Source organism: Indicator indicator, chromosome 18 (assembly GCF_027791375.1).
Source record: "Indicator indicator isolate 239-I01 chromosome 18, UM_Iind_1.1, whole genome shotgun sequence".
Classification (NCBI taxonomy): domain Eukaryota; kingdom Metazoa; phylum Chordata; class Aves; order Piciformes; family Indicatoridae; genus Indicator; species Indicator indicator.
The window spans coordinates 19467593-19606867 of record NC_072027.1 but is presented as its reverse complement, the minus strand read 5'-3'; the positions used below and the strand labels follow the sequence as shown (position 1 = coordinate 19606867).

The 139275-nt window shown below is 57.2% G+C and overlaps 1 protein-coding gene across 1 annotated transcript; it reads left to right on the top strand.

Moving 5' to 3' along the window:
* The first annotated feature begins 36515 nt into the window (after window positions 1-36515).
* PCDH1 (protocadherin 1) lies at window positions 36516-124035 on the top strand. The gene is made up of 5 exons (XM_054389212.1): window positions 36516-36570; window positions 44278-45092; window positions 48810-51002; window positions 81424-81643; window positions 123650-124035. Exons 1-5 carry the CDS (start codon window positions 36516-36518, stop codon window positions 124033-124035), a joined length of 3669 nt encoding a protein of 1222 aa, XP_054245187.1.
* Window positions 124036-139275: the final 15240 nt, after the last annotated feature.

Genomic DNA, 139275 nt, shown 5'->3' with positions numbered 1-139275 from the left:
AGCTGCACCCTGGCATAGGCCAAGGGGCAATGGATGGAAACTGCAGCACAGGAGGTTCCACCTCAACAGGAGGAGGAACTTCTGCACTGTGAGGGTCCCAGAGCCCAGGAGCAGGCTGCCCAGAGAGGTTGTGGAGTCTCCTTCTCTGGAGCCTTTCCAGCCCTGTCTGGATGTGTTCCTGTGTGACCTGTGCTGGATTCTCTGCTCCTGCTCTGGCAGGGGGGTTGGACTGGAAGCTCTCCAGAGGTCCCTGCAACCTCTGACACTCTGTGAGCTGTGATCAACACCTCAGGCCCTGGGTGCTGGGGCAGTGGTCCTGCAGGCTCTCCCTGCTCCCGTGTTCAAAGGCTCAGTTGACTTCTCCTGTGTCAGGAGGAAGCTGCTGGATGGCTCAGTTAGAAATGCAAGAGACCCAAGGCAGCTGGTCCCAAGCTGTAGGTAGAAGCCCAGATGGACTTCTAGGGTCACAGATCATAGTACCAGAGCCTCATGTTGGTTGGAAGACATTCTGCACATCATCAAGCCCAAGCCTTACCCCAACACTGCCAGGGCAGCACCACCCCATGGCCCTCAGCACCACAGCTCCAGGGCTGTGAAACCCCTCCAGGGATGGAGACTCCATCACTGCCCTGAGCAGCCTGGGCCAGGCATGGACAACCCTCCAGGGGAAGAAATTGTTCCTCATGGCCAACCTCACCTGGTGCACTTTGAGGTTGGTTTCTTCTTGTCCTATCTTTTGATACCAGGGAGCAGAGCCCAGCCCCCACCTGGCTCCAGCCTCCTCTCAGGAGCTGTAGAGAGCAATGAGGTCTCCCTCAGCCTCCTCTGCTCCACACCAAACACCCCCAGCTCCCTCAACTGCTCCTCCCCAGCCCTCTCCTCCAGACCCTTCCCCAGCTTGGTTGCCCTTCTTTGGACCCTCTCCAGCCCCTCAATGTCCTCCTTGGAGTGAAATGCCCCAAACTGAACCACATCTCCCCAGCTTTGAAACCCCTCCAAGGATGGAGACTCCACCACTGCCCTGGGCAGCCTGGGCCTGGCCTTGACAAGTCTTGAAAGAGTTTTCTTGATGTCCAACCTCAACCTGCTTTAACCCAGCTGTGTTTACACCCAAGCACCACCATGTTCTGTGTGAAAGCCTTTGGCTCTCCTCCTTCCCCACACCCCTGGGAGATGTCACCTCTAAGCATTCAGGAGCTGCCTCCTCTTTCCAGCCTCCATGCCCAGGCTGGACCTACTTTTCCTCCTGCCATCCCCTTTGGCTCAGCTCCTGGCATTCCCAAGCCTGCATCCTAGCTCCTTGCCTGCCTGTCCTGCTCCTCCCTGCCTGCCTGTGCCCTTCCTGCCCATGGTCTCCACACCTTGGAGCTGGGAAAGGATGTCCTGAAGGAAAATGCTCCCCAGCCTGTCATGGTAAGGCTCTACAGGAGCCTATCCCAAACCTCCTGGGGCTGCTGGAGCCTCCCTGGCACACAGAGTCCTGGCTGCAAGGATCTGGCATGGAGGCATCTCCAGGGCATGGGGCCAGCTGTGGCATCGTGTTTGCTGGGAAGCCAAGCAGAGAGAGCTTGCAGGCTGCTGGCTGGCCTGGCCCTGAGCTGGTGTGGGGCCAAGCTGCTGGGCTGCAGCGAGCCCTGAGCTCTGCAGCATGGTGGGGACAAGACCCCAGCTTCTCTGGTGGCCTTGGCTCCTTCCTGCACATGGGCCACACCTCTGGCTCTGCCCAGCAGATGGACAGCTCCAGCAGATGGACAGCTCCAGCAGATGCTCCTCCTCCTGCCCCACACTTTGTTCTGGGGGCTGATTTGGAGGGGTGGTGAGCCAGAGCCAGGCTTTCAGAAGCTGCCAGCAGCCCAGGGTTGGTGCTGGAGCTCCTTGTGCTGGGCTTAGAAACCCAGAGCAGAGGCAGGAGAAGCACCAACCAACACTGGGGGTTTTGGAGGTCCCTTCTTAACTTTGGAGGTCCATTCTGAACTTTAGAAGTCCCTTCTGACTTTGGGAGGTCCCTTCTGATCTCTGGAGGTTCCTTCTGAACTTTGGAGGTCCCTTCTGAACTTCAAAAGCCCTTTCTGACTTTTGGAGGTCCCTTCAGATCTTTGAAGATCCCTTCTGGTATTTGGAGGTCCCTTCTGAACTTTGGAGGTCTCTTCTGACTTTTGGAAGTCCTTTCTGACCTTTGGAAGTCCTTTCTGACCTCTGGAAGTCCTTTCTGACCTTTGGAGGTCCCTTCGGATCTCTGGAGGTCCCTCCCAAGCCAGACCATTCCATGGTTCCATGATCTGCAGGAGCATCAGCTTCAGGAAATCTGTGTCTGGGACCTGGGTGCAGGGGAGAGAAGAGAGGCTGGGAAAGCAGAGCTCCAGATGCCCCTTGGAGACATCTCCTGGAGATGAGCAGCAGGATGCTGTGGCTGGTTGGCTGCCCTGCCTGGGCCCTCTGAGCAGCTGTCTGCTTGCACATCCCCTGTGTGGGCATCCCCTGGCTGTCTGCCCTGCAGTGACACAGCTCTGGGGAGGGTCCAGGCATGTGGCAACCACCTGAGCAAGGCCCTGTGGCAGCAACCCCTCTGTGGCAGAGAGAAGACAGGAGGTGGCTGACTCACTGCAGGTCCAGACCCTGTGGGAGGGCAGGTTTCAGGTCCTGGCTCCAGCAGGCTCCCAGTATGACCAGTGACAGCTCCCAGTTTGTGCCTACAGCCCTGGCTGCAGCAGGAATCCAGGCTCCAAGGTGGTGTCTCACTGCTCCTGTGTGGTTCCACCTCAGCCTGGGAGGAACTGAGGGCAAACCTTCTGCCAGGCAGTGGTGTCTGTGTCCTCTGCATGGCCAAGCATGGGTGGGAGCTGGCTCCTTCACACAGACCTTGCTGTGTGCCTGCTCAGGAGCTCAGCCACTGCTGCTGGCTCCACACCACCAGTGGTGCACACACTGGAGAAGCAGGAGCAGAGGAATGGGCAGGGCAGGTGTATGGGGGTCCCCCCAAAGCCAGGCTGCACCTCAGGGTGGAATCACAGAGCTGTTTGGGTTGGGAAAGTCCAACCAGCAACCCAACCCCCCTATGGCCACCAAACCATAGCCCCAAGTGCCATGGCCACAGGGTGCTTGAACACCCCCAGGGATGGGGACTACACTACCTGCCTGGGCAGCCTGGGCCAATGCCCATCCTCCACCATGCTCCACCCAATGCCCATCCTCTACCCAATGCCCATCCTCCACCATGCTCCACCCAATGCCCATCCTCCACCCAATGCCCATCCTCTACCCAATGCCCATCCTCCACCATGCTCCACCCAATGCCCATCCTCTACCCAATGCCCATCCTCCACCCAATGCCCATCCTCTACCCAATGCCCATCCTCCACCATGCTCCACCCAATGCCCATCCTCCACCCAATGCCCATCCTCTACCCAATGCCCATCCTCCACCCAATGCCCATCCTCCACCCAATGCCCATCCTCTACCCAATGCCCATCCTCCACCATCCTCCACCCAATGCCCATCCCCTACCCAATGCCCATCCTCCACCATCCTCCACCCAATGCCCATCCTCCACCCAATGCCCATCCTCTACCCAATGCCCATCCTCCACCATCCTGCACCCAATGCCCATCCTCCATCACCCTGCACCCAATGCCCATCCTCCACCCAATGCCCATCCTCTACCCAATGCCCATCCTCCATCACCCTGCACCCAATGCCCATCCTCCACCATCCTGCACCCAATGCCCATCCTCCACCATCCTCCACCCAATGCCCATCCTCCACCCAATGCCCATCCCCTACCCAATGTCCATCCTCCACCATCCTCCACCCAATGCCCATCCTCCACCCAATGCCCATCCTCTACCCAATGCCCATCCTCCACCATCCTGCACCCAATGCCCATCCTCCATCACCCTGCACCCAATGCCCATCCTCCACCCAATGCCCATCCTCTACCCAATGCCCATCCTCCATCACCCTGCACCCAATGCCCATCCTCCACCATCCTGCACCCAATGCCCATCCTCCACCATCCTCCACCCAATGCCCATCCTCTACCCAATGCCCATCCTCCACCATCCCCCACCCAATGCCCATCCTCTACCCAATGCCCATCCTCCACTGTCCTGCATCCAATGCCCATCCTCCATCACCCTGCACCCAATGCCCATCCTCCACCCAATGCCCATCCTCTACCCAATGCCCATCCTCCACCATCCCCCACCCAATGCCCATCCTCTACCCAATGCCCATCCTCCACCGTCCTGCACCCAATGCCCATCCTCCATCACCCTGCACCCAATGCCCATCCTCCACCATCCTGCACCCAATGCCCATCCTCCACCATCCTCTACCCAATGCCCATCCTCCACCATCCTGCACCCAATGCCCATCCTCCACCCAATGCCCATCCTCTACCCAATGCCCATCCTCCACCATCCCCCCACCCAATGCCCATCCTCTACCCAATGCCCATCCTCCACTGTCCTGCATCCAATGCCCATCCTCCATCACCCTGCACCCAATGCCCATCCTCCACCCAATGCCCATCCTCTACCCAATGCCCATCCTCCACCATCCCCCACCCAATGCCCATCCTCTACCCAATGCCCATCCTCCACCGTCCTGCACCCAATGCCCATCCTCCATCACCCTGCACCCAATGCCCATCCTCCACCATCCTCTACCCAATGCCCATCCTCCACCATCCTCTACCCAATGCCCATCCTCCACCGTCCTGCACCCAATGCCCATCCTCCATCACCCTGCACCCAATGCCCATCCTCCACCATCCTCTACCCAATGCCCATCCTCCACCGTCCTGCACCCAATGCCCATCCTCCACCATCCTGCACCCAATGCCCATCCTCCACCATCCTCTACCCAATGCCCATCCTCCACCATCCTGCACCCAATGCCCATCCTCCATCACCCTGCACCCAATGCCCATCCTCCACCCAATGCCCATCCTCTACCCAATGCCCATCCTCCACCATCCTGCACCCAATGCCCATCCTCCACCATCCTCTACCCAATGCCCATCCTCCACCATCCTGCACCCAATGCCCATCCTCCATCACCCTGCACCCAATGCCCATCCTCCACCATCCTGCACCCAATGCCCATCCTCCATCACCCCGCACCCAATGCCCATCCTCCACCATCCTGCACCCAATGCCCATCCTCCACCATCCTCCACCCAATGCCCATCCTCTACCCAATGCCCATCCTCCACCGTCCTGCACCCAATGCCCATCCTCCATCACCCTGCACCCAATGCCCATCCTCCACCATCCTGCACCCAATGCCCATCCTCCATCACCCTGCACCCAATGCCCATCCTCCACCATCCTGCACCCAATGCCCATCCTCCATCACCCTGCACCCAATGCCCATCCTCCACCATCCTGCACCCAATGCCCATCCTCCATCACCCTGCACCCAATGCCCATCCTCCACCATCCTGCACCCAATGCCCATCCTCCATCACCCCGCACCCAATGCCCATCCTCCACCATCCTCCACCCAATGCCCATCCTCCACCTCCTTTCTCCTCTGCTGTCCCCATCCACTCACCTTGTATCCATTGCCTTCTTCTCCCTCTGTCCTTGGCATCTCCTGCCAAGCCCATGTTGACCTGGAGCTTTCCACTGCATGACCTGTCTGCCCCCACTGTGACTGGTAGCCAGCAGGGTGAGGGAGGTGATTCTCCCCCTCTGCTCCCCAGGGATGGGGACTCCACCACCTCCCTGGGCAGCCTGTGCCAATCCCTGACCAACCATCAACCCAACACTACCATGGCCATCAAAACATTGCTTCCTTCTCTCCAGTCTGAATCTCTCTCTCTGACAGAATCCTGGAATTGTCTGGATTGGAAAAAGGACTCTGAGCTCATCCAGTTCAACCAGCAACCCAACCCCGCCATGGCCACCAAACCCTGGCCCCAAGTGCCATGGCCACAGGGTCCTTGAACACCTCCAGGGATGGGCACTCCACCACCTCCCTGGGCATCCTGTGCCAATCCCTGACCAGCTGGCAGCTTGGTCATGTGCAGAATGGAGACATTCCAAGAGAGGTCCCTTGGGAAACAGCTGCTCAGCCTTGTCCTTCTGCACCCCATTTTTGCTCTCCTCCAGGCCTAGCTCCATGAGCAGAAGGGGTTGTGTCTGAAGCTGCTGCTGGTGGTCCAAGCTCTGCTTTATCAGAGAGATTTTGGCCTCCCAAACCTTGGTGGCAACATCTGGCTGGCTCCAGGCAATCCTTCAGAAAAGGTTTTTCTCCTCCTTGATCAGCCAGAGAGGTGCAGCTGGTGGCAGCCCTCTTGAAAACGTTTGGTGGGGGAGAGGGCAAGAGGGGAACCACAGAATCATAGAATCAACCAGGAAGAGACCTCCAAGCTCATCCAGTCCAACCTAGCACCCAGCCCTATCCAATCAACCAGACCCTGGCACTGAGTGCCTCATCCAGGCTTCTCTTGGACATCTCCAGGGATGGTGACTCCACCACCTCCCTGGGCAGCACATCCCAATGGAAAATCTCTCTCTCTGTGAAGAACTTCCTCCTAACCCCCAGCCTAGACCTCCCCTGGCACAGCTTGAGACTGTGTCCCCTCCTTCTGCTGCTGGTTGCCTGGGAGAAGAGCCCAAACCCCACCTGGCTACAACCTCTCTTCAGGTAGTTGTAGACAGCAATGAGGTCTGCCCTGAGCCTCCTCTTCTCCAGGCTGAACACCCCCAGCTCCCTCAGCCTCTCCTCACAGGGCTGTGCTCCAGACCCCTCCCCAGCCTCATTGCCCTTCTCTGGACACCTTCCAGTCCCTCAACATCTCTCTTGAGTTGAGGAGCCCAGAACAGGACACAGGACTCAAGGTGTGGCCTGAGCAGTGCTGAGTACAGGGCAGAATAACCTCCCTTGTCCTGCTGGCCACACCATTCCTGATGCAGGCCAGGATGCCATTGGCTCTCTTGGCCACCTGGGCACACTGCTGGCTCCTGTTCAGCTGCTGCCCACCAGCACCCCCAGGTCCCTCTCTGCCTGGCTGCTCTCAGCCACTCTGTCCCCAGCCTGTAGCACTGCTTGGGGTTGTTGTGGCCCAAGTGCAGAACCCTGCCCTTAGCCTTGTTCAGTCTCATCCCATTGGCCTCTGCCCACCCAGCCAGCCTGTCCAGGTCCCTCTGCAGGGCCCTCCTACCCTCCAACAGATCAACTCTGCTCCTACCTTGGTGTCATCTGCAAACTTACTGATGATGGACTCAATTCCCTCATCCAGATCATCAATAAAGATATTGAACAGGCTGGGGCCCAGCACTGATCCCTGGGGGACACCACTAGTGCCAGGCTGCCAGCTGGATGTGGCACCATTCACCACCACTCTCTGGGCCTGGCCCTCCAGCCAGTTCTTGACCCATTTCAGCGTGAGTCCTCCACGTATGAGCCCAGGCTTGGGAGTGCCCCTTCCACTGCCCATCCCTCCAGGAAGCCTGGGACACAGCCAGGGTGCAAAGCATGAGACAAAAGGCCAAGGAAAAACAACCTCTGCAGCTGCAGCTAAGGCAGCAGAGGTGGTGGCTGCCTGATGGCACAGCTGTGGCATCCCTGGCCAGGAGAACTTTGCAGTGGTGGTTTCCATCTCACCTGTCCTCCCCTCACCCCAGGGTCTCCTCCCACAGGCTGCTCCAGCAGCAGCCCAGAGCTGTGGAGAATAAATCTGCTGAATAGCAACTGAAGGAGCTGGGGATGGTTAGTTTGAAACAGAGGAGAGACCTCCTGGCTCTGCACAACTCCCTGCAAGGAGGTTGTGGAGAGGTTGGCGCTGGTCTCCTCTCACAGGTGATTAGTGACAGAACAAGAAGGAATGGCCTCAAGCTACAACTGGGTAGGTTGGACTGGACAGTGGGAAGAAGGTTTTCCCAGCAAGAGTGGTCAGGGATTGGAATGTGCTGCCCAGGGAGGTGGTGGAGTCCCCAAGCCTGGAGGTGTTTGGAGGTGGTTTGGATGTGGAGCTTGGGGCTGTGGTTTAGGGGTGACCCTTGTAGGGTAGGGCTCTGGGTTGGCCTTGGAGATGCTGAGGCTCTGTTCCAGCCTGAATGATTCTGTGGTTCAATGGTTCTGTGGTTCTGTGATTCTGTTATTCTGTGGTTCTGTGGTTCTCTAATTCTGTGGTTCTCTAATTCTGTGGTTCTGTGATTCTGTGGTTCTGTGTCTTGGAGGTACCTGAGGATGTCACAAATTGTCTTCCAGAGGTGTCCACCTCCCCCACAGCCCTATAAAGGACTAGCTGAGAGCAGACTTGCTGGGGAGGCAGCTGGGGCTGGGAGGAACACATCCCACCCCATCTGCTGAGGCCAGCAGCCATCCAGGTGAGGACCTGAGCACAGTTCCTCTGCAACCTTTGGGTTGGCTTTTTCTCAGTGTCCTCTTTTGATGTGTAAATCGGCAGCTGCCTCAAAGGGCTGGGGAATGGCTGAATTCAGCAGCAGGTGCCTTTGTCAGGCTCTTCCTCTCTCCCCAGTTACCTTTCTGGTATCCACGGTTACTGCCTCCTGCAGCTGAAAGGTTTCTCTGCCTGCTCCTCCCTCACCTGGCGTCTGTCAGGCATTGCTCCAGCCCCAGTGCTGCAGACACTCAGCTCCACCAACCTGAGCATCCCCAGGGAGAGGATCTTGCCTGGTTGCTCATGACTAGAGACCCTCAGTCCAAGAAGGACATTGAGGAGCTGGAGCAGGTCCAGAGAAGGGTAACAGAGTTGGGGAAGGGTCTGGAGAAGAGGGCTGGGGAGGAGCAGCTGAGGGAGCTGGGGCGTGTTTGGAGTGGAGAAGAGGAGGCTGAGGGAGACCTCATTGCTCTCTACAGCTCCTGAGAGGAGGCTGGAGCCAGGTAGGGGTTGGGATCTTCTCCCTAGTCTCAGGTGATAGAATGAGAGGAAATGGCCTGAAACTGTGAGAGGACAAACCTTGCACCGTCCTCTTCCAAAAACCAGCCCTGAGAACAACTGCTCTGGAACAAAAGATGGGGCCAGGATGAAGCCCCTCTGAGTGCTCTCAAGGGATGCAGCTTTCCATGCTTGCCCATCAGTTCCCAGCCAGCCTGTAAGTGTCATTTCCAGCCAGAAAGCCTCAAAGCAGCTCTGACCAGCACAACAAAACCATCTACAGCTGATTACAGCAGCTTGGTCTCCTCCAGGGACACAGGGGTGAGGAACAAAGGTCATAGAATCATAGAATGGTTTCCTTTGGAAGGAACCTTCAGGATCATCCAGCTCCAACCCCCTGCCATGGGCAGGGACACCTCCCACCAGCCCAGCTTGCTCAAGGCCTCATCCAGTCTGGCCTTCAACACGTCCAGGCAGGAGATATCCACAGCCTCCCTGAGCAACCTGTGCCAGTGTTTCCCTGTCCTCACTGGAAAGAATTCCTTCCTCATCTCCAGTCTCAATCTCTCCTCTCCCAGCTCAAAACCATTGTCCCTCCTCCTGTCACTTCCAGCCCTTGTCCAAAGTCCCTCCCCAGCTCTCCTGGAGCCCCTTCAGGTACTGGAAGGCTGCTCTGAGATCTCCCTGGAGCCTTCTCTTCTCCAGGCTGAACAGCCCCAACTCCCAACCTGTCCCCACAGGGGAGGTTCTGCAGCCCTCTGATCATCTTCATGGCCTCCTCTGGCCCCTCTCCAGCAGCTCCAAGTCCTTCTTATGCTGGGGTCCAACATCCAGCTTCAAGCTCCTGGCTGTCTCACAGTGCAGGGAAGTGAGCAGCATCTCCTGCTGCTGCCCCTTGATGGGATGAGGGACAGTGGTTTGTAACTGGAGCAGGGAAGATTTGTTTGAACATTAGGAAGAAATTCTTGGCAGTGAGACACTGGCACAGGTTGCCCAGGGAGGCTGTGGCTGCCTCCTGCCTGGAGGTATTCAAGGCCAGGCTGGATGAGCAACCTGGGCTGGTGAGAGGTGTCCCTGCCCATGGCAGGGGATTGGAACTGGATGGTCTTGAAGGCCCCTTCCAACCTAAGCCATTCTGTGACTCTACCATCTCCTGAGCCCTGGCAGAGCTGTCCAGAGCCAGGAGCCCTGCTGAGAAGCTGGCAGCAGGCTGCAGATGCAGGTGTGGGTGCAGCATCACTGATGGAGGAGGAGAAGAAACCTGGAGCAGGCCATGGGCAGGGCAGCAGGCTGGCAGCGAGGGAGCAGAGCATGGCCAAGAGTGCAGGCTGGGGTGTGGGTGCAGGGCAGGAGTCTGGGTGCAGGTTTAGGTGCAGGTTTGGGTGCAGGACAGGAGTTTAGGTGCAGGTTTGGGTGCAGGACAGGAGTTTAGGTGCAGGTTTGGGTGCGGGTGCTGGTCTGGTTGCAGGTGCAGGCTGTGGGTGCAGGCCTGGGTGTGGGTAAAGACTGTAGGTGCAGGTCTGGGTGTGGGTGCAGGCTGTGGGTGCAGGTCTGGGTGTGGGTAAAGACTGTAGGTGCAGGTCTGGGTGTGGGTGAAGGCTGTGGGTGCAGGTCTGGGTGTGGGTGCAGGCTGTGGGTGCAGGTCTGGGTGTGGGTAAAGACTGTAGGTGCAGGTCTGGGTATGGGTGAAGGCTGTGGGTGCAGGTCTGGGTGTGGGTGAAGGCTGTGGGTGCAGGTCTGGGTGTGGGTGCAGGCTGTGGGTGCAGGTCTGGGTGTGGGTGAAGACTGTAGGTGCAGGTCTGGCTGTGGATGCAGGCTGTGAGTGCAGGCTGTAGGTGCAGGTCTGGCTGTGGATGCAGGCTGTGGGTGCAGGCTGTGGGTGCAGGTCTGGGTGTGAGTGCAGGCTGTGGGTGCAGGCTGTGGGTGCAGGTCTGGGTGTGAGTACAGGCTGTGGGTGCAGGCTGTGAGTGCAGGCTGTGGGTGCAGGTCTGGCTGTGAGTGCAGGCTGTGAGTGCAGGCTGTGGGTGCAGGCTGTGGGTGCAGGTCTGGCTGTGGATGCAGGCTGTGGGTGCAGGCTGTGGGTGCAGGTCTGGGTGTGAGTGCAGGCTGTGGGTGCAGGCTGTGGGTGCAGGCCTGGGTGTGGGTGCAGGCTGTGAGTGCAGGCCTGGGTGTGGGTGCAGGTCTGGGTGTGGGTGCAGGCTGTGGGTGAAGGTCTGGGTGTGGGTGCAGGCTGTGGGTGCAGGCTGTGGGTGCAGGCTGTGGGTGCAGGCCTGGCTGTGAGTGCAGGCTGTGGGTGCAGGCCTGGCTGTGGGTGCAGGCTGTGGGTGCAGGCCTGGCTGTGAGTGCAGGCTGTGGGTGCAGGTCTGGGTGCGGGTGCAGGTCTGGGTGTGGGTGCAGGCTGTGGGTGCAGGCTGTGGGTGCAGGCTGTGGGTGCAGGCCTGGCTGTGAGTGCAGGCTGTGGGTGCAGGTCTGGGTGTGGGTGCAGGTCTGGGTGTGGGTGCAGGCTGTGGGTGCAGGTCTGGCTGTGAGTGCAGGCTGTGGGTGCAGGCTGTGGGTGCAGGTCTGGGTGTGGGTGCAGGCTGTGAGTGCAGGCCTGGGTGCAGGTGCAGGTCTGGGTGTGGGTGCAGGCTGTGGGTGCAGGTCTGGGTGTGGGTGCAGGCTGTGGGTGCAGGCTGTGGGTGCAGGTCTGGGTGTGGGTGCAGGCTGTGAGTGCAGGCTGTGGGTGCAGGTCTGGGTGTGAGTGCAGGCTGTGGATGCAGGCTGTGGGTGCAGGTCTGGCTGTGAGTGCAGGCTGTGGGTGCAGGTCTGGGTGTGGGTGCAGGCTGTGAGTGCAGGCTGTGGGTGCAGGTCTGGGTGTGAGTGCAGGCTGTGGATGCAGGCTGTGGGTGCAGGTCTGGCTGTGGATGCAGGCTGTGGGTGCAGGCTGTGGGTGCAGGTCTGGCTGTGAGTGCAGGCTGTGGGTGCAGGCTGTGGGTGCAGGTCTGGCTGTGAGTGCAGGCTGTGGATGCAGGCTGTGGGTGCAGGTCTGGGTGTGAGTACAGGCTGTGGATGCAGGCTGTGGGTGCAGGTCTGGCTGTGAGTGCAGGCTGTGGGTGCAGGTCTGGGTGCAGGTGCAGGCCACATTAGCAGCCTGCCTGCAGTCTGTGTATTAGCCCTGAATTAATGTCCTGCAGAGCTGGGGAACCAGGATCATGCAGGGATTAGGCAGGCATTACCCCTTTGTTGGAGCTGATGTTTTGGGGATAATCTGGAAGCTTTAGCTAATACATTATTACAGAAACCCCTTCAATCACAGCAGCAGACAGTAAGCAGATTGGGATATTGCAGCAGAACTGTGCACAGGCTGTGCTGCTCTGCTCCTCTGCCCAGCCAGCTGCATGGCACAGCACTGTGAGTCCTTCCCTGGCACCTACACAGAGGCCCCGTGCTGGTCTGGACTCTTAGATGAGAATCACAGAGTTCTAGAATCACAGAATCCTAAAATCACAGACTCCTAGGATCCTGGAATCACAGAATAACACAATCCTAGAGTCTTAGAATCACAAAACCCTAGAATCAGAGGCTCCTAGGATCCTGGAATCACAGAATCACAGAATCCTAGAGTCCTAGAATCACAGAATCCTAGAATCAGAGGCTCCTAGGATCCTGGAATCACAGAATCCCAGAGTCCTAGAATCACAGAATCCTAGAATCAGAGAATCCTAGGATCCTGGAATCACAGAATCACAGAATCTCAGAGTCTTAGAATCACAAAATCCTAGAATCAGAGGCTCCTAGGATCCTGGAGTCACAGAATCACAGAATCCTAGAGTCTTAGAATCACAGAATCTTAGAACCAGAGACTCCTAGGATCCTAGAATTACAGAATCCTAGAATCAGAGAATCCTAGGATCCTGGAATCACAGAATCACAGAATCCCAAAATCAGAGAATCCTAGAGTCTTAGAATCACAGAATCCTAGAATCAGAGAACCCCAGGATATTAAAATCCTAGAGTCCTAGAATCACAGAATCCTAAAATCACAGACTCCTAGGATCCTGGAATCACAAAGTCACAGAATCCTAGAATAATAGAATGCCAGAATCCCAGGATACTAAAACCCTAGTGTCCTAGAATCCCAAAATCTTAGAATGATTTGGGTTGGAAGGGACCTTAAAGGTCATTTGGGGTGATGGAGCTGGTGATGGAAGTCTTTTAAGGAGCTGCTGAGGGTCCTGGGGATGTTTAGTGCTGAGGAGGCTGAGGGGAGACCTCACTGCTCTCCACAACTCCCTGAGAGGAGGCTGCAGTGAGGTGGGGGTTGGGCTCTGCTCCCTAGTCTCAGGTGATAGAAGGAGAGGAAATGGCCTCAAGTTGTGCCAGAGGAGGGTTAGGTTGGAGATGAGGAAACATTTCTTCACCAAGAAGGTCATCAGGCACTGGTCCAGGCTGCCCAGTCCCCATCCCTGGAGGTGTTTAAGGATGAGGAGCTCAGGGACATGGCCTGCCAGTTGTGTAGAGGGAGATGTTCAGTTCTGGTAGGAATTGAGGATCTTAAGAGCTTTTCCAACCAAAATGATTCCATGACTCTCTGAGTCTGCCAGGAGGCAGAGCTGGGGTTGATCTCAGCCCTGCTGTGATCCTGCCTCTCAGGGGTGCTGTGACTCCCACAAACAACCCCAGAGGCATGGATGCAGGTGGCTCAAGCTACCAAGGCTGGGCTGGAAGCAAGGGTAGCTCTCACTGTGGAGTGGTGGATGGAGATGAAGGAGCTCCAAGCTCCTGCAGAGCTGTGGGAGAGGAAGAGACCTGACCATGGCAGCACACAATGTGATGGGACTCTGAGGACACCTTCTTGTGGCCTTCCAGTATCTGCAGGGGGCTACAAGAATGATGGGGAGGGACATTTGAGGGTGTCAGGGAGCAATAGGACTGGGGGGAATGGAGCAAAAGTAGAAGTGGGGAGATTGAGATTGGATGTTCGGAGCTCTCCACCTGCATGGTCTCTCTGCCCCCACTGTGACTGGTAGCCAGCAGGGCCAGGGAGGGGATTCTCCCCCTCTGCTCCACTCTGCTCAGACCACACCTGGAGCTCTGGGTCCAGTTCTGGAGCCTCTGTTCCAGGAAGGATCTGGAGGTGCTGGAAGGTGTCCAGAGAAGGGCCATGAGGATGAGCAGAGGGCTGGAGCTGCTCTGCTATGAGGACAGCCTGAGAGAGTTGGGGTTGTGCAGTCTGGAGAGGAGAAGGCTCCCAGGAGACCTTCTTGTGGCCTTCCAGGATCTGTAGGGGCTTCCAAGAAAGCTGGGGAGGGACTTTGGAGGGTGTCAGGGAGTGATAGGACTGGGGGGATGGCATAAAGCTGGAAGTGGGGAGATTCAGATTGGATGTGAGGAAGAAATTCTTCCCCAGGAGGGTGGTGAGAGACTGGCAGAGGTTGCCCAGGGAGGTGGTGGAAGCCTCATCCCTGGAGGTTTTTGCAGCCAGGCTGGATGTGGCTGTGAGCAACCTGCTGTAGTGTGAGGTGTCCCTGCCCATGGCAGGGGGTTGGGACTGGCTGAGCCTTGAGGTCCCTTCCAACCCTGACAGTTCTGTGACTCAGTCTGGAGCCTGTTTAGCAGCACTTCGGGCACAACTGGGAAGAGGAAGAGGGAAGGTTCATTTTGCTCTTGTGGCAGATGCAGGAGGAGATGGTTTGAGGCAGAAGCTGCTGAGAAAACAGCTATCAGCCTCTGGAGAGCAGAGGAAGAGAGGGCAGTGGGTAAAATGTGGGGTGGAAGCTGGGAGGCAGAGGTGGCTGAGAGCACACAGAGCCAGCACAACCTGCAGGGCACTCTGCTGGGGATGAGGGCATGGAGCAGGCATGGTGGAGCTGTGGGACCACATGGGCAGCCTGGGGGGAGCATCCCAAAATGGGATCCCTGTGCAACTCTTCCTCCTTCTCAGGCAGGGAAGCAAAAGGCAGGCAGGGAGGGAGGATTGAAGACAGGGAGGGGGGATTGAAGGTAGGGAGGGAAGATCCAGTGCAGGGGGGGAGGATTCAGTGCAGGGGGGGAGGATTCGACTTAGGGAAAGAGGATTCAAGACAGGGAGGGAGGATTCAACTTAGGGAGAGAGGATTGAAGGCAGGGAGGGAGGATTCGACTTAGAGAAAGAGGATTGAAGGCAGGGAGGGAGGATTGAAGGCAGGGAGGGAGGATTGAAGGCAGGGAGGGAGGAGTGAAGGCAGGGAGGGAGGATTGGAGGCAGGGAGGGAGGAGTGAAGGCAGGGAGGGAGGAGTGAAGGCAGGGAGGGAGGACTGAAGGCAGGGAGGGAGGAGTGAAGGCAGGGAGGGAGGATTGAAGGCAGGGAGGGAGGACTGAAGGCAGGGAGGGAGGATTGAAGGCAGGGAGGGAGGACTGAAGGCAGGGAGGGAGGATTGAAGGCAGGGAGGGAGGATTGAAGGCAGGGAGGGAGGATTGAAGGCAGGGAGGGAGGAGTGAAGGCAGGGAGGGAGGACTGAAGGCAGGGAGGGAGGAGTGAAGGCAGGGAGAGGGACTGGAGGCAGAGGGAGGGACTGGAGGCAGAGGGAGGGACTGGAGGCAGAGGGAGGGACTGGAGGCAGGGAGGGAGGATGGAGGCAGGGAGGGATGGAGGCAGGGAGGGATGGAGGCAGGGAGGGATGGAGGCAGGGAGGGACTGGAGGCAGAGGGAAAGAGTGGAGGCAGGGAGAGGGACTGGAGGCAGAGGGAGGGACTGGAGGCAGGGAGGAGGATGGAGGCAGAGGGAGGGACTGAAGGCAGGGAGGGAGGATTGGAGGCAGGGAGGGAGGATTGAAGGCAGGGAGGGAGGACTGAAGTCAGGGAGGGAGGATTGGAGGCAGGGAGGGAGGACTGAAGGCAGGGAGGGAGGATTGGAGGCAGGGAGGGAGGATTGAAGGCAGGGAGGGAGGATTGAAGGCAGGGAGGGAGGACTGAAGGCAGGGAGGGAGGATTGGAGGCAGGGAGGGAGGGTTGGACTCTGTGATGTCAGAATGCATGACAGGTAGCAAATCCCCAAGCCCAGATGACACATCTGGAGTCCTCCCTGAGCTCCAAACCAAGTGACTAAGCTCTTAGCAATAAGACACCAATTCACAGCCCTCCAACTGTTGGCCAGGGGGCACTTCATGCTGGGGCTAGGTTTTGAAGAAGGCCCCGGGGGGTGCTAGGGATTACAAAGCAATCAGCTCTGCTGCAGCACCAGGAAATGGCTGAAACAGTTCTCTGGAAGCATAATTAGGAATCTGGTGGAGCAGGAGATCCTGATCTGCACTACCCAGCCCTTCAAACCAGCACACAGTGCCCCAGCACCTCCCCTGTGCTGGCCCAGGCTGGTCACCTTGGTTCAGGTGCCCTCATGGATACAAATTTCCTCTCCACAGCTCCCTGGGAAAGGTTGGAGTGAGGTGGGGCTGGGCTCTGCTCCCTAGTCTCAGGTGATAGAAAGAGAGGAAAAGGCCTCAAGTTGTGTGAGGGGAGGGTTAGGTTGGAGCTGAGGAACAATTTCTTGGCTATCAGAGTGGTCAGGGATTGGCACAGGCTGCCCAGGGAGGTGGTGGAGTCCCCATCCCTGTTCTGATCCAGAGATGGATCTCTGAAGATGCCTTCCAATCCCTAACATGTTGTGAGTCTGATCCTTTCTTTTCTCACATTCATGACATTTAGGTTACCCAGGGAGGTGGTGGAGTCCCCATGCCTGGAGGTGTTCAAGGACCCTGTGGCCATGGCACTTGGGGACAGGGTTTGGTGGCCATGGGGGGGTTGGGCTGCTGGTTGGACTGGATGATCCCAGAGGCCTTTTCCAGCCCAAACAACTCTGATGCTGTGACACACAAGAGGTGCCTGTGCAGCACAACACAGAGTTTGGGGTCAGGATGGAGGGGCTGGCAGCAAGCAGAGCTGCCACCAAGGTGTGAGCAAGCCCCAGGGTCAGCAGGAGCCTCATCATAGAATCAGAGACCTCCAAAGCTCATCCAGTCCAACCCCCTGCACTCAGCAGGGACATCCTCCACAGGAGCAGGTTGCCCACAGCCCTGTCCAGCTTCACCTTGAATATCTCCAGGGATGGAGCCTCAACCACCTCCCTGGGCAACCTGTTGCAGAGTTCCACCACCCTCCTGGTGCAGAACTTGTTCCTCACATCCAATCTCAATCTGCTCTGCTCTAGTTTGAATCCATTGTCCCTGCTCCTGTCCCTGCAGGCCTTTGCAAACAGTCTCTCTGCAGCCTTCCTGTAGCCTCCTTCAGGTACTGGAAGCTGCTCTAAGGTCTCCCTGGAGCCTTCTCTTCTCCAGGCTGAACACCCCCAGCTCCCTCAGCCTGGCCTCATAGCAGAGCTGCTCCAACCCCCTGAGCATTTCATGGCCCAGATAGCTGGGTTTAGACTCTGCCAAGGTGGTAGCACCCAGCAGCAGACCCAGGTCAGACCCAGGAGAGCCCTCAGCTCCACAGTCACTCCCCTCTTCATTTCCCCAAGGAGCTGCACCCAGCATGGATGTTCTGCACCAGCAGGGAGGTGCTTGTGGGGAGGAAGGAGCTGCTTCAAGCATGGAAGGGAAGCTGCTGCTCATGCACAGCCAAGGAAGATTCCATGGGAGCAGCTCCATCTCTGGTGTTGCCATACAGATCTGTCCATCAGATTCTGGCCCTTGGCTGGGAACTGGCCTCTGTCACCAGCACTGTGGCTCGGGGGGGGTTGAAGTGCTGGGAAAATGCTCTTTAATCACCCCACACCCTGAGCCTGGCACTGCTGCCTGCACACCCTGCCCACCATGGACCTTGCCACAGCAAAGGGTGGCTGGGGACCACCCAAAGGTGCTCAGCAGTGCTCCTGAGGGCTGCCACAGAGAGACATCACAGCAGTGGGCACAGCCTGTTAGAGAACCCCAGCATGGTGGGGTGAGAAGGGAGCTCTGGAGCTCAGCCAGTCCAAGCCCCCTGCTCCAGCAGGGCACCCACAGCAGCTTGCCCAGCAGCACAATGCCCAGGGGAGGTTGGAAGCTCTCCACACAAGGACACTCCACAACCTCTCTGGCCAGCCTGCTCCAGCCCTCCAGCACCCTCACACCAAACAACTTTCTCCTCCTCTTCAGATGCAACCTCCTGGCTGCCACTTTGTGCCCCTTGCCCCTTGTGCTGTCCCTGGGCACCACTGAGCAGAGTCTGGCCCCAGCCTCTTGCCCCCCACAGCTCCTTTAGCTCTTGCTGAGCATTGCTCAGATCCCTCTGGGACTGCTCTTCTCCAGGCTGAACACCCCCAGGGCTCTCAGCCTTTGCTCCTCACAGAGCTGCTGCCATTCCATCACCATCTTCATTGCCCTGATTGCTGAGCTTTCACTTGTGCCCTGTTTCAGCCTGGCAGCCTATGGCCCCACAGAGCAGCTTCTACCCAGAGCAGGGGTGCAGCAAGGGGGGCAGAGAGCCCTCTTCCCCCTCACATTTCAGCAGCCCCTGTGCTGGTTCTTCCTTGCATCCTCCCTGTCACAGACTGACACAGAATGGTTGAGGGACCTCTGGAGGTCATCAAGTCCAACCTGGCACAATCAGGGTGAAGCACAGCAGCTTGCTCAGGGCCAGGGGGTCTGAATATCTCCAAGGATGGAGACTCCACAGCCTCCCTGGGCAGCCTGTGCCAGGCTTTGAGAAGCCTTTCAGGGAAGAAGTTTCTCCTAGTGACCAACCTAAACCTCTCCTGGTGCAGCTTGAGGCCATTTCCTCTTTCCTCTTGTTCCAAGATCTCCTCAGGCTGGAACAGAAGGAACAGAACCCAAACGCCCAAGTGACCAAAGAGCCACCAGTCCCTGCAGGCAGCCAGGCAGGGTGAAACCAGGAGCAGGGTGATCTGGCCAGCTGGGACTGGGCATGCTGCCTTCCAGTGATGGAAGGTTTGTATTTTGGGTTGCATTTTTTTTTTGGGTTCTATTTCCTTGCTGCTAACAACAGGGATTGCAAACCAAAACCCTGTGATGGGATCTGTTGGAGCAACTTCCTCCCCTCCCACTTGCCTAAATAGGTGGAGGAGTCACAGAAAGGTCTCCCAGGGCTTGAAATACCTGAGCCAGACTGACAGAAGCACCCAAAAAAAGCAGCTGAAAAAGACTTTTCTGCCAAAAGCTTTGTGACAAATCCTCCCTGCAAGGAACCTCAGCCCCTTGCCACCCTGCAGCAGAGCTCCTGCTGCTCAGAGGGCCCTTAGGAGCTGACTGTGCCCCCCCAGGGCAGCCCCACACAGCCCCTCTGCCCATATTGTTATGAGGTGGGGGTACAGGCAGGCAGCTGGCACGGAAGGAATGTTCCTGCCTTGGGTTTTCCTTGGCAGAAAGCAGAGCAAGCAGCTCCCTCAAGGGCCTCCTCTGCCTTGCCTTGTGCCCTGGGGCATTCATGCACCTTCCTCCAGAGCTTTGGGCACCAGAGACACCTCAGGGCTGGTCTGGAGGGATGCTGCTCTGGAAACCCCCACTGCAGCTTCCCCCAGCATATGCCAAGGGGTCTGAGGACAAGAAATCAGGAGGGACAACTCCCCCCCACCCCCCATCCCCCCCTCCTCCTCCCCACTCTTTAACTGTTGGAAAAGTAGGACAGGTCTCCCAGGCTCTCCTGTGCTCCTTCCAGCATCACTCCTGCCCAACCCTGCCCTGCCTTGCTCCACCAACTGCTCAAAGTCCACAGTGGCCCCAATTTCACTGCACCCCCTTGGAGCTGGGCCTGGCTGCTGCCTCCCAGGGTGCTGATGCTGCAGGCATGGACACACAGAGAGCAAAAGAAGGGCAGAGGAGAGGAGCAAGGTGCCCAGCCTGGGAACTGCTCCTGCAGCCCAGCTGGAGATAGCACTGCAGGCAGCTCAAGAGCACCCTGGGGACACCAGCACCTTAGGGACACCAGCACCCTGGGGACACCAGCATCCTGCTGACACCAGCACCCTTCTGACAAGAGAACCTTTCTGACACCAGCACCCCAGGAACACCAGCACCCTGGGGACACCAGCACCCTGGGGACACCAGCACCCTGGGGACACCAGCACCCTTCTGACAAGAGAACCTTTCTGACACCAGCACCCCAGGAACACCAGCACCCTGGGGACACCAGCACCATAGGGACACCAGCACCCTGGGGACACCAGAACCCTGGGGACACCAGAACCCTAGGGACACCAGCACCCCAGGAACACCAGCACCCTGGGGACACCAGCACCCTGGGGACACCAGCACCATAGGGACACCAGAACCCTAGGGACACCAGCACCCCAGGAACACCAGCACCCTCGGGACACCAGCACCCTGGGGACACCAGCACCATAGGGACACCAGAACCCTAGGGACACCAGCACCCCAGGAACACCAGCACCCTGGGGACACCAGCACCCTGGGGACACCAGCACCCTGGGGACACCAGCACCCTTCTGACAAGAGAACCTTTCTGACACCAGCACCCCAGGAACACCAGCACCCTGGGGACACCAGCACCCTAGGGACACCAGCACCCTAGGGACACCAGCACCATAGGGACACCAGCACCCTGGGGACACCAGCACCCTGGGGACACCAGCACCCTAGGGACACCAGCACCCTGGGGACACCAGCACCCTGGGGACACCAGCACCATAGGGACACCAGCACCCTGGGGACACCAGAACCCTGGGGACACCAGAACCCTAGGGACACCAGCACCCCAGGAACACCAGCACCCTGGGGACACCAGCACCCTGGGGACACCAGCACCATAGGGACACCAGCACCCTGGGGACACCAGAACCCTGGGGACACCAGAACCCTAGGGACACCAGCACCCCAGGAACACCAGCACCCTGGGGACACCAGCACCCTGGGGACACCAGCACTCTAGGGACACCAGAACCCTGGGGACACCAGCACCATAGGGACACCAGCACCCCAGGAACACCAGTACCCTGGGGACACCAGAACCCTAGGGACACCAGCACCCTGGGGACACCAGAACCCTAGGGACACCAGAACCCTGGGGACACCAGCACCCTGGGGACACCAGAACCATAGGGACACCAGCACCTTAGGGACACCAGCACCCTAGGGACAACAGCACCCTGGGGACACCAGCACTACCCTGGTGACACCAGCACCCTAGGGACACCAGAACCCTAGGACACCACCACCCTGCTGACACCAGCACCTTAGGGACACCAGCATCCTAGGGACACCAGCATCCCAGGGACACCAACACCATAGGGACACCAGCACCCTGGGGACACCAGAACCCTGGGGACACCGACACCCTGCTGACACCAGCACCCCAGGGATACCAACATGCTGAACTCCACCACCTCCCTGGGCAGCCTGTGCCCATCCCTGACCACTCCTGCAGCTCTGCTCTGCTGAGACAGACCAATTTTGGGGCACCCCACTTCAGAACTGACCCTGGGGCAGAGGGCAGGGTCCTGGGGCAGAGGGCAGGGTCCTGTCCCATCAGTGCAGCTCCAGCCCCTGTCCTGTGCCAGGTGATGCCCACTGCAGGTGCTTGCCATGGCCTTGTTTTCCTGCCTTGCTCCCTCAGCCCCTGGCTTGCCAGGCTCAGGGGCACGTGGGCTGTGGTGCCTCTCAGGGTGCCAAGGGAGCTCTCCTCCTCTTCACAGGGATGAAAACCTTTCCCAACTCAAAGTGCTAGGGTGGCTTTGAAGAGTTTCCCCTGGAGATGAAGTGAGGCTCTTTGTGAGCACCAATGAGCCCTGCTGCAGCCAGAGCTGCTGCTGCTGGAGCAGTGTCTGGGCTGCTGGGCAGCACTAGACCAAGGGCAGTGATCCTGGAGCTACCCCAAGGTGGGGGCTTGGGTGACCTGAGCAGGTTGGAGGCCAAAGGAGCCAGACCCCCTCAGCCCAAGGCCACCAGCACAGGGCTCCCCTAAGGCACTTCTGCCAGGCTGGCAATGGTGTGGTGTGAAAAGGAACCACCAAAGGAAGGGTTCAGAGGATTGTGTGGAGGTGCTTCAGATGTGTTCAGAGGGTGCCCTGCACTAGAGGGTGCCACACAAATTCCACAGCTCCCCAGGGTCCATCTGGAGGAGAAAAGCAAAGTCGAAGGCCAGCACAGCAAAGGAGTCTGAATAAAGCCTCAGCCCCTGGAGGAAACCACCCAGCAAGAGCTGTTCTGCTTTGAGCTGCTGGATGAAGGGGGATTTGCAAGGGCTACAGACAATCTGGCAGCAGGTTTGGGGACAGGCAGGCAGCAGGGCTGCTGTGAGCTGGGACTCAGCAGCACAGCCTCCTACCTGCCAGCATGCCCTGGGGAGCAGAAAAGACCCCAGGAAGCTGCTGGCCATGGAGAGGATTTTGTCCTTTGATATTTTTTTTTCCTCCCCCTTTCATACCTTTGTGCTCAGACAAACAAGAGAGAAGTTCAGGGCCCTGCAGGTTGTGTGTGTGAGCAGGAGGCATGGGTGACTGAGTCACTCATTGCTTTGGAGCAATCAATGCCATTTGTTTACCAGGATGGACAAAGTCCTGCTCTCCCTGCGCTCATCTCACTCCCAGCTCCTCATCAACCTACCCTGAAGCTGTTGTGCTACGCTGCCCATGCAGCCCAACCTCCTCCCCTCTGCCCCCCTGCTCCTCCTGCTTCTGGGGAGAGCACACTCAGCAGGCTGGCACCAGGAAACAGGCAGCCAGAGGGGCTCCTGGCCTCTGGGAGACAGAAGGACCTTGGTGAGGGACAGGAGGAATGAAGGCCCACACTGCATTCCAGCCTGGGGTGGGGATGTTGAGGGAAAAGGGGGAGCAGGATGTGCTGTGACCTCTGTCAGCAGCTTGTCCATCATCCTGATCCAGGGGAGTGTGCAGAGCACAGTGATGGGCACCACATGCACCCCAACCTGCAGAGCTGGGGCTGGGGAGCCTGGAGGGGAGCAGCCCCAGAGGGGAGCTGAGCAATGCTGAGCAAGAGCTAAAGGAGCTGTGGGGGGCAAGAGGCTGGGGCCAGACTCTGCTCAGTGGTGCCCAGGGACAGCACAAGGGGCAAGGGGCACAAAGTGGCAGCCAGGAGGTTGTGCCTGAAGAGGAGGAGAAAGTTGTTTGGTGTGAGGGTGCTGGAGGGCTGGAGCAGGCTGGCCAGAGAGGTTGTGGAGTGTCCTTGTGTGGAGAGCTTCCAACCCCCCCTGGGCATTGTGCTGCTGGGCAAGCTGCTGTGGGTGCCCTGCTGGAGCAGGGGGCTTGGGCTGGCTGAGCTCCAGAGCTCCTTTCTAAGCTCAGCCTGCCAGGACTCTGTGTGGTTCTGTGTGCCACCCACTGCACCTGAGGTTCAGCTGCTCCACCCTGGCACATCCATCATAGAATCACAGAACTGTCAGAATTGGAAGGGAGCTCAAGGCTCAGCCAGTCCCAACCCCCCTGCCATGGGCAGGGACACCTCACACTACAGCAGGTTGCTCACAGCCACATCCAGCCTGGCTGCAAAACCCTCCAGGGATGAGGCTTCCACCACCTCCCTGGGCAACCTCTGCCAGTCTCTCACCACCCTCATGGGGAAGAATTTCTTCCTAACATCCAATCTGAATCTCCCCACTTCTACTTTTGCTCCATTCCATCCAAGGATCCCACATCCCAGGCCTCCAGACCTCCTGGTTCAGGCTCATCCTCCCCTTAGGGCTATGACTGCTCCTGCATGGGGCTGCTGTGGTTGCCCTGCTCCTTGTCAGAAGGTCTTGGTTTGTCTTTCCAGCACAGCCCAGGTTTGTTTGTCCCCTCTTTAGTGCTGCATTCCCCTCAAAGCCTCACTCAGTGCCTCTGGATTTTGCCCTGGGGCTCTGCTGGCTCTGGGACACTGCAGAGGAAACAAGGATCAGCATCAGCCCCACCTGGAGCAAACAGAACCCTCCAGCCCCCACCCCAGCCCTTGTGAAGTCCACTCAGGTCCAACCACTGCTGTCACCTCCCACTCCAGCCCTCTGCTGGCCTCAAGCCTTTGCCTCTGCTCCTGCCTGGTGGCACAGGGAGGCCACGTGCCAGCTCCAGCACACTGACATCCCACCAGGTACTGCCCACATGGCCTCAGTGCTTCAACATTCCCAGCTGGTGCTGCCCTGCTCACCCTCACTCACCAGCTCCCAGTGCCACAGCTGCTTGCTCCTGCCCTCTGTGCCTGTTCCTGCCCTCTGTGTCTTCAGTGATGCTGTGCCTACCCTGCTGATGCTCGTGGCACCTTGGGGACACAGAGTCAGAGAGATGTTTGGGTTAGGAAAGGCCTCTGACCTCATCCAGTCCAACCAGCAACCCAACCCCACCATGGCCACCAAACCCTGGACCCAGGTGCCATGGCCACAGGGTCCTTGAACACCTCCAGGGATGGGGACTCCACCACCTCCCTGGGCAGTCTCTGCCAATGCCCATCCTCTACCTCCTTTCTCCTCTGCTGTCCCCATCCACTCACCTTGTATCCATTGCCCTCTTCTCCCTCTGTCCTTGGCATCTCCTGCCAAGCCCATGCTGACCTGGAGCTCTCCACCTGCATGTTCTGTCTGCCCCCACTGTGACTGGTAGCCAGCAGGGTGAGGGAGGGGATTCTCCCCCTCTGCTCCACTCTGCTCAGACCACACCTGGAGCTCTATGAACAGTTCTGGAGCCTCTGTTCCAGGAAGGATCTGGAGGGGCTGGAAGGTGTCCAGAGAAGGGCCACGAGGATGAGCAGAGGGCTGGAGCTGCTCTGCTCTGGAGACAGACTGAGAGAGTTGGGGCTGTTCAGTCTGGAGAGGAGAAGGCTCCCAGGAGACCTTCTGGTGGCCTTCCAGGATCTGCAGGGTCCTCCAAGAAAGCTGGGGAGGGACTTTTGAGGGTGTCAGGGAGTGATAGGACTGGGGGGAATGGAGCAAAAGTAGAAGTGGGGAGATTGAGATTGGATGTTAGGAAGAAGTTTTACCCCATGAGGGTGGTGAGAGACTGGCAGAGGTTGCCCAGGGAGGTGGTGGAAGCCTCACCCCTGGAGGGTTTTGCAGCCAGGCTGGATGTGGCTGTGAGCAACCTGCTGTGGTGTGAGGTGTCCCTGCCCATGGCAGGGGGGTTGGGACTGGCTGAGCCTTGAGCTCCCTTCCAGCCCTGACAGTTCCATGATACTATGACTGGCAGCCAGCACCATCCCTGCTCTGGTGCCTGCTCCTGGTGCAAGGCTGAGCCCTACAGAAGCACTGCTGACAGCCTGGCTGGTCAGGGCTGCCCCTGGTGTGCCTGTCCTGCCAGGAGCAGGGGTGAGCAGAACCCAGCCTCTCCCTTTCTCCTGCAGCTCTCCTGCCCAGCCCAGGCTCTGTGGGCAAGTCAGAGCCTGAGCTGAGCTTTCTGCTGCTGTGCCTCCTGTCAGTCATGCCAAGAAGGGCAGGTCTGGTCTGGTCTCCTCTGCCCAAGCCTCCTCCTGCCTCCCTTAGACTGTGGCCAAACGGCAGAATCTTGTGGGGAGAGCTCCCAGCTGCCCCAACAGCCAACAGCTCCTGTTCTGAGCCTGTGGAAACCTCCTTCCATTGATGCCTGCTCACAGAGAATGTCTCCAGGGCTGGACCACCTCCCAGGAAGCAGCAGGAGGCTGGCTGGAGGTGGGGTCACAAGCAGGAGACTGTGGGACTCTAAGAGCAGCAGGACATGGGAGTCAGAGCAGGTTGGGTCCCAGAGGTCCCAGAGGAGGTGAGGTCACCTCAGGCACCTGGTGGATGGAGCAGAGCTGTGCTTCCAGAGAGCTTCCCTCCTCCTGCTCCTCTCCACCGTCTCCTCCCTTTGGGACAGCTTTGCCTGACCCTCAGCAGCTCCTGCCCTAGAAGGACAGGAATCCAGCAGTGTCCTGTCCAGGAGTGGCTGAAGGTTCTTGCTCCTAGACCTGCATCCTCTCAGCTTCAGGGGGGCAGGGGTGAGGAGGCAGCAGAGGGGACCAAAAGGACCTCCCACACCTCATGCACAGCAGAGCACACTGCTTCCTGCCCAGCAACCATGGTGCTGAGCTCCAGGAGCTGGAATTTGAGTCTGGAGGAGAATAAACAGAGTGCCAGAGGCAGGGAATGGAGGAGAAGAGCAGAGAGTATGAGGGAGGCCACCACAATCCAAGTCCCTGCTATGAACAAGGTGCTGGGAACAGTAGGAGATGCTCCTTGGAGGTGGTTCCTAGCCTGGGCAAGCTGAGCATTCCCACAAGCTGAGCATCCCCAAGGACATGGTGCTGGGAACAGCAGGAGATACTCCTTGGAGGTGGTTCCTAGCCTGGGCAAGCTGAGCATCCCCACAGTGCCTGAGAAGCTCTTCCCAAGTCTGAATCCCAGCATCATCCCAGAGCTCATTTGCCAGCAGGGTTGCAGTTTGGGTTTCTCCTGGAAGGAATCTCTGGTGCTGCAGAGGCTGGGGGAAGATTGGAGAACCCTCTCTCTGCAGAGGTCTGCCTGAACCCTGGGGCAGGAAATGGATTCATCATGGCCTGAATAATTGCAGGGCACTGCAGAGAATCTGTGCCCAGGGAAGAGGGGAGGTGGACCTTGGAACTGGGGAGGTGGACCTTGGGTCAGGGGAGGTGGATCTTGGGCCAGGGGAGGTGGATCTTGGGTCAGGAGAGGTGGATCTTGGGCCAGGGGAGGTGGACCTTGGAACTGGGGAGGTGGATCTTGGGCCAGGGGAGGTGGACCTTGGAACTGGGGAGGTGGACCTTGGGCCAGGGGAGGTGGACCTTGGGCCAGGGGAGGTGGACCTTGGGCCAGGGGAGGTGGATCTTGGGCCAGGGGAGGTGGACCTTGGGCCAGGGGAGGTGGACCTTGGGTCAGGGGAGGTGGATCTTGGGCCAGGGGAGGTGGCTCCCCCCAGCCCATTCACACCTCACAGCCTGAGGGCTGCTCCCTCCCAGCAGCTGCTCTGTTGGGTGGTCTCCTGTTGAAACACAGATCTCAGCTCTTTAGAACAGCCTGGGCAGTGCTGTGAGCCCCTCAGCCCCCTGGGAACAGCTCTGCCAACCTTCACAAGCACTCACCACCAGGACACTGCCTCTCTTCAGCTCCAGCCTTGCTCCTTACACCTTCCTGTGGGATCTCATGGTCCCTCACTGCCTTTTCCAGCTGGGAGGACACAGGCCAGGTCCTCAAATCACCTGGCAATGTGCTGCTTAAGGAGCATCACCTCATCAGGCCTGGCTTTCCACCCTGTGGTCAGTTTAGGTTCTCCTGGTGTTTCCCTGCCCTCCTCTGAGTGTGGGTTCCAGACAGAGCTCTCCAGCAGGCAGATATTTAGCAGCCTTCATCTTTCAGACACCCACAGCAGTCTGCACTAAGTTCCTGTTGGGCTACCTGTTAACTCTGAGCCCCAAATCTTCTTCCACAGACAGATCACAGAATTCCAGCAAGGTGTGGGTGGGAAGGGAGCTCTGGAGCTCACCAGCCCAAGCCCCCTGCTCCAGCAGGGCACCCACAGCAGCTTGCCCAGCAGCACAATGCCCAGGGGGGGTTGGAAGCTCTCCACACAAGGACACTCCACAACCTCTCTGGGCAGCCTGCTCCAGCCCTCCAGCACCCTCACAACAAACAACTTTCTCCTCCTCTTCAGATGCAACCTCCTGGCTGCCACTTTGTGCCCCTTGCCCCTTGTGCTGTCCCTGGGCACCACTGAGCAGAGTCTGGCCCCAGCCTCTTGCCCCCCACAGCTCCTTTAGCTCTTGCTGAGCATTGCTCAGCTCCCCTCTGGGGCTGCTCTTCTGCAGGCTCTCAGCCCCAGGGCTCTCAGCCTTTGCTCCTCACAGAGCTGCTCCAGGCCCCTCAGCAGCTTTGTAGCCTCCTCTGGACTCTCTCCAGCAGTTCCCTGTCTCTCTTGGACTGGGGAGCCCAGAACTGGACCCAGTCCTCCAGCTGTGTCCTCAGCAAGGCAGATCAGAGCAGGGGGAGAAGTCTCTCAACCTGGTGGCCACACTCTTACCACCCTGCTGGAGAGCACCCTGCTGGCTCTGGAGGCAGATCTTTCTGGAGGGCTTGAGATGAGCTCCTTGGCTGCTGGTGAAGGGGCAGTGTGCAGGTCTCCAGCTGTGTGGCTATGCCTGCAGCCAAGATCTGGTCTGCAGGCTTCACTCCCAGCCATACCCTGGTGCTGCTCTGCACTCCTGACCATCTCCCCAGGTGATTCAGCAGGAACACCTCCTCCTCCCCTTTCTGCCTCATCACTCCCCAGGGTGGTTTTCCAGCTGTAGCAGCACAGATTTCGTTATCTTCATCCAGATCAGTGAGGAAAAGGCTTAACAGCCACGGACCAAGAGCAGGGCCCCAGGGGAAGGGAGGTAGGAGCAGCTCTGCTCACTGCCTACCTCCCCATTAGCAGCTACCTCTGAGATCTGCCAGGGAGGCAGGTTTAATCCATCTAATATGTGCCCTGTTAATTCCTCATAATGCAAGTTTTAATCAAAATGTCAGGTGGAAGGAAGTCAAATGCCTCCGAGAGATCCCAGCCCACTCTATCAACACAATTGCCTTGCTCTACCTGCCTGCTAATCCTGTCACAGAGAGGCAACAGGGCTGTGTGACAAGCTCCACCACCAAGGCCACCACCATGCTGGCTGCAGCTCTTCTTCCTGGGCACCTCCTCACACCCTTTGTTTCTCGAACAAGGGATCCAAGTGAGCACCAAAACCCCACCAGAGAACAGCAATACCCCACTGCAGGTCAGTAAAACCCACTGCTGAGCACCAAAACCCCACTGGTGAGCACCAAAACCCCACCAGAGAACAGCAATACCCCACTGCAGGTCAGTAAAACCCACTGCTGAGCACCAAAACCCCACTGCTGAGCACCAAAACCCCACCAGGGAACAGCAATACCCCACTGCAGGTCAGTACAACCCACTGCTGAGCACCAAAACCCCACTGCTGAGCACCAAAACCCCACCAGAGAACAGCAACACCCCACTGCAGGTCAATAAAACCCACTGCTGAGCACCAAAACCCCACTGCTGAGCACCAAAACCCCACCAGGGAACAGCAATACCCCACTGCAGGTCAGTAAAACCCACTGCTGAGCACCAAAACCCCACCAGGGAACAGCAATACCCCACTGCAGGTCAGTAAAACCCACTGCTGAGCACCAAAACCCAACTGCTGAGCACCAAAACCCCACCAGAGAACAGCAATACCCCACTGCAGGTCAGTAAAACCCACTGCTGAGCACCAAAACCCCACTGCTGAGCACCAAAACCCCACCAGGGAACAGCAATACCCCACTGCAGGTCAGTAAAACCCACTGCTGAGCACCAAAACCCCACTGCTGAGCACCAAAACCCCACCAGGGAACAGCAATACCCCACTGCAGGTCAGTAAAACCCACTGCTGAGCACCAAAACCCCACTGGGGAGCACCAAAACCCCACCAGGGAACAGCAATACCCCACTGCAGGTCAGTACAACCCACTGCTGAGCACCAAAACCCCACTGGGGAGCACCAAAACCCCACCAGGGAACAGCAATACCCCACTGCAGGTCAGTAAAACCCACTGCTGAGCACCAAAACCCCACTGCTGAGCACCAAAACCCCACCAGGGAACAGCAATACCCCACTGCAGGTCAGTACAACCCACTGCTGAGCACCAAAACCCTACTGCTGAGCACCAAAACCCCACTGGGGAGCACCAAAACCCCACCAGAGACCAGCAACACCCCACTGAAGACCAATCAAACCCCATTGGTGAGCACCAAAACCCCACCAGAGACCAGCAATACCCCAGTGAAGATCAGTCAAACCCCACTGGAGATCAGTCAAACCCCACTGGTGGGCATCAACCCCCCCTGAGCAAGGCCTTCCCCCCCTTCTCCTGGCTCCCATCCCTGATTCCTCCTCGGTGAGGTGGGGGTTGGTCTCCTCTCCCTAGTAACAAGTGACAGGATTGAGAGGAAAAGGTCTCAGGCTGCACCAGGTTGAGGTTGGACATCAGAAGAAACTTCCTGACTGGAAGGCTTCTCAAGGCCTGGCCCAGGCTGCCCAGGGAGGTGGTGGAATCCCCATCCCTGGAGGTGTTTCCAAGAGGCAAAGCTGTGGTGCTGAGGGCCAGGGTTTAGCCCCAGCCTTGGGAGGGTGAGAGGTGTCCCGGGGAGGGGGGAGGGTGCAGAGATGTTCCTTAAAGTCCTTCCAGCCCAAACCATTCCATGATTCCATGATGGAATACTGGAACAGGTTGCCCAGAGATGTGGTGGAGGTCCCATCCCAGGAGATATTCAAGGTCAGACTTGATGTGGGTCTGAGCAACCTGATCCAGTTGGAGATGTCCCTGCTGACTGCAGGGGGGTTGGACAAGAGGAGCTTGGAGGCTCCCTTCCAACCTGAGTGAGAGGATGGTAGGGCTGGATGAGCTCAAAGGCCTTTTCCAACCAAGATGATTCTGTGATTCCATGGTTTTAGGGGGATGTTGGCTCTTGAGGAAGGAGATGAGCTTCCATGGTTGGACAATGCTCAAACCCAAGTGTCCATCCCAGGAGGAGCTTCCAACACGAAGACCTGAGGTGGGAGGTGAGCTGAGTGCCATGGGAGGACCTGAGCTCCATGGGAGGACCTGAGCTCCATAGGAGGACCTGAGCTCCATAGGAGGACCTGAGCTCCATAGGAGGACCTGAGCTCCATGGGAGGACCTGAGCTCCATAGGAGGACCTGAGCTCCATGGGAGGACCTGAGCTCCATGGGAGGACCTGAGCTCCATAGGAGGACCTGAGCTCCATGGGAGGACCTGAGCTCAGAGACCTGAGCTCCATGGGAGGACCTGAGCTCCATGGAGCCTGGCCATGGGACCTGAGCTCCATGGGAGGACCTGAGCTCCATAGGAGGACCTGAGCTCCATAGGAGGACCTGAACTCCGTGGGGGGACCTGAGCTCTGTGGGAGGACCTGAGCTCCATGGGAGGACCTGAGTTCTGTGGGAGGACCTGAGCTCCACAGGAGGACCTGAGCTCCGTGGGAGGACCTGAGCTCCATGGGAGGACCTGAGCTCTGTGGGAGGACCTGAGCTCCATAGGAGGACCTGAGCTCTCTGGGAGGACCTGAGTTCCACAGGAGGACCTGAGCTCCGTGGGAGGACCTGAGCTCCATGGGAGGACCTGAGCTCCATGGGAGGACCTGAGCTCTCTGGGAGGACCTGAGCTCCATGGGAGGACCTGAGCTCCATGGGAGGACCTGAGCTCTGTGGGAGGACCTGAGCTCCATAGGAGGACCTGAGCTCTCTGGGAGGACCTGAGCTCCATGGGAGGACCTGAGCTCTGTGGGAGGACCTGAGCTCTGGGGCTTCGCTGGCTTGCAGGATCTTTCCTCCTCCGTCACCACGAAGCCCAGGGCCAGAGCTGTGTTTGCAGCAGCCCCCAGGAGCTGCCTCTGTTGTCCTTATTTTTGTTATTTTTGAGAGGATATTTTAGCAGCCAGCACATTCCCTCCTGTTGCCATGGCAGCCGTGACAGGGGTTATATACCGTGAGAAAAATAGCAAAATTAATGAGTGAGGGAAAGTGCAGCCCAGAAAAAAACAAGGGTAAAAAAAAAAAAAAGAGTTAAAAATGGGGATAAAAAAAATATAAAAAGAAAGCTCCCCAAGAATTCTTCAGCCAGCAGCCCATGGGCAAGAGGAGGCAGCACCCAGCCACCACCCACCCCAGTGAGGAGGTCTTGTGGCTTAACACAGCTCCCAGATCATCATTCCAAAGGATGTGGCTGTCCCAAGGAATCACAGAATGGGAAGGGTTGGAAGGGACCTCTGGTGATTTGGCCTCTTGGCTCTGCCCTGCTGAGACCACACCTCCAATGCTGCCTCCAGTTCTGGTGTCCCCAGCAGAAGAATTGACACAGAGCTGTTGGAGTGAGTTCAGAGGAGGCCACAAAGATGATCCAAGGGCTGGAGCAGCTCTGCTATGAGGACAGGCTGAAGGAGCTGGGGGTGTGCAGCCTGGAGAGGAGAAGACTCTGGAGAGACCTTAGAGCTGCCTGCCAGTACCTGAAGGGGGCTACAAGAAGGGTGCAGAAGGACTTTTCATGAGCATGTCTAGAGACAGGACAAGGGGGAAGGGTTTGAAGCAGAGGGAGAGCAGGGTTAGACTGGAGCTGAGGAAGAAACTCTTCAGCATGAGGGTGGTGAGACCCTGGAACAGGTTGTCCAGGGAGGCTGTGGCTGCCTCCTCCCTGGAGGTGGTCAAGACCAGGTTGGATGAGGCCTCAGACAACTAAGCATGCTTGAGAGTCCCTGTCCATGGCAGGGAGGTTGGAGTGGATGATCTCTAAGGCGCCTTCCAACCTGAGCCATTCTATGATTCTATGCTTCTATGCTCACCCAGTCCAACCCTCCTGCCAAGGCAGGTTCAGCTGGAGAAGGTCACACAGCAACAGGTCACACAGCAGGCAGGTTTTGAAGCTCACTGGTGATGGAGACTTCACCACCTCTCTGAGCAGCCTGTTCCAGTGCTCCACCACCCTTAGACGAAAGAAGTTAGAGTCATAGAATCACAGAATCATAGAATTACAGAATCAGAGAATCAGAGAATCACAGAATCATATAATAACAGAATCACAGAATCAGAGAATCACAGCATCATAGAGTCACAGAAACATAGAATCATAGAATCACAGAATTATGAAATCACAGAATCATAGAATCACAGAATTATGGAATCACAGAATCACAGAATCATAGAATCAATAGAATTATGGAATCACAGAATCACAGAATCATAGAATCATAGAATTATGGATTCACAGAATCATGGAATCATGGAGTCACAGAAGGGACCTCTGAAGCTCATCCAGTCCAACCCTTTCTGCAGTCAGCAGGAGCATCCTCAACTAAACCTTCTCCTCATGTTTAGATGGAACTTCTTATGGTCAACTTGAACACTGTACCAGGCCAAGACTTCCCAACCCCTTTCCCCAACCACCCTGCAGCCCTTCCTTAGGCATTGGGCACCTGCTCTTGCCTGTGCTCATTTCCTGCCATTTGAGTTTGGCTGATCTTTATTTTTTTTTTGGTGTGTGTGTGTGTTTTAGGGTTTTTTGGGGTAGTTTTTTGTTTTGGTGTTTGTTTTTTTTTTTCTTTTGCCTTTAATTGTAGAAACAAGCAAATTGTGAGAACATCTGTGTTATTAGCATTTTTGCTGCCCAAATCCGTGCTGCTGCTTTCTCCTGCCGAGCCCAGAGCTGATGAGAAGAGAGAACAGAAGAAGGCTTTGAACTGCTGGCAGCAGACGGCAGCCAGGTTGCTGCGTGTGTGCGTGGTGGGGAAGGGGGGAAGAGGGGGGCTGGGGGTGTTATTTATTCTCTTGTAAGGTTCATTTGCTCTCCATGTTTCCCTTTCTTCTCCCTTTCCCAGAGATTTAGCTGGATGCTCTCCCCTCACTGGCTTTGTTCTTCTGTCAAGGCCCCACCAGCACCACGAAGCAGCTGTCTCCGTGTGACGCCGAAGCATCCCGGCACGGGGTGCCCCCTGCACGGGGTACCAGCAGCATCTCCACCTCTGCCAGCTCTGGGGCAGGTGGGTGGGAAGGATCTCGGTGGGCTTCGTGAAACTGATGGCTTCTGGTTGCTTTAACTGCTCCTGCTGCCTGGGAAATGGTGAAGGCAAGGTAGGAAGTGGTGACTCACACTGCGACGCCCCAGCAGAGGGGGGACGGCGAATGGTAACGCCAGGATCGACCTTTCCCTGCTGTCAGAGGGCAAGGAGCACGCTGGGAGGAGCCTGCTCACCTTCAAAGGCAGCGGGCAAGAGGAGGAAGGTAAGGGCAGACCAATCCCTGGCATGCCTGTCTGGGCACAAGGTCCCAGCAGCTCGCCTGTCCCTTCAAGTGCTGCTGGCTCCTCCGTCGGCTTAGCCAGGGAGCTCTGCAGAGAGCTGGCTTCTGATGCTGGGGCACTTTATCCACACCCACCCCCCCATGCCCTTAGAGCCTGGACTTGCCTCCCAGAAACGTGTCTGAGCAGAGAGCAGACAGCAGGTCACAGAATCAGAGAATTCCTTTGGTTGGAAAAGCCTTTTAAGATCATGGAGTCCAACCATTCTCTGACTCCACCAAGGCTGGGGCTAAACCATGTCCCTCAGCACCACAGCTCTGCCTCTTTGAAACACCTCCAGGGATGGGGATTCCACCCCCTCCCTGGGCAGCCTGTGCCAGGCTTTGAGAACCCTTTCAGTGAAGGAGTTTGTTCTAATGCCCAACCTAGCCTTCCCCCGGGGCAACTTGAGGCCATTTCCTCTTGTCCTATCATTTGTTACCTGGGAGAAGGGATCAACCCCCACCTGGCTCCAGCCTCCTTTCAGGGAGCTGCAGACAGCAATGAGGTCTCTTCTCAGCCTGTTCTCCAGACTAAACAATCCCAATCTGCCCCTCCTCAGCCCCTTATCCAGACCCTCCAGATCAGCTTTGTTGCCCTTCTCAGGACCTGCTCCAGCCTCTCAATGCCCTTCTTGGATTGAGGGCCTCAGAACTGGACCCAGCACTCAAGGTGTGGCCTCAGCAGTGCTGAGCACAGGGCTCCCCACAAGCTGGTGGCATCTAGGAAATCAGGTGCCTGCTCCCTGCCTCCTATCGATTCCCTGTGCCTCTTGTGAAACAGAAACCTTTGGCCACCCATGATCCCTTCACTGCTCCACAGCCAGCCTTGGGTCCAACAGGGTCATTTCCTGGCTTCTTGCCTTTGCCACAGCTCTCCAACCCACTTAGGGGGGCTGCCAGTGGCTGATGAATCGAATCTCACCTTGTCTCCAGGAGGTTTTGCTCCCTCACTCACTCCAGATTCCTTCCTCACTCCCTATCAGCAGGGTGAACCCTGGCAAACCCCAGAGCTCCACTCCCTGCCCTTCCACAGTGGGCTTTGACCTTCCCTGGCTTCTCCCTCTGCATCCCCTGCTAAACTGTCTTCTGAGAATGGACATCCAGGGGAAAAAAAACCAAAATACACAAACATGGAGAAGCTGCAGGAGCAGAGGTGGCCCTGACAGAGGGAAGTCTTGGAGGAAAGCAGAATTTTCCACCCAAAAGGGGATGGCTCTGCAGCCCCTCGCTCCTGTCCAGCAAGGAGAAGCCCTACCAGAGGCTCAGCACCCATCTCGGCGCGGGTAAAGCAGGTTGATTCGGGCCGAGGAGGAGCCGGGGTTGCTCCGAGCAGGCCGAGGTAGCCTCTAGATGGTGCAGTCACCGCAGCCGAGCTGAGCATGTGTGCGGCGAGAGCCGAGCTGCTGCGCAACAGGTTGGCGTAGCTCAGCTGGAAGTGATGCTCCCATCCTCACGCCACGGCCAAGCAGAAAGGGCTTCCCAGCATCCTGCCGGGAAATCGGCGCCGCAACCAGCCGAGAAGATGAGCTGCTGCTTGGCCAGGGGCCCCTGCAAGCCTCAGGAGGTGCCTGCTCCCACTAGGGTGCCCAAAGCCACCCCGGCAGCTCTATCTGAGAGGGCTTGGGGCCTTTGGCAGTGCCGGGCTGCAGACCCAGCCCGCTGGCAGGGAGCTGTGTCTCTGCTGGCGGGGACGGGGAGGCCAGCGGAGGCATCAAGGGATGGAGCACGGTGTCCTCGGGCCACCCGCGATTTGCTTTCGCCCATCCGAGGTCTCCCGGGGGCCAGCGGGCGAGTGGGGACACGGCTGAGAAGGTGTCACAAGGGCAGCCAGGAGCTCCTGGGTGCTTTCAGGAGCTGGTGGGTGCTGTCTGCTTCCTGCCACCCAGCCGTGAAACCGTGAGTCACCAAGGTGTGACGGGAGGGGACAGCGGCTGTGCCAGGGCCCCCCACCTCACCCAGCCTTGCAGCTTGCTGGGAACCTTGCTCGGTAGGGGCAGGGGGAGCCGAGGGGGATGGGCACAGCCCCCTCGGTGGGGTCGTTCCCATGGAGGGTGGGCTCCTCTTGGCACACAGGGAGCATCCTCTGGCCGAGCCCCTTTTCCTGGGTCTGGGGGAATGCTGAGTGAAAAAATAAATGGATGAATAAATAAATAAGAGGGGGGACGGGGTGGGGTGGGGTGAAAAGGGACTCCCATCCCACATGTGAGCGAAGTCGTACCGTAGTGAGGGGGTCCCGGTGGGGGAGCTGCGGGAACACACACACCCCGCACCCTCCCCGCTCTGCAGCACCACGGGGCTTGGCGCGGTGCCGGCAAGCCCGGAGCAGGGGCAGGCGGGGGGAGGGGGCGGGGGGGGGGCACCGGGTAGGGCTGGTGGCTCTATGCCGGTAGCTGATGTCCCCTGGCTGGTCCCGGTTTGGGTTCGGGATGCGAACAGGAGGCGGGAGCTCCACCTTCCCGTGGCGGCGGCGAGAGGCGGAGGAAGGCGGGGAGGGAGGTGGTGGTGGTGGTGGCTGGGGAGGGAGGGGGGGTGGAAAAGGGGCCGTGCCTGCGCTGCGCTTCCCCTGCACATCCTCACACACACCGAGGGACGGAGGCGGGCACGGACCGAGCTGCCCACCGGGGCTGCCGCCAGCCCTGCCGCCGCCGCCGCCGCTCCGCCGGAGCCGCCGCAGCCCCGGCCCCGGGGGGAGGGGGGCGGTTCCCACCGGACTTCTTCGGGGGGTTTGGGGTTGTTGTTTTTTTTTTTTTTTTTCCGCCCCCTCCTCCCTTTTTTTTTTTTAATTTAATTTTTTTCCTTTTTTTTTGATTTTTAATTTATTTTATTTTGCATCCGTGGATAAGAACCGAGAGGAGACAGGAGGGTGGTGGTTGTGGTTTGGGCTGGGGGGGTGCTGAGAAGCCCGGTCCCGGCGGGGAGGAGGCGATGCAGACACCGCTGGAGCAGCGCGCAAAGGGAGCGCAACGCCGGCCGCATCCAAGTAAGAGCTGCGGCAGGGCCGGCAGCCCCCGCCCGCGGCCGCGGAGCGGTGCGGAGAGCTGTGGGATACCCCGGGAAGGCAGCGCGGAGCCGGGTGGTGGAGGGAACGCTGCTGGCGAACATTCCGCTGCCTTCCGCGGCTCGCCGCGTAGGGTTACGCGGATGGCGGCGGAGGGGTGCGGAGCTCCGCGGGCAGCGAGGGTGGGTGAGTGGTTGGGTGGGTGGCTCCCGGTTGCCGATTCCCAGCTCCCGGTTAACGCTGGTGCCACCCGGCGCTGCCACTTGTTGTGCGGCGCGGAGCGGGGCCAGCCGCGGGCCGCGCAGGGTGGGTGATGCGGAGTGGCCGTGGGGGTGCAGTCGTGGCCGTGGGGTGGCTTTAAGTGTCTGCGTGTCCCCCCTCCTCCTTCCCCAGCTCCCAGCCCTGGGTGGGTGCGCCCAGGGTGTGAGCGCGGCTCGGGGTGCGCTGGTGCGTGGGAGCGAGAGAAGTTGCGGATGGGTGGGGGGTGCTGGGAGGAGCGGGGTGAAGGGGTCTGGCTGCTGTAGGAGGTGGAGGGGTCTCTGCGCGAAGTGGGGGGGGGCTGGAGCCGTGGGGTACAGCAGTGGTGTGCTTGTCGCGGAGCGGCTTGCGGCGGTGTGCGGGAGCTGGGAGCGTGGGGGTAGTGTTGGGGGTGTTAGAGGAGCGGGGAGAGTGTGGCAGCGCGGGGTGGGGGGTTCGTGCGTGGAACAAATCCCTGGTTTGCTGCCTGTGCTGGGAGAGGGAAGCCGGCTGCGGGGAGGTTTGCTGCGGGTGTTTGTGTGTGTAAGGCTCTATGTGTGTGGGGTGGTGTGCGTGCGGGGATGTGTATGTGCGGGGTTGTGTGTGAGGCGTTGTGTGTGCAGGGCTGTGTATGCGGGCTTCCGTGTGAGGGGTTGTGTGTGTGCGGGGTTCTGTGTGCAGGGCTGTGTGTGTGGGGTTGTGTGTGTGCGGGATTGTGTGTGTGCGGGGTTTGTGTGTGCGGAGTTCTGTGTGCAGGGCTGTGTGTGTGGGGTTGTGTGTGTGCGGGGTTTGTGTGTGCGGGGCTGTATGTTTGCGGGGCTGTGTCTGTGTGGGGCTGTGTGCGTGCGGGGTTCTGTGTGCGGGGCTGTGTGTGTGCGGGGCTGTGTCTGTGTGGGGCTGTGTGCGTGCGGGGTTCTGTGTGCGGGGCTGTGTGTGCGCAGTGTGTGTGTGGGGTTGTGTGTGTGTGAGGTTGTGTGTGAGGTGTGTGTGGGGTTGGTGTGTGCGGGGCTGTGTATGTGCAGGGCTGTGTGTGTCCGGGGTTTGTGTGTGTGAGATCGTGTGTGCAGAGCTGTGTGTGTGCGGGGTTGTGTGTGTGCGGGGTTGTGTGTGTGCGGGCTTTGTGTGGGGGGAGTTGTGGGTGTGCGGAGCTGTGTGTGTGCGGGGTTGTGTGTGCGGGGTTATGTGTGCGGGGTTGTGTGTATGAAGGGTTGTGTGTGCGGGATTTTTATATGTGGGGCTGTGTGGGCAGAGCTATGTGTGTGGGGTTTGAGTGTGCGGGGTCGTGTGCATGTGCGGGGCTCTGTGTGCGGGGTCGTGTTTGTGTGTGCGGGGTCCTGTTTGTGTGTGCGGGGCTGTGTGTTTGTGCGGGGCTGTGCGTGTGTGCGGAGCTATGTGTGCGGGGTTGTGTGGGGGGCTGTGTTTGTGTGTGCGGGGTTCTGCGTGTGTCCAGATGCGTGTGCGGGGCTGCGTGTGTGCGGAAGGCACCGGCTCATTCCGTGGGGCTCCCCGCGGAGCGGTGGAGCTGGGTTATCCCTGCCCGCTGACGGCTGCGGGGACCCCAGTCCGGGCAGCCTCTGCTGCGGGGAGCGGGGCTCGGCCTCCATCCGTTCCTCCCAGCCAGTAGGGCTGGGGACAGCCGGGAGCTGCAGCTGTGGCAGGAAGGGGTCCCTTATCTCCTCCTCCCCAGGGCCTCCCCAGCCCCCCTCAGTCTGCAATCCCGGGGGAAAGCCGCTCCCGCTGCCGCCGGCTCCCTGCGGCCCTGCCGGGATCTTTCAGGCTAGCGACATTTCTGCCTTCCCTCAGGTCCTTCCTCCAGCCTGTGGTGGTGGCAGAAGGGGGGCTGGAGCCCTGAGGATGCCGGAGGGGCTGGGGGACACCCCCAGGGGTGGGAGGATGGGGGCTGCCGCCCTGGGGAAGCTCTGACAGGTTCCCAGGCTGCTGGAGTTGGGAAGGATGTGGCGAAGGAGGCAGGAGGAAAGAAGGGATTGAGGCTTCACCCGATTTTCATCAGCGTGCAGCTCTTAAGAGGTGATTTTGGGGGAAAGCTGCTCACGAGCCAGTCGGGGGGTCCCAAATTTTGGGGCGCTTGGGCCCAGCCTGCATTAAATGCTGAGCGGCCGCAGAGCTGAAGGAAACCCTGGGAACTGCCGCCTCAAAAAATGCTCAGGGTTCATCCCATCCGTGCCTTCTGTGGAGGAGTGGACAGCAGTGGCTGTTTTTGTGGCCAGCGTGGTCCTTGATGCCAGCCCCACGCACGGACTGGAGCTGGTGGAGCCCTGCTTGAACGTTTTGCTGCTCGCTCGGATCTCGCTCCAGAGCTGAGCTTGGCATGGGGGGGATGTGTGCGGAGGAGGGGTGTGGGGGGTTGTGTGTGGGGGCGATTAGGGACTTGTGTGCTCAGTGCAAGGGTTGGGATGGACTTGCAAAGCATGGCTCCGAGCCACGCAATCAGCCGCCGGCAGCGAGAAGAAGAGGGGTGGACTTCGGTGCCCGTTCCCGGAGCGGTTGCTGCCTTCCTGTGGAACGGGGCCAAAAAAGGCTGTGTGGGAATCACAAGGAGAGCGCAGGGCTTGTTGGAGCAGTTGCTTCACTTCTCAGCACTTTATAACCTCTGTCTCATTAAGGTTTTGGGGGTTTTGGGGGGTGGGTGGGTTCTTTTTTTTTTTTTTTTTTCGGAGGGGAGAGCGGCTGAATCGGGGTAGGATTTTTGCCTGCCACCGTCCTCCCCGAGCTTCCCAGTCATGCATTAAGCAGCGTGACTAACGCCTCTCTCATGTGGTTCCGTCTCCCTCACACTCTCCCCGAAGGGAGAATTCTCCGTGTGAGGAGGAATAGTTCTTTTGGGAGGGGTTTCTTTATTTTCTTTTCTTTTTCTTTTTTTTTTTTTTTGAAGCAATCTTGTGCGTTCTGCCAGCAGGTCGTAAAGGGAAAAAAAAAAAAAAAAAAAAAAAGAAGAAGAAGAAAGTGTGGGATGGTCCTTAGATCCCATGGGAAAATAGCCCGATGCCTTTTACTGGCCCCTGGGAAGCCTCCCGTCGGCTCCTGCACCGACGTGCTTTTCCCGGCTGGTGGAGGCTTCCTCCTCCTCCTCCTCCTCCTCCTCCTCCTCTTCCTCACGCCCAGCTCTGGGCTCTCACGTCTGCACTGTGTCATTGGCACCCCGAGGCGCCCGGCAGGATTCCTTAACCCGGTGAACCCTGAACACCCTCTTGCCACCCTTGGCAGGGATGTGGGTCCTGCTCACAACCCTAGCCCCTCTCTTCCTCCAGCCTCCCTGCTTTGGAGGTTCCCTCTGCCTGCCTGCAGGGCTGGGGTTTGGTTTCAGGCTCCAGCCTCCTTTTTTTTTTTTTTGGAGCAGAAAGCATGGGTGCTGGGCACCCTTGGGAGAGTCCAGGTTGGCACAGTGCTTCCAGCTCCTGGGGCCCTCCCTGCTGGCTCACTCAGAGCCATGTGAGGCACCACCCCATGTCGGGACTCTCTCACCTTTACCTGAGATCTTTCACCTCACACCAAGGCTTAGTCAGGATGGAGCTACGTCACCAGCAGCCAGGGCCCAGCCTAGTGCAAACAGCCTTGTGCAAACAGCCTGCTGGTGGTGGTGGTGGTGGTGGTGGTGCAGTTGCCTCTCCCAGCTGCCACATCCTCTGGAACTTCCTTTCCAGCAGTGGGGCTGCTGCTCTGCCCTTTCTCCAGAGAAGGGCCACAAGGGTGAGCAGAGGGCTGGAACACCTCTCCTATGAGGACAGCCTGAGAGAGTTGGGGTTGTGCAGTGTGCAGAGGAGAAGGCTCCCAGGAGACCTTCTTGTGGCCTTCCAGGATCTGAAGGGGGCCTAAAAGAAAGCTGAGGAGGGACTTTGGAGGGTGTCAGGGAGTGATAGGACTGGGGGGGATGGAGTAAAAGTAGAAGTGGGGAGATTCAGATTGGATGTGAGGAAGAAATTCTTCCCCATGAGGGTGGTGAGAGACTGGCAGAGGTTGCCCAGGGAGGTGGTGGAAGCCTCATCCCTGGAGGTTTTTGCAGCCAGGCTGGATGTGGCTGTGAGCAACCTGCTGTGGTGTGAGGTGTCCCTGGCCATGGCAGGGGGCTTGGAACTGGCTGAGCCTTGAGGTCCCTTCCAACCCTGACAATTACTCTATGATTCTCTTCATCCCCACCACGCCGAGAGTGAGGAGGAGGTGGTGAAGCTCGGGGTGGGTTTGGCCGTGCCACGAAGGCAGGTGGAGGTGTGAAGGGGGTTTGATGTGAGTGTGCCCCACGCCTGTGTGCCCCTTAGTGGGGTGGCATCACCTAGCAGCAGGCAGCTGGGGGCAGCAGGGATGTGGGCACACGCTGTCCCCTTGACACTGGCACACACCTTGCTCGGGGCACCCACACATGTGCCCAGCATGGGGAGGCAAACTCCTGCCTGCTGCACAGCATCTCCTGCTGTGGGCACGGCTGTGCCCCTGCCAGGGCATGCACACGCCTGGGGCACACCTGCACACCCCACCGGTGCACATGCGTGTGCCACAGCCCTGCCACTCACCTTCACACTGCCAGGGCACACAGAAGTGTGTGGCATGCTTGCCCACACCTACCAGATGACACACATGTGTGTGGCACACCTGCCCACCCTGCCAGGACACACATACACATGTGGCACACCTGTACCCCCTGCCAGGGCACACACACGTGTGTGGCATGCTTGCCCACCCCACCAGCACACACCTGCATGGCACATCTGCACATCCCACTGGCACACACACACATTTGTGCCACCCCTGCCCACCCCTGCCAGCCCACACCAGTGTGGTCCCACTCTGGGCCTGACACGTGTGCACCAACACGTGTGGCAGGGCTCTGCCTGCAGCAGTGTGTGGAGATTCTGCTCAGCTTCTTGCCTCCTCCACCCACAGCCCTGTGCAGGGGTGGCATAGTGGATATGGCACTTGGGGACAGGGTTTGATGGCCCTGGTGGCCTGAGCTTGGTGGTTGGATTTGATGATCTTGGAGGTCTTCTCCAAATGAAATAATTCTATGGTTCTAAGTCTTGTTTGGCTCTTGCTGTCCTCCTGGGGACCTACATCTGGGAGAGATCCCCACACAGCGCTGCTCTGGAGGCTCAAGTGTGTCCTCAGCAAGGTGGAGATGCCTCTGCTCTGCAGGAAGGATGCTTGCAGGATGAGGGAGCAGAGTCAGGCCGGGTTTCAGGGCTGTAGTTTCATCTCCAGAAGCAGCTCAGATGTATTCTCACCTGCAGAGGGGGAGCTCCTCTCTTCCATACCACCGATGAGGCTCTTGTCCAGGAGGGACAGGATGGGGTGGAGGGCCTGGGAGCTTCTGGCTTGCAGGAAATCCCAGGGTTGGCAGTGCAGGATTCTCCACTTGTTTGGATCTGATGATGGAGCAAGCAGGAATGCAGCACTTGCTGTGGGGTACGGTGGGAGGGGAGACGTTGGAGGAGTGTTCACAGGCTGGGTGCAGGGTATGGGGAGAGGGGGAGCTGGGGGTGGTGAGATCCTTGTTGCTGTGGGACCGTGGGAGATGCCTGTAGCTGCTGATTTGAGGGCATCCAACCACTGGGGTTTCTGGGTGCTGCTGAGCTGGGCTGCACCCCCTGCCGCTCACTGCTCGGATGAAGCTGTGTGGGTGCCCCTAGACCTCAGAAGGGGAAGCTGTGTTCCCAGAAGGGCTAACAGGGATGGAGGGGCTGAAGAAAGGTGTGGCCATGGCACTTGGGGACATGGCTTAGTGGCCTTGGTGGTGTGAGTCAGTGGTGGGACTTGATCATCTTGGGGAGATTTTTGATCATCTTAGAGGGCTTTTTGCTAATGCAAGAGTGGCGGAGAAGCTGGTGGCTGAGCACAGCAGCAGGCAGGGGCACGTGGCCTGGCACAGCAGAAGCCCTTCTCTGTGGGGCTGGCTGGTGTGTGTGTGCCCTCTGCAGTGTGTGCATGCTGGGAGGAGGTGTGCAGTGCCTGCGGTGCAGTGTTTGCAGTGCTGCGTCTGCAATGCAGGGCGGGCAAGACACTCACTGCTTCCGCTGCAGGGACCACCACGCTGGCACCGGGGTGGGCACCCACTGCCTGCCTGCAGCATCCCAGTCTGGAGTGGGAGGGGGTGGGAAGGAGCAGTGTGCCTGCTGGGTGCCAAGGGAGCTGGCTTGGCTAGCACAGGGTGGGGGGCTGCAGCGAGGGGTGGTGTTGTGCCCACCGCCACAGGGTGCTGGGGCTGTGTAGTGCCAGTGCTCGCTGCGGGGGGACTCCTGGGGGGTATTAATTGCTGGGCTGCAGTGCAGGGTGGGCAGTAGCTCTGTGCTCCTCTCTGTGCCCCTGTTTCTGCTAGGGGTGCAGATGGAAGGCAGTGCCCCGTGAGTGGTGCAGGATGTGTGATAGGCAGGGCTCCTGCATCCCTGCAGTGCCAGCTGGCTGGGTGGGTGGTGCCTTCTCATCTTGTAGTGCCAGGCTGGCAGTGCTGCTGTATTGGCAGTGTGGCTGTGTCCCTGCTGTGGCAGTGCCCAGTGACTCTGCAGTGACGGATGGGAGGTAGTTCTGTAACCTGGCAGTGCCCAGTAACCCTGCACTGATGGATGGGTGGCATCCCTGCAGTGCAGGCAGTGTCCTGTGTCCCTGCAGTGATGGATGGGAGGTAGTTCTGTAACCTGGCAGTGCCCAGTGACCCTGCACTGATGGATGGGTGGCATCCCTGCAGTGTCCTATGTCCCTGCAGTGCTGGACAGGTGACATGCCTGCAGTTCCCCGTGTTCCTGCAGTGCTGAATAGGTGAATTTCCTGCACCCTGTAGTGCCAGGTGGGTGCCAGCCCCACATTCTTGCAGTACCCCATCTCCCTGCAGTGCCAGGTGGGTGCCAGCCACCCCTCCCTCTGCAGAGCAGGCAGAGCCCCTGTCCCTGTTTCTGGAGCACCGGCAGCAGGGTGCAGTGCCCTGTGTCCCTGCCATGCCCGGCAGGCAGTGCCCTGGCAGTTGCTGGCAGACAATGCCCCTGTGTTTCCCTGGTGAGAAGCTGTCTCCGAGGCTGGCCGGCTCCCATCGGGTTGCTGGCAGCGGGCAGCGTGCCGCCTGCCCTGCCAGGGCTGCCTCCTTGGGTCTAATTACAGTTTGTGGCCTGGTGGTGACGAGGAAGGTGGACAGTGGCAGGAGTGGCTTCCTGCAAGCAACAGGAAGCCAGGGCTGAGGTTTCAATGCCAGGGCTGCTCTCTCGGGCAGGGCGTTGCAGGAACTTCCCAAGCCAAGACCGGCTCCTCCCCGGGCACTTGCTTGAGGAGGCTGCCAGGAGACCACGGCTGGGACCAGCTCTGCCAGGAGAGCTCCTGGAACCCATTTCCTTCTCCTCTGGGACCATGCCTGGCCCTGCATGGCACAGGGGGTGCACCCAAAAGGATACCCTGGGGAATCGGGCAGTCCTGAGGACCCCCGCTTGCATAACCTCCGCTGTCTGTGTCTCCTTGCAGCTCCCCTGCAGCGCAGGATGAAGCCTCTGGCATCCTGCCTGGGCCTGTGGCTCCTCTTCCAGCTCCCTGCCCTGGGCTCCGGGACGCGTGCGGTCTACAAGGTGCGGGAGGAGCAACCTCCCAACACCCTCATCGGGAGCCTGGCCTCCGACTATGGCCTCCCAGATGTGGGGCACCTCTACAAGCTGGAAGTGGGGGCCCCATACCTCCGCGTGGATGGCAAGACCGGGGACATCTACACCACGGAGACCTCCATCGACCGGGAGAGCCTGCGTGAGTGCCAGCACCTGCTGCCCGGCCAGCCCTGCTACCTGGAGTTCGAGGTGTCCATCACCGACCTGATCCTGACCAGCGGCCCGCGCCTGCTGGAGGGGCAGATCGAGGTGCTGGACATCAACGACAACACCCCCAACTTCGCCTCCCCCGTCCTCACCCTCTCCATCCCCGAGAACACCAACATCGGCACCCTCTTCCCCATCCCCATGGCCATGGACCGCGACTCTGGCCCCAACGGCGTCGCCTCCTACGAGCTGACGGCCGGGCCGGAGGCACAGGAGCTCTTTGGGCTGCAGGTGGCAGAGGATCAGGATGAGAAGCAGCCTCAGCTGATCGTCATGGGCAACCTGGACAGGGAGCAGTGGGACTCCTACGACCTGACCATCAAGGTGCAGGATGGGGGCAACCCGCCACGGGCCAGCAGCGCCCTGCTCCGCATCACCATCCTGGACATGAACGACAACGCCCCCAAGTTCGAGAAGGCTCTCTACGAGGCTGAGCTCTCGGAAAACAGCCCCGTGGGGCACTCTGTCCTCCAGGTGAGCCTGAGGTCTTTCTTCTCCCCAACTCCTCTTCTAGAATCAAGTCATGGAGTTATTTCATAGAGTCAGAGAATTGTCAGGGTTGGAAGGGACCTCAAGGCTCAGCCAGTCCCAACCCCCCTGCCATGGGCAGGGACACCTCACACCACAGCAGGTTGCTCACAGCCACACCCAGCCTGACCTTAAAAACCTCCAGGGATGAGGCTTCCACCACCTCCCTGGGCAACCTCTGCCAGTCTCTCACCACCCTCATGCTGAACAACTTCTTCTTAACATCCAATCTGAATCTCCCCACTTTTAGTCTTGCTCCATTGCCCCCAGTCCTATCACTTCTGACACCCTCCAAAGTTCCTCCCCAGCTTTCTTGTAGCCCCCTGATTATACTGGAAGGCCACAAGAAGGTCTCCTGAGAGTCTTCTCTTCTCCAGACTGAACAACCCCAACTCTCTCAGTCTTAGTTTCAGTTGGAGAAGGCCTCTAAGGCCATCAAGCCCAACTGTCAACTTAAGACCACCACTTCTCCTGCCTGACTGCAGTAGGGGCGTCCTGGAGAACCTTTATATGGCTGCTTGCTGCCACAGTTCTTCAAGGGAGGAGAGAGCCTAGAAGGGTTGCAAGCCCCAGGAACCCACAGGGCTGGTGGACAGGCAGGAGTCTGGGATGTCACACCTGCAAACATGAGCTTGGAAGGGACGAGCAGGAAGGTGCAGGCAGAATGGAGGCTGCAGGACATGACCACGGGGCAGCAGCAGGGCTGGTGAGGGTGTGGGAGCAAAGCTCAACATTATGGGGAGGTCTGGGACCCGAGGTCCACGGGGAGCCTGGCTTCGTGCCAGGCTTCATGCCAGGATGGTCTGAATGCTGCCTGCAGACAAGACATAGACCCTTTCATAAGCTGCATTCTCTTGGCCACTCCATGGAAACTCAGGAGATGGGGGGCAGGCAACATTCCTGCTGCCCATCCTTGGGGTGGGGAGGGGGGGCTACCCATGACTCTGGGTGTCTGCAGGGACCAGAGGCTCTGCCCAGTCCCAGGTAGTGGTGCAAACTGTTGTTGGGGAGCCTGAGGGCTCGGATCTTGGTGGATGTGGCTTGGAGGGGGCATTGAGATGATAGCAGCAGACATCTGTTTATCTGCAGCTGCCATCTTAATAAGCGGAGCTCAGGCAGCTCTCAGCTGCTGCCTAATTCTGATCTGATTTTTTCCTTTTTTTTTTTTTTTCTCCTTTTTTTTTCAAGAATTCCTTTTTCCCTCTTAAGAGAATGAAAGTTTGGGAGCTGATAAGGGAGCTGCACAACCAGGAGGAGAATGGGTTGAGATGTTGCTACTGCTGCTGCTGCCATTGCTCAGCCTTTATCTTTCAGGGGGAAAATGACTTCCGCTTAGAGATTTATTATTTGATTTTTTTTTTCTCCCTATTTTTAACTTTTTTTTTTTTTTTTTTTTTTTACCTTGCCAGCAGAGGTAAAAGGTGGAATTTACATTTAACAACTTTGGTTCTCCATCCAAATCTGCTGAGCAAGATAACGGTGGAGAAGCAAATGGTGCAGAGAAGAGGCTGCTCGCAGAGCCGATTAAGGGAGGCAAATGTTAGACAAACCTCATCTGCTTCAGAAAGCAAATAATAGGCCTAGAAGCAGGGTTATAGGGATGTGAGCTCCTGATGGGTGGCTGCCATGCAGAGCTTGAGCAGCCTTGGTCCTCTCCTGGCTGTGATCCTCAGTGTGGGGATGGAGCTGGTGCAGTGTAGAGCTGCTGTGGGATGGAGCTGCTGAGGTGTGGAGCTCCTGGGGGCTGATGGAGTTGCTGAGGGATGGAGCTGCTGAGGTGTGGAGCTGCTGTGGGACAATGAAGCTGCTGTGGGATGGAGCTGCTGAGATGTGGAGCTGCTGGGGGATGATGGAGCTGCTGGGGGATGATGGATCTGCTGGGGGATGGAGCTGCTGAGGTGCAGAGCTTCTGGGGGACGATGGAGCTGCTGCAGCTCCACACACCCTCATCTCCTTCCTCTTCATCCTCACCTTGGCCAGTTGAGCCACCCTCCCTGATAGGGGAGGCAGCTGTCAGACAAACCTTACCTGCTTTAGAAAGCAAATAATAGTCCTAGAAGCAGGGTCATGGGTATGTGGAGCTCCTGATGGGTGGCTGCCATGCAGAGCTTGAGCAGCCCTGGTCCTCTCCTGGCTGCACTCCTCAACGTGGGGAAGGAGCTGCTGGGGGATGGAGCTGGTGCAGGATGGAGCTTTTGGGGGAGATGGAGCTGCTGTGGCATTAAGCTGCTGTGTGACGTAGCTGCTTCAGTGTGGAGCTACTGGGGGGATGATGGAGCTGCTGGGGAATGGAGCTGCTGCAGTGTGGAGCTGCTGGGGGATGGTGGAGCTGTTGGGGGATGGTGGAGCTGCTGGGGGACAGTGGAGCTGCTGCAGCACCATGCACCCTCACCTCCTTCCTCTTCATCCTCGCCTTGGCCAGTCGAGCCATCCTCCCTGATTAGGGGAGGCAAAATATTAGACAAACTTGACCTGCTCTAGAAAGCAAATAGTAGGTGTAGAAGCAGGGTTATGGGGATGTGGAGCTCCTGATGGGTGGCTGCCATGCAGAGCTTGAGCAGCCCTGGTCCTCTCCTGCCTTCATTCCTCAATGTGAGGACGGAGCTGCTGGGGGCTGCAGCCTGCTGGGGGCTGGAGCTGCTGCAGTGTGGAGCTGCTGTGGGATGAAGCCGCTGCAGGATGGAGCTGCTGCAGCTCCGCAGATCCTCACCTCCCTTCTCTTCCTCACTTTGGCCAGGCAGCTGCTCAAACCATCCTCTGCGGAAAGGGTTTTGTGGAGAGGGCACATCTGGAGACCTTCCTCCGTGTGCAGCTGCCAGTGGCAGGGGTTCTGGAGGATTCCCTGCCTGATTCCCTTCATGCTGGAGCTGGCGGGAGGGGATCTTGGCCAACCAGCCCAGCTGGTTTTGCAGGAAGAGCAGGGAAAAGCCTCCCTGCCTGCCCCAGGGCCACTCCCAGCTGCTCAGCTGGTCCCAGGCTCTTTGCCCTGTAGTTCTTGGCCCCAGAAGTGGAAATCCTGGTTTTTCCCTTCTGAGCTGTCCTCAGAGGAGGCCTCAGTGGTGGTTTGTGGAAGGGGTCCTGCTGCCTTAGAATCAGAGAGTTGTTTGGCTTGGAAAAGCCCTCTAAGAGTGCTGAGTCCAGCCAACAGCCCAACACCCGATAGCCACTAGACCTTTCTTGTGCCATGGCCACACCTTTCTTGAACACCTCCAGGGGTGGGGACTCCACCACCTCCCTGGGCAGCCTGTGCCAATCCCTGACCACTCTTGCAGCAAAGAAAATTTTCCTCATCTCCAACCTAACCTTCTCCTTGCACAATTTCAGGCCATTGCCGCTCCTTCTATCACCTGAGACTAAGGAGAAGAGCCCAACCCCCACCTCACTGCAACCTCCTTTCAGGGAGCTGCAGAGAGCAATGAGGCCTCCCCTCAGCCTCCTTTTCTCCAGGCTCAACACCCCCAGTTCCCTCAGCTGCTTCTCCCCAGCCCTGTTCTCCAGACCCTTCAGCATCTTTGTTTCTCTCCAGCTTTTCAGCATCTTCATTGCTTTTCAGCATCTTGGTGGCTCTCCAGCATCTTGGTTGCTCTCCAGTGTCTTGGCTGTCCTTCTTCGTGGTTGCCCTTGTCCTCCTGCTCACCATTTCTCCCTCCCCTCCTCCCCTAGGTGAAAGCCAACGACTCGGATCAGGGGGCCAACGCCGAGATCGACTACTCCTTCCACCAAGCCTCGGACATGGTGCGGCGGCTGCTGCGCCTGGACCGCGCCACGGGGCTGATCACCGTGCAGGGCCCCATCGACCGCGAGGACGTCGGCATGCTCAAGTTCTCCGTCATGGCCAAGGACAAGGGCGCCAACCCCAAGAGTGCCCGCGCCCAGGTGGTGGTCAACATCAAGGACATGAACGACAACGCGCCCTCCATTGAGATCCGGGGCATCGGCTTGGTCACCCACCAGGACGGCATGGCCAACATCTCGGAGGACGTGCCGGTGGAGACGGCGGTGGCCCTGGTGCAGGTGTCTGACCGAGATGAGGGGGAAAACGCAGCGGTGACCTGCGTGGTGGCCGGCGACGTCCCCTTCCAGCTGCGGCAGGCCAGCGAGACGGGCAGTGACAGCAAGAAGAAGTACTTTCTGCAGACCACCACCCCGCTGGACTATGAGGCGGTGAAGGAGTACACCATCGAGATCGTGGCGGTGGACTCGGGGAACCCTCCCCTCTCCAGCACCAACTCCCTGAAGGTGCAGGTGGTGGACGTGAATGACAACGCGCCCGTCTTCAGCCAGAGCTACACCGAGGTGGCCTTCCCCGAGAACAATGAGCCCGACGACCTGGTGATGGAGGTGAGCGCCACCGACGCCGACAGCGGCTCCAATGCTCAGCTGGTGTACTCCCTGCTGACCGACCCCTCCTCCAAGGGCTCCTTCAGCATCGACCCCGACTCCGGGGAGATCCGGGTGAAGGCGGTGCTGGACCGAGAGCAGCGGGAGCGCTACGAGTTCTCGGTGGTGGCGGCGGACAAGGGCAGCCCCAGCCTGAAGGGCACGGCGTCCGTGGCCATCAACGTCATGGACAGGAATGACAACGACCCCAAGTTCATGCTGAGCGGCTACAACTTCTCGGTGATGGAGAACATGCCGCCCCTCAGCCCCGTGGGCATGGTGACGGTGATCGATGCCGACAAAGGGGAGAACGCCCGCATCCAGCTGTCGGTGGAGCAGGACAACGGGGACTTCGTCATCCAGAACGGCACTGGCACCATCCTCTCCAGCATCTCCTTCGACCGGGAGCAGCAGAGCACCTACACTTTCCGCCTGAAGGCGGTGGACGGCGGGGACCCTCCGAGGTCTGCCTACGTGGGGGTGACCATCAACGTCCTAGATGAGAACGACAACGCCCCCTTCATCACCTCACCCTCCAACGCCACCTACAAACACATCCTGCCCCACACCAGTCCTGGCCAGCAGGTCAGCAAGGTGAAGGCGGAGGACATCGACTCCGGCGTCAACGCCGAGCTGACCTACAGCATCACGGGGGGCAACCCCTTCGAGCTCTTCCAGATCTCCCCTCAGAGCGGGGACATCACCCTGGAGAAGGAGATCCTGCGCAAGCACCACGGCCTGCACCGCCTGGTGGTGCGCGTCAACGACAAGGGCAAGCCCTCGCGGCACGGCACGGCCCTGGTCCACTTCTACGTCAACGAGACACTGGCCAACCGCACGCTGCTGGACACGCTGGTGGGGCACAGCCTGGACACCCCCCTCGACATAGACATCGCTGGGGACCCTGAGTACGAGCGCAGCAAGCAGAGGAGCAACATCCTCTTTGGGGTCATCGCCGGCATCGTGGCCGTCACCTTGGTCATCGTGCTGGTGGTCCTGGTGCGGTACTGCCGCCAGCGCGAGGCCAAGAGCGGCTACCAGGCGGGCAAGAAGGAGACCAAGGACCTGTACGCCCCCAAGCAGGCCAGCAAAGGTGGGAAGAGCAAGAACAAGGTGAAGAAGAGCAAATCTCCCAAGCCGCCCAAGCCCACAGAGGACGAGGAGGAGACAGGGCTGCAGAAGTCGCTCAAGTTCAACCTGATGAACGACTCCGTCAGCGACAGCCCCCGAATCCACTTGCCCCTCAACTACCCCCCGGGCAGCCCGGACCTGGGGCGCCACTACCGCTCCAACTCGCCCCTGCCCTCCATCCAGCTGCAGCCTCAGTCGCCCTCTGCCTCCAAGAAGCACCAAGTGGTGCAGGACCTGCCGGCCACCAACACCTTTGTTGGCACCGGGGACAACAACTCGACGGGCTCTGAGCAGTACTCGGACTACAGCTACCGCACCAACCCCCAGAAATACACCAACAAGCAGGTAGGAGAGCTCGTCCTGAGGCCGGCCGCGGCCTCCCCCCTGCACCGGGGACCCATCTGGACAGAGGTGTGGGAGTGAGCCTGGACTGGGCCCCCAGCCCTGCATGCGTGGCCTCAGGGGCTGGTGAAGGACTCACCCCGGAGCCGAGCTGCCAAGCCTGGTTGTGGGGTGGGGATGGGTTGGGGGCACATGGTGGGTATCGGCCAAAGACTGTTGAAGGCCTTGTCAGAGCGCCTGGGGCTGGGTCCTGGTGGCGCTGCCTGGGTGACAGTGCCGCGGCGGGCGCTGCATGAGCGTTGTCTTTGCATGTGGAGCTCTGGGGGAGGAATCCTACCCGCTCGGGGCCTCTCTGGGGGCTGGCTGTAAGGGCATTGAGGAGGGCAGTGCCCAACTCTCCCACCCATCCCTCTGCTTGGGGAGGACAGACTGCTCCTGCTTCTGCCACCGCTCTAGGCAACCGGAACTTCCAGCTCTGCCCCAGCCTGGGCAGCAGCCAGAGGTTGCCAGCCCGGCTCTGCTGGTGTGGCTGCACCCCAGAAAAGGAGCTCTGTGCCCTCTGTGGCTGCCCATGCAGGTGGGGCTGGGTGGAGGAGCAAAGCTCTGCCTTTTTCTCAGGCTCAGGCTCCGGCTTCCCCCAGGCTCGGGGCTGTTCCGCCGCAGCCGGTGACAAGCAGGCTTCCAGTTGGTGCCAGCGTCGGGCCTGGAGCTGTGGCTCTGCAGGAGGCACTGCAGAGGGGCAAAGGAGGTGGTGGGGGCAGCGGTGCTTCCTCTGGGCACAGGGGGGGCTGGAGGAGCCGGGCACTGGGGTCTCTGCTGTGTGCTGTCATGGGGTCACTGCTCTTGGTCTGTAGCCAGGGGGTTTCTGCTTGCCTGTGGGGCAGGGTGGAGGTAAGGTGTCGGCTGTGGAGAGGGAAGGGCTGCTCGCTGGTGTGCACTGGAGCTTGGAGCTGTCCCAGGAGGTCGTGGGATGAGGCTGGAGCTTGCAGGAGCCTCTTTGACTCAGGCTGTCTTGGCCAGTTAGCTTGCACCACGTTTCTGCTTTGGCGCCTGTTGGGTCTGTCCTTAACTAGCTAAAGAGGGAGAGGGGTGACAAGTGCCTGTGGCTTTGCCTTCTTCCTGGGGCCCTGTGGGTGAAGACCACCCACTCCCCCCACTCCCAACTGTGCTGTACCCCCTGGAGCCCCCTGCTCCCTTCTTTGTACCCCCATGAGCGGCAGGCTGGGCTCCTGCCGTGGGGCTGAGCTCAGCTGCCCTGTTGGAGTTGACTTCAATAAAGTTTTCTATTTTTGACCGGTTGTGCCTTATTTTCCCCTGCTTCCCCTAAAGGTCTTCTTGCTCCCAGCAGTTTCCCAGGCACGTTCTCCATGTCCTTGGCCACCGGAGCACTGGAGGCTCCGCAGTGCCCAGAAGTGACATTCCCATGGGCCAACCATCTCTACAAGCCATCTACCGCCATCTCCACTGTGCCTCAATGCTGCCAGTCCAGAGGCCTCACTCTGCTGACCCCCTGCCTCCTCAGACTGACATCTCCCATCACTGCCTGGTCACTGTCTGGCCCTCTGAGGACATGTTCCTCCAGGTCATGGCCCACAACATGTACACCCCTCCACCCCCCTGTAGTGTGGACATGGTGACAGCCTGAGCCACCAACCAGCCAGCCCCAGCTGTCCTCCACCCCAACATCCCTCCCTGCATAGCTTCTCCTGGTTCACCTCCACATCGTCTTGAGCCCCACCCGTGTCCCACAGGCAGAGCATGGAGGAGCAGACCCCTGCCAGGCGGTGCCTGGTTAGCACTGACCCAGATGAGGCTGGCAGACACCCACCCACCCCCCACCCGCCCCCCTCCCGCTGTGCTGCCAGAATCAGGACGCTCCCTGCTGCAGATGGAGCCTCTTGCGTCAGCAGTGCTGGGGGGGCAGCACCCCAAGCAGGGCAGCACCCCGAGCAGGGTGCTTGCCCCACCCTGCCATGTGGTGGGCACCCTTGCAGCAAAGGAGAGCTCCTCCCGGGCAGGCTCTCTGCTGCCAGCAGGGCTGCAGGAGGGCAATGGAGCCAGCCAGAAATGCTCTCTGTAAAGATGGCTCTGCCCTTCCTGCAGGACAGCTTGGAGGTGATGATGCTGCCCTGGGGCTTGGCTCAAGGCTCTTAACTCCATCAGGCTGGAGAGAGGATGGCTTCTAGTAGGCAGGAGTAGGTCAGCATCCCTTCCCCAGACCCTGGATGGGGTTGTCTTACACCCCTCTCCCTCCAGTCAAGCATCACATCTCTGGAACCTCCTCCCTGCCCATTCCTTCCTCTTTCTCATGGATTTTCCTTCCAACTGGGGCAAACATCCCTGTGGCCACCACATCAGCTTCACCTCTTCCCCAGGGGCTCCCAACCAGCCTCACCAGGCTGCTGGAGCAGAGGAGCTGTGGTGCTGGGAGAGATTTGCTCATCTGGGGGAACCAGTGCTTCTGGCTTTGGTGGTTTCAGGCCTGTGCCAGCCTTGGCTCTCACAGCCTCCTAGTTTGTTTTGCTAACAGCAGAAGGTTTTATCTTGAACCCGTCCAGGAAGTGTCTGGGCCTCCTGGGGCCTCCTAGGCAGGCAGGGCTGGGACCTGAGGGGAGATGGTGATGGCTGCAGAGGAGGAAAGGAGACACCAGCAACCACCTAAAATAACTGATTCCTTCAGGGCTGGGCAGGGCAGTCTGGGGGCTTGGCTCAGCCTTGCTATCTGCTTCCCTTTGGGAACTTTCTGAGAGATGTTTCCCTTCCTCCCCTTGTCCTCAGCAGCTCTTTGATGAACCTGGGCTGAGAACCCAACCTCTTGGGAGCTGGCGTGGGGAGCGTCTGCTTTCTTCTGCCTCTGTCTCCCAGGCTCCATCCTTTGGGGCTTGTTTTCCTCCTGTGAAGTGTGTGTGTGAGAGTGGAGGGAGGGAGGGAGGCCATGCAGCTTTCCCAGCTGCACCAAGCCAAGACTGGCAGAGGTTGCCCAGGGAGGTGGTGGAAGCCTCACCCCTGGAGGTTTTTGCAGCCAGGCTGGATGTGGCTGTGAGCAACCTGCTGGAGTGTGAGGTGTCCCTGCCCATGGCAGGGGGGTTGGGACTGGCTGATCCTCGAGGTCCCTAACAAGTCTCTGATTCTATCAAGACAGCCCCAAGTCCTCCAGCCCCTCACCCTCTGAGAAGCTTGCTGGAGTGCTGTTACCTTCAGCATGCTGCTGGGAGCTCAGCAGAGGTGGCTGCAGCTACCTGCAGGCTTGAGGAGCACCCTACAGCATTAATTACTCTCAGTGGGAGGAGGTGAGGGTGGGGGGAAGGATAGGAGGACTATTGTAGCCCTAATGGGCAGAGATGAAATTGTCTTGTTTCAGAACGGAGCTTGGAGTCTCTGCAAATTGCAGGTGGAGGAGGTGTGTGCAGATGTCTGGGAAAGTCCTCCTGCCCTCCTGGGTCACTGGAATTTCTCAAGGTCGTTCAGGTGGAACGAGCTGATAAATGGATCCAGCCATGAGCTGCCCATGGGGCTGAGGGTTCTGGGGCCGTTGTGCTCTGCCCAGATTTGGCTCAGGGCTGCAGAAGGCTATATGAGAGGGATCACATTGCTGAGGTCCCAGGGGCTAAGCCACTGCTGACAAGAGTGGGTGGGCTCTGTAGCCCAGCTGTGAATGCAGAGTGGCTTCCCTGAGGTGCTTTGTGGGAGCTGGTGGAGCCAAGAGGAGTGGGGGGCACATTGTGGTGGCTTCTGGGGAGCTGGTGAGGATGCTGAGAGCCTCACCAGCAAGGCAGAAATGTGCCCTGGCACCTGGCAGGGGGGGCTGGGGTGCTTGGAATTGTGACAGGGAGGGAGCAGAGCACCAGGAGGTCTTGGAGAGCTCCAGGTGAAGATCTTCAGCCACAGGAGGCTAAAGCCTGGTGGTGCAGACTGGCCTGTGGAGCTGGAGGCAGCATGGGGGTGTGCAAGCTGTGCCATAGGAGGGGGTGGCAGCAGGGTGTACTGAGTGAGGAGGGGATGGCAGCAGGGTGTGCTGAGCCATAGGAGGGGGTGGCAGCAGGGTGTGCTGAGTGGGGAGGGGGTGGGAGCAGGGTGTGCTGAGCGGGGAGGGGGTGGCAGCAGGGTGTGCTGAGTGAGGAGGGGGTGGCAGCAGGGTGTGCTGAGCGAGGAGGGGGTGGCAGCAGGGTGTGCTGAGCCATAGGAGGGGGTGGCAGCAGGGTGTGCTGAGCGAGGAGGGGGTGGCAGCAGGGTGTGCTGAGCATGAGGAGGGGGTGGCAGCAGGGTGTGCTGAGTGGGGAGGGGGTGGCAGCAGGGTGTGCTGAGCGGGGAGGGGGTGGCAGCAGGGTGTGCTGAGTGGGGAGGGGGTGGCAGCAGGGTGTGCTGAGCGAGGAGGGGGTGGCAGCAGGGTGTGCTGAGTGGGGAGGGGGTGGCAGCAGGGTGTGCTGAGCAAGGAGGGGGTGGCAGCAGGGTGTGCTGAGCAAGGAGGGGGTGGCAGCAGGGTATGCTCAGCTTGTGCTGGTGTGTGGGAGGTACCAGTGGGGTGCTCATGACATGCACCCTGCAGAGGGTTGGCATGGAGGGGTGTGAGCCCTGGGGCAGGAGGATGGGGGGAAGCAGGTCTGGGCTGTGCATCAGGGGTAGGGGATGTGAGGAGGTGCACCTCTGGGAGGAGGTGGTGCAGGGGGGGGGTACAGCCCCTCTCCCCAAAGGAAGTGGCAGCCTGTGCTGCAGTGGGAGGAGGTGTGGAAGGTGGTACCCAGTGGGTACCACGAGGAGAGGTGGCAGAGGGATGTGCACAAGCTGGAAGGCCTGGAGTGATGGCAGTGGGGTGTACAGAGCCTGAAGGTGGCAGGGAGTGACAGCAGGGTGCAGGCAGTGTGCAGCCATGGGCAGGTGAGGACCCCAGTGGTGCTTACTGTCCCTGCCCCACCGAGGAGGGCATCAGCTCTCTCCTATCCGGCAGTCCCTGGCCCCAGCAGTGCTTGAGACCTCATCCTTTGCTCCCTTGGAGGCTCAGCCAGCCTGTGCTACCAGCCCCAGGCTCCTCACATCAGGCTGGGCTGCCTGAGGGGATGCAGCTCTGGCCACTTCCCTTCTTCCCACCCTACTGAGTCAGCTGCTGCTCATTCCTCCCTGCCCTCCTCTTCCTCTCCCTTCTCGCACCCCCAGGTTCTCCCTTGCCTAATGTCCTTGGAGCCAGTGTTGGGCTGTGGTGAGCACAGGCTTGGATATGGGGGACTCCTTCTCTGGAGACTTTCCAACCCCACCTGGATGCATTCCTGTGCAGACTACCCTAAGTGATGCTGCTCTGGCAGGGGGGTTGGGCTGGATGATCTCTGGAGGTCCCTTCCAACCTCTGTTGTGACACTGTGACTTCTTTCTCTTCCCTTCCACTCTCAGGCTGGATCTGCTCTTCTCCATCTCCTGCTTTGCTCAGGCAGTGACCTCCTCTTTCCCTGCTGCTTTCCCAGTCTCTTCTCCCCCCCAGTCTCTTCTGACCTGCTATCTGCTGGCCCTGGCACAGAGGGCTGCTGAGCCCCCTGGCTGGCTCTGCCAGGCAAGCTGTGGGTGCTCTGTGCCATGAAAGCCTTGGCTGTGGGGGCAGTGCCCGCTCCAAGCTGTGCTGATTGATATTCCCAGCACTGCTCTGCCTGCTCAGCCAGGCTCTCAGCTGCAGGGCTGCTCCCTGCACCCACAGCCCTGCCTGCAGCCTGCTCCACAGCCACTCAAAGCCTGGGGCAGCACCTGCAGTGGGAGGTGTCCACAGGGACTCTGGGGTCCCTCTGCCCAGAGAGCAGCTCAGGAGGCTGTGGATGGGGGAGAAGGGCATGCATGCAGTGAAGGGGGAAGGTGGGATGCGGTTGAAAGGGAGTAGAATCACAGGGAAGTTTGGGTTGGAAAAGGCCTCTGGGATCATCCAGTCCAAGCAGCAACCCAGCCCCACCATGGCCACCAAACCATGGCCCCAGGTGCCATGGCCACAGGGTCCTTGAACACCTCCAGGGGTGGGGAATCCACCACCTCCCTGGGCAGCCTCTGCCAATCCCTGACCACTCCTGCAGCAAAGAAATTGTTCCTCATCTCCAACCTAACCCTCCCCTGGCACAATTTCAGGCTACTTCCTCTCCTTCTATCACCTGAGACTAGGGAGCAGAGCCCAACCCCCACCTCACTGCAACCTCCTTTCAGGCAGCTGTAGAAAGCAATGAGGTCTCCCCTCAGCCTCATTTTCTCCAGACTAAACACCTCCAGGTCCCTCAGCTGCTTCTCATCAGACTTGTTCTCTAGACTCTTCAGCATCTTTGTTGTCCTTCCTGAGCACCTCCTTCTGGGCTGCTCCCTGGTGATGTTCTGGGCTGGAATGGAGAGGAGGTTGGGGTAATGAGAGGGTGCTGGATGTAGGGCAGGGTGGGGTGGGGTGCTGCAGGGGAGAGTGGGGGCTAAAGGATGTCATGGAGCAAAGGGGCACAGAGCTGCTCTGTCCCTGGGAACTGTGTCAGCTCAGGGTGGGAAGGGCAGGCCCAGGAGGGTGTGGGGCAGCAGTGAAGAGGTGGCTGCTGTGTGCTTGTGTCCCCAGAGCTGGTGTCCCCCCAGGCTCCCTGGTGCAGCTGGTGTGCAGGAGCAGCTCCTGGCTGGGCTGGCTCCCCTGGGGTGTGCTGGGGTGGGCCACAGAGAGCTGGAGCTCCCCTTCATGGTTTGGAGGGTGTTGAATGTTCAGTCCCTGTGGTTCCCTGTCTTGCCAACATGTTCTTTTGAACGCTGCCCCTGGAGCTGAGCCCTGTGCCAAGCCCAAAGGACATTCCTCCTCCTCCTCCTCTTCCTCCTCCACCCTCCATCACCACGCAGAGCTGCTGTGTGAGAGCAGCTGCCCATGAAAGCCTGGGCACAGCCCATCTCCAGGGCACACCTGTGCTCCTGCACACTGCCCTCCCAAGCCAGGCCACCCCAGCTGTAGTTGCACAACCCAAGCTCTGCTCTGAGGAGAAATCAATGTGCTCAGTGGAGGTTACTCCCAGAGAGACTCTTCCCACAGTCCCCACTTCCTTCAGTGCCCCAGGAAGCATCCAGGCTGCTCAGCTGAGGCAGGGAAGGGTTGAACATGGGAGAAGAGGGACACAAGTCACCTCTTGGTCCCCCTCAGGCCACCTCTGGTGCTAGCTGCAGCATCCATCAGTCCAAGCTGGATGAAGCTTGGTCTTGGTTTCCCCTCTGGAAGTCAGGGTCACCTCTGACTCAGGTTCACTCAGCCTGCCCCTAGTAGGTCCCATGCTGGCTTTGTCTTCTCTCTAGAGTCCTGAGATTTTCTGGAGGTCTCAGTCTGCACTCTTGAGGACCTGATTTCCATGTCCACCTCGCCTTTCCTAGAGGGGTTCTTGACTCAGCTCTGTGGTTGAGAGCACAAGAGGAGGGTTCAGACAAAGGAACAGCTGAACAACTCCCCAGCATCCCTTAAAACATCTCCTGGTTGTTTTTCATCAAAGTCTTCCCATGGTGTAGGCTCTTTGCTGCCTCAGTGCTTTGGGTGCTCACAGGAAGGAGTGGGTGGGAGAGGAGATTTGTGGCAGTGACCTGTTAGGAGGGCAGGAGAAGGCTCCTACGTGGTCTCATCTTTCACATCCATATCAGCATTCACAGCCCAGAGAGCCCTAAAGATGCCTCTGCCCCAGTAGGCAAACATCTTTCTGAGCACCTCTGGGCTTGCACAATGCCCTCCTCTTGATCTCTGATCTAATCATGGCATGTGGCAAGCACCCATCCTGGCAGGTGCCAGCAAAGCTGTCTCCAGGGAGGCATCATGCTGGGAGGGCAGCGAATCACCACCTCCCCTTGGACCCAATCCTGCTCCAGGGTGCAGTGGAGTGGAGTGGCCTGATTCAGGTCCTCTGGGACATCTCCAGAGGCCCAAATAACCTGAAAGCCTGGAGCTGTGAAGTTCTCACCTGGCCTGGTTTCCACAGGCTCCAAACTCCCCTGATGCCAGGGAGAGTCTTGACAAATACCCATCCCTGCCTGGGGGACACCTTCTTGTCTGAGATTGGGATTGAGCTGGGGGGACACCTTCTTGTCTGAGCTTGGGATTGAGCTGGGGGGACACCTTCTTGTCTGAGCTTGGGGGACACCTTGTCTGAGCTTGGGACTGAGCTTGGGGGGACACCTTCTTGTCTGAGCTTGGGACTGAGCTTGGGATTGAGCTTGGGGGGACCTTCTTGTCTGAGCCTGTGACTGAGCTTGGGACTGAGCTTGGGGGGCACCTTCTTGTCTGAGCTTGGGACTGAGCTTGGGACTGAGCTTGGGGGGTACCTTGTCTGAGCTTGGGACTGAGCTTGGGACTGAGCTTGGGACTGAGCTTGGGGGGAGACCTTCTTATCTGAGCTTGGGACTGAGCCTGGGGGAGGACCTTCTTTTCTGAGCTTGGTTCTGAGCTGGTGCTCAAAATGTCTTGCTAATGTGATGTCTGATGTTCCTCTTACACTAATCTCTTCATCTTTCTCTACTTCTTCATCAAAAGCTCTCCAGCCCAGCAGAAAGCCAGCTCAGGATTTCAGATGTGTGAAGAGCCCTTCATTACTATTCAGGCTGGGCAAGACCTTTTTGGGGTGTTGTGATTCAAGGCCCTGGGAATGCCTGAAGGAGCTTGGGCTCTTTTTTTTTTTTTTTTTCTTTTTCCTTTTCTTTCCAAGGATTTCAAGTAGATCACAGTTTATTAGGGACTATCAGGATGTCTCTTGCCCAGAGAAGAAAGCTCAGAAACCTTCTCTAATGTTCAGAGGTTTTTTTTCTTGAGCCACGATTTGCAAAGTCTGGCCCAAGGTCTTGACAGCTCCCCTAGGATTTGGGGATAGGGAAAGCAAGCTGGCCTCAGATCATTCAACTTCTCATGCTCAGCAAGAGCTGAAGGGTGGGGAGCAAGAAGATGGGGCCAGACTCTTGCCAGTGGTGCCCAGTGACAGAACAGGAAGCAATGGGCACAAAGTGGAACCCAGGAGGAGAAACCCGTTTGGTGTCAAGATCTGTCTGAGGAGCAAAGCCTGAGAGCCTGCAGAAGAGCAGCCCCAGAGGGGAGCTGAGCAATGCTCAGCAAGAGCTAAAGGAGCTGTGGGGGGCAAGAGGCTGGGGCCAGACTCTGCTCAGTGGTGCCCAGGGACAGCACAAGGGGCAAGGGGCACAAAGTGGCACTCAGGAGGTTGCATCTGAAGAGGAGGAGAAAGTTGTTTGTTGTGAGGGTGCTGGAGGGCTGGAGCAGGCTGGCCAGAGAGGTTGTGGAGTGTCCTTGTGTGGAGAGCTTCCAACCCCCCCTGGGCATTGTGCTGCTGGGCAAGCTGCTGTGGGTGCCCTGCTGGAGCAGGGGCTTGGGCTGGCTGAGCTCCAGAGCTCCCTTCCAACCTCCAACGTTCTGTGCCGCTGAGAATGGTAATGACAGAGCAGTGCAGGCAAAATAAGTGACCTCAGCAAGCCTTACAACATCACTTGCCTTACCTGTTTGCTGTCCCCACATGAGGGCTTGTCTCACCCAGTGTCATCAGTCACCATCAGGTGCAGGTTGGTTGCAGACCACTAAAGCGAAGGCTCCGCCGCCGTCTGCTGCGTGTTGGTTCACAGCCCAAGCAGCAACAGCTCCTGCCCTCTGCCTAGGGAAAGGGAAATGGGCTAGAAAGCAGGGCTGACAGCAGGACAAAATGGGCAATTTGGAAAGAAAGCAGCAAGAAGTGACTGGGTTGAGGAGTGGCTCAAGAGCAGCCTGGAGGAGAAGGACGTGAGGGTGTCAGTCAGTGACAAACTCCCCAGGAGCCAGCAGTGGTCCCTGGCAGCCCAGAGCCAGCTGTGTGCTGAGCTGCATCCAGAGCAGGGAGAGCAGCAGCACAGGGAGGGGATTCTGCCCTCTGCTCTGCTCTGCTCAGACCCCACCTGCAGCACTGCCTCCAGTTTTGGGGCCCCCAGCACAAGAAGGATCTGGAGCTGCTGGAGAGGGTCCAGAGGAGGCCACAATGATCAGAGGGCTGCAGAACCTCCCCTGTGGGGACAGGCTGGGAGAGTTGGGGCTGTTCAGCCTGGAGAAGAGAAGGCTCCAGGGAGACCTCAGAGCAGCCTTCCAGTACCTGAAGGAGCTCCAGGAGAGCTGGGAAGGGACTTTGGACAAGGGCTGGGAGTGCCAGGAGGAGGGACAATGGCTTTGAGCTGGGAGAGGGGAGATGGAGACTGGAGATGAGGAAGAAATTCTTTCTAACAAGGGTGGGGAGAGACTGACACAGGTTGCCCAGGGAGGCTGTGTCTGTCCCCTGCCTGGAGGTGTTCAGGGCCAGGCTGGATGAGGCCTTGAGCAAGCTGGGCTGGTGGGAGGTGTCCCTGCCCATGGCAGGGGGGTTGGAACTGGATGATCCTGAAGGTCTCTTCTATGTTTTTTTCTTTCCATTTTGGCTCCTCTCCCTCAGCCAAATCTCATGCAGATACCTTCCTCTATACCCAGAGATGCACAAGGAGATATTTCTTCCTAATAACTTCTTAGGGCTGGGCTCCTGCTGACCTTTCTGAATTCAGCTTCATAACCAACACCTGGCTGCAATTCTGCACTGAAAGTTACCTTTGCCAGAGCATCATTTCCCCATTTTTCTGTGTCAGCAAAGGTATTTCCCACCCCCTGCTCCTGCTCTGGAAGGAGAAACCTGCTTGACAAATGATCTGATTGCAGCCAGTGGACATTTTTCCACACCAAGCCTTCCCTTGAAGCACTCTTCCTTAGCTGGCTTTGTTTTAGAACCCTGACCCCCTGCTCCCTCCCTCAGAGCTTTCAGTCCTCTCTGTCAGCTCCACTGGGTGCAACTGGGAACCAGCTTAGCTTATTGCTTATTCCCAAGCATTCTTTTGCCTACTCTACAGCTGCTGGATTCCTTGAGGGCTTTGCTTCAAGCCTTGCTCCCAGTCTTGGAACCTTTTTTCTCCCTGGGATGGTTTTAAAGGCGATTATGAGACCTCCTTCTGTGGCCTGAGCAATTTCAGGTCTCAACCAAAGGGCTCTATTATCAGCTTGAATATGATAGACATTGCAGGAGTGCAGGGTCAGCCCCATTTAGACATCATTCCAGAAGGAATTTTTTATAGATCTTATGATCCATTATTTCCATATTTTCCTTTCCAGTCTCCATTGCAAATCAAAGATGAAAAAAAGAAAAAAAAAATAAACCCGAAAGGCAAATTGCACCTCCTGGATGGGCTCAGAGCTCTGATAGGCTTGAGAGGTGAGGCAACCTCTGTCCTCAGGCTGTCTAAAATGGGTTTCTAATTGTGTTAGGTCTTGCTAGGAGTTAGATGAATTCACTCAGACCAGGCAGGTTGGCACCAGGCTTCGGCAGCTTCTTTGAGCTTCATGCAAATTTCAGGAGGCTTGGGGGCAACCTGTGTGGAGCCAGCCCATTTTGCCCACATTTATTCATTAAAGAGTGCCTCAGGAGCTGCTGGCCATTTCAGGAGGGCTGCTCTGCTATCATTATTGCAGCAGGACTCGGTGCCACCTCTCTTCTGGCTGCAAGGTCAGCGCCGGCTAATCATCAGCGGTGGAAGCGGTGCCCATTAGAAGAGGGAGCAGCTGCTTTGCAGCTCATACCTGGGATTGGGAGGTGGCATTCACGTGGATTCATGGCATCCTGCAATCCTTGAGGTTGGAAAAAGGCCTTTCAGATCATCAAGACCAACTGCAGCCCAGCTACCATGACCACGAAGCTGTATTCTGAAGCTTTGCATCTGTACGGTTGTTGAACGCTTCCAGGGATGGGGACTCCACCACTCCAGGATGTGGACTCCACCACTCCAGGATGGGGACTCCACCACTCCAGGATGGGGACTCCACCACTCCAGGGATGGGGACTCCACCACTCCAGGGATGGGGACTCCACCACTACAGGGATAGGGACTCCACCACTCCAGGGATAGGGACTCCACCACTCCAGGATGGGGACTCCACCACTCCAGGATGGGGACTTCACCACTCCAGGGATGGGGACTCCACCACTCCAGGGATAGGGACTCCACCACTCCAGGGATAGGGACTCCACCACTCCAGGGATGGGGACTCCACCACTCCAGGATGGGGACTCCACCACTCCAGGGATAGGGACTCCACCACTCCAGGGATAGGGACTCCACCACTCCAGGATGGGGACTCCACCACTCCAGGGATGGGGACTCCACCACTACAGGGATAGGGACTCCACCACTCCAGGGATAGGGACTCCACCACTCCAGGGATGGGGACTCCACCACTCCAGGATGGGGACTCCACCACTCCAGGGATGGGGACTCCACCACTCCAGGGATGGGGACTCCACCACTCCAGGGATAGGGACTCCACCACTCCAGGGCTGGGGACTCCACCACATCCACGGATGGGGATTCCACCACTCCAGGATGTGGACTCCATCACTCCAGGGCTGGGGACTCCATCACTCCAGGGCTGGGGACTCCACCACCTCCACGGATGGGGATTCCACCACTTCCAGGAATGGGGGCTCCACCACCTCCCTGGGCAGCCTGTTCCAGTCCCTGATGACTCTTGCAGGAAAAACCTTTCCTACCATGCAATCTAAACCTCCCCTGCTTATCTTTCCTCCAGTTGTGGGTTCCTTCTGTAGCTTCCTTTGTCAAGAGTGAGAGAACTAAAGGGCTATGGGGAGCAATCCTCACTTCAGGCACAGGGGTGGGCACCAGGATTTGTGGGCACAGCACAGCCACCAGACAGGCTCACAGGATGTTAGGGGTTGGAAGGGACCTCTGGAGATCTTCAAGTCCTACCCCTCCTGCCAGAGCAGGAGCATAGAATCCAGCACAGGTCACCCAGGAACACATCCAGACAGGGCTGGAAAGTCTCCAGAGATGGAGACTCCACAACCTCTCTGGGCAGCCTGCTCCAGTGCTCTGTGACCCTCACAGTAAAGAAGTTCCTCCTCATGTTGAGGTGGAACCTCTTGTGCTGTGGTTTCTATCCATTGTTCCTTGTTCTTTCCCAGGGCACAAGTGAGCAGAGCCTGTCCCTGTCCTTCCCTTCCTGACCCCCAGCCCTCGGATATTGATGGACATTGTTCAGATCCTCTCTCAGTCTTCTCCTCTCCCAGGTCTCTCAGCCTTTCTTCAGAAGGCACACCATCCTTTCCTTGAGAACCTGGATGGTTCTTGGCAATCCCAGCCCAGCTTTCCTTGAGGCTTGCCCTGGTTTCCATGGGCATAATCTTACCCTCAGCCTCCTGCTCTGAAGCCTGATGCTGTCTGCTCCTCTCCAGACATGACATCAGCACATCCAATAAATCATTGAATCATAGAATGGTCTGGGCTGGAAGGGACCTCCAAAGCTCATCCAGTCCAAGCCCCTCTGCACTCAGCAGGGACATCCCAGCTAGATCAGGTTGCACACAGCCCTGTCCAGCCTCACCTTGAATATCTCCAGGGATGGAGCCTCAACCACCTCCCTGGGCAACCTGTTGCAGTGTTCCACCACCCTCCTGGTGCAGAACTTGTTCCTCACATCCAATCTCAATCTGCTCTGCTCTACTTTGAAGCCATTGCCTCTCATCCTGTCCCTGCAGACCTTTGCAAGTAGCCTTCCTGTAGCCCCCTTCAGGTACTGGAAGGCTGCTCTGAGGTCTCCCCAGAGCCTTCCCTTCTCCAGGCTGTCCTTCATGACTGGTGGGGGGTTCCACCTTCCCAGCAGGTCCTGCAGGCATGCAGCAGTAGGTTTCCTGTGTTTGTTGTTCCTGGAAACCATAGTGGGATGGGGAAGAGGCTGTGCAGCAGGCACAAGGCTTCCCTGAGCACCTCTGTGATGGGCTCCAGCCTTGCTTCTCCTGGGAAAGGAGAGCTGCACCTCAAGGAGGGGAGAACTGAGCTGCCCAGGGGCTGATGGACTCCAGGTCCTGCATTGGTGCTCCTTCCACCACTGCATCACTGAGAACAGAGTCAGATCTTCTTTCTCTTGGCCTTGGAGGCCAGTCCCTCTGCAACCTACTTGTAGCCCCCTTCTGGTGCTGGCAGGTCACTATTAGGTCTCCCTGGAGCCTCCTCTTCCCCAGGCTGAACCCTCCCAGTTTCTGGTACTGGAAGGTCATTATTAGGTTTCCCTTAAGCCTCTTCTTCCCCAGGCTGAACACCCCCAGCTCCCACAGCCTGGCCTCATAGCAGAGCTGCTCCAACCCCCTGAGCATTTTTGTGGCCCTCCTCTGGACCTGCTCCATCATCTCTCCCCCCTCACCCTCCCTGTGCAGCAGAGCCTCCCTCCATGAGGAGCTGGATCTGAGAGGGTTGGGGCATGGCCATCATCATCTCTCAGAATCAGAGATCCTTTGTAATTTGGGGGCATGCTCCCTGGGCTGATCACCAGGGGTGGGGGGTGGCTTTCTTTCTTTTGGTCAGTCCCCAGGGGTGTTGCCTAGCTCCAGAGCTCTGTAACAGAGATGATTTGATGAATTCCTCCCCAGTTGCCTAACCCATGTGTTACAATGGCTCCCTTGTCACTGAGTTTTGCATTCTGGACGTTGCCTTTCACTTGCAGCCCTGTGAGATGCTGCATTGTGGGGGCTGTTGGGGAAGCAAGCTCCTCTGGCAGCTGGCTGGAAGGCTGTGGAGGCTTCTGGCATGTGGGGAGGTGCAGGAGCAACCAGAGGCTGCCAGAGGAGTACAGCAGTGGTGCATCCCCCTTCAGCAGAGAGCTACTTGAGGGTTTGGGCATTCCCATCAAGGTAGTTGATGGAAATCAAAGATGCAGCCCAGGCTGCATCCAAAGCAGCATTGCCAGCAGAGCCTGAGAGGTGATTCTGCCACTTGGCTCTGCTGAGACCTCACCTGCCGTGCTGTGTGCAGCTCTGGAGCCCTCAGCACAGGAAGGACCTGGAGCTGATGGAGAGGGTCCAGAGGAGGCCATGGAATGCTCAGGGGGTTGGAGCAGCTCTGCTCTGAGGCCAGGCTGAGGGAGCTGGGGGTGTTCAGCCTGGAGAAGAGAAGGCTCCAGGGAGACCTTAGAGCAGCTTCCAGTACCTGAAGGAGGCTACAGGAAGGCTGCAGAGAGACTGTTTGCAAAGGCCTGCAGGGACAGGAGCAGGGACAATGGTTTGGAATGAGAGCAGAGCAGATTGAGATTGGATGTGAGGAACAAGTTCTGCACCAGGAGGGTGGTGGAGCAATGGAAGATGTTGCCCAGGGAGGTGGTGGTTGAGGCTCTAGCCCTGGAGATACTCAAGGTGAGGCTGGACAGGGCTCTGGGCGACCTGATCTAGTGGAGGATGTCCCTGCTGAGTGCAGGGGGCTGGACTGGATGAGCTTTGGATGTCCCTTCCAACACAACCCCTTCTATGACTCTATGTTTCTATGCTTCTATGATTCCATGGCTCTATGATTCCATGACTTTATGACTCCATGACTCTATGATTCCACGATCTGAGTACTTCCATCAAGATATTTCTCTTGGATATTTCTCTGGAGGTGCTTGATGATTTGGGTGTTTCCACCACTCCAGCATTAATCAGGTTCAAGGTGGCTCATCCCTGTGGGACCTGTTGCACTGAACCATTCCTGTTGGCAAGGAAAAAAGTTGCCTGAGGTAGATTTGAAGGTTTCCTGTGCTGGATTTGAAGGTTTCTTTTGTGAAAAAAGTGCAATTCAGACACTCCCCCAGGGCAGATCTGGGTCTGTGTGGCATGGAGAAAGAGAGGTTGAGGGGGGAGCTTATCAATGCTCACAGATATGCAGGGTGGGTGTCAGGAGGATGAGACTAGACTCTTCTCAGTGGTCCCCAGAGGTAGGACAAGAGGTGATGAGCACAAACTTGACCATAGGCAGTTCCATCTAAACATGAGGAGGAACTTCTGTACTTTCAGCACTGGGGCAGGCTGCCCAGAGAGGTGGTGGAGTCTCCATCTCTGGAGGCTTTTAAGGCCAGCCTGGAAGTGTTTTATTGTGATCTGCTTTAGGTGGTCCTGCTGTGGCAGGGGGGTTGGACTCAGTGAGGTCCCTTCCAGCCCCCTACCATCCTGTGATGCTGTGACTCTGACTCTTTGGCTGAGTTTGTTTTCCCCATGTTTAGAGAGGAGAATCAGCTTGGGATGAGAGCTGGAGACAGTTGTACTGAAGGGCAGAGGGGCTGAGGAGGGAGAGGGTTCCCTTAACCTCCCTCCAACATCCTTGATTGGAGACCCCGTGGCTGAGGGCATCAGGATAGAGGATCCAGTTCCCCTATGAGGATAGGCAGGAAGAGTTGGGGCTGGAGATGAGAAGGCTCTGGGGAGACCTTAGAGCAGCCTTCCAGTACCTGCAGAATGCTCCAGGAGAGCTGGGGAGGGACTTTGGACAAGGGCTGGGAGTGCCAGGAGGAGGGACAATGGCTTTGAGCTGGGAGAGAGGACATGGAGACTGGAGATGAGGAAGGAATTGTTGAGAGTGAGGGTGGGGAGACACTGGCACAGGTTGCCCAGGGAGGCTGTGGGTATCCTCTCCCTGGAGGTGTTCAGGGCCAGGCTGGATGAGGCCTTGAGCAAGCTGGGCTGGTGGGAGGTGTCCCTGCCCATGGCAGGGGGTTGGCACTGGATGATCCTGAAGGTCCCTCCCAACCCAACCCATTCCATGATCCCTTTGACAGGGCCTGGTGCTGTGGGGTTTGGAGGTGTGCAGCCAGGAGCAGGCATCCAGAGGAAGGCTCAGGAAGATGTCTCATCCAAACAAGCCCCTGCTAGAGCCAAAAAGAAAGTGCAACCATGCTTCTCAGGTTGTGGCAGAGCTGCTGGGATGGGCAGAGGGCTGGGAAGCAGCAGAGCTGGGCTGGCCTGGCCTGCCTGGTGTCTGCAGGGGGACCTGCTGCACATCCTTGCATGCTGCAGCTGACAGAGCTCAGAGCTGGGAAGTTGGGAGTGGGCAGAGTGAGCAGCAATTACTCATATTTGCTCACAAGCCTGCAGGTAGGAGAAGCTCAAGGAAAAAATTAGCAGGCAGCAGCTGTAGAAAGCAAAAGGAAGTGCTTTGCCTTCCAGCACACGGGCAGCAGTGCTGCAGGGTGATGCCAGGGAGGCCAGAAAGCAGGCATGGACCCAAAAGAGCACTTCACAGGGGGTGAAGGAGGTCATCACATGGCTGAGATGCAAGCAAGTCCTTGCTCAGGGCTAAAAAGAGCCAGCCCTGAGCTGTGGTGCTGCAGAAACCCACAGGATTGGGAGCTAGATGATCTTGAAGGTCCCTGCCAACCCAAACCATTCTATGAGTCTGTGATTTCCCAGAGGGGAAAGTCTTCATCCAAGCATCCCCCAGACCTGGAGGCAGCCACTGGTGATGCTGCTCCCCTGTAGAAAGTGGAGATGGGACCTCAGGCTGCTCCTCAGATGTCCAGGCTGGGACTGACAGTTCTGCCCTCCCCATCAGGAAGAGGAGACCAAGCCCTGGGAAGCCCTTGAAAGGTGGTTTTTGAGAGCCACAGTTCCTCAGCTAATAGACAGCTCTGCCCCAGATCCCCTCCCTGGGCAGTGGCAGAGTGGTGCCAGCAGCTGGAAATAGAAAAAAAAAAAACAAAAACAATAAATACTGGGAGGGGGGAGGAGAAGGAAAAAGGGAGGAGAGTGCAGAATGTAGAAATGAGGAGTTATGGAGTGGAGAAAATTGACAAGGAGAGCCAAAAACGTTGGGGGCAAATCAATCCTGACAAGCTGAGTGATGTGAGCAGGGCTTGAAAAACCTGCTGGAGAGAGATGGGATCCAGCAGCTGGCAAACGGAGGCTGGGAAATAGCTAATTATGGAGAAAAATGCAAAAGGATTCACTGTGAGGAGCAAAGGCTGAGAGCTCTGGGGGTGTGGAGCCTGGAGAGGAGCAGCCCCAGAGAGGATCTGAGCAATGCTCAGCAAGAGCTAAAGGAGCTGTGGGGGGCAAGAGGCTGGGGCCAGACTCTGCTCAGTGGTGCCCAGGGACAGCACAAGGGGCAAGGGGCACAAAGTGGCAGCCAGGAGGTTGCATCTGAAGAGGAGGAGAAAGTTGTTTGTTGTGAGGGTGCTGGAGGGCTGGAGCAGGCTGGCCAGAGAGGTTGTGGAGTGTCCTTGTGTGGAGAGCTTCCAACCCCCCCTGGGCATTGTGCTGCTGGGCAAGCTGCTGTGGGTGCCCTGCTGGAGCAGGGGGCTTGGGCTGGATGAGCTCCAAAGCTCCCTTCCAAGCTCCACCATGCTGGGATCTGGGGACTCAATAAATAGTTCTGGGAGTTTGGGCTGGGACACAGAAATGTAGGCTGCAGTCTCTGGCAGGCTGTTGGTCAGCAGCAAACCAACAGCTCCTTGGAAGAGTGGTATCAGAAATAAATGAATGAAAGTAATGACAGGAAGAGAAGGCTCCAGAGAGACCTTAGAGCTGTGTTTCAGTATCTGAAGGGGACTTACAGGAAGGCTGGGGAGGGACTGTTCAGAAGGGGCTGTGGGGATAGAGTGGAGGGCAATGGTTTGAAACTGGAGCAGGGCAGATTTAGGTTGGAGATCAGGAGGAAGCTCTGCCCCATGAGGCTGGGGAGACACTGGCACAGGCTGCCCAGGGAGGTGGTGGAGGCCCCATCCCTGGAGACATTCAGGATCAGAATTGATGTAGCCCTGGGCAGCCTGCTCTAGTTGGAAATGCCCCTGCTGGCTGCAGGAGAGCTGCACAAGATGACCTTTGAGGATCCCTTCCAGCCCAATGCAATCTGTGAACCTGTGAAATAATTTGTGTCAAAGAGTCTTTCAGTCTTCAGCGTAGGAGCTGTGTGATCCAGGGGTGGTGTTGGAGGTGGGCACCCCAGGGTGGGCCAGGAGGCTTGGGGCAGCAGTGATGGGGAGGCTGTGTGCAGCAGGCAGTGTCCTCAGCAGCCCCAGGGAACCACTGGATTAATAGCTGAGGCAGGGAAGAGGCTGATGGAAATAGCACTGACGTCAGCCAGCGCAGTTGGATGGGAAGGGCCACTGGGCAGTGGCATTACGTGACAGGTCCAACGCTGAAACCTCTCCTCAGGCCACTGTGAGGAACAGGATTTGCTGCAGGCATCCCCGGAGGGGGTGGGGACTGACGCCGGCGGAGCTGCCTTTAATCGGGGCTGAGGCTGCAGCCTGCGAGGTGGCTGGAGACGCCGGGAGTCGATAACGACTTCTGCCGCTGTCGTTGTCGTTGTGTGCAAGGAACACAGCTCATTAGCAGAGAAGAGCATTGTGAGCTAGATGAAGATCTGCTCTATCAACAGCTTAGCAAAGAAAAGCAGCCTCGGCTTGGGGTTGTCCTGGTGGAGCTCAGCTTCTCCTTGAGGAGCTCCTGGGCGGCAGCGGCAAGCAGCGGCTGCCGCTCAGACGTCGCCATCAGCGGTCTGGAAGTAAAGATAAAATCACCACTGATCCAATTTGCGGCTGACAGAGAGATTGGTGGAGCTGGGAGGTGATGATGAGGATGGGGCAGTCGAGCAGAGCAATCCCAGTGGCTGGGTAAAGCAGCCCTGTTTAACCAAAAGCGGCGCATGGAGGGCTGGGGGCTGTGGGGTTAGAGCCTGGCCAGGGCTTAAGAGTTGCACTGCATGAGCAGCTCAGGGTGAGGGCTCCCACCTAAAAGGGCTGGGACAAGTCCTCAGAGGGGTAAAAAGCTCACCTGAGTGGTAGGAGGAGAAGCCAGGCTCTTCAGAAAACGCAGAGGAATCCGCCAGTGGGATGTGCTGCCCAGGGAGGTGGTGGAGTCACCGTCCCTGGAGGGGTTCAAAAAACAGCTTGGATGTGGCACTTGGAGCCATGGCTGAGTTGTCAGGAGGTGGTGGGGATTAGGTAATAGGTTGGACTTGATGATCTCTGAGGTCTTTTCCAACCTGGTTGATTCTGTGATTCTGTTTAGAGGGTCCTGGGTGAGGAGGTGCTGGACATGATGGAGCAGGTCCCAAAGAGGCCATGAAAATGCTCAGGGGGTTGGAGCAGCTCTGCTATGAGGCCAGGCTGAGGGAGCTGGGGGTGTTCAGTCTGGAGAGGGGAAGTCTCTAGGGAGACCTTAGAGCAACCTTCCAGTACCAGAAAAGGCTACAGGAAGGCTGCAGAGGGACTGTTTGCAAAGGCCTGCAGGGACAGGACCAGGGGCAATGGATTCAAACTAGAGCAGAGCAGATTGAGATTGGATGTGAGGAACAAGTTCTGCACCAGGAGGGTGGTGGAACTCTGCAACAGGTTGCCCAGGGAGGTGGTTGAGGCTCCATCCCTGGAGATATTCAATGTGAGGCTGGACAGGGCTGTGTGCAACCTGATCCAGCTGGGGATGCCCCTGCTGAGTGCAGGGGGCTGGACTGGATGAGCTTTGGATTTCCCTTCCAACGCAACCCAGTCTATGATTCTATGTGGTTCTATGAGCCAGCAGCCTGTGCTGGCAGCTCAAGGAGCCAACCACCTGCTGGCCTGCATCAGAAGCAGTCTGGCCAGCAGGTCAAGGGAGGGGATTGTGCCCCTCTGCTCTGCTCAGACCTCACCTGCAGTGCTGTGCCTAGCTGCGGACCCCCAGCACCAGAAGGACATGGGCCTGATGGAGCAGGTCCAGAGGAGGCCACAAAGATGATCAGAGGGCTGGAGAACCTCTGCTATGAGGACAAGTTGGGAGTTGGGGGTGCTCAGCCTGGAGAAGAGAAGGCTCCAGGGAGACCTCAGAGCAGCCTTCCAGTACCTGAAGGGGCTCCAGGAGAGCTGGGGTGGGACTTTGGACAAGGGCTGGGAGTGCCAGGATGAGGGACAATGGTTTTGAGCTGGGAGAGGGGAGACTGAGACTGGAGCTGAGGAAGGAATTCTTGGCAGTGAGGGTGGGGAGACACTGGCACAGGCTGCCCAGGGAGGCTGTGGCTGCCTCCTGCCTGGAGGTGTTCAGGGACAGGCTGGATGAGGCCCTGAGCAAGCTGGGCTGGTGGGAGGTGTCCCTGCCCATGGCAGGGGGGTTGCAACTGGATGATCTTTGAGGTCCCTACCAACCCAAACCATTCTGTGATGCAGTTCTATGAAAACCCTGGTGAGATGGCACCAGAGGTTGTGCAGGGATCATCCCTGTCAAGGAACAAGGCTAAAAGTGGGAGCAAATGAAGGTGAGGGCCACACAACTGATTTACTGACTTGCAGGCTGCAGCTTAAGGCACTTGGTTTATTTAATCTGTGGAGCAGGAGATTGAGGAGTGCCTGGATGGCACTGTGCAAGCAGCTCCTCCTGTAGGGAACACAGCCTGCTGAGAGGCTCTTTAACCTAGCAGAGGAAGGTCAGACAGAACCCAATTTCTGGAAGTCAGTGCCAGACAAATGGATTCAGTGTCTCTGTGACTCCCTGGGTGAAGAGCTTCAGCTGGACACAAGCTGCTCTTATTTCTGAAGTGCTTTGCTCACAGCGTGGTGGAGACTGTTCAGTCTGGAGAAGAGAAGGCTCCAGGGAGACCTCTGAGCAGCCTTCCAGTACCTGAAGGGAGCTACAGGAGAGCTGGGGAGGGACTTTGGACAAGGGCTGGGAGTGACAAGATGAGGAGCAATGGCTTTGAGGTGGAAGAGAGGAGACTGAGACTGGAGATGAGGAAAAAATTGTTGAGAGTGAGGGTGGGGAGAGACAGGCACAGGTTGCCCAGGGAGGCTGTGGATGCCTCCTCCCTGAAGGTTAAAATGTTGGATGAGGCCCTGAGCAATCTGGGCTGGTGGGAGGTGTCCCTGCCCATGGCAGAGGGATGGAGCTGGATGCTCTTTAAGGTCCTTTCCAACCCAGACCTTTCTGTGATTCTGTGACTGCACAGAGCACCAGGGGAGCACTGACCCCCATCAGTGCCATGCTGCCATGCAGGGCTGGAGGGCAGCAGGGTGAAGCATGGTTTGCCTTTGCTCTGCCATGAGGAGAAGAACCCTTCTGAGGCTGCCAGGCAGGCTCTAACATGGAAAGGAGGTGGTAAAAGTGATGTTGTTTGGAAGGAGACCCCTCATGGGGAGGGAGGATGATGGCTGTCACAGGCTGTGGTTTGAGGCTGTTGGTTTGTGTGGTTGCAGATACCCCAAGGAGCCCTGCTGGGTTGGTTGGGGTTTTACAAGCACAGAGAGAAAGCAGAGGGTTTGAGCTAGGGAGGAGCCACAGTGATGGAGGAAAGCAGTTTGAGACAGGCAGATGCAGGAGGAGCTTGTGGGCCTGCAGTGCCTGGCAGTGATGTCCATGCAGTGATGTCCATGCAGTGATGTCCTGGCAGTGATGTCCATGCAGTGATGTCCATGCAGTGATGTCCATGCAGTGATGTCCATGCAGTGATGTCCTGGTAGTGATGTCCATGCAGTGATGTCCATGCAGTGATGTCCTGGTAGTGATGTCCTGGTAGTGATGTCCTGGTAGTGATGTCCTGGCAGTGATGTCCTGGTAGTGATGTCCTGGTAGTGATGTCCTGGCAGTGATGTCCTGGCAGTGATGTCCTGGCAGTGATGTCCATGCAGTGATGTCCTGGTAGTGATGGCCGTGCAGTGATGTTCATGCAGTGATGCCCATGCAGTGATGTCCTGGGAGTGATGTTCATGCAGTGATGTCCTGGGAGTGATGTTCATGCAGTGATGCCCATGCAGTGAAATCCTGGCAGTGATGCCCAGGCAGTGATGTCCTGGCAGTGATGTCCATGCAGTGATGTCCTGGTAGTGATGGCCGTGCAGTGATGTTCATGCAGTGATGCCCATGCAGTGATGTCCTGGGAGTGATGTTCATGCAGTGATGTCCTGGGAGTGATGTTCATGCAGTGATGCCCATGCAGTGAAATCCTGGCAGTGATGCCCAGGCAGTGATGTCCTGGCAGTGATGTCCATGCAGTGATGTCCATGCAGTGATGTCCATGCAGTGATGTCCTGGCTCTGATGTCCTGGCTGTGATGTTCCTGCAGTGATATCTTGGTGGTGGTGTCCTGGCAGTGATGTCCATGCAGTGAAGTCTTGGTAGTGATGTCCATGCAGTGATGTCCATGCAGTGAAGACTTCTGCAGGCTCTGCACAGCTGCACAGCCTACAAAGTGAGCAGGGAGACAACCTCTGGGTGGTCACCTGCAGACAGTTCTGCCTTGGAATCATAGAGTTGTTTCATTTGGAAGAGGCCTTGGAGCTCATGCAATCCAAACATCAACCCAACTCCACCATGGCCATTGAACCATGGCCCCAAGTGCCATGGCCACACATTTCTTGAACCCCCTCAAGGGCTGGGGACTCCACCACCTCCCTGGGCAGCCTGTTCCAGTGCCTTGACCTCAGCTCCCACCAGAGCTCTACACAAAGCTCTCCTGAGAGGTGCTGGCCTAGCCCTTCATGACAGACTGCAACTTCTGCTTGGGCAAACTACCACCCCTGGCTAAACCTCCCTGTGTGGGGCCTTCCAGGGAGGCTGAGCTCAGCCTTCCCTGCTGCAGGTGAACTCTGTTCCTTCTTAGAGTCACAGGACCACAGAACTGCTGAGGCTGGAAGAGACCTTTGAGATCATCAAGTCCAACCCCTCCCCTAGAGCTCACAATGCTACCTCTGCTGCTAAGCACTGCCACTGAACCACATCCCTCAGCACCACATCCAGATGGCTTTGAAACACCTCCAGGGATGAGGCTTCCACCACCTCCCTGGGCAACCTGTGCCAGGCTCTCACCACCCTCATGGGGAAGAATTTCTTCCTCACTTCCAGCCTGAATCTCCCCACTTCCAGTTTTGCTCCATCCCCCCCAGTCCTATCACTCCCTGACACCCTCAAAAGTTCCTCCCCAGCTTTCTTGGAGCCCCCTTCAGACCCTGGAAGGCCACAAGAAGGTCTCCTGGGAGCCTTCTCCTCTCCAGACTGCACAACCCCAACTCTCTCAGTCTGTCCTCATAACAGAGCAGCTCCAGCCCTCTGCTCATCCTCGTGGCCCTTCTCTGGACACCTTCCAGCACCTCCAGATCCTTCCTGTACTAGGGGCTCCAGAACTGGACACAGTCCTCCACATTGCATGTGGGAAGAGCCCAACCCCCACCTGGCTGCAGCCTCCTCTCAGGAGCTGTAGAGAGCAATGAGGTCTCCCTCAGCCTCCTCTTCTCCACACCAAACACCCCCAGCTCCCTCAGCTGCTCCTCCCCAGCCCTCTTCTCCGGACCCTTCCCCAGCTCTATTGCCCTTCTCTGGCCATGCTCCAGCTCCTCAGTGCCCTTCTTGAAGTGAAAGGCCCCAAACTGAACCACATCTCCCCAGCTTTGAAACCCTTCCAGGGATGGAAACTCCACCACTGCTTTGGGCAGCCTGGTCCTGGCCTTGACAACCCTTTCAGGGAACAACTTTTTCCTGATGCCCAACCTCTGGCCACACTCCAGCTCCTCAATGCCCTTCTTGCCTCCAGTCTTGTTCAACATCTCTGTTGGTGCCATGGACAGTGGCACTGAGTGCACCCTCAGCAGGTTTGCTGATGACACCAAGCTGTGTGGTGCAGCAGACAGCCTGGAGGGAAGGGATCCATCCAGAGGGACCTGGGCAGGCTGGAGGGAAGGGATCCATCCAGAGGGACCTGGACAGGCTGGAGGGAAGAGATCCATCCAGAGAGACCTGGACAGGCTGCAGAGCTGAGCACAGGACAACCTCATGAGGTTCAACAAGACCAAGGGCAAGGTCCTGCAGCTGGGTGGAGGTAATCCCAAGCACAAATCCAGGCTGGGCAGGGACTGGCTGGAGAGCAGCCCTGAGGAGAGGGACTTGGGGGTCCTGAGGGAGGAGAAGCTCAACAGGAGCCAGCAGTGAGCACTTGCAGCCCAGAGAGCCAAGCAGAGCCTGGGCTGCAGCAGGAGAAGTGTGGCCAGCAGGGCCAGGGAGGGGATTCTCCCCCTCTGCTCCACTCTGCTCAGACCACACCTGACCTGGAGCTCTGTGTCCAGTTCTGGAGCCTCTGTTCCAGGAAGGATCTGGAGGGGCTGGAAGGTGTCCAGAGAAGGGCCACGAGGATGAGCAGAGGGCTGGAGCTGCTCTGCTCTGCAGACAGCCTGAGAGAGTTGGGGTTGTGCAGTGTGGAGAGGAGAAGGCTCCCAGGAAACCTTCTTGTGACCTTCCAGTATCTGCAGGGGGCTCCAAGAAAGCTGGGGAGGGACTTTTGAGGGTGTCAGGGAGTGATAGGACTGGGGGGGTGGAGCAAAGCTGGAAGTGGAGAGATTCAGGCTGGAAGTGAGGAAGAAATTCTTCCCCATGAGAGTGGTGAGAGCCTGGAATGGGTTGTCCAGGGAGGTGGTTGAGGTCCCATCCCTGGAGGTGTTTAAGGCCAGGCTGGATGAGGCTCTGGCCAGCCTGATCTGGTGTGAGGTGTCCCTGCCCATGGCAGGGGGGTTGGGACTGGCTGAGCCTTGAGCTCCCTTCCAACCCTGACTGATTCTCTGATTCTTGGAGCCAGTGGCCCCGAACTGAAGCCAGCACTGAAGGTGTGGAGCAGAGGCACTCAGAGCTTCTGAAAGCAGCAGCAGAGCAAACTTCCTCCAGCCCTCCAGGAGCTGTGCTGCTCCTCCTCCCCCCCTGCACGGGGCCTGCTGTCTTCTCAAAGGCAGGAGTTCAATGGCTTGACATGTTTGTTTGTGACAAAGCTACAGTGGCTGTTACTCATTTCCTTGTTATCTTGTAGGTACTTACAAAGAGTTCTTTCATCTCTGGCAGTATTTTTCCAGGCACTGAAATTAAAGCTTAACTGTTCTATAATTCTCCAGCTCTTCTTCTTTTTTTTTCCCCTTTCTTCCCCCCCCCCCCCCCCCCCCGGCCCCGTCCCCCCCTTCATCCTCCCTCCCCTCCCCTTCCTCCCCTTCCCCTCATCTTTCAAGTCAGGCTTTATTTTAGCTCACTTCTAGTCTTCTCTAGACACCTTCAAAACCTGTCTGGATGCCTTCCTCTGTGACCTGCTCAAAGGGATCCTACTTTGGACTCCATGTGCTGTAGGTTGGGCAATGATCTGTTGGAGAGCAGCTCTGGGGAATAAGACCCCCAGGTCCACCCTGGGTGGACAACAGGATGCCCATGAGCCAGCAATGTGCCATGCCAGAAGGCCGATGGCATTCTGGGGTGGGTTAGAAGGGCTGTGGATAGTAGGTCAAGAGATGTTCTTCTCCTCTACTCTGCCCTGCTGAGGCCACCTCTGGAATATTGTGTCCAGTTCTGGGCCCCTCAGTTCAAGAAGGACCTCAGGGAACTGCTTGAGAGAGTCCAGCACAGAGCCACAAAGATGCTGCAGGCAGTGGAACATCTCCTGGGAGGCCAGGCTGAGGGAGCTGGGGCTTGGAGCAGAGGAGCCTGAGGGCTGCCCTCATTGCTGGGGATAAAGATGTGCAGGGCTGGAGCCAGGCTCTGCTCAGGGATGGCCAAGGACAGCACAAGGGGCACTGGGGGCAAGCTGGAGCAGAGGAGGTGCCAGGGGAACAGGAGGAGAAACTCTTTGACTGTGAGGGTGCCAGAGCCTGGAGCAGGCTGCCCAGAGAGGTTGTGGAGTCTCCTTCCCTGGAGACTTTCCAAACACACCTGGATGCCTTCCTGGGAGATCCTGCAGGGGGGTTGGACTGGATGATCTTTGGAGGTCCCTTCCAACCCCTAACATTCTGTGACTCTGTGATCTCCAGAGGTGCCTTCCAACTCCTACCATTCCATGACTCTGTGATCTCCTGAGGTCCCTTCCAACTCCTACCATTCCATGATTCTGGATTCTCCCCTGGTCTCTATTTGAATCCCTGTGTGACCTTCTTTAGATGAACCTGCTCTAGCAAGGGGGGGAGTGGGGATTGGACTTGATCTCCAAAGGTTCCTTCCAATCCTTCTCATTCTATAACTCTGGAAGCTTCCCAATTCCCTGTTTCCACAGATGGAAGCTTCCCAATTCCTTAGGGAAGTGTGGGAATGGTGGGAAGGGACCTTTGGAGTCCATTGAGTCCAACCCCACCTCCAAGGTTCACTATTTCAGCTCACTCCCAGCCTTCTGGAAGCTTCCCTGATTCTCCACAAATCCTTTAGAGGAAAACAAAGCAAAGCAAAGCAAAAGGGAAGGAAACAAAGCAAAGGAAAACAAAACAAAATGAAACCAAACAAATCAAAGCAAAAGGGAAGGAAACAAAGCAAAGGAAAACAAAACTAAATGAAACAAAAGAAAGCAAAACAAACCAAACCAAACCCCAAACCAAACCAAACAAAACTAAACCAAACCAATCCAAAGCAAACCAAAGCCAAACCCAAACAAACCAAACCAAACCAAACCAAACCAAACCAAACCAAACCAAACCAAACCAAACCAAACCAAACTAAACCAAACCAAACCAAACCAAACCAAACCACACCAAACCAAACTAAACCAAACCAAACCAAACCAAACCAAACTAAACCAAACCAAACCAAACCAAACTAAACCAAACCAAACCAAACCAAACTAAACCAAACCAAACCAAACTAAACCAAACCAAACCAAACCAAACTAAACCAAACCAAACCAAACTAAACCAAACTAAACCAAACCAAACTAAACCAAACCAAACCAGACCAAACCAAACTAAACCAAACCAAACCAAACCAGACCAAACCAAACTAAACCAAACCAAACCAATCCAAACCAAACCAATCCAAACCAATCCAAACAAAACCAAACCAAACTAAACTAAACCAAACCAAAACAATCCAAATTAAACCAAACCAAACCAAAACCAAACCAAACCAAACCAAAACCAAACCAAACTATACAAAACCAATTCAAACCAAACTAAACCAAACCAAAACCAAACCAAACTAAACCAATCCAAACCAAACTAAACCAATCCAAACCAAACCAAACCAAACTAAACCAAACCAAACCAAACTAAACCAAGCCAAACCAAAGCAATCCAAACTAAACCAAAGCAAACCAAACTAAACCAAAGCAAACCAAACCAAACCAAACCAAACCAAACCAAACCAAACTAAACCAAACCAAACCAAAACCAAACCAAGCCAAACAAACTAAACCAAACCAAACTAAACTAAACCAAACCAAACCAAACCAAAGCAATCCAAACTAAACCAAACCAAACCAAAACCAAACCAAGCCAAAACCGAACCAAACCAAACTAAACCAAGCCAAACCAAACCCAAACTAAACCAAACCAAACCAAACCAAACCAAACCAAACCAAAGCAATCCAAACTAAATCAAACCAAACCAAAACCGAACCAAACCAAACTAAACTAAACCAAGCCAAACCAAACCCAAACTGAACCAAACCAAACCAAACCAAACCGAGCCAAACAAACTAAACCAAACCAAACTAAACTAAACCAAACCAAAACCAAACCAAACCAAACCAAACTAAACTAAACCAAACCAAACCCAAACCAAAACCAAATCAAGAACCAAACCAAACCAAACCAAACCAAAACAAACCAAACTAAACTAAACCAAACTAAACCAAACTAAACCAAGCCAAACCAAACCAAACCCTCAGAAACCCAAACAATGAATCATAATAATAAAACAAAAGCCCTCCCAACTCTGAGGTTCCTTCAATCAGGTCTGGCAGCACCTGGGGTGAATTTACTCACGTCCAAGCACCCTAAAAGCAGGCAGCTCATCTAAATGCTCCTTGTGTGTTCCTTCCCTGGCTGAGCTTCAATTCCTTGTCCTTCCTCAGTGGTGCTGGTGGCCTTGTGGGATGCCTGATTGCCACTCGGTTGGAGTAAGGACATCAGCATCCCCCCTACCAGGGCTCAACCTCAATGCTTTGTTGGTTCCTCTCTCTCTCCTGGTCTCCTCCCCCCCATCAAACAGCTCCTTCCTCTGCCTGGGGGTGATTTGGTGTCTTTTTGTCTCTCTGGTGGTGTTTGTGTTTCATTCCCTGCCCTCAGCATCCTGCTTTTGCCCTCTGAACCCTGGGCTCCCCTCAGCCACTCCTCGGTAATCACCACAAAGAAGGATTTTCTGGCAGGATTTGGAGGAGGATAATGATGGAGCTTTAATGGCTGTTGGCAGGGAGCTCCTCCCAGGCTGGAGCAGGAGAAGCTGGGGAGAGAAGATGTGAAGCAGGGTCTTTGAAAACCTTTAACGAGCAGACAAAAGAAGCCAGGGTGACCCTTGATGGTTCAGAACCTCTTAGGATGAGAGATGGTGGCAGGGCAGAGGGTGGAAGGTGAGGGATGAGAAGAGAAAGCTCCCAGGAGACCTTCTTGTGGCCTTCCAGGATCTGAAGGGGGCTCCAAGAAAGCTGGGGAGGGACTTTTGAGGGTGTCAGGGAGTGATAGGACTGGGGGGAATGGAGCAAAAGCAGAAGTGTGGAGATTGAGATTGGATGTTAAGAAGAAGTTGTTCAGCATGAGGGTGGTGAGACACTGGCAGAGGTTGCCCAGGGAGGTGGTGGAAGCCTCATCCCTGGAGGTTTTTGCAGCCAGGCTGGATGTGGCTGTGAGCAACCTGCTGTGGTGTGAGGTGTCCCTGCCCATGGCAGGGGGTTGGGACTGGCTGAGCCTTGAGGTCCCTTCCAGCCCTGACAGTTCTGTGATTCTCTGCTGATGTCACCTTAGCTCTGTGCTGGGCAATGATCTCATTAGAGAGGCTCTGGGGGGGGCTTGGCTGAGTGAGTCTGTGAGCTTGGGTCTCTGAGGGCACCAAGGCTGCAAAGTGAAGGCTGGAGGCCAAGGATCCAGGGTGCAGGCCCATGCAGCCTGCCTGGCAGGGCAGAAGGCCTCTGCCCAGGGTTGTCTCTGGGTAGAAAAAAAGGGCTGGAGAACAAACTCTGGAGGGAGTTACTGGATCAGGGGAGTGCAGGTCCTGTCCAAGGACATGGGCTGGTGTCTGCTGGGATGCTCTTGGGTACCAGTGTGGCTGTGGGAGGCTGGGCTGGTGTCTGCTGGGATGCTCTTGGGTACCAGTCTGGCTGATGGTGCTGGGCTGGTGTCTGATGGGATGCTCTTGGGTACAAGTGTGGCTGTGGGAGGCTGGGCTGGTGTCTGCTGGGATGCTCTTGGGTACCAGTGTGGCTGTGGGAGGCTGGGCTGGTGTCTGATGGGATGCTCTTGGGTACCAGTGTGGCTGTGGGAGGCTGGGCTGGTGTCTGCTGGGAAGCTCTTGGGTACCAGTGTGGCTGATGGTGCTGGGCTGGTGTCTGCTGGGATGCTCTTGGGTACCAGTGTGGCTGTGGGAGGCTGGGCTGGTGTCTGCTGGGATGCTCTTGGGTACCAGTGTGGCTGTGGGAGGCTGGGCTGGTGTCTGCTGGGAAGCTCTTGGGTACCAGTGTGGCTGTGGGAGGCTGGGCTGGTGTCTGCTGGGAAGCTCTTGGGTACCAGTCTGGCTGTGGGAGGCTGGGCTGGTGTCTGCTGGGATAATCCTGGGTACCAGTGTGGCTGATGGTGCTGGCAGAGCTGTGCAGGAGCTCTCTGCCTGTCTCTGGGGTGAAGTTTGGATGCCCCCTGCCCCCTCTGCCCCTTCCCCTGCCCCCTCGGCTCGGGTGACGCCGCAGCTCTGTCTCTCCTCTCCTCTCCCAGTTACCTCATCGCCGAGTGACCTTCTCTGCAGCCAGCCAGGCTCAGGACCTGCAGGACCCTTCCCAGCACAGCTACTACGACAGTGGGCTGGAGGAATCCGAGACCCCAAGCAGCAAATCCTCCTCGGGGCCCCGCATCGGGCCCCTGGCCCTACCCGAGGACCACTACGAGCGCACCACCCCCGACGGCAGCATCGGGGAGATGGAGCACCCTGAGAACGGTAGGAGCCTGCCCCCTCCCCAGGGACCCTTCCCCTCCCCCTCCCCAACAGCCTGCCCCAGGCTCCCCTCACCCTCAGAGCTGCACCCCCCTGATGCGGGGGAGGAGCTCATCTGGGACGCGCTGGAGCCCGGTGGGGGTGGGAAGGGAGGGAAAGAGGTGAGGCTGAGAGGAAGAGAGGAGGGAGGCTGTGGTGGGGAGGGGAGAGGTGAGGAGGAGGAGAGGAGGGGTGGGGAAGGATAGGAAATATGGGGGTGGGAAGAGAGGAGGGGGAGATGGGGTTGGTAGTAAGCAGATGGGGTTGGTAGGAGACAGATGGAGTTGGTAGGAGACAGATGTGGTTGATAGGAGGTGGATGGGGTTGGAAGGAAGTAGATGGGGTTGGTAGGAGGTGGATGGGGTTGGTAGGAGGTGGATGGGGTTGACAAGAGGTGGATGGGGTTGGTAAGAGGTAGATGGGGTTGGTAGGAGTTAGATGTGGTTGGTAGGAGGTGGATGGGGTTGGTAGGAGTTAGATGGGGTTGGTAGGAGTTAGATGGGGTTGGTAGGAGTTAGATGGGGTTGGTAGGAGGTAGATGGGGTTGGTAAGAGGTGGATGGGGTTGGTAGGAAGTAGGGTTGGTAGGAGGCAGATGTGGTTGGTAGGAGGTGGATGGGGTTGGAAGGAAGTGGATGGGGTTGGAAGGAAGTAGATGGGGTTGGTAGGAGGTGGATGGGGTTGGTAGGAGGCAGATGTGGTTGGTAGGAGGGAGATGGAGTTGGTAGGAGGTAGATGTGGTTGGTAGGAGGTAGATGTGGTTGGTAGGAGGTGGATGGGGTTGGTAGGAGGCGGATGGGGTTGGTAGGAGGCAGATGTGGTTGGTAGGAGGGAGATGGAGTTGGTAGGAGGTAGATGGAGTTGGTGGGAGGTAGATGGGGTTGGTAGGAGGTGGATGGGGTTGGTAGGAGGTAGATGGGGTTGGTAGGAGGTGGATGTGGTTGGTAGGAGGTGGATGGGGTTGGTAGGAGGTGGATGGGGTTGGTAGGAGGTAGATGTGGTTGGTAGGAGGTGGATGGGGTTGGTAGGAGGTGGATGAGGTTGGTAGGAGGTAGATGTGGTTGGTAGGAGGTAGATGGGGTTGGTAGGAGGTGGATGGGGTTGGTAGGAGGCAGATGTGGTTGGTAGGAAGCAGATGGGGTTGGTAGGAGGTAGATGTGGTTGGTAGGAGGTAGATGTGGTTGGTAGGAGGGAGATGTGGTTGGTAGGAGGTGGATGTGGTTGGTAGGAGGTGGATGGGGTTGGTAGGAGGTGGATGGGGTTGGTAGGAGGTAGATGTGGTTGGTAGGAGGTGGATGGGGTTGGTAGGAGGTGGATGGGGTTGGTAGGAGGTGGATGGGGTTGGTAGGAGGTAGATGTGGTTGGTAGGAGGTGGATGGGGTTGGTAGGAGGTGGATGGGGTTGGTAGGAGGTAGATGTGGTTGGTAGGAGGGAGATGTGGTTGGTAGGAGGTGGATGGGGTTGGTAGGAGGTGGATGGGGTTGGTAGGAGGTGGATGGGGTTGGTAGGAGGTAGATGTGGTTGGTAGGAGGGAGATGTGGTTGGTAGGAGGTGGATGGGGTTGGTAGGAGGTAGATGTGGTTGGTAGGAGGTGGATGTGGTTGATAGGAGGTGGATGTGGTTGGTAGGAGGTGGATGGGGTTGGTAGGAGGTAGATGGGGTTGGTAGGAAGTAGATGGGTATGGCAGGAGGCAGATGGGGTTGGCAGGAGGCAGATGGGTTTGGGATGATGCAGACAAGGGCCCCAGCAGGATGGTCCAGGATGGCAGCAGAGGTGGCATGTGGAGCTGGGTTGTAGCCCAGCCAGTCTTGAGTTGTGTGCTGCTGTCAGGTGGTCCCACGGGTGCCTGCCTGCCCTGGTGGCAGGGGTGTAGGGGTGGTGGGGCCATGCTGCAGCTCTCCATGCTGTGGTGGGTGTCAGAGGAGGGGGAGTGCCCAGGAAGCAGAGGGGTGGAGCAGGTTTAGTGGCTCCTAGTGGGGTGAGAGACAGGTGGAGTGGAAGATCAAAATTCAGCACGGTGCTGGCCAGCCCAGGAGCGATTGTCGTGCCTCCACTGGGCTCTCCTGGGCACCTCCTGCTCAGGTCCACCTTTACCTGAGAACCCCCCCAGAGGTGTCTGCAATCTGCCCACAGGAGAGCTGGCTCCCCCCCTGCCCTGGCACAGCTTTAGCCCCAGTCCTGCTCCTCGTGCTGCCTCTGTGCTGCCTGCCTGGCTCCCCTCAGCGAGCCCACTCCCCAAGCTCTCTTCTCTGGCCAGCTTCAGTTGCTTCCTTGGACTTGGCTCTGGCTGTGCACATAACATCTACTTTCCTGTACCTGCTGTCCTCTTCTGTGCTCTTGTGCTGAGGGGAGGTTGTGGTGGAGCTGCAAGCTCAGAGGAATCTCTTGGGAGGGATAAAGAGGAGGTGCAGAGGATTCTCCTGAAGGTCCCCTCCTGCTTCTGGGAGCATCCTGGGCTTTGGGACAGGTCTGTAAGCGGTGTGAAAACGGCTTGAGGGTGTGTTCAGCTGGTCTAGGGAGCTGCAAACCTGCTGAGGAACAGAGTGGGGGACCCAGGGGAGCTGCTGGGCTTGGAGGTGTGGTGGAACATCTCTTCCTTCCTCCCAGTCAGTGACGCTGGAGTTCGCTATGCTCCAACCACTGAAGCAAGGCAATGGTGGTGCCAGGTCTGGCAGGGTGCCCACCACCATTTGTTGCTCTTGCAGTGGGAGGCACTTTGCTGTCTAGGAGTGTCACTTTTCTTCCCCAAAGTCCCACTAGCCACTCTGCTGGGAAGGGCAGCGTGGAGAGGTTCCTGCAGTCCTGGGTGCAGGGTGACAGTGCCAGGCTTCCCAAGTGCCCTAAAGTGCCAGTTTGTGCCTGCAAGAGAGGCTTCAAGGCCATGTGGGCAAGGAGATGTAGTGGGGCAGGGGTGGTGATGGGCTTGGGAGAGGGAAATTTAAGGCTCTGAAGGTGACAGACCACCCAGAGATGATAGGGGAGAAGCATGGATAAAAGCAGAACAAGGAGAAGGAGAGAGGAGGACTTGGGAGGGGGGAGAAGGGGGATCTGCAGCAGGAGGTGGAGGGCAGAGAGGGCTGCCTGCAGTCCTTGGGATGTCCACTGTCTGCCCAGTGGAGAGGGAAGGCTAGAGGACACCACTCAGAGCAGTGGCTCTTCCAGGGATGGAGCACCCAGGCATGGCCACAGCATCACCAAACCTGACCTGCCCTATGAAGGAGGCAGCAGGAGGACAGAGGTCACCACACACCCATCCATGAGCAAATCCAGATGTGACACAGACCTGTGAGGAGGCTCCCAGGGGTAACCATGGCCCTGCCCTGCTGGCTGTCCCACAGCCTGTCCTGCCTTGGCTCCCTTCACGTGGCAGGGCTTGGGAAGCCAGGCTCCAGTGCCTCCAGTCACCCTCCTGAGCTGCATGAAGCAGGTTCAGAGCAGAGGCCACAGCAGGCCAAGGTGCTGGGGAATCCACCCACGCTAGTCCTGGCTGGTCCTGGTGCTCTGCAGATTATCTGGCCAAGGCAGCTCAATGAACTTGAGGGACTGGGGTCAGGGTCATGATCTGCTGAGAAGACTATTAGGGGACCCTGGCACCAGGCCAGGTGATTTGGAGTTCAGGAGATCCTGCTGGTGCTGGGTCGGTTCATCAGAGCTGTGCTTCTGCCCAGGGTGTGCCCTGCTGCCTGCAGGGGGGGTTGGGCTAGGTGACCTTTGGAGGTCCCTTCCAACCCAGACCATTTTTCACTGTGAGGGTGACAAAGCCCTGGAGCAGGCTGTCCAGAGAGGTTGTGGAGTCTCCTTCTCTGGACACTTTCAAAACCTGCCTGGATGTGTTCCTGTGTGACCTGCTCTGGGTGATCAGCAAGTGTGCAGCTGGCACCAGGCTGAGTGGTGCTGTGCATACAGCAGAGGGACAGGATGGCATCCAGAGGGAGCTGGACAGGCTGCAGAGGTGGTGCCCAGGTGAACCTCATGAGGTTCAACCAAGAGCAAGTGGAGGGTTCTGGGCTGGAACAATCCTCACTGTCAATACAGACTGGGGAGGGGGTGATGGAAAGCAGCCCTGAGAGAAGGCCTTGGGGGTGCTGGTGGGGGAGAAGCTGGCCAGGAGCAGGCAGGGGGAGCTTGCAGCAAAGAAGGCAGATCCCAGCCTGGGCTGCATCCAAAGCAGCATTGCCAGCAGAGCCTGAGAGGTGATTCTGCCACTTGGCTCTGCTGAGACCTCACCTGCAGTGCTGTGTGGAGCTCTGGAGCCCTCAGCACAGGAAGGACCTGGAGCTGATGGAGAGGGTCCAGAGGAGGCCATGGAATGCTCAGGGGGTTGGAGCAGCTCTGCTCTGAGGCCAGGCTGAGGGAGCTGGGGGTGTTCAGCCTGGAGAAGAGAAGGCTCCAGGGAGACCTTAGAGCAGCTTCCAGTACCTGAAGGAGGCTACAGGAAGGCTGCAGAGAGACTGTTTGCAAAGGCCTGCAGGGACAGGAGCAGGGACAATGGTTTGGAATGAGAGCAGAGCAGATTGGGATTGGATGTGAGGAACAAGTTCTGCACCAGGAGGGTGGTGGAGCAATGGAAGAGGTTGCCCAGGGAGGTGGTTGAGGCTCCATCCCTGGAGATATTCAAGGTGAGGCTGGACAGGGCTCAGGGCAACCTGATCTGGTTGAGGATGCTCCTGCTGAGTGCAGGGGGGTTGGACTGGATGAGCTTTGGAGCTCCCTTCTGGCCTGGGCCATTCTATGACTCTGCTCTGGCAGGGGAGTTGGCCTGGATGATCTTTGGAGGTCCCTTTCCATTCTGTGATTTGCTGCTTCTATGATATCAAACCTCTCTGCTTTCTTTGTCCAGAGCAGGGTCATGTCTTGATTCCCTCAAAGAGCCTCCAATGCTATGACTGAAACCACCACAACCATTCTGGAGCCCATCCCACCATGATTTCTCCAGCTCAAAGACACCAGGTGTGGGTGTCAGATTTTTTGTGGGCTCTTTTTCTCTGGTGAAGCTGTGAAGACTGAAGCCATCCTTGACCTTCTATTCAAGGCAAGAGACAAAGTGGCTCTCTCTACCACCACCACCACACCCCACACCCCCCCCCCCCCTCTATCTGGAGGCTGTGCCTTCCTTTCATCTGCTTATAAATATCCAAGAGGAGAGGGCTTCCTTCCATTGCTTTCTCCAGGAGATTATCCCTGCAGCCCAACCAATCTGATAAGCAAGTATGCAAGGCTATTTATAGCTCTTCAACTGGAAGACAGATCCATGCCTTCTCTTTGTAGATGGTTCCTCACTTGATTAACACACATAACAGAGTGTCCTCCTTTTCTTTTTTTTTTTTTTTCTTTTGGACCCTTTTTTTTCCTTTTCTTCCTCTTTTTTTCCCCCCCTTGCTATGCAGACTGCAGTGAAATGCTGTATTGCAGGGGCTGAGCCAGGTCCTTCTCTCTCTTTTTTTTTTTTTTTTGCTGTCCCCTTTTTTTTCTCTTTTCAGGAGGAATGGGAATGGGTTTTGTGATGAAGGCTTCTCCAGGTAGCTTGGCACTGAGCTGGCAGCTCCTCAGTCAGCCCCAGGAGGTTTGTCATCCCTGCTATTTTCCCTAGCTGCCCACTGTTTCCTCCCCAATGTTTTGTTGTGCTGTTAAGCCACCCCTGTGGGTTCAGCAGAGATGGGAGCTGAGCTCAGTCTCCCACTTGGCCACTCATTGCTGTCTGCTGGAGACATCTGCTCCCCCTGCATCACAGACTGGCTTCAGTTGGAAGGAGATGCTCTGCTCCCAACCCTTGGTGCATGCAGAGCTTGGCTTGCAAAAGTGCCACCCCTCTGTTTCCACTGGGGATGGGGAAGATCCAGGAAAGTTGTAGGAGCAACTCCATGCAGTGTAGGATACCTTACATGAGGCTTACAAGAGGTCACTCTCTCTCTGTGTGGCACAAAGCTGCCTGAGATCCCAGGACACAGACTGGTGAGGGTTGGAAGGGAGCTCTGGAGCTCATCCAGCCCAAGCCCCTGCTCCAGCAGGGCACCCACAGCAGCTTGCCCAGCAGCACAATGCCCAGGGGGGGTTGGAAGCTCTCCACACAAGGACACTCCACAACCTCTCTGGCCAGCCTGCTCCAGCCCTCCAGCACCCTCACACCAAACAACTTTCTCCTCCTCGTTCAGATGCAACCTCCTGGCTGCCACTTTGTGCCCCTTGCCCCTTGTGCTGTCCCTGGGCACCACTGAGCAGAGTCTGGCCCCAGCCTCTTGCCCCCCACAGCTCCTTTAGCTCTTGCTGAGCATTGCTCAGCTCCCCTCTGGGGCTGCTCTTCTGCAGGCTCTCAGCCCCAGGGCTCTCAGCCTTTGCTCCTCACAGAGCTGTTCCAGGCCCCTCAGCATCTCTGTAGCCTCCTCTGGACTCTCTCCAGCAGTTCCCTGTCTCTCCTGAACTGGGGAGCCCAGAACTGGACCCAGTAGTGCAGCTGTGGCCTCCCTAGGGCAGAGCAGAGGGGGACAACCTCCCTTGATCATCCCTGAGCTGATGATCTCTTTCTGAGTTGTGTTCTTCAGCCCACAGGAGAGGGGCAAACCCTCCTTCTGCTTTAGCCCTGGTGTTTCAAGTGGGCACCCCATGCCAATTTTGAATGCATCCCATGCATCCAGGGGCTTGACAGCCACCTCCTGAGCTCTGGCAGTGCCCTGAGTGCTGTTGTGCCTGTGCTTCTCAGCTGCTAATGAGCTGATCCTCCTCACAGCTCTCCTCCCAGGGAGGAGACTCCACCACTGCTGGGGAATGCAGGAGGAAAAATGATCATCTGCAGCACTGGGATGGCTTCTGGCTCTCTAGATGAGCCCCTGGCTGAGCTGGCAGCTCCTCAGCTTGCTCTTTGCAGAAGGCCAGCAGCCACTGTAGCATCCCAGTGCTGCTGAGGCACGAGGCAGAGCTCCAGCTGCTCCTGGCTGGTGCAGCCGAGGCTGCTGACGTGAGCAGAGAGGCTCTGGGACTCTGGAGCAGGGCTGGATGTGAAACCTTCTCACCTGCTTCTTGGCCACAGGCTTCTCTCTCAGCAAACTCAGCCTTTCTTCTCGTGGGCTCCTACCTCAGCACAGCCAATGAATTGAGATAGCATTTGCAGGGCTTGACTGCTGGGCTTCACCGAAGGCCTGCAGCTCAGCTTCTCTTTTGGTTTAAGGGAGGTTGGGAGGTTGCTGGAGTGGAGAGCCAGGCTCACAGAACCAATCAACCAGCTTGGAAAAGGCCCTTAGGGTCATCAAAGTCCAACCATTGAGCCTGCTCTACAAAGTTCACCCTTGAAGCATATCCCCAAGCACCACAGCTGAATGACTTTCAAACCCCTCCAAGGGTGGTGACTCCACCACCTCCCTGGGCAGCCTCTTCCAATGCCTGAGGTTAGTTGATTGGATGGTGGTGGGTGAGAGGTTGGACTTGATGATCTCAAAGGTCTTTTCCAACCTGGTTAGTTCTGAGATTCTGTGACCCATGCTAATTGTTCCTATTGTCCAGTCTAAACTCCCTTGGTGCAGTTTGAGGCCATCAAATTCCTCCCTGCCACTTCTGCAGCTCACCAGGGCTGAGCAGCAGCACTCAGAGAATCAGTTAGGTGGGTAAAGACCCCTCAGATCATCAAGTCCAACCTTCCACCCAGCACCTCCATGTCCCAAAGTGCTGCATCTACTCATTCTTTGAACCCTTCCAAGGGTGGTGACTCCACCACCTCCCTGGGCAGCCTCTTCCAATGCCTGAGCTTAGTTGATTGGATGGTGTTGGGTGAGATGTTGGACTTGATGATCTCAAAGGTCTTTTCCAACCTGGTTAATTCTGTGACCGATGCCAATTGTTCCTAATTTCCAGCCTAAACCTTCCCTGGTGCAGTTTGAGGCCATCAAATTCCACCCTGCCACATCTGCAGCTCACCAGGGCTGAGCAGCAGCACTCAGAGAATCATTGAGGCTAATAAAGACTTCTCAGACCATCAAGTGCAACCTTCTACCCAACACCTTCATGTCTCAGATGCCCCTGAGGCACAGCAAGCCACACTCAACCCTCTGACAGGCAAGGAACAACCCATGCCATGCAGTACCCAGCATTCCATAGGTGACTGGGGACCCTCCAGAGCACTGGGCAAGGGGAATGTCCAGGAGGGATACCACTGAGCAACAGCAACAGCAGCAAGCTCCTGCAGCAGGTTTTAAGACATGGAGTTGCTGAAGTGTCCCCAGAGAAGGACAACCAAGCTGGGGAAGGCTCTGGAGAAGAGGGCTGGTGAGGAGCAGCTGAGGGAATTGGGGTTGTTCAGCCTGGAGAAGAGGAGGCTGAGGAGAGACCTCATTGCTCTCTACAAGACCTCTAAGGTCATTCAACCCAACTTTGAACCCAACACCACCATGGCCCCAGGTGCCATTGCCACAGGTTCCTTGAACTCCTGCAGGGGTGGTGACTCCACCACCTCCCTGGCAGCCTGCTCCTGGGCCTGATCACCCCCAAATGGGAAAGGTCCCATTTTGACAGCAGCCTGTGAGGTCCCTGCTGAGCCTGGTAGAGCCTCTCTGCCCCCACTTCCAGAAGCTGACACTGACACTCTGCTTGGGCTGCTTTAGCTCCCAGTTTCTCCCCCTGGATCAATTCTAGAAGGCCCCTCCCTGGGTGTGCACCTGGGGGGTCCCACACAAGCAAGTCCCCACTGAAAGTTCTCTTGGAGCCACTCAAAAGCTGAGGCAGGCACTGTGAGCAGAGCCAGCTGAGACATTTGGGCAGCTGGGGCTCTCTTCCTTTCCTCCCACTCTTCTTTGTGCTCCTCCCAGCCGTTGCCATCTGCTCCTGACACCACCACAGACCTGCAGCCCCATTCCAGGGCAGCAGCCACATCTGGCACAGCTTGGATGTACCTGCAGCCTTTTGGCAAAGGCAGCCCAGAGAGGGTTTGGGTTTGGGATTTTTTTGCCTCCTCCTCTCCTTTGTTACACTTCTGATCATGGTTCAAGCCTTCTGCTCCTGCACAGCATGATCAAAGACCTTGTAGTGGTGTGGATGTGTCCAGATGATAGCTCCAGCAGCACCAGGTGGCATCCACAGCAGTACCAGGTACGGAGAAGATGCTGCTGGTCTTTGTCTTCCCAATCTCACAGCAGGCAGCTGTGTCTGTCCCATGCAAGCAGAGCTGCTCCTGGGCACCCTGCAGCATCACAGCACCTTGGGGGCTGCAAAGCTGGAGGTGAGCTGGCACTGAGTGCTGCCAGCCCAGCCCCAGCCTGTCCTGGGCTGATCCCCAGCAGTGTGGGCAGCAGGGGCAGGGAGGGGATTCTGCCCCTCTGCTGTGCTCTGCTCAGACCCCACCTGCAGTGCTGGGGCAGCTCTGGAGCCCTCAGCACAGACAGGGACCTGTTGGAGCAGGGCCAGAGGAGGCCACAGCAATGCTGGCAGGGCTGGAAGCCCTCTGCTGTGAGGCCAGGCTGAGAGAGTTGGGGTTGTGCAGTCTGGAGAAGAGAAGGCTCCAGAGAGACCTTCTGGTGGCCTTGCAGTGCTGAAAGAAAGCTGGGGACAGAGTTTTGAGCAGGGCCTGTTGGGACAGGCCAAGGGGGGATGGTTTGAACTGAAAGAGGGAGATGGAGAGTGGAGAGAAGGGAGAAATGTTTGACCCTGAGAGCCTGGCCCAGGCTGCCCAGAGAGGTTGGAGGTGCTCCATCCCTGGAAGCATTGCAGGTGAGGTTGTTTGGGGTTCTGAGCAACCTGCTGTGGTTGCAGCTGTCCCTGCTGAGTGCAGGGGGTTGGACTGGGTGACCTTCAAAGGTCCCTCACAACATTCTGTGATTGCATCACCTGGAGAAAGCAGGGGGTTCACAAGAGGACTCCCAAGCCGAGGGTCTCCTCTCTGGGCTGCTCTTGGTGATGAGGAAGCTTTCCAGGAGTGGGCAACCATCCCCTCCTGTCTTCTGCTTAGTGTCAGCTCATGAGCTTCTTTCTAAGGGTGTCACTGCTATTGCGGTTCCAGCTCCTTGCAGGCAGCAGATGGGAGAAAGACAAAATGCTTTTCTGTCCCCTCCTCTGGCAGACTGAAGCCTCTGGATCTTCAAACCCATCCTTCTTCTCTTGCATTATCTTTAAAGGTCTCTTTTGTCTTGCAGAAGCTGTTCCAGCCACATCTGCAGCCTGTGGAATCCTTCTTTTTGTTGTTTGTCAAGCATGCCCTGCAGCGTTTGCTCTTTGTGGCAGGAGCTGAGGAATGCTTTTGCCTGGGCTCTGCCCCGGGATGTGGGCTTGGAGCTGGCTCTCTGCTGCTCCTGCTCAAAGGCTGCTGGGCTCAGAAAGGTTGTCTGCAACACAGACATCTCCTGGTGCCTGTAAGATCTCACACCTTGTGGGAGGGCAGGATAAATGGCCATGGAATGAAGGAGGATGGCCTGGCTGGTGCTGTGCCTCAGTTTGCCCTTTGCTGCCTGAGAAGCAGGAGGTCACACACCTGACCAGCTGAGCAGTGGTGCTCAGGCTCCTCTGCAGCTGGGATGCTCTGGGATTGTTTGATCTGCTCTGCAGCCCTTTTTAACACACTAAGCATCAGAGAATCAGGGTTGGAAAAGGCCTCTAGGATCACCCAGTCCAAGCAGTCCAACCCAGCCCCACCATGGTCACCAAACCCTGGTCCCAAGTGCCATGGCCACAGGGTCCTTGAACACCTCCAGGGGTGGGCACTCCACCACCTCCCTGGGCAGACTCTGCCAATCCCTGACCACTCCTGCAGCAAAAAATTTGTTCATCTCCAACCTAACCCTCCCCTGGCACAACTCCAGGCCATTTCCTCTCCTTCTATCACCTGAGACTAGGGAGCAGAGCCCAACCCTCACCCCACTCCAACCCCCTCTCAGGAGCTGCAGAGAGCAATGAGGTCTCCCTCAGCCTCCTCTTCTCCAGGCTGAAACACCCCCAGCTCCCTCAGCTGCTCCTCCCCAGCCCTCTTCTCCAGACCCTTCCCCAGCTTGGTTGCCCTTCTCTGGACCCTCTCCAGCCCCTCCATGTCCTTCTTGGAGTGAGGGACCCCAAAACTGAAGCCAGCACTCCAGGTGTGACCTCACCAGGGGGTCAGTCCCTGCCTTGCCCTTGACCTCAGGGCTGCAATGACTTCTTGTAGACCTTTGGCCATTCTGAGTGGTTGCCAAGTCCTGCTCTTGTCTGGGGTGGAAGCTCTCTCTGTGACCACTTCCTGCACCTCATCTGCTTCTGCAGACTGTATTGAGGTTTCTCAGTCACCTTCAGCCCTGCAGGCATCTGCATTTCTCCAGGGGAGACAGAGCTCCTCTGCTGCCTCCTTAATGTTGGTTCCTCCCCACTGCCAGCTGCTGCTTCTCCTAATGGCTGCTGAAGAGAGGATGTGGGAGAAGATCTTTATCACCAGAGAAAACATCCAGCAGCTTGCAAATGGTCATGGATTACACCACCTTGGTTTCAACATGCCACCCCCTCTCTGGGCTGGAATTTCAACCCTCTTCTCACCCTGGCCCTCCTTTCCCATGTTTTCCAGCACTCTTGGCCTGGGTAAAGTCTCTGTTACGAAAGAGCAGATCAGGTCAGAGGAGTTGTGGCATGAAGAAGTTCTTCCCCATGAGGGTTGTGCAGTCTGGAGAGGAGAAGGCTCCCATGAGACCTTCTGGTGGCCTTCCAGGGGCTCCAAGAAAGCTGGGAAGGGACTTTTGAGGGTGTCAGGGAGTGATAGGACAGGGGGGAATGGAGCAAAACTAGAAGTGGGGAGATTCAGATTGGATGTTAGGAAGAAGTTCTTCCCCATGAGGGTGGTGAGAGACTGGCAGAGGTTGCCCAGGGAGGTGGTGGAAGCCTCATCCCTGGAGGTTTTTGCAGCCAGGCTGGATGTGGCTGTGAGCAACCTGCTGTGGTGTGAGGTGTCCCTGCCCATGGCAGGGGGGTTGGGACTGGCTGAGCCTTGAGGTCCCTTCCACCCCTGACAGTTCTGTGATTCTGTGATGTGCTCCAGCAACCAGGTCACCATCCCTAAGTGTCCTGAGGATTCCCAGGGTGACCATGGTCCAGCTGGTTCTGCTTGCCCAGGCTGAGTGCTGAGGACATTGCTACCAGCCACAGAAAATGCCTTTAATCCTCTCAGGACCTCCTAAGAAGGTTGCTGCTTGCTTCAGACACCATCCAAAATAGCTTTAATAATTTATCTGGCAGTGCCTTTCTTGTCTCACAGGATTATGAGGTAGTTGAGCATGTAAGGTTGGCCTCAAATTCTCCAAAGGACCCTGGCAGGTCCTGAGTAATCTCTAGAGAAGTCATTTGAAGGAACCAAATCTCTCTCTTGGATTCTGATTACTTTCTTGACCCTTCCTGTCCCTGACCTTTGGTAGGATGATGTGATTATGAGAAAAAACAAACCCCACACCCAGGCAGGGCAGGCATTCAGAGTTCAAGCCCAGGAGAATACACAGAGCTCCATATTTCAGTTGGAAGGTGCCTCCTGCTGTAGGATATGGAGGTCCCAATGGCTCTGAGTGTGCCTCTTGCATTCCAGATTGGATTTCTTGAATTCTCCCCTAGTTCCCTGGTCCTTGGCTGGGCTGTGACATCTTCCACTGCAGCAAGATGATGGCAATCAGTGACTGGCAGCTCCCTGATTTTGTGTCCTTCACTTCCTTCCTGCTCTGAACCTACTGGAGGGAGGAATTCTGTTCTCTTCCTTAATGTTTCCTCTTTCATCTGGAAGCTCTACCCAACACAACCTGTTTTCAAAGGCCTGCAGGGACAGGACCAGGGACAATGGTTTGAAATGAGAGCAGAGCAGATTGAGGTTGGATGTGAGGAACAAGTTCTGCACCAGGAGGGTGCTGGAACACTGCAACAGATTGCCCAGGGAGGTGGTTGAGGCTCCAGCCCTGGAGATATTCAAGGGGAGGCTGGACAGGGCTCTGGGCAACCTGGTCTAGAGGATGTTCCTGCTGAGAGCAGAGGGGGTTGGACTGGATGAGCTTTAGAGCTCCCTTCCAACCCAACCCATTCCATGATTCTAGGAATCCTGCTCTCTCAGGAGGGCACAGCTCAGGGAGGTGACTTTGCTGTCCATGTGCTGATCTCCTGGGCAATGCTGCAGAGACCACAGACTTGGGGAACATGCTGAAAGCCAGCCCAAAACTCACCTTACTGCCTGGGACCACTCTGCCCTGTTGGCTGGGCTTGGTCAGCACCACAGCAAACCTGGAAACTTGTGGGAACCAACTGCAAGCAGATGGGAGAATGGAGTTTTTATCCAGGCACTACGAGTAAGATCATGCAAGGGAGAGACTTTTGCTGTCCCAGGGAAAGGAGGAGTTCCTAGACTCATGGAATGGGTTGGGTTGGGAGAGACCTTCAAGATATCCAATTCCAGCCCCCTGCCATGGGCAGGGACACCTCCCCCCAAGCCCAGCTTGCTCAGGGTCTCATCCAGCCTGGTCCTGAACACCTCCAGGGAGGAGGCAGCCACAGCCTCCCTGGGCAACCTGTGCCAGTGTCTCCTCACCCTCACTGCCAAGAATTTCTTCCTCATCTCCAGTCTCAATCTGCCCTCCTCAAGCTTCAATCCATTCCCTCTTGTCCTGGCACTGCCAGCCCTTGTCCAAAGTCCCTCCCCAGCTCTCCTGCAGCCCCTTCAGGTACTGGAAGCTGCTCTAAGGTCTTCTCAGAACCTTCTCTTCTCCAGGCTGAGCAGCCCCAGCTCTCTCAGCCTGTTCCCATAGGGGAGGTGCTTTGGGGACAGGCTCACAGACCATGGAGACCAAGCAATGTCCTCTGTCTCCTGCAGTCCAGAGCAGAAAGGTTTTCCACCACCATTTCTTTTCCTCCCAGCAGGCCTGGGGTTGGGTGGTAGCTCTCACCTGGCAGGACCTGCACTCCTGAAGCTCCCCTGACATCAAACCAGGGAACTCTTCCCCTTGACAAGGTGGTTGCAGGGTGAGGCAGAGGTTGCTAACACTCAGCCAACACAGGGCTTAGTCATTTTGCTTTGGCTTGGCAATACTTGCAAATGGTGAGGCAAATGCCCATGCAAATGGTGAGGCAAATGGTCCTCTGCAGCTCTTCTTATCTGAACCAAATCTAAACATCTCTGCCTTGGTAGGAAGTCCATTTTCCAAGGAGTAGGTGAAGTCATCCTCAAAGTATTCCTGGGTTCAACTGGAGTTTGCTGAGCTGTGCTACAGGAAGGAGCTTTTGGACTTGGGCATGCAAAGAGGAACCAGAGGGTGGATCCCTTCTCCATGGGTACCAGGGGTGTGGAGCCTGGAGAAGAGCAGCCCCAGAGGGGAGCTGAGCAATGCTCAGCAAGAGCTAAAGGAGCTGTGGGGGGCAAGAGGCTGGGGCCAGACTCTGCTCAGTGGTGCCCAGGGACAGCACAAGGGGCAAGGGGCACAAAGTGGCAGCCAGGAGGTTGCATCTGAAGAGGAGAGGAGGAGAAAGTTGTTTGGTGTGAGGGTGCTGGAGGGCTGGAGCAGGCTGGCCAGAGAGGTTGTGGAGTGTCCTTGTGTGGAGAGCTTCCAACCCCCCCTGGGCATTGTGCTGCTGGGCAAGCTGCTGTGGGTGCCCTGCTGGAGCAGGGGGCTTGGGCTGGCTGAGCTCCAGAGCTCCCTTCCCACCCCACCCTGCTGGGATCTGGGGATCCAATGAATAGTTCTGGGGCACAGCAATGCAGGCTGCAGTCTCTGACAGGCTGTTGGTCAGCAGAACACCTCCAGCTTCTGGAAACTGTGATACCAGAAATAAATGAATGAAATTAATGAAGAGGAGGCTTCAGGGAGACCTTAGAGCTGCATTTCAACCCTGATCATCTCCAGAGGTCCCTTCCAACCCCCACCACGCTGGGGTTCTGTGATGCTGTTCTCCAGAGAGGATATTTCTTAGGGTGTAAGGTTGGCCAAGGCTCCTTCAGCCTCTTCTGAAGGCAGAGTGGATGTGGCCCTTTGGGAGATGGTCTGCTGGTGGTGGAGGTGTGTGGCACAAGGTTGGACTTGATGACCTCAGAGCTCTTTTCCAACCTTTGTGATTCCATGAGCCTTTGGTGTTTCCTGTAACACTTTAAAACAGGCATTTGAATAAGTCCTGGAGCCTTGGTGCCCTGCCTCTGGACAGGTGCTGTGGAGCAGCTGCAGCTTGTCCATGGGACACCCATGAGGGAGCAACCAGCTGCTGAGCTCTGAGCATTCCTCTTGAGGAACCTGTTGGGCACAGCCAGCACCTTTTTGTGTTTTGCAAGCAAGAGTGCCAGCAAGGGGCAGCTCCCCTCCCCTCTGCCTTGCTTTGCTCCTCCCTGTTCCTCTGCCATGTCCTCTGTGGTGCCAGCACAGCTGTGTGCCAGGCTGTGTGGTGAGCAGGACCTGGGAAGCTGCTCAGGCTGAACTTTTGCTGGATCCCTTTGGGGCTTTCCCACCTTTCCCCCCCAGTTTTGTTCTTCAATCAGAGCAGTTTTCCTCACTTGGCTCCTTGATGGCTCCTCAAAGGGCTGAGCTTGCAGAAAACAAGGATTTTGCAGAGGGGCAGTGAGCAGGCAGAGGAGGTCTGGGCTTAGGATGTGTCTGCAGCAGATAAAGCCACCAAAAAAAAAAAAAAAACAAACCCCAAACCAGCAAGCAAGCAGGTTCCCTCAGCAGTCCTGAGCTGTTTGGTGGTTTTCAAAGACCTGCTTCCTCAGAAAGCTGGTTTGGAAGGAATTTGATGTGGCATTTCCAGCTCCTCTGTGATCTGCCTGGGTTCTTTCCCCTTTATCTGCCTCCAAATTGTCTCCATAAACCCTTCCTGCTTGGCACTGCCTCTCCCCATCTCTCCTCCTGCCTTAGTGTGGGATGCTGGAGGAGCTTAGGAAGTCTCCTGTTGCTTAGGAAGTGTCTCCTGTTGCTTAGGAAGTGTCTCCTGTTGCTTAGGAAGTCTCCTGTTGCTTAGGAAGTGTCTCCTGTTGCTTAGGAAGTGTCTCCTGTTGCTTAGGAAGTCTCCTGTTGCTTAGGAAGTGTCTCCTGTTGCTTAGGAAGTCTCCTGTTGTTGCTTAGGAAGTCTCCTGTTGCTTAGGAAGTGTCTCCTGTTGCTTAGGAAGTGTCTCCTGTTGCTTAGGAAGTGTCTCCTGTTGCTTAGGAAGTCTCCTGTTGCTTAGGAAGTGTCTCCTGTTGCTTAGGAAGTGTCTCCTGTTGCTTAGGAAGTCTCCTGTTGCTTAGGAAGTGTCTCCTGTTGCTTAGGAAGTGTCTCCTGTTGCTTAGGAAGTCTCCTGTCTGAGCTTCTGGAGGCCTTCTCCCTGCATTTCCTTTCTCACCTGCCTGAGTTTGAGGGATGGGGCAGGTGGTGATTCCCTCAGGGGGCAAATCCCCCAGGTTGGCAGGAGCCTGAGAGGGGATCAGGGATTGATTCCTGTCCCTGCTGGAATCAAGGGGAGCTCTGCTGCCCAGCCAGGCCAGATGTCAGCCCCAGAGGTTGGCTCTCCCCTGGGAGTTTCTCCTTTGTGCTCTTGGCCAGAGCTGAATCTCTCTTCCTGCCTCCCTCTCTCAGGCTCTGCTCCATCCATCCTGATTTGAAGTCACCTCTGGTAAGTGGTTGTCACGCTAGCTCTGGGCTTTACTTGCAGAGAGAGCACTCCATAAATCTCACATTAGTCATGGCATCTGCTGAGAGATGCCAAGGAGAGGCTTGCTTTGACTCAGAGCTTATCTGAGCACATCAGCCCCAGCCTTTGCCTTTCCTCTCCCAGAGCTGCAGGAACCAGGGCTCATTGCATGTGAGCTGATGCAACCCTGCAGCCTGCCCAGGGCCAGCAGAGGCACAGCAGCAGCCTGCAGAAGCCACGTGGTGAGCAGCTCCTTCTTCCCTGGGCAGTGGGCTGGGAGCTGGGCTCCCTTGCCAGCTCTGCCCAGCCTGAGCAGCACAAGAAGCTTTCAATGAGAAGTTTATGGCATAGGATCAGAGAATAAAAGAATCAGAGAATCACAGAATCAGAATAAAAGAATCAGAGAATCACAGAATCATAGATTCACAGAACTACAGAACCACAGAATAACAGAATCATAGAATAAGAGAATCATAGAATAAAAGAATCAGAGAATCAGAGAAACACAGAATCAGAGAATATTAGAATAATAGAATCATGGAATCAGAATCATAAAATCATGGAATCATAGCATCACAGAATCATAGAATGATCTGGCTTGGAAGGGAGCTCCAAAGCTCATCCAGTCCAAGCCCCTCTGCACTCAGCAGGGACATCCCAGCTGGATCAGGTTGCACACAGCCCTGTCCAGCCTCACCTTGAATATCTCCAGGGATGGAGCCTCAACCACCTCCCTGGGCAACCTCTTCCAGTGTTCCAGCACCCTCATGGTGCAGAACTTGTTCCTCACATCCAATCTCAATCTGCTCTGCTCTACTTTGAAGCCATTGTCCCTGCTCCTGTCCCTGCAGGCCTTTGCAAACAGTCCCTCTGCAGCCTTCCTGTAGCCTCCTTCAGGTACTGGAAGGCTGCTCTGAGGTCTCCCCAGAGCCTTCCCTTCTCCAGGCTGTCCTTCATGACTGGTGGGGGGTTCCACCTTCCCAGCAGGTCCTGCAGGCATGCAGCAGTAGGTTTCCTGTGTTTGTTGTTCCTGGAAACCATAGTGGGATGGGGAAGAGGCTGTGCAGCAGGCACAAGGCTTCCCTGAGCACCTCTGTGATGGGCTCCAGCCTTGCTTCTCCTGGGAAAGGAGAGCTGCACCTCAAGGAGGGGAGAACTGAGCTGCCCAGGGGCTGATGGACTCCAGGTCCTGCATTGGTGCTCCTTCCACCACTGCATCACTGAGAACAGAGTCAGATCTTCTTTCTCTTGGCCTTGGAGGCCAGCTGCCCCACACAGCTCATGCCTGCTCTGCTAAGCTTTTTCAGTCAGTGTTGCTTCATCCATCCTGTCCTTCGGGAAGGCTTCCTCAACAGTGTTCATCCCTAAGTGCTGCCAGGGCTGTTGTCTGGCAGAGTTGCTCTGGAAGGGGTCTTAAAGATCATCTAGGTCCAAGCCCCCTGCCACAGGCAGGGACACCTTCCACCAGCCCAGGCTGCTCAAGGCTCCATCCAACCTGACCCTGAACACCTCCAGGGAGGAGGCATCCACAGCCTTCCTGGGCAACCTCTTCCAGTGTCTCACCACCCTCACTGAATCCCAAAATCCCAACATGGCAGGGGTGGGAAGGGAGCTCTGGAGCTCAGCCAGGCCAAGCCCCCTGCTCCAGCAGGGCACCCACAGCAGCTTGCCCAGCAGCACAATGCCCAGGGGGGGTTGGAAGCTCTCCACACAAGGACACTCCACAACCTCTCTGGCCAGCCTGCTCCAGCCCTCCAGCACCCTCACACCAAACAACTTTCTCCTCCTCTCCTCTTCAGATGCAACCTCCTGGCTGCCACTTTGTGCCCCTTGCCCCTTGTGCTGTCCCTGGGCACCACTGAGCAGAGTCTGGCCCCAGCCTCTTGCCCCCCACAGCTCCTTTAGCTCTTGCTGAGCATTGCTCAGCTCCCCTCTGGGGCTGCTCTTCTGCAGGCTCTCAGCCCCAGGGCTCTCAGCCTTTGCTCCTCACAGAGCTGCTCCAGGCCCCTCAGCATCCTTGCTGCCTCTGCTGGACCTTCTCCAGTACCTCCCTGTCTCCTGAACTGGGGAGAGACATTAGGAGAGGCAGGGGATGAGATCCAGCAGAGAAGGGCAGAATGCTGGAGGTCCTAATCCAGCACTTCTCCATCCATTCCCTGGCTGTGTCTGCTTTAAAACCACCTTGCCTGGAAGGGAAAAAAAAACAAGGAGGCAAGGGCTGGGCTGGGCTCTTTGCTCAGGGATGTGTCAGAACAGCATGTCCTGGGGTTTTATAGCTGCTGGGGAAAGAGAAGATTGAGCAGGGAATGCAACATGACAGAGAGTGAGGAGCTGTGATATTTGCCTGATGTCTTTTGCTGGTAATTAGGATAATTCCAATTAGCCATAAGTAATCTTTTTCTTTTCCTTTTTTTTTTTTTTTTTGTTCCTTTCCTTTTCTCTCCCCCTCCTCCCTCCTTCAGCTCTTTAAATGATTGCTTGAAAATATGCCAACTGAAACCAAGATATTAAACATGGAGATCTCTGCTCCTCGAGGATCTCCAGATGAAATTACCCTCCCCAGGCAAGAGGGATCTTGACAAAAGGCAGATTTATTATATCTAGGGAAAGAAAGGAATAAAAGCAATGGGGGAGGGGGAAGGAGAGAAAAAATAAATAAAACCCATCCCAAATTGTGTATTCTGCATCTAGCATCTTGCTGCTGCTTAGACACAGAGGAAAGAGGCCCCCATGGAGAGGCAGATAAATCAGGGAGAGGAGGCAAACCTCTTGCTTTGCCTGCAGACAAAGCTGCTTGCTGGTTGCTGTTCACCCCAGCAGCTTCCCTCAGCTGCCACATCCCCAGCCCCTGCCCTGCAGCTGAGCTCTGCTGCCCACCCTGCCTGGAGTTTGCATTCTCCAGCCTCTGCCTTCTTCTCTTTCTGACCCATCTCAGCAGGCACAGGACTGGTCTTGGGTCACCTCTTGGGCTTGCAGGACAGGAATCCTCCTTAATGACAAGGAATAGTTTGCTTCCAAGGGTCAGGTGTTGATCCTAGACCTCTCAGATCACAGATCCCTTTGGGCTCCAACACATCTACAAGTCCCTTTGGGCTCTGCCAGACCTGCAGATCCTTTTGGGCTCTCCCTACAATCACAGAATCATTTTACACCTTTCAGGTCTCAGCTCCCTCTGGGCTCTACCAGACCTGCAGATCCTTTTTTGGCTCTGCCAGACCTGCAGATCCTTTTTTGGCTTTACCTGGAATCACAGAATCATTTTAGACTTCTTAAATCACAGATTCCTTTGGACTCTACCAGATCTGCAAGATCCCTTTGGGCTCGACCAGACCTACAGATCCCTTTGGGTTCTGCCTAGAATCACAGAATCATTTCAGACCTTCCAAATCTCAGCTCCCTTTGGGCTCGACCAGACCTACAGATCCCTTTGGGGCTCTACCAGACCTACAGGTTCCTTTGGGCTCTACCTAGAATCCCAGAATTATTATCATTGGAAGATACCTTTCAGATCATCCAGTCCAACCCTTAACCCAGCACTGCCAGGTCACCACCAAACCCTGGCCCTCAGCATCACCTCTCCATGGCTATGAGAGCCCTCCAGGGATGGGGTCTCCATCACTGGCCTGGGCACCCTGGGCCAGGGCTTCACAACCCTTTTGGGGAAGAGACAATTCCTCATGTCCAGCCTGCTGCAACTTGAGGCCATTTCTTCTTGTCCTATCACTTCTTACTAGGGAGAAGAGCCCAACCCCCACCTCACTCCAATGTCCTTTCAGGGAGCTGTAGAGAGCCAGAAGCTCTCCCCTCAGCCTCCTTTCCTCCAGGCTGAACAAGCCCAGCTCTGGGCTGCTCTCTTGAGCAGGTTCTGCTGCCTTGCTCAGTGCTGCACACACACACACATCTGTTGCAATGTGGAAGGAGCAGAGCTGCTGTCACCATCCTATCCCCTTTGGAAAAATAACTGCTAAAAATCGTGCCCTTGGACTGATTCTGGCAGGTTTCATCCTTAGATTTTAACCATGAAATCAAATCCTCCTCAGCATCATCCTGCACTTCCCTCACGCTCTGCTTTTGGGGCAGGGGGGTGACAGAGCTGGCAAGTCCTCATGGCCAGGCTTGCCTGTAAGGCACAGCAGATCCTCCTTGTCCTGCCAGGATGCCAGGCAGCAGGTTTCCTCCTCACTCCTCTTTCAAGCCTGGCTTACCCACTCTGTGCCTTTAGGACTGCCTCTGGCAGCTCTCCCTGGGGTGGTGCAATCTTCATTGCATCTCCCCTCCAGCAGCCTGTCAGCTGCAGCACCCAGGGGTAGCTGGAGGTTGAGATTCCCCATTGGAAGCCATTATCCTGCTTTTTATTCCCCCACCCCCCAAGAGCCTTTCTACCATCCTAAAAACAAACATCAGGCAGAGCTGGTATCCATCCACTTCTGGTTTTATTCCCTAGGTCTTCCCAAATAACCCATAACCAGTCTGCCCCATTCCTAACTGTGATGAGGAGATTGAGAGCAGCCCTGCAGGGAAGGACTTGGGGGTGCTGGGGGGCAGAAGCTGGACAGGAGCCAGCAATGGGCACTGGCAGCACAGAAGGCCAAGGGCAGCCTGGGCTGCATCCAAAGCAGTGTGGGCAGAGCTGGAGAGAGAGGATCCTGCCCTCTGCTCTGCTCTGGGGAGACCTCACCTGCAGGGCTGGGGCCTGATATGGGACCCCCAACACTAGAGGGACCTGGAGCTGATGGAGAGGGTCCAGAGGAGGCCATGGAATGCTCAGGGGGTTGGAGCAGCTCTGCTATGAGGCCAGGCTGAGGGAGCTGGGGGTGTTCAGCCTGGAGAAGAGAAGGCTCCAGGGAGACCTGAGAGCAGCTTCCAGTACCTGAAGGAGGCTACAGGAAGGCTGCAGAGAGACTGTTTGCAAAGGCCTGCAGGGACAGGAGCAGGGACAATGGTTTGGAATGAGAGCAGAGCAGATTGAGATTGGATGTGAGGAACAAGTTCTGCACCCTGAGGGTGGTGGAACACTGGAAGAGGTTGCCCAGGGAGGTGGTTGAGGCTCCAGCCCTGGAGATATTCAAGGCTCTGGGCAACCTGATCTAGTGGAGGATGTCCCTGCTGAGGGGAGGTTGGACTGGCTGAGCTTTGGAGGTCCCTTCCAGTCCAACCCATTCTGTGATTCTAAACCACCCTCCTGGCATCAGCACATTGCTGTCCTCCTGCTCTGCTCAGAGCTGCACCCTCAGCAGTTGGTACCCCTGGTTTTAGCTGAGCAGATGACCTCTCCCTGGCCATGGCAGATCCTTCCACTGCCTTGCTGGGGAATGCTGCCAGCAAGGTGTCAGAGGGGCTCCATTCAGAGAGGTCAACCACCTGGGCTGAGAGCTTGGCATCTATTTTGGCTGCACCACAGGAGGACCTGAGCAGGGCTTATGCTGCTTCTGCCAGGTGCCAGCCACAGGATCTCCTCTCACTGAGCTTCCACTGCTGATTTTCAGCCTTTGTGGCTGGCTGAGGGGTCAGCTGCCTGCAGCTGCATTTGTGGCACCTGAGAGAGATGGGGACAGAGTTTTGAGCAGGGCCTGTTGGAACAGGCCAAGGGGTGATGGTTTGAAACTCAAAGAGGGAGATTGAGAGTGGAGAGAAGAGAGAAATGTTTGACATTGGGGGTGGGGAGAGCCTGGCACAGGTTGCCCAGGGAGGTTGGAGTTGCTCCATCCCTGGAACCATTCCAGGTGAGGTTGTCTGGGGCTGTGAGCAACCTGCTCTAGCTGCAGCTGTCCCTCTGACTGCAGAGGGGTTGGACTGGATGACCTGGAAAGGTCCTTTCCAACCCAAACCATTCTGTGTCCCTTCACTGCTGGGTAGCTCAGAGCTTCAGGGTCTCCATTGTGGGCTGCTCTTGATCTCCAAGCAATCAGGAGTCAGGAACCCTCACCTGAAGTCAGATCATTCCTCCAGCCTTCCAACACTCATGACCTTGCTGGGTGTTGGACTTCACCTTCCTGTGGTTCTCTGAGGCTGGCTGTGCTCCCAGGGTCTGTGTGTCCATCCTCCACCAGCAGCCCATGGCCCCTGGAGCCATGGTTTGGTGGCCATGGTGGGGTTGGGTTGCTGGTTGGACTGGATGACCTTAGAGGCCTTTTCCAACCCAAGCAATTCTGTGATTCGGAGAGCATCAGCCCTGCATTTAGTGCCCATCCCCTGATCCTTCAGACATCCCTCTGGCAAGGATGTGGCCTCTTGCTCCTGCAACTGTGGCCCAGCCAAGGTTTCCACAGCCAGAAGAGGCTGTCAGAAAGCTCCACTGACAACTGAGTGCCTTCACTTCACTCCCAAGCAGCCCAGGAAGGATCCATGGAGAGCAAACCAAGCCTCTGCCTGCAGCTCCACGCTGCCATTTCCTCCCCTAGTTTCCTTGGGCTGTGGCTTGATTCTCTCCCAAGGCTTTCTCCTCTGCTTTTGCTTCTCTCCAAGTGCTCTCTGCCTGTCTTTTGTTTCCAGACCCCCTTCTTGCAGCGAGCCCTCTCCATCAAGTGGTGATTTCTTTTGTCACTTAAACACCTTGGTGACATCAGAGGTCTCCGATGGCTCTTAGCCTGTGTGCCTGCGGGCCCCCTGCAAGAACAATTTCCCCACCCCACCCCCCCCCCCCAGGCTTTGTCCTGCCTCGGGGAGATGATTAAATCGTTGATGGAGCTTCACAAAGGCTCTGCTGAAAGGCAGACGTGCGGCTGCCAGCTCCTTTCTCCTCCACACAAGAGCTGCAATACAGGCAGACAATGGAAGGCAGCCCCCAAGGAGCAAACACGGAGTGCTTGGAAAACCACGGCACTGTCCCTTGTGTCCCTGCACAATCCCAGCCTGCTGGGGGTGGGAAGGGACCTCTGGAGATCACCCAGGCCAACCCCCACCTCCTCCTCAAGCAGGGCACCCACAGCAGCTTGCCCAGGAGCACAATGGCCAAGGGGGGGGGGGGGGGTTGGAGGCTCTCCAGAGAAGGAGACTCCACAACCTCTCTGGGCAGCCTGCTCCAGGGCTCTGCCCCAGTGTCCTGCTCCTGCTGGAGCTCACCTGTGGCTCCTCCCAGCCTGCCTGTGGTGGAGGCATCTTCCTTGGCTCCCTCCCAGGCTGCCCTGGTGGAGGTCCCATCCAGAGCTGAGAGAACTTTGTGCCTCCCCACACAGAGCTCAGGGGGCTGAGGTTCAGTCCCTTGCTGCCCTCCCTGTGCAGGCACAAAGGGACTCAATCTTCTCCCCTTTATTGTCCTTCCTGGGGCATGATCCCTGCCTTTCTCCCATCTCTTCCCTGGCAAACTGGGGAAGGCCACCTCAAGCTCCACTGCCCTCCACTGCTGAGGTGCTGGCAGGAAGGGAAGCAGGGCTGCAGCTTTAATTAACTGATAAGGGCAGGTCCCTGGAAGTGGGGAGATAGGAAGTGGGGAGATAAGTGCAGCACCCTGTCTGCAACCACACTCCCCCTGGCTCCTGCTAATTGGCTTTGAGAAGTTCTGGAGAGGAAGATTAACCCTTGGAAGGAAAGAGAGCTGTAAGCAGCTGGGTGATGGAGGGGCTGCAGCCCACCTGGAGGGGTCTGTGGGATGTGGGCTGGAGAAAATCCCTCCATGTGCTTCCCCCCAGCTCCATGCTGGAGCAGAGGGGTTGGGTCAGGCAGGATTTGGCCCCTGGCTTTCACAGGCTGGGGCACGAGGTAAAGCTGAAGGATTAGCTGCTCAGGTTCCTTCTGTGAGAGGCATTTGCTGCTTCAAATGGTCCTGAGCCTGGCTGCTGTGGGGTGCCCGGGGGCTGGGGAAGGGTCTGCAGAACAGGGCTGGGGAGGAGCAGCTGAGGGAGCTGAGGGTGGAGAAGAGGAGGCTGAGGGGAGACCTCATGGCTCTCTACAGCTCCCTGGGAGGGGGTTGGAGCCAGGTGGGGGTTGGGCTCTGCTCCCAACAAACAAGAGATAGAACAAGAAGAAATGGCCTCAAGATGCCACAGGGGAGGTTTAGGTTGGACATTAGAAGAAACTTCTTGACTGAAAGGGTTCTCAAAGCCTGGCACAGGCTGCTCAGGGAGGTGGTGGAATCCCCAGGCCTGGAGGTGTTTCTCAGGGGCAGAGCTGTGGTGCTGAGGGACATGGTTTAGCCCCAGGCTTGGCAGATTGAGAGGATGGTTGGAGTGGATGAGCTCAAAGGTCTCCTCCAACCAAAATGATTCCATGATCCTAGAGGGGTGGCTCTGCTTGCCCCAAAAATTTCAGTGCAAGCAGTGTCTCGGGCTCCAGAGCAGTGTCAGGAGGTGTCCCAAGGCTTTCAGGGATGGATAAATGTCCCCAGGCTCCAGAGCAGTGTCAGGAGGTGTCCCAAGGCTTTCAGGGATGGATAAATGTCCCCAGGCTCCAGAGCAGTGTCAGGAGGTGTCCCAAGGCTTTCAGGGATGGATAAATGTCCCCAGGCTCCAGAGCAGTGTCAGGAGGTGTCCCAAGGCTTTCAGGGATGGATAAATGTCCCCAGGCTCCAGAGCAGTGTCAGGAGGTGTCCCAAGGCTTTCAGGGATGGATAAATGTTCCCAGGCTCCAGAGCAGTGTCAGGAGGTGCTCCAAGGCTTTCAGGGATGGATAAATGTCCCCAGGCTCCAGAGCAGTGTCAGGAGGTGTCCCAAGGCTTTCAGGGATGGATAAATGTCCCCAGGCTCTGGAGCAGTGTCAGGAGGTGCTCCAAGGCTTTCAGGGATGGATAAATGTCCCCAGGCTCCAGAGCAGTGTCAGGAGGTGTCCCAAGGCTTTCAGGGATGGATAAATGTCCCCAGGCTCTGGAGCAGTGTCAGGAGGTGTCCCCAAGGCTTTCAGGGATGGATAAATGTCCCCAGGCTCTGGAGCAGTGTCAGGAGGTGTCCCAAGGCTTTCAGGGATGGATAAATGTCCCCAGGCTCCAGAGCAGTGTCAGGAGGTGTCCCAAGGCTTTCAGGGATGGATAAATGTCCCCAGGCTCTGGAGCAGTGTCAGGAGGTGTCCCAAGGCTTTCAGGGATGGATAAATGTCCCCAGGCTCCAGAGCAGTGTCAGGAGGTGTCCCAAGGCTTTCAGGGATGGATAAATGTCCCCAGGCTCTGGAGCAGTGTCAGGAGGTGTCCCAAGGCTTTCAGGGATGGATAAATGTCCCCAGGCTCTGGAGCAGTGTCAGGAGGTGTCCCAAGGCTTTCAGGGATGGATAAATGTTCCCAGGCTCTGGAGCAGTGTCAGGAGGTGTCCCAAGGCTTTCAGGGATGGATAAATGTTCCCAGGCTCTGGAGCAGTGTCAGGAGGTGTCCCCAAGGCTTTCAGGGATGGATAAATGTCCCCAGGCTCTGGAGCAGTGTCAGGAGGTGCTCCGAGGCTCTCAGGGTTGCACAAGGCTCCCCAGATTAAGGAGAGCTCTCACCAGCAGGGGTGACAGTGCTGCTGGTCTCCTGTGATCACCCCTATCCCATCAGCTGGCAGTGCCTTGGTACCAGGGGCATGCCAGGACCCTCTGAGCCATGCCCCCTCTGTGTCCCTGGGGGAGTATGTGGCTGGACACAGAGACAGCTCAGCCCCACGGAGCAGGGCAGGGAGCCCAGGTGGGAGGGTCTGGGAGGAATTCTGTGCCCTGGAGCCAGCAGGCAGGGGAAGGCTGGAATGTGGCAGGAGCAGGGTGCAGGAATTTGGGCAGCAGGAATGTGCATCCAAGGCATGCAGGAGCTGGCAGCCCCCGGGGGACAGCAGGTGGTGCTCCTCTGCATTTGCATAATGACATTAGCCCTGGCAAGAGAGGGCTCCAAAGCTACAAAGAGCCCTCTGCCCCTCCTGCCCCTCCTCCCTGGGGCACTGGGGGGGAAGGAAGGTGGCAGCTCTGCTGCCCAAGATGTCTCCTCCAGACCTTTGTGCCCTCCTGGAGGTAGCACAGGAGCTGTGACTCACCTGGGCTGGAGGGAATCAAGAGGCTGGGCACAGGGGTTGGTAATTGCATGGCTTGGTGCCAGGATCTGAAGGGGGCTACAGGAGTGCTGGGCAGGGACTTTTCACAAGGGCTGATGGCTTCAGGCTGGAAGGAGGTGGATTGAGATGAGACAGTAGGAAAAAATTCTTGGCAGTGAGGGTGGGGAGACACTGGCACAGGTTGTCCAGGGAAGTTGTGACTGCCTCCTGCCTGGAGGTGTTCAAGGCCAGGCTGGATGAGTCCCTGAGGCTGGTGGGAGGTGTCCCTGCCCATGGCAGGGGGTTGGAAGTGGATGATCTTGAAGGTCCCTTCCAACCCAACCCATTCCATGGTCCTGTGATGTGTCTTCTTGACCTTCTTGGTGGTTATGTGTTGACTGTCTGCTGTCTGTAGATGGTCTGAGAAGTTGTGGGTTGGCCAGAGGGCAGTCTTTGGATACAATAGGAACTGGGATTTCATCCTGGAGCCAGCCTGGTTGCTGTGCTTCATGCCACTTGGCTGAAGGGGGTTGCCAAAGCTGCTCCTTACCTGACTTGGGTTGCTGCTACTTGAACTTCTGACCAACTTTGACTTCCAGGACATCATTTTTGCATTGTGGGCACCCAACACTGCCCATAGGGAGTGAAAAGAGGCAATGAAGTCTGGCCTCTGGGTAATTCACTCCCCAAAGGGACAGGGAATTGCTGGGGTTTGTCTTCTCAGTGGTAAATCAATCCCCAGGCCCCCCAGCCCCACACCTCACAGGAGTGATCTTCTCTGATGTCTTGACCCCTCCATTGCACCTCCTTGTTCTGTAGCCTGCAGGGTGGAATCTCACTGGCAAAGCCTCCCCTTCCTCACCCCCCCAAAAAAAAAACAAACCCTGGGTGTATCTCCCAGGTGGTTCTGTCCTCTCCCCCCAGGGCTGTAAAGGGAACCCAGGAGAAGTATTTCTGACCAGAGTGCAATCCTGGCTCACATCACCAAGCAGCACTAAGACCTCATGGCCAACCCTAATTTTGGCATCTCCTGACCTTTGAACCCTGTAATCCTATCAAGGTGCTGCTTAATGTCATTATTCACTCATTTGACTTCAGCATTTGGCTTTTTATAGCCCAGGGGAGGATGAAGCCCCCCCTGTGCCAGGGTAGGACAAGGTGGGAGTGGCATCACAAGCCCAGGATCTGTTAGAGGAGGGAAGGAATTTGTTGTGCTGGGTGGCACAGGGCTGGAAGTGAAGCTGAGGGGAAGCAGAAGATGCTATTGGGAAAACCATGAGAGCCATAGGCTGCCACTGAGCCCTGCCTGCTGCTTACAGGGTCAGGGTCAGCATCCAGAGCTACAGTTAACACCCAGAGCCATGGTCTTTATCCAGAGCTGTGTTCACTATCCAGGACCATGGGCATTACCCAGAGCCATGGGCATTATTCCAGAGCCATGGACATTATCCAGAGCCACGGACATTAGCCAGAGCCATGGACAATATCCAGAGCCATGGACATTAGCCAGAGCCATGGACATTATCCAGAGCCATGAACATTATCCAGAGCCATGGACATTATCCAGAGCCATGGTCATTATCCAGAGCCATGAACATTATCCAGAGCCATGAACATTATCCACAGCCATGAACATTATCCAGAGCCATGGACATTATCCAGAGCTATGGACATTATCCAGAGCCATGGACATTATCCAGAGCCATGAACATTATCCACAGCCATGAACATTATCCACAGCCATGGACATTATCCAGAGCCATGGACATTATCCAGAGCCATGGACATTATCCACAGCCATGAACATTATCCACAGCCATGGACATTATCCAGAGCCATGAACATTATCCAGAGCCATGGACATTATCCAGAGCCATGGTCATTATCCAGAGCCATGGACATTATCCAGAGCCATGAACATTATCCACAGCCATGAACATTAGCCAGAGCTATGGACATTATCCAGAGCCATGGACATTATCCACAGCCATGAACATTATCCACAGCCATGGACATTATCCAGAGCCATGAACATTATCCAGAGCCATGGACATTATCCACAGCCATGAACATTATCCACAGCCATGAACATTATCCAGAGCTATGGACATTATCCAGAGCCATGGACATTATCCACAGCCATGAACATTATCCACAGCCATGGACATTATCCAGAGCCATGAACATTATCCAGAGCCATGGACATTATCCAGAGCCATGGTCATTATCCAGAGCCATGGACATTATCCAGAGCCATGAACATTATCCACAGCCATGAACATTATCCAGAGCTATGGACATTATCCAGAGCCATGGACATTATCCAGAGCTATGGACATTATCCAGAGCCATGAACATTATCCAGAGCCATGGACATTATCCAGAGCCATGAACATTATCCAGAGCCATGGACATTATCCAGAGCCATGGACATTATCCACAGCCATGAAGATTATCCACAGCCATGAACATTATCCAGAGCCATGGACATTATCCAGAGCCATGGACATTATCCACAGCCATGAACATTATCCAGAGCCATGGACATTATCCTGAGCTATGGTCAGTACCCAGAGCTATGGACATCATCCAGAGCCATGGGCATTATCCAGAGCCATGGGGATTGTCCAGAGCCATGGATTCTGCCCTCCCCTGGCCCAGCTTCAGTCCATTTCCTCTCCTTCTATCACCTGAGTCTAGGGAGACTTCTTCATTTGCATCAGATCTGAGTTGCTAGGCAAGGAGAGGAGGAGGCAAGGGCACCTCTCCTCCTCTGACCTTGGCAGGTCTGAAAGGATCCTTCTAAAGCCTGAACTCCTTCTCAGTGTCTGTTGTAAAGGGGGAGGGGGTGTGCTGCTCCTTACTGCCCCTGGAGCTGCAGGTGTGGCTCTGAGCTGCAGTGTGCCCCTTGCTGGGCAGCATTGGGTCAGGCTCAGGACACCAGAAGCCAGCTGTCCTGCTGCTGCAGCACTGTTGGTAAGTTTGAAAGCCACCTACCTGGGTGCTGTGCTAGAGCTGGTCCTTGAAGCAGGCTGTTAGAGTGCTGGAGTGCTAGGAGTGCCCCCACAGACCCTCTGCCTGGGTGTTGCAGGGCTGGCATTAGCTCAGCCTTGGCACAAAGCAGGGCTGAGGTGGTCTGTGGGGAGCTCTGGGCTCTGTGCTCCCAGCCCATCTCTGGAGCAGGGCTGTGGGGGTGGGCTGCAGAGGGACACTGGGGTGCTGCTCCTGCTGCTCAGGGGGCAGAGGGCTCTGCTCAGCCCCACAGCTCATGTAGGAGGCAGGGGCCAGGAAGGAGATGGGCTGGGGAGCTGCAAAAGCTGAGCTGCCTGCTCTGGGCCCAGAGTCTGCAGGAGGGACATTGCCTGCTGGGGATGACACCCAGGCCCTGCCCACCTCATCTGGGCACCCTGAAGGGAGACTTTGTGTCTGAGCTGCTCCACACCATGTTCCACACCCTTCTCTGGACCTTCTCCAGCACTTCAATGTCCTCCTTGTAGCAAAGGGCCCAAAACTCAACCCAGTGCCGAGCAGAGGGGGACAAAGGAGATCACAACTCCCTCCAGCACAGCTCTCCTCCCCCACAAGCCCTTCTGAAAGGGGAAGATGTGTTGGAAAGGAGCCACTGAGCTCCTGTGCACCAAGGGAAGCCCTCACTGAGCTGGCCAGGTGGGGAACATCTCTTACTGCTAATGGGGGGGCAAGGGGAGACTTCTCTAGGCTGCTGGGTCAGGCACACTGCTGCAAGGCAGGGGATGGAGAGGGGTGAGTCAGGGGTGGGATGGTGCAAGGCACTTGTTCCAGTGCTGCTGGAATGCAAAGGGAGTAGAATAGAATAGAATAGAATAGAATAGAATAGAATAGAATAGAATAGAATAGAATAGAATAGAATAGAATAGAATAGAATAGAATAGAATAGAATAGAATAGAATAGAATAGAATAGAATAGAATAGAATAGATAGATAGATAGATAGGATAGATAGGATAGGATAGATAGGATAGATAGATAGGATAGGATAGGTAGGATAGGATAGGTAGATAGGATAGGATAGGATAGGATAGGATAGGATAGGATAGGATAGGATAGGATAGGATAGGATAGGATAGGATAGGATAGGATAGGATAGGATAGGATAGGATAGGATAGAATGGAATCACAGAATGGTTTTGGTTGGAAGAGACCTTGAAGATCAGGTCCCAGCCTTACCCCAGCACTGCCAGGGCACCACCAAACCCTGGCCCTCAGCACCACAGCTCCAAGGCTTTAAAACCCCTCCAGGGATGGAGACTCCACCACTGCCCTGGGCAGCCTGGGCCAGGACTTGACAACCCTTTTGGGGAAGAAACTGTTCCTCATGTCCAATCTAAATCTCCCCTGGAGCAACCTGAGGCTTTTTCCTCTTGTCCTGTTGCTTGTTCCTTGGGAGCAGAGCCCAACCCACCCTGGGCACCAGCCTCCTGTCAGGGAGCAATGAGGTCTCCCTCAGCCTTCTCTTCTCCACACTGCACACCCCCAGCTCCCTCAGCTGCTCCTCCCCAGCCCTCTTCTTCAGACCCTTCCCCAACTTCCTTGCCCTTCTCTGGACCTTCTCCAGCTCCTCAATGTCCTTCTTGCAGTGAGGAGCCCCAAACTGAACCCAGCACTCAAGCTGTGGCTTCCCTAATGCCCAGTCCAGGGGAACAATCCCTGTCCTGCTCCTGCTGGCCACACCATTGCTGACGTAGAAGTAGAATGGGATGGGATGTGGTGAGATGGGATGTGGTGGGATGGGAGAGGATGGGATGGGATGTGGTGGGAATGGATGGGATAGCATAGTAGTAAGATTGAGTAGAGTATTGTTGGGTAGAGTAGAGCAGTTGGGTAGACTAGGATAGAGGAGAGTAGACTGGAATGGGATAGGATAGGATGGGATAGGATAGGATGGGATAGGATAGGATAGGATAGGATAGGATAGGATAGGATAGGATAGGATGGGATAGGATAGGATAGGATAGGATGGAATTGAATGGAATAAAGAATGAATGAAATGGAGTGGAATGGAATGGAATGGAATGGAATGGAATGGAATGGAATGGAATGGAATGGAATGGAGTGGAATGGAATAGAATTGGACTGGAATGGACTGGACTGGACTGGAATGGCATAAAATAGAATGGAAAAGACTAGACTGGAATGGAATGGAGTGGAATGGAATAAAATAGAGGAGAATGAGATGGAGTGGAATGGAATGGAGTGGAATAGAATGGAATAGAATCAAACTGGACTGGACTGGACTGGAATTAAATAGAATGGAATAGGCTAGACTGGAATGGAATGGAATAAAATAGAGGAGAATGAGATGGAGTGGAATGGACTAGAATGGAGTGGAATAGAATGGAACAGAGTCAAATTGGACTGGGCTGAACTGGACTGGAATAAAATAGAATGGAATAGACTAGACTGGAGTGGAACGGAGTGGAATGGAATGGACTAGACAAGAGAATAGCAAAGCAATGGTGCAGGACAGGGGACGGTTGGGGCTCTCTTCCCAAAGAGCTGCACTCTCAGGGTGCAGAGAGGAGGCAGCAGGCCCTGGCACAACAAGAGCCCCGCAGGGGGGAGGGATCCGGAGGGAAGAGCGCTGTCAGCCCTGGCACCTGGAGGAGACGGCAGCAGCAGAGCGTCAGCGCCTGCAGGGAAAGCAGCAGCGGCAGGGAGGCAATACCTGGAGGGAGCAGCAGCTCAGAACATGGCACCTGGAGGCCGTGGCACCGTGGGGGAGGCAGTCCCTGCAGGCAGCAGCGCCGTGGGGGGAAGGGGGCTCCCCGGGAGCGGCGCCGCGGGGGAGCGGAGCCTGCAGAGAGCAGCGCCAGGCAGAGGGGCACCTGGGGCACCTGCGCCGGGGGGCATGGCACCTGCAGGGAGGGGAGTGGCAGGGGGGCTGTACCTGAGGGAGTCACGCTGCAGGGGACTGGCACCTGCAGGGAAGAGTGGCACGGGAGAGTGGCACCTGCCAGCGGTGCCAGGGAGCGGCAGCGGTGCCTGGGGGGAGGGATGGCACCAGGAAGCTGTGGTGGAGGAAGGAATGGTGCCTGGGGGGAGGGATGGTGCCTGGAGGGAGGGATGGCACCAGGAAGCTGTGGTGAAGGAGGGGATGGTGCCTGGAGGAAGGCATGGTGCAGAAGGATGGCACCAGGAAGCTGTGGTGGAGGAAGGGATAGTGCCTGGAGGAAGGCATGGTGCCTGGAGGGTGGGATGGTGCCTGGAGGGGGATGATGATGCAGGAGAACAGTACCAGTAAGCTGTGGTAAAGTAGGGAATGGTACTAGAAGCTGTGATGGTGCAGAAGGACACCACCATAAGCTGTGGTGGAGCAGGCCTGGTGCTGAGGGCTATGATGGTGCAGGATGACACCACCATAAGCTGTGGTGGAGCAGGCCTGGTGCTGAGGGCTATGATGGTGCAGGATGACACCACCATAAGCTGTGGTGGAGCAGGCCTGGTGCTGAGGGCTATGATGGTGCAGGATGACACCACCATAAGCTGTGGTGGAGCAGGCCTGGTGCCTGCCCTCAGGAGCTGTGCTGTGGGAAGGGAGCTGTTGGGAAGAGCAGCCCTGAGGATGTTGTTCCCATCTCATGGCTGCTGTAGGGGTATGCAGGGAGGACAGTGATGATGGGATGTGGTCATGGGTGGTCACCACCATGAAGGATGACCCAGGAGTGCTCTGCAGAGCCCTGAGGGCTCAGTGTGGCTGAAGGGACTTTGCCAGGTGTCCAAAGCAGGGCAGTAAAGTGGCAAAGCTGTCTGTGCTGGAAGCTGTGCATCTTTGGCAGGCATCTGGGAGGAGACTCCTTGCCCTGCAGCCCTCAGCTGGCACCACAGGGTGTGCTCCATCCTTCTGCCCCCTGCCTAGAGGAGGTGCAGTGCTTGTGGGCTGGTTGGAATCCGTGCCAGGGAAGCTGACTCTTTCTGCTCTGCTGCTTTGCCTCCCGGCTGCTCTCTCCACACCATCACAGTCCCCATTCCTTCCTTCCCCAGTCCATCCTAGCATGCTGTGCTTCCCTTCTCCCCCACCCCTTCCAGGCTTCTCTGCATCCACTGCTGTGTGCTCTGCTGTGTCACATCCCCACAGCTCTTCCCTCCCAGAGCTGCTCCACCACCTCCCAACCTCCCCCCCACGATCTGCCCTCCTGTGCTGCATCACCAGCCCTGCTCCCCCAGCACTGTGCACCACGTGCTGGTGTCTGATGAAAACAGGAGGCTGGGGAGAGCCAAACCAGGCTGGGGATGATGCAGATAGTGGCAAAAAGATCCTAACAATGGTTGAGGTTGAAGGTTGAGGTTCTCTGCTTGGAGCTACCTGGCTTGCAGTGGCCCAGTGAAGCCCTGCACATCTGCTGCAGGAGGTGGAGGTGCCTGCTGCAGGAGGTGGAGGTGCCTGCTGCAAGGGGCTGTCTGCTGTTGTCTCCTGCCTCAGTACTCAGCAGCACTGTGCAAATCCCCCCTCTAAGAGCAAGGATGCTCTTAGAGGAGCCCTTGCAAGTGGCTCATCAGGATGAGCTCCTGCCCTGCATGGGGATGGGAATAGAGAGGAAGAATTAGAAGCAGCAGCACCAACGTGGGCCTCTTCCCAGAGGAGACAGCCCTGGCACAGTGTCCTTCACCTAGAGCAGAGGTGTCCTGGCTGTCAGGAGAGGAGGACAGAATCACAGAATCACAGAGTGGTAGGGGTTGGAAGGGACCTCTGGAAACCATGGAGCCCAACTCCCCCCTGCCAAGGCAGGGTCACCTAGAGGAGGTCACACAGGAACACCCTCAGATGGGTTTGGAATCTCTCCAGAGAAGGAGACTCCACCACCTCTCTGGACAGCCTGCTCCAGTGCTTCATCACCCTGCAATTAAAGGAGAGGCAAATCAGCATCAGAACAGAGCCAGGCTGAAGAGAAGCTTCCCCTCCTCCGACCTCCTCTGGGTGGGAAGCCCCAACCGGTGCCCCCTTTTCATCTGCAAAGTTCAAAGGGAGGTGACTTTTATTACCCGGGATTGGTTCCTGAGCCCTGAGGCAGCTGACAAGAGGATGCCAGGAAGCTCTGGGAAGACTGAATGCCCAAAGAAGCCTCGCAGCTGTGAGGTGCAACCTTCTGGCATGGAAATGCTGATGGGCAGGGTGGGGCAGCCCTTTGAAGGCACTTAGCAAGAGGATGAAGCTCAGGGAAAGGCTGGACCTGCACAGCCAGAGCTTTGAGTTTGCATGGCCAGGATGTGGTGGAGGAAAGAGGTGATGGAGAGGGCATGGAATCATGGGATCATCATGGAATCAGTCATGGGATCATCATGGAATCAATCATGGGATCATCATGGAATCAATCGTGGAAACATCATGGAATCATCATGGAATCAATCATGGGATCACACAAAGCATTGGCTTGGGAGGGACCCTTCTAGGGCCATCCTGTCCAACCTCCCTGCAGTCAGCAGGGACACCTCCAACTGGATCAGGCTTCCCAGGGCTCCATCAAGTCCAACCTTGATTATCTCCAGGGATGGAACCTCCACCACATCTCCGGACAACTTGTTCCAGTATTTCCCTGTTCCAGTATTTCCCTGCCCTTTGTGGCCATCCTCTTCACCACCCGGGAGCTTGGTCACATCTCAGGGGTCCAGAGCCCCAAATCTGCACTAGTGGAGTGGAGGAGGGAGCTGAGCTCCTGAGCACACTTTGCAAGCTGAGCTGGGCACCTCCACCCCAAGGTGAGCTCTGGGGCTCTGCCTCCTCACCAGTGTGGGCTGCTCAGGAATAAGCACTTTGTGGGCTGAGTTTCCAGCAGCATCACCCCCAAAAGCAAGATTTCTGCTGGTCTGGTGGCACCTCAAAGCCTGTGGTGAGAATTAGGCCAGAGGTCCATGTTTGCTCTGAGCTATTCAGGGCTCACAGGCTGCCCCCTTCCCGGGCTCTCAAAGCAGGCTGGGTTGTGCTGGTGGCACATAATGGCCTCCTTCAGCAGCAGGGCTCCTGTGCCAGCAGCTCCCTGAGAGGGAAGGGACAATGCTGGAAAAAGCCTGGAGTGCCAGGAGCAGACAATGGGCAAAGCAGAAGAAAAGGTCCTGAACACAACGTTCCTGCCTGCTCCCGAGGTTTCTAAGCTGCCCTTGGCAGGAGGAAATCACCACAGCTTCCTTCACTGGTGGCTTTTGGAGAGCAGCTTCCCTTTGGGTCCTGCCAGTGCACTCCATGGGCTCAGCAAAGCATCTCCTGCCAGGGTGAGAAGTGATGGCACTCATCCACTGCCCAGCCTGGGAGCACTCAGCACCAAGAGGCTTCTGGAAGTGAGAAGGACAACCATAGAAGGGGCTGGGCCAGAAGGGACCTCCAAAGGTCATCCAGTCCGACCTCCCCACAGTCAGCAGGGTCACCCCCAACTAGATCAGGTTGCCCAGGGCCCTGTCCAGCCTCACCTTGAACATCTCCAGGGAAGGAGCCTCAACCAGCTCCCTGGGCAGCCTGTTGCAGTGTTCCAGCAGCCTCCTGGTGCAGAACTTGTTCCTCACATCCAGTGCCCCATGGGGAAATCTCTACCACATTGCCTCCTGAACAGAAGAAGTGAAAGACACATTCAGACAACCTCAAGCTGACCAAGCTGGTGGCCACCTGCTGTCCTGAGAGGCAGATCTGGTGGATCACCTAAGACACAGGCTCCAGCCTGCTTGCACAGAGTGGAGATGACCACTGAGCTGCCTTGCCTCTGCTTTCACAGCTTGCTTTCTGTCTGTGGCTAGGGGAAAAGCAGGAGGCAGCTTCCCACCTGCTCAGGAACCAAGACAGCTGCTCTGAGCATGACCCCAAAGACATGGCCCTGGCAAGCTGTGAGGGCATCTTGTACCCTGTGATGCTTGGGCTCCTGCTTTTGCACCCTGCATGGCTGTCCCCTGTGCCTGGGTACTCTGCAGTGTGCCCATTCCTGGTCCCTCAGCAGGCTTCCAGCTGGGCTGTGTCTGTGTCTGTGTGTCCCTACCTGGGAGGAGGTGTCCCTGCCCGTGGCAGGGGGGTTGGAACTGGATGCTCTCCAAGATCCCTTCCAGCTCAAGCCGTTCTGTGCTGGGATGCCCAGCCCCAGGCCGCTTGCACAGAGGGGCTCGGGGGTGCCACAAGCCAGGTGGCTTCAAGCTTTGCCACCTGTGAGTCCTGCAGGGTGGGCCAGTGGGCTCCAGGGAGGTTAGGGTAAGGCTGAAGAGAGTAGGGAGAGGTCAGCAGGGGTGGCCAAGCACCCCCAGGAGAGGCCAGGGGGCTCCTGAAGGAGACAGGTGGCAGAGGGGTGCCAGGGGGCTGGGCACGGTGCCACGGGGAGGGCTGGCAGAGGCTGAAGGGCCCAGGAGGAAGCTCAGGGTGGGTGTTGGAGGCTGTGGGGGCTGTGCAATGATGTGACCCTCTCGTCCTTTTTCTGCCCCTCATTAGAGTCCCCTGAGCGGAGCAGGCTGTGAAGGGGGTCTGCACTGAGGTATGTCCTTGGGGCTCCTGCCAGGCCCTGGCAGCTGGACGTCTGTGCCAGGGGATGGGGCGCAGGGGGTGGCTCCCAGTTGCGGCTCCTCTGGAACCAGGGGGGAATCCTGGGGTGTCTCAGCCCCTCCAAGGAGCTGAGGATTCAGGCTGCAGCCACTGGGGCTTGTGTTAGGGCAAGAGGATGCTCATGCACTGGTTTGCTGCTGGCTTCGCCCCTTCTTCCCTGCCCAGCCTCACTTCTGCCCCTTGCCAACCGTGCCCAGCATCGTGTGGAGCCTTCTTCCTTGCATCTGGGCTGTCTGTGTGTGGAAGCTGTGCCAGGGTGACTGTCCTGTGTCCAAGAGCCCCACACTGGCAGCAGGAGGGTGGTGCTGGGGAGGAGCAGAGCCCCCAGCGCAGTGTGAATGGCTCTGGTTTGCTTCTTCCCAGGGCTGAGGCTGTGCCAGCGGGGCTGTCCTTTGCTGGGAGGAGGGCATTTGGTGTCCCACTGCGTGTCTGGTGGGATGGGGCATGCCCTGGGCTGGTGAAAGCCCCTTAGGTCCCCAGAGCTCCTTAGTGTCTGCCTCCATCAGCCGGCAGGGCTGTGTGCCAGCAGTGCAGTGCGAGCTCCTGGGTGGAGAGATGGAGAGGACTTCTGGGAAGCAGAAGGGATGTCTGGACAGCCTCAAGGTCATCACCAGCCCCTCCTTTCATCCCAGCATCAGCACCAGGCTTGTTCTGCAGCAGGTGCTGGTGCTAGTGGGCAATGACTGTGTGCCAGGCAGCGTCGTGGGGCTATGTCGTGGCCCAAGCTGGCGCAGATGGCAGGGAATGGCTTGCGCCTGGTGTGGCTCTTGGAGGGACACACTGCAGGGAAGTGCCAAGCTTGGGCCTCTGGAGACTTGTGACAGATCCTCCCTTTGTAAAGGACATATGGCCAAGGCTCCAGAAGGCCTTGTTGTGACTGGTACATGAGGACTCCAGAGGGTGAAGTGGTGTAGCTGGTGATCAGAGCTTCCTGGCTATGCCAGCAGCAGGCAGCTAGTGATGCCCTCAGCCACCTGACTTCCCCAGGGGCAGGTCTTTGGTGCATAGAGAGGCTTGGGTGCTCCTGGGACAGGGAGTTGTGAGTATCAGAGGTGTCCACCCTCTCTGGAGGTACACAGGGGGTTGTTCATGTGGTCTTCAACTGCTCTTGGGGATCTCAGGCTCCAGGGGAGACCAACCTAATGCTGAGGACTTCTGGCTGGGCTTGGGGCTGCTGGCAGGTGGCCTGGCATGCCCAATGATGGTGAGCAGGGCAGGGCTGCCCAAGAATGGTGCTCAGGGGCTGGGGTTGTGCCTCTGGGCACTGCAGAGCCTGGCTGTGTTTAGGGCAATTCCCTGCCTCTGCACCATGAAGCTGGCAGTAGTGCCCAAAGGTGCTGGGCCAAGCGGGTTCCTGCAGCCTAGCAGGGTCCAGGTGATGCCATGAATCTGGTGGCAACCTGCCTCCTGCTGTGCAGATCCAGACTGTGGAGCCCCTCCTGTGCAAGGCTCATCCCCAGAGAGGGTGGGCTGAGGGAGCTCTGCCCTGTGCTCTGCCTCCTGCTTCTCTGCATGCACCCACAGCAGAGAGGATGAGGATGCTCAGCCATGAGGAGCTGGGGCTACCAGCCTGGATGGGAGGAATTAGCTGCCAAGGAGCCTTGGGTTCCCCTTCCAGCTCCATGGGTAGCTGTGGGTCCAGCTCCCTATATGGCCATAGGTCCAGCTCCATGGATGGCCATAGATCCAGCTCCATGGATGACCATGAGTCCAGCTCCATGGATGGCCTTGGGTCCAGCTCCATGGATGGCCATAGATCCAGCTCCATGGATGGCCATGGGTCCAGCTCCATGGATGGCCATGGGTCCACTCCATGGATGGCCATAGATCCAGCTCCATGGGTAGCTATGGGTCCAGCTCCATGGATGGCCATGAGTCCAGCTCCATGGATGGCCATGGGTCCAGCTCCATGGATGGCCATGGGTCCACTCCATGGATGGCCATAGATCCAGCTCCATGGGTAGCTATGGGTCCAGCTCCAAGGATGGCCATGAGTCCAGCTCCATGGATGGCCATGGGTCCAGCTCCATGGGTAGATATGGGTCCAGCTCCAAGGATGGCCATGAGTCCAGCTCCATGGATGGCCATGGGTCCAGCTCCATGGGGAGTTATGGGTCCACTCCATGGATGGCCATGAGTCCAACTGCATGGGTAGCTATGGGTCCAGCTCCCTGGATGGCCATGAGTCCAGGTCCCTGCATGGCTGTGGGTCCAGTTCCTTAGTAGCTATTGTTCCACCTCCCTGGACAAGCATGGTTCCAGCTCCCTGGATAGCCACAGGTTCATCTTCCTGGATGGCCATGGATCCAGCTCCCTATATGGCCATGGGCCCAGCTCCATGGGTAGCCATAGTTCCATCTCCCTGGACAACCATAGGTCCAGCTTCCTGACTGCCACATGCCCAGCTCTCCCCTCTCCCCATGGAAAGATGCAGATAGGCTGGATCTGCTCAGGTTCAGCTGCCTGTGCCCTTCCTGCCATGGAAGGCTGGTGGTGCCCATGTGTGTGTAACAAGGTTTATGGCAGCCTGGTGGTGCCCATGTGTGTGTGTAAGGATGTTCTCCCCTGCTGCCATGGCAGGCAGGAGGTGGTGCCCATGTGTGTATAATGATGTTCATGGCAGGCTGGTGGTGCCCACCTGTGTGTGAGGCTGTTCTCTTCTGCTGCCATGGCAGACTGGAGGTGCCCATCTCTGTGTAACAAGGTTCATGGCAGTCTGGTGGTGCCCATCTGTGTGTAACAAGGTTCATGGAAGGCTGGTGGTGCCCACGTGTGTGTAACGATATTCATGGCAGGCTGGTGGTACCCACCTGTGTATAACAAGGTTCATGGCAGGCTGGTGGTGCCCATGTGTGCATGAGACTGTTCTCATCTCCTGCCATGGCAGGTTGGTGGTGCCCATGTGTGTGTGAGGCTGCTCTCCCCTGCTGCCATGGCAGACTGGAGGTGCCCATGTGTGTGTAATGGTGTTCATGCAGGCTGGTGATGCCCATGTGTGCGTGAGGCTGCTCTCCCCTGCTGCCATGGCAGACTGGAGGTGCCCATGTGTGTGTAATGGTGTTCATGGCAGACTGGAGGTGCCCATGTGTGCGTGAGGCTGCTCTCCCCTGCTGCCATGGCAGACTGGAGGTGCCCATGTGTGTGTAATGGTGTTCATGGCAGGCTGGAGGTGCCCATGTGTGCGTGAGGCTGCTCTCCCCTGCTGCCATGGCAGACTGGAGGTGCCCATGTGTGTGTAATGGTGTTCATGGCAGACTGGAGGTGCCCATGTGTGTGTAATGGTGTTCATGGCAGGCTGGTGATGCCCATGTGTGCGTGAGGCTGCTCTCCCCTGCTGCCATGGCAGACTGGAGGTGCCCATGTGTGTGTAATGGTGTTCATGGCAGGCTGGAGGTGCCCATGTGTGCGTGAGGCTGCTCTCCCCTGCTGCCATGGCAGACTGGAGGTGCCCATGTGTGTGTAATGGTGTTCATGGCAGGCTGGAGGTGCCCATGTGTGCGTGAGGCTGCTCTCCCCTGCTGCCATGGCAGACTGGAGGTGCCCATGTGTGTGTAATGGTGTTCATGGCAGGCTGGAGGTGCCCATGTGTGCGTGAGGCTGCTCTCCCCTGCTGCCATGGCAGACTGGAGGTGCCCATGTGTGTGTAATGGTGTTCATGGCAGACTGGAGGTGCCCATGTGTGCGTGAGGCTGCTCTCCCCTGCTGCCATGGCAGACTGGAGGTGCCCATGTGTGTGTAATGGTGTTCATGGCAGGCTGGAGGTGCCCATGTGTGCGTGAGGCTGCTCTCCCCTGCTGCCATGGCAGGCTGGAGGTGCCCATGTGTGTGTAATGGTGTTCATGGCAGGCTGGAGGTGCCCATGTGTGCGTGAGGCTGCTCTCCCCTGCTGCCATGGCAGACTGGAGGTGCCCATGTGTGTGTAATGGTGTTCATGGCAGGCTGGTGATGCCCATGTGTGCGTGAGGCTGCTCTCCCCTGCTGCCATGGCAGACTGGAGGTGCCCATGTGTGTGTAATGGTGTTCATGGCAGACTGGAGGTGCCCATGTGTGCGTGAGGCTGCTCTCCCCTGCTGCCATGGCAGACTGGAGGTGCCCATGTGTGTGTAATGGTGTTCATGGCAGGCTGGAGGTGCCCATGTGTGCGTGAGGCTGCTCTCCCCTGCTGCCATGGCAGGCTGGAGGTGCCCATGTGTGTGTAATGGTGTTCATGGCAGGCTGGAGGTGCCCATGTGTGTGTAATGGTGTTCATGGCAGGCTGGTGATGCCCATGTGTGTGTGAGGCTGCTCTCCCCTGCTGCCATGGCAGACTGGAGGTGCCCATGTGTGTGTAATGGTGTTCATGGCAGGCTGGAGGTGCCCATGTGTGCGTGAGGCTGCTCTCCCCTGCTGCCATGGCAGACTGGAGGTGCCCATGTGTGTGTAATGGTGTTCATGGCAGGCTGGAGGTGCCCATGTGTGCGTGAGGCTGCTCTCCCCTGCTGCCATGGCAGACTGGAGGTGCCCATGTGTGTGTAATGGTGTTCATGGCAGGCTGGAGGTGCCCATGTGTGCGTGAGGCTGCTCTCCCCTGCTGCCATGGCAGACTGGAGGTGCCCATGTGTGTGTAATGGTGTTCATGGCAGGCTGGAGGTGCCCATGTGTGCGTGAGGCTGCTCTCCCCTGCTGCCATGGCAGACTGGAGGTGCCCATGTGTGTGTAATGGTGTTCATGGCAGGCTGGTGATGCCCATGTGTGTGTGAGGCTGCTCTCCCCTGCTGCCATGGCAGACTGGAGGTGCCCATGTGTGTGTAATGGTGTTCATGGCAGGCTGGAGGTGCCCATGTGTGTGTAATGGTGTTCATGGCAGGCTGGAGGTGCCCATGAGTGCATGAGGCTGCTCTCCCCTGCTGCCATGGCGGGCAGCAGGCGGTGCCCCCCCGTGTGCCTAACGCCCTTCTCGCCTCCTCTCTGCAGATCTCCGTCCCCTGCCCGATGTAGCCATGACTGGGACCTGCACCCGGGAGTGCACCGAGTTCGGCCACTCCGACACCTGCTGGATGCCAGGCCAGTCCTCCCCCAGCCGCAGGCCCAAGAACGCCCTCAAACTCTCCACTTTTGTGCCTTACCAAGACAGAGGGAGCCAAGAGCAAGTCGGCAACGGCAGCCCCAGGCTCTCGGAAGAGCGCAGCACCAAAATGGCCAACCTCCGCCTGCTCCCCACGTACAGTGCCTTCTCCAGTAGTAGCCATGAGCCCTGCAAGGACTCCCCCATGGAGGAAATTCCTCTCACCCAGACCTCGGACTTCCAGCCGGCCACTACCCCCTCCTCCCAAACCACCAAGAGGGAGATCTACCTGTGAGGCTTGGGGGTAAGGGAGGGGGGGATGGAGAGAAGAAGAAGGGCAGGGAGCAGAGGAGCTTCTGAGGCCAGTGTCCAGAGGAACATTTTAACCTTCGATGCTTTATAGTTCTCCAGGCAGGTGGGCTCTGCTGACAGCCAGGGTAGGGCAAAGGCAGGGATGAGAGGAGCACCTTTTTTTTTTTAACCCCTTGTTTTCCCAGGATGGGGGTGGGGTGGGAAGGATGAGAGCATCCAACCCGCCCCCGATCTCTGAGCACTTGCGGGTGCCTGCCTCCGAACTCGCCGCGGCGCCGGGGGAGGGCTTGGGCAGGGCTCCCGCTGCAGAGGGCACTGCTGGGGAGAGGAAGGGCTGATGTACCAAAGGTCCACGCAGAGCTGGTGGAGTTCCTGGGGGCTTAGGATCGAGGAGGGGGCTCTGTGTGTGTGTGTGTGTCCCCCTCCTCCCCCAACACATGCACAGGGAGGGAGCTGCCTGTCTTCTTTTGCTGTAGACTCCTGTAAATAACGACTCTTAGGAATGACAATTCAAGCCCTGCCTGATCGAAAACTTTTCCTTGTCCTTGAAACAAAAGACATTTAAACAAACAAACAAGCAAGCAAGCAAGCAAAACCGACCCAAACCACACACACACAAAAACCAACGAGAAAAAAAAAACAAAACACAAAAAAAAAAAACACCAAACAAAGCAAAACAAAACAAAAAAAAAAAAAAAAAAAAAAAAAAGCAAAAAAAAAAAAACACCAGAAACAAACCACAGGGAGCAAGCTCCAGCTTGGAATGGTTTGCTGCGTGGAAGAGCCCTCGGGAGCGCAGTGTCCAGCCCATACTCATGTTCTATATTGTAAATAGAGATGTGACCAGGCCCTGAAACAGCAGCTGGGGAGCTGGAGCAGAGGGGGCAGCGTCCTAGCTGGACTGCAGGGACTTTGCTCTTTGTTTTGTTTTCTTTTTGTTTGGTTTTTTTGGGGTTTTTTTTGGTTGGTTGGTTGGGGGTTTTTTTCAGCCTGGATCTCTTTCTGAACGTTGTCACTGTGCCCACAAGCTGCAGGGTCCCTAGGGCCTGCCCGGTGCCATAGGCAGGGTCTGCTTTGTGGGGGGGGGAGGGGTGGGGTTGTTGCTGGTGGTGGCCCCGTGCCCGAGAACCGCCCCCTTGCCCCCCCCGAGAAGGGACCGCCTGGGTCCCCCGAAGCCCTCAGCCCGACTCTGCTGGCAGGGAGGCTGGCACGGGCTGTGGCGCCTCAGCCCTTGTGCCACCTCCTGCGGGGCACGGGATGCCCGTGAGGCCCGGCTGTGCCATGCCTTCCACCTCGGTCCCGCCCGCCTGTAAAGCCACCATTGCCTTTGTGAGGAGGAGCTTTGTCTCAGGGTCACACCGGGGGCCGCCGAGCCCCTGCCCGCTGGACTCCCGCTGCCCTTAGGCCACAGGGCCACTCTCTCGGGGTCCAGCTTTCTCTTCCATTGTCAAAGATCCACCGGGCTCCCCGGCAGGTCCTCGCTGCCCTGGCACCCTCTGCTCCCTGGCAGGGATCCTGACCGGTGCAACACGGTGGGGAGAGGACTCCCTTGCTCCCCAAGGGGACACCACTCCCATGCTCCCCAAGGGGACACCATCCTTTTGCTACCCATGGGGACACCACCCCCTTGCTCCCCAAGGGGACACCAATCCCATACTCCCCAAGGGGGACACCACCCCCTTGCTTCCCAAGGGGACACCACTCCCATACTCCCCACGGGGGACAGCACTCCCATACTCCCCAAGGGGAACACCAGCCCCTTGCTCCCCAAGGGGACAGCCCAGAGGGGGATGCCTGGGTGCTTTCCGGAGCCTCTCTGCTCCCTCAGGAGCTGGGGCAGCTTTGGGGAAGGCTCCACCTGCACCATTCCCCCCCCACCTCGTGGTAGGAGGGCTTCTGGGGGACTCCTGCCTCGTTCCTGGGTAGCCCTTCCCGGTCCTTCCCTGCCAGGAGGTCCGTGCTGCACCCTCGTTCTTCCCGTGCTCGTCTTCATCTCTGGGATCTTCCTTAGGGAGCGAGGCCAGCAGGAACTGCAGGACAGTTCCCCCCAGCGTGGCTCATCCTCACGGCGGGGCTGGTGGCACGGGGACAGGGCGGGGACAGGTTCCCCTCAGCCGCTGCGGGTCAGAGACTGCCCTGCCGTAGCTGTAGTGCCTGCCGGGGTGCAGCAGAGCCGGGTCCCCACCCCTGCCCAGCCTCCTCTCACCCCCTCCAGCATCCCCCTCTCTGAGCAGCTCCTCTCCCTTTGCTTCAGCAGCAGTGGCAAGAGGTGGCCAGCTCCCCGGCATGGCTCTGGCTGGCCTGAGGGGACACTGTGCCAGCCAAGCCTGGGTGACAAGGGAAAGGTGGCAGAAGGTGCCTGCTTGCACCCGCTCCCTCCTCCCCCATCCCTGCTCCCTGCCTTCCCTGGGTGGCATCGTGCCACGCTGGCACCTCGGGGTGCTCCCTGGAGGAGGCAGGATCCTCCTCCCGGCCTCCTGCTGCTGCTCCCCACCTGGGGGTCCCTCGAGGTGGGGGCAATGCCCTGGACGGATGCCCACCTGCCCATCCGGGCACCCCTGCTCTACCCTTGTCCGTGGCAGCCACGCAGGGCAAGGGGCAGGGGGTGGGAGGGGGTCCAGGTGCCCCTGGCGTGGCTGCCTGAGCAGGCCACGCTCCTGAACTTGTTTTTATTTGTAGCTCTGTAGTTTCAGGGCCAAACTGGGCAGAATGTGCAATTTGGCCACGCTGGCCAGGATCTCTGACTCCACTGCCAAGCCAGCTGCTCGTGCCTCCCCTCGGCTCAGGCAGTGGCAGTGGGCAGTGCCCCTCTTGGGCACCTCCCAGGAGAGCGACGTAGCCACATCTGAGGGGTGCTTGTCCAGGACCAGCTTCTCCCACCCCCCTTGCCTGCGGGTGGGCTCCCTACCTTCTGCTGGGGGGTCACCTAGAGGGACCCCCAAAGCCCTGTGGCTGGAGTCACTGTCTTGTCTCCTGGAGCACCTGGGGATGTTCTCAGTGCAAGCATGGTGCAAGGGGAGGGTGAGTGCAGAGGGGGGGTGGGGGTGGAGGGGTGGGAGGGGTGGGGGCTGGGGAGGTGAGGGTTGGGTGTTGGGGATGTGAAGGTAGGGTGAGTGTTGGGTGCTGAGGAACTGAGGGTTGGGTGTTGGGGATATGAAGGTTGGGTGCTGGGGATGCGAGGGTCAGGTACTGAGGATATGAGGCTAGGGTTGGGTGCTGGGGATGTGAAGGTTGAATGCTGAGGATGTGAGGGTTGGGTGTTGGGGATGTGAGGGTTGGGTGCTGGGGATGTGAGGGTTGGGTGCTGGGGAACTGAGGGTTGGGTGCTAGGGATGTGAGGGTTGGGTGATGGGGATGTGAAGGTTGAATGCTGAGGATGTGAGGGTTGGGTGTTGGGGATGTGAGGGTTGGATGCTGGGGATGTGAGGGTTGGGTGATGGGGATGTGAAGGTTGAATGCTGAGGATGTGAGGGTTGGGTGTTGGGGATATGAGGGTTGGGTGCTGGGGATGTAAGGGTTGGGTGCTGAGGATATGAGAGTTGGGTGCTGGGGATGTGAGGGTTGGGTGATGGGGATGTGAAGGTTGAATGCTGGGGATGTGAGGGTTGGGTGATGGGGATGTGAAGGTTGAATGCTGAGGATGTGAGGGTTGGGTGTTGGGGATGTGAGGGTTGGGTGCTGGGGATGTGAGGGTTGGGTGATGGGGATGTGAAGGTTGAATGCTGAGGATGTGAGGGTTGGGTGTTGGGGATGTGAGGGTTGAATGCTGAGGATGTGAGGGTTGGGTGTTGGGGATGTGAGGGTTGGGTGCTGGGGATGTGAGGGTTGGGTGATGGGGATGTGAAGGTTGAATGCTGAGGATGTGAGGGTTGGGTGTTGGGGATATGAGGGTTGAATGCTGAGGATGTGAGGGTTGGGTGTTGGGGATGTGAGGGTTGAATGCTGAGGATGTGAGGGTTGGGTGTTGGGGATGTGAGGGTTGGGTGCTGGGGATGTGAGGGTTGGGTGATGGGGATGTGAAGGTTGAATGCTGAGGATGTGAGGGTTGGGTGTTGGGGATGTGAGGGTTGAATGCTGAGGATGTGAGGGTTGGGTGTTGGGGATGTGAGGGTTGGGTGCTGGGGATGTGAGGGTTGGGTGATGGGGATGTGAAGGTTGAATGCTGAGGATGTGAGGGTTGGGTGTTGGGGATATGAGGGTTGGGTGCTGGGGATGTAAGGGTTGGGTGCTGAGGATATGAGAGTTGGGTGCTGGGGATGTGAGGGTTGGGTGCTGGGGATGTGAGAGTTGGGTGCTGGGGATGTGAGGGTCAGGTACTGAGGATATGAGGTTTGGGTGAGGGTTGGGTGCTGGAGATGTGAGGGTTGGGTGCTGAGGATGTGAGGGTTGGGTGCTGGGGATATGTGTGCCATGGGGAGGAAGGGTTGGGGGGCATGAGTCTCCTGGGGGTTGCACAGTGGTATGGTGGGGTTGGGTCTTTGGAGTGGAGCAGAATGGGGAGAGGGCATTGGGTATCTAGGGGATGGGGGTCTAGGGGAGTCTAGGGGTCAGTGGGAGTGGTCTCCAGTGCAGTGCCAAAGGGTGGGAGGCTTTGTGGGGTGCAGCAGGGATGGGTGTTTGGGGAAGAGAAGGAGCTGGAAATTGATCCTGGGAGCGGGAGGAGCTGGGGATTTTTCCTGCTGGGGGGTGAGGGTGGGTGGGAAGTCTGACAATGTCAGTGGGGATCAGTCCTGGGGGAGGGTGAGGAAGAGGTGCTGTGGGGAAAAGAAGCTCATTTGCACAATTATAAGCCAGAAGGATAAAGCCTCTGTGCACGTGGGGAGAGACAGGGAAGCTCCCCCACGGGCTCCAGCCTAGACAAGCACAGGGAAGAGAAGGAGGAGGAGGAGGAGGAGGTGGTGGTGGTGGTGGGGTGGTGGTGGTCGTTCACTGTATCTCACACTGCACTAGGACAAGCCAGGGGTGAAACCAAAGGTGGGGGAGCCAGGGAGCAGGTGGGCTGCGTGGGAAAGGATCTAAAAGCAACCCCTTTGTAGCTCTTGAGTGTTGGTTCTATTTATACAAGATTTCATTTCCTTGCTTGTGATGCCTTGGTTTTTTTTGTACAGTTTTATGTACATGCAGGTGTAGCTTTTCTAATAAAAATATTAAAAAAAAACAAGAAGAAAAAAAAAAAAGAAGGGAAAAAAATAAACGAAAAAGAGAAATCCTAAAGGCAGAGTAAAAAAAAAAAGAAAAAAAAAAAAGTATCCACCCCTTTCTCCCCCCCCCCAAAAAAAAAAAAAAAGTTATTTTTCAGATGGTGACCTATGTCTAAGGCAATGCCTCTTGCTAAGGTTGTATTGCTCTCAATGTGTGATGCATCTCCCTGTGCGGGGAAGGCTTTGGGCCCTTGGGGCTTGGTTTTCCCCGGGCGCTGTGAGCACAAATCGATCCCTTTGTACTCCTTTCTGTTCGGAGCAGTGAGCATGACACCGTCGTGAGCCCCCCTCCCCAAACCCCCCCTTCCCCTCTCCCCTCCTCCCCCTTTTCTGTTCTCTCTCCTGTTCTGTTTGTTTGCTGAGCTGTCAGATGAACGACTCCATTGTAATTAGCCCTTCCTAAAGCTTTACAATAAAAGTGTGAAAACCTGGCTGCCTCTGCAGGAAGGATTCTTCCCAACCCAACCCCCAGCGCTCATCCTGCAGGGCATCCTCAAGGGAGGTTCTCCTCTCCCTCTGCTCTGCTCTAGTGAGCTCGCAGCTGGAGTATTGGGTCCAGTTCTGGGCTCCCCCAGTTCAAGAGAGACTGGGAGGCAGTGGAGAGAGTCCAATGGAGGGCTGCAAGGGTGATGAAGGGACTGGAACATGTGAGGAGGAAAGGATGAGAGCCCTGGGGCTGGTGAGCCACCCCAGAGGGGATGTGAGCTCAGGAGATGGTTCTCAACCAGTGAAGGGTTGGAATGGGACGCATCCAAAATCGGCATGAAGTCCCCACTTGAAATAGCAGAGCTAAAGCAGAGGAAACGTTTGCTCCTCTCCTCTGGGCTGAAGAACACAACTCAGGAAGAGTTCATCAGCTCAGGGGTGATCATAGCTCAGCTTTAGGGAGGTTCTCCACCCCATCCACTCTGCCTTAGGGAGGCCACAGCTGCAGTACTGGGTCCAGTTCTGTGCTTCCCAGTTGAAGAGAGACAGGGAACTGCTGGAGAGAGTCCAGAGGAGGCTACAAAGCTGCTGAGGGGCCTGGAGCAGCTCTGTGAGGAGCAAAGGCTGAGAGCCCTGGGGCTGAGAGCCTGCAGAAGAGCAGCCCCAGAGGGGAGCTGAGCAATGCTCAGCAAGAGCTAAAGGAGCTGTGGGGGGCAAGAGGCTGGGGCCAGACTCTGCTCATTGGTGCCCAGGGACAGCACAAGGGGCAAGGGGCACAAAGTGGCAGCCAGGAGGTTGCATCTGAAGAGGAGGAGAAAGTTGTTTGGTGTGAGGGTGCTGGAGGGCTGGAGCAGGCTGGCCAGAGAGGTTGTGGAGTGTCCTTGTGTGGAGAGCTTCCAACCCCCCCTGGGCATTGTGCTGCTGGGCAAGCTGCTGTGGGTGCCCTGCTGGAGCAGGGGGCTTGGACTGGCTGAGCTCCAGAGCTCCTTTCCAAGCTCCCCATGCTGGGATTCTCTGATCTTTTCTACCATCTCCTCCCTGAGCTCTCCTATGAGCCATGTGAAAGGGAATCAATGATCACCTGATGGGTGAGGATCTCTCAGCTGCCCCTCTGTGCAGGCACGCCTCAGCTGGGCAGCAGGGATTTGTCTCCTGGGGTCCTGGGGAAGCAGTGGCCTTGCTACCTGCTGGTGTGATCCAGATGTTGAGGATGTTGCCAGACTGCCACAGCTGGTGCAGGATGGGATGTGGAGGGGCAGGCAGCACTCACACCTTGCTGTTGGCACCCACCTGCCCCCAGGACAGCACAAGCACAGACACAGGCCCAGGACCTCTTTGTGCCCCCTCAACATGCCTGGCCTTGTGCCATGTTCCCCAGCTGCTCCTCACACTCCCTCCTCCTCCTCCTCCTCCTCCTTCTCCTCCTCCTCAGCCAGCCTGGGCTGTGCAGACCCTTGTGCCCCCCACTCATTCTTCCTCCTCCTCCTGAGCCAGCCTGGGCTGTGCCTACCCCTTGTGCTCCCCACTCCTTCCTCCTTCTCCTCTTCTGCTCTACCCTTCTCTGTCCTCTCTGCATGTTTCACCCCACCCACCCCTCACCCTTTCTGCTCCACTGTGTCCCCCCTCTCCCCAGCATCCCCTGCCTCCCCTCACCCACTCCAGTTCAGCCCAGCTTTCCCCGTCCTTCAGCACAGCCCTGAGCATCACATTCAGCCAGCTCTGTGCTGGTCTGGAGACTGTTTGGTTTCCATGGCAGCACACATCCATTAAGGGGGTGGGAAGGGGCCTGGAGGATGCTGCTGGTGAGGATGCTGTGGCTGCCAGCATGGCTTGGGGCTTGGATACAAAGTTGCCCAGCCAGCACTGCCCTCAGGATGGGGGTTGGTGCCCCTCAGGATGGGGTTTGGTGCCCTTCAGGTGGGTGGAAGACCTCCAGCTCAGGATGGTCTCACCAGGCTGGACCTCAGGAGCAAGTGAAATGGAATCAAGTGATGTGGTCTGGGTGATCCTGCTGGTCCTGCGGCTCCACAGGCATCACTCCCAGCCTCAGGAGTGAAGGAGATGGGAAGCTGCTCCTCTTGCCAGCTTCTTGGTGGCCTTCCCTGAGCTAGGGACATCTCCTAGAGGGGTGCTGGAGTGGGTGGCTGGCAGATGGGGAGGGTGTGTGCAGGCAGATGGTCTGGGCAGGGCAGAGCTGCCTGCAGAAGCTGTGCTCTGACCCAGGCTCTCCAAGTGCAGCTGGTTTAATAAGGTCCTGGGCTTACAGCAGGAGCTGGGGATGTGCCAGGCCAGGGACATCCATTTTGATGGAAAACTTAATTCTCATCTCTCCTGAGGGCCTGACCTTGCAGCTTCAGCTGTCCAGCTGCCTGCACAAGCTCTGGCAGCTTCATTCTCAGAGCTTGCAGGGTGAAGTGGATGAGGGCTGGGATCTTTGACTGGCTCTGAGCAGGAGTGACCACCTGCAGTGGCACCACCTCCCTGATGGAGCCTCCTCTGAGGCTTTCTCCCAGCCTGGCTTTGCTCAACAGAAAGCACCAGGAAGGTTAAAGCAATGGGAGAGGATCTGTGCTTGGTTCCTTGCCTCTGTTCCTCACTTCTAGAGGGGTAGAAAGTTCTGCAAACTAGAAACAGGGAGCCTGGGGGAAACTTCCAACTGCCTCATCTATTTTCAGGGAATCTTTAAGGAAAGAACGAAAAATCATCCCAAGGGGGTTCCTGAGCCAAGCAGACCTGGTGGGAGGACAAAGTGAACCAGCAGAGCTTTGCACAGAGCCAGACAATGAGTTCTCACTGGGTGAGCAACAGCATGGCACAACCTTTGCTGCCTGCTGGGGCTGTGATGGTGGCCACAGATGCACTCCTGGCACGGGAGTAGGGTGCTGGGCCACTGCTGTGCCAGCCTGGTGCTTGGGCAAGAGGTCCAAAAAGAGCTGGAAGCAGTTTAGGAGCTGGCACCACCTCTTCAGGCAGGGGATGTGTTTTATGCCCACAGGCAGCTGTGGGCAGCTGTGGAGCCCCAAGAGCAAGGTTGGCCATGGAGAGGACAGTGGTGGGCTGCAAGGATCATCCCCCATTGTATGAGGAACAGAGCCAGCAGTGAAAGAGAAGCAGGACTGAGGTCAGTTGTAAGAGGTTGCACAAAGCCAAGTGTTGGGTCCTGTGCTTGAGGCACAACAACCCCAGGGAGGCTCCAGGATGGGGCAGAGTGGCTGGAAACTGCCCAGCAGAAAAGAACCTGGGGGGGCTGGTGGAGAGCAGCTGAAGATGAGCTCAGAATGTGCCCAGCTGGGCAAGAAGGGCAGCAGCAGCCTGGCCTGGAGCAGCGATGGTGTGGGCAGCAGGAGCAGGGCAGGGATTGTCTCTCTGTACTGGGCACTGGGGAGGCCACAGCTTGAGTGCTGGGTTCAGTTTTGGGTCCCTCAGTCCAAGAAGGACATTGAGGAGCTGGAGAGGGTCTACAGAAGGCAATGAAGCTGGGGAAGGGTCTGGAGAAGAGGGCTGGGGAGGAGTAGCTGAAGGAGCTGGGGGTGTTCAGCCTGGAGAAGAGGAGGCTGAGGGAGACCTCATTGCTCTCTACAGCTCCCGAGAGGAAGCTGCAGTGAGGTGGGGGTTGGGCTCTGCTCCCTAGTCGCAAATGATAGAGAGAGGAAATGGTCTGAAGTTGCTCCAGGGGAGGGTTAGGTTGCAGATGAGGAACAATTTTTTCTCCTGCAAGAGTGGTCAGGGATTGGCAGAGGCTGCCCAGGGCAGTGGTGGAGTCCCCATCCCTGGAGGTGTTCAAGGAACCTGTGGCCATGGCACTTGAGGGCAGGGTTTGGTGGCCACGGTGGTGCTGGTTGGGTTGGAGTGGATGATCTCAGAGGTCTCCTCCAGCTGAAACCTTTCTGTGCTGCTCCAGGGGGAGCTGCAGCCCCCTCCCTCTCCCTGGCTGCCTGCAGGCTGTTGGGGAGGTCAGCCCCGGCCCTGCTCATCCCTCCCGTGTACAACCATTAATAGGATGAGCTGGGATGTCTCTGCTGGCGGTGGCCACGCAGCTCGACCCTGCATATGTTGCGGTGGCCTCTGGGGGAGGTTGGGCATTGTGCTGCAGGAGGAGCCCTCTAATCGCCCGCGGGATGATTGGGATTTGCCAGCATCTCGGGGGAGGCAGGGAAGGAGGAGGGGGAGCAGCCCCGGGCAGTTGGCTGTGGTGTCTCTGCTTGTCTGGCAGGATGATGAAGGGGATTAGGAGATTTAGAGCAAGCCCAGCTCCCTCTGCAGGGGCTCGGCCAAGTGAAGCCCCAGCAGAACCGGCTCGGCTGATTCCCGGCGGCAGGTTGATAGAGGGGAGGCTGTGGAGTGCTGCTGACAGCAGCGCATCTCAGAGCAGGGGCTGTGGCCCCACTGCCAGCAGGGAACAGGCATGGTCCGACTGCAGGGAGACTGTCTCCGTTCCCTCCGGTGCCACACGAGCAGCCCCCGGCAGCTTGCACCCCCTGCGGCCGTGCCCACCCCCTCCTGCAGCTGAGTGCACCTCTGAGCTGCCTCTCCAGCAGGAGTGAACCTCTGAGTGCACCTCTGAGCTGCCTCTGCAGCAGGAGTGAAACTCTGAGTGCACCTCTGAGCTGCCTCTCCAGCAGGAGTGAACCTCTGAGTGCACCTCTGAGCTGCCTCTCCAGCAGGAGTGAACCTCTGAGTGCACCTCTGAGCTGCCTCTCCAGCAGGAGTGAACCTCTGAGTGCACCTCTGAGCTGCCTCTCCAGCAGGAGAGAACCTCTGAGTGCACCTCTGAGCTGCCTCTCCAGCAGGAGAGAACCTCTGAGTGCACCTCTGAGCTGCCTCTCCAGCAGGAGAGAACCGCTGAGTGCACCACTGAGCTGCCTCTGCAGCAGGAGTGAACCTCTGAGTGCACCTCTGAGCTGCCTCTGCAGCAGGAGAGAACCTCTGAGTGCACCTCTGAGCTGCCTCTCCAGCAGGAGTGAACCTCTGAGTGCACCTCTGAGCTGCCTCTCCTGCAGGAGTGAAACTCTGAGTGCACCTCTGAGCTGCCTCTCCAGCAGGAGTGAACCTCTGAGTGCACCTCTGAGCTGCCTCTCCAGCAGGAGTGAACCTCTGAGTGCACCTCTGAGCTGCCTCTCCTGCAGGAGTGAACCTCTGAGTGCACCTCTGAGCTGCCTCTCCAGCAGGAGAGAACCTCTGAGTGCACCTCTGAGCTGCCTCTCCTGCAGGAGTGAACCTCTGAGTGCACCTCTGAGCTGCCTCTCCTGCAGGAGAGAACCTCTGAGTGCACCTCTGAGCTGCCTCTCCTGCAGGAGTGAACCTCTGAGTGCACCTCTGAGCTGCCTCTCCAGCAGGAGTGAACCTCTGAGTGCACCTCTGAGCTGCCTCTGCAGCAGGAGTGAACCTCTGAGTGCACCTCTGAGCTGCCTCTGCAGCAGGAGAGAACCTCTGAGTGCACCTCTGAGCTGCCTCTCCTGCAGGAGTGAACCTCTGAGTGCACCTCTGAGCTGCCTCTCCTGCAGGAGAGAACCTCTGAGTGCACCTCTGAGCTGCCTCTCCAGCAGGAGTGAACCTCTGAGTGCACCTCTGAGCTGCCTCTCCTGCAGGAGAGAACCTCTGAGTGCACCTCTGAGCTGCCTCTCCTGCAGGAGAGAACCTCTGAGTGCACCTCTGAGCTGCCTCTCCAGCAGGAGTGAACCTCTGAGTGCACCTCTGAGCTGCCTCTGCAGCAGGAGTGAACCTCTGAGTGCACCTCTGAGCTGCCTCTCCATCAGGAGAGAACCTCTGAGTGCACCTCTGAGCTGCCTCTGCAGCAGGAGTGAACCTCTGAGTGCACCTCTGAGCTGCCTCTGCAGCAGGAGTGAACCTCTGAGTGCACCTCTGAGCTGCCTCTCCAGCAGGAGAGAACCTCTGAGTGCACCTCTGAGCTGCCTCTCCAGCAGGAGTGAACCTCTGAGTGCACCTCTGAGCTGCCTCTCCTGCAGGAGTGAACCTCTGAGTGCACCTCTGAGCTGCCTCTCCAGCAGGAGTGAACCTCTGAGTGCACCTCTGAGCTGCCTCTGCAGCAGGAGTGAACCTCTGAGTGCACCTCTGAGCTGCCTCTGCAGCAGGAGTGAACCTCTGAGTGCACCTCTGAGCTGCCTCTGCAGCAGGAGTGAACCTCTGAGTGCACCTCTGAGCTGCCTCTGCAGCAGGAGAGAACCTCTGAGTGCACCTCTGAGCTGCCTCTGCAGCAGGAGTGAACCTCTGAGTGCACCTCTGAGCTGCCTCTCCTGCAGGAGAGAACCTCTGAGTGCACCTCTGAGCTGCCTCTCCAGCAGGAGAGAACCTCTGAGTGCACCTCTGAGCTGCCTCTCCAGCAGGAGTGAACCTCTGAGTGCACCTCTGAGCTGCCTCTCCAGCAGGAGTGAACCTCTGAGTGCACCTCTGAGCTGCCTCTGCAGCAGGAGTGAACCTCTGAGTGCACCTCTGAGCTGCCTCTCCTGCAGGAGAGAACCTCTGAGTGCACCTCTGAGCTGCCTCTCCTGCAGGAGAGAACCTCTGAGTGCACCTCTGAGCTGCCTCTCCTGCAGGAGTGAACCTCTGAGTGCACCTCTGAGCTGCCTCTCCAGCAGGAGTGAACCTCTGAGTGCACCTCTGAGCTGCCTCTGCAGCAGGAGTGAACCTCTGAGTGCACCTCTGAGCTGCCTCTGCAGCAGGAGTGAACCTCTGAGTGCACCTCTGAGCTGCCTCTGCAGCAGGAGAGAACCTCTGAGTGCACCTCTGAGCTGCCTCTGCAGCAGGAGTGAACCTCTGAGTGCACCTCTGAGCTGCCTCTCCTGCAGGAGAGAACCTCTGAGTGCACCTCTGAGCTGCCTCTCCTGCAGGAGAGAACCTCTGAGTGCACCTCTGAGCTGCCTCTCCAGCAAGAGAGAACCTCTGAGTGCACCTCTGAGCTGCCTCTCCTGCAGGAGAGAACCTCTGAGTGCACCTCTGAGCTGCCTCTGCAGCAGGAGAGAACCTCTGAGTGCACCTCTGAGCTGCCTCTGCAGCAGGAGAGAACCTCTGAGTGCACCTCTGAGCTGCCTCTCCAGCAGGAGAGAACCTCTGAGTGCACCTCTGAACTGCCTCTCCAGCAGGAGAGAACCTCTGAGTGCACCTTTGAGCTGCCTCTCCAGCAGGAGAGAACCTCTGAGTGCACCTCTGAGCTGCCTCTCCAGCAGGAGTGAACCTCTGAGTGCACCTCTGAGCTGCCTCTCCAGCAGGAGTGAACCTCTGAGTGCACCTCTGAGCTGCCTCTGCAGCAGGAGAGAACCTCTGAGTGCACCTCTGAGCTGCCTCTCCAGCAGGAGAGAACCTCTGAGTGCACCTCTGAGCTGCCTCTCCTGCAGGAGAGAACCTCTGAGTGCACCTCTGAGCTGCCTCTCCAGCAGGAGAGAACCTCTGAGTGCACCTTTGAGCTGCCTCTGCAGCAGGAGTGAACCTCTGAGTGCACCTCTGAGCTGCCTCTCCTGCAGGAGAGAACCTCTGAGTGCACCTCTGAGCTGCCTCTCCAGCAGGAGTGAACCTCTGAGTGCACCTCTGAGCTGCCTCTGCAGCAGGAGTGAACCTCTGAGTGCACCTCTGAGCTGCCTCTCCAGCAGGAGTGAACCTCTGAGTGCACCTCTGAGCTGCCTCTCCTGCAGGAGTGAACCTCTGAGTGCACCTCTGAGCTGCCTCTCCTGCAGGAGAGAACCTCTGAGTGCACCTCTGAGCTGCCTCTGCAGCAGGAGTGAACCTCTGAGTGCACCTCTGAGCTGCCTCTGCAGCAGGAGAGAACCTCTGAGTGCACCTCTGAGCTGCCTCTCCAGCAGGAATGAACCTCTGAGTGCACCTCTGAGCTGCCTCTGCAGCAGGAGTGAACCTCTGAGTGCACCTCTGAGCTGCCTCTCCTGCAGGAGTGAACCTCTGAGTGCACCTCTGAGCTGCCTCTCCAGCAGGAGAGAACCTCTGAGTGCACCTCTGAGCTGCCTCTCCAGCAGGAGAGAACCTCTGAGTGCACCTCTGAGCTGCCTCTCCAGCAGGAGAGAACCTCTGAGTGCACCTCTGAGCTGCCTCTGCAGCAGGAGTGAACCTCTGAGTGCACCTCTGAGCTGCCTCTCCAGCAGGAGTGAACCTCTGAGTGCACCTCTGAGCTGCCTCTCCAGCAGGAGAGAACCTCTGAGTGCACCTCTGAGCTGCCTCTCCTGCAGGAGAGAACCTCTGAGTGCACCTCTGAGCTGCCTCTGCAGCAGGAGAGAACCTCTGAGTGCACCTCTGAGCTGCCTCTCCTGCAGGAGTGAACCTCTGAGTGCACCTCTGAGCTGTCACTCCAGGATGAGTGACCCCTGAGCTGCCACTCCAGGACGAGAGACCCTCTGAGCTGCCACTCCAGGATGAGTGACCCCTGAGCTGCCATCCCAGGCTGCCCTGGCAGCAGGATTTAAGCACACAGCTGGCTGGCCTCTGCTCTCCTTGCCCATCTGCTGGTGGCAGTGGTGGTGCTGAGCCTGGCCCACACCAAGGCAGCCACTCTCTGGCCACGGGGGCTTAGTGCAAGCGGAGCTAATGGGATTAGCACAAATGGGAGCCATGCTCTGTTCTGCCAGAGAGGGGAACCTCTGCCTGCCTCCCCCTGCCCTCCCTGCCTGTCCATCACCCTGCAGCAGGATACCAATCACCAGGGAGCTCAGCACCCACAGCCCTCAGCCTAAAAGCAGCTTGCTGAGGCTGTCCTGGGCTCCCCCAGTGTAAGAGCTGTGAGGGCTCAGCTCTCTCATCTTCCTCAGCTCCCTGGGCTTATCTTTCCCCCCTGATCTCATTATGGGCAGCAGCTTCTGCTGCAGAACCCAGTTGAGTCCCACTTTCACTTGGGAAGCAGCCCCAAATTGCAGAGTTCCCACCCTTGGGCTCTGGTCAGAGGAGTTCTCTTCTTTCAAAGGGCTTTACAATGGAGGTTTGCAATGGCAGGGTGGGCACCAAACCCTCCTCCAGCTGCCTGTCTGCAGCAGACTCATCACAGCAGCAGTGCTGCAGGAGGCCTGGGGGCTCTGCATCCCCATGATGTGCTCCACTGGGCACTGGGAAGGTCACACTTCCAGAATTTGGTTCAGTTTTGCAGCCCTCACTCCAAGAAGGACATTGAGGAGCTGGAGCAGGTCCAGAGAAGGGCAACAAAGCTGGGGAAGGGTCTGGAGAAGAGGGCTGGGGAGGAGCAGCTGAGGGAGCTGGAGATGAGGAGGCTGAGGGGAGACCTCATTGCTCTCTACAGCTCCCAGAGAGGAGGCTGCAGTGAGGTGGGGGTTGGGCTCTGCTCCCTAGAACAAGTGACAGGATGAGAGGAAATTGCCTCAAGTTGCACCAGCCTCATTGTCCTTCTCTGGACCTGTTCCAGCCCCTCCATGTCCTTCTGGGAGTGAGGAGCCCAAAACTGAAGGCAGCACTCAAGCTGTGTCCTCTCCAGTGCTGGGTACAGGAGGGCAACCCCTGCCCTGCTCCTGCTGCCCACACCATTGCTGACCCAGGCCAGGCTGCTGCTGCCCTTCTTGGCCACCTGAGCACATCCTGACCCAATGCTCAACCAGTGCCACCCAGCTCCTTTTCTGCTGGGCAGTTCC

Bases quoted from the DNA above. Each gene is read 5' to 3' on its own strand.
- PCDH1 (XM_054389212.1), top strand. From the start codon at position 36,516: ATGCAGACACCGCTGGAGCAGCGCGCAAAGGGAGCGCAACGCCGGCCG. The intron at 36,571-44,277 runs GTAAGAGCTGCG...GTCTCCTTGCAG, and splicing joins GCAACGCCGGCCGCATCCAA to CTCCCCTGCAGCGCAGGATG. The intron at 51,003-81,423 runs GTAGGAGAGCTC...CTCCTCTCCCAG, and splicing joins AGAAATACACCAACAAGCAG to TTACCTCATCGCCGAGTGAC.